This window comes from Pongo abelii, chromosome 13, assembly GCF_028885655.2.
Source record: "Pongo abelii isolate AG06213 chromosome 13, NHGRI_mPonAbe1-v2.0_pri, whole genome shotgun sequence".
NCBI lineage: Eukaryota > Metazoa > Chordata > Mammalia > Primates > Hominidae > Pongo > Pongo abelii.
This window is the reverse complement of record NC_071998.2, coordinates 18,419,137-18,563,315: the sequence shown is the minus strand read 5'-3', so window position 1 is coordinate 18,563,315 and position 144,179 is coordinate 18,419,137. Positions and strand designations below refer to the sequence as shown.

At 39.3% G+C, this 144,179-nt stretch overlaps 1 protein-coding gene, 2 long non-coding RNA genes and 2 pseudogenes across 4 annotated transcripts in view; 3 read left to right on the top strand and 2 right to left on the bottom strand.

The window, feature by feature from the left end:
• The window catches only part of LOC103891420 (uncharacterized), a 6,835-nt gene extending 5,886 nt beyond the window's left edge, over positions 1–949 (top strand). Inside the window, exon 3 of the long non-coding RNA XR_655660.4 lies at positions 610–949. This is a non-coding gene — a long non-coding RNA (uncharacterized LOC103891420). The remainder of the gene's footprint in view (positions 1–609) is intronic.
• A 6,676-nt stretch (positions 950–7,625) lies between these two features.
• LOC129047779 (uncharacterized protein FLJ76381) lies at positions 7,626–11,511 on the bottom strand. Its single transcript, XM_054519676.2, has one exon. It carries the CDS (start codon positions 9,637–9,639, stop codon positions 9,178–9,180), a length of 462 nt encoding a protein of 153 aa, XP_054375651.2. The 5' UTR covers positions 9,640–11,511; the 3' UTR covers positions 7,626–9,177.
• Positions 11,512–59,406: 47,895 nt separating this feature from the next.
• On the top strand, positions 59,407–120,203 carry LOC129047720 (uncharacterized). Of its 2 annotated transcripts, XR_010136456.1 has the most exons (4): positions 59,407–59,538; positions 71,006–71,120; positions 119,544–119,644; positions 120,033–120,203. It is a non-coding gene; the product is annotated as an uncharacterized LOC129047720 (long non-coding RNA). The 2 variants fall into 2 exon arrangements; XR_008509477.2 differs by lacking the exons at positions 119,544–119,644; positions 120,033–120,203 and adding an exon at positions 72,075–72,174.
• On the top strand, positions 79,564–81,040 carry LOC100461500 (recombining binding protein suppressor of hairless-like; annotated as a pseudogene).
• LOC100436802 (ras-related protein Rab-28-like) lies at positions 85,073–85,801 on the bottom strand (annotated as a pseudogene).
• Positions 120,204–144,179: the final 23,976 nt, after the last annotated feature.

Genomic DNA, 144,179 nt, shown 5'->3' with positions numbered 1-144,179 from the left:
ATTCTCCTGCATCAGCCTCCTGAGTAGCTGGGAATACAGGCACCTGCCACCACGCCCGGCTAATTTTTTGTATTTTTAGTAGAGACTGGGTTTCACCGTGTTAGCCAGGATGGTCTCGGTCTCCTGACCTCATGATCCGCCCGCCTTGGCCCCCCAAAGTGCTGAGATTACAGGCGTGAGCCACCGCGCCTAGCCCATTTACCCAACTTTCTTCTTCTAAAACTGTATTTCCAATTTAGTCTTTAATCTATAATTTTAAGGGATTTTTAAAAATTTGCTTCCTCTAAATAATATACTTACAGTGCTTAATTCTTTGCTTAAATAATACACTGTTTAAATATACAGTCCATCCAATTTGAACACCACTGATTGGCTCAGTAGGATGTGGAGATTAGTGTACAACTTCCCTCCCCTCCAACAGTCCCTGTCATAGCTTTCGACTTGTATCAAATATGGTTCTATGCTTATATTTTCACATTTTATGTGAATTACATCCTATTTTGTAATTATAATAAAGTCTGTGCTTTGTTCATGGGTTAATTTTGATCATGGAATCTCAAGTGAATTGACAGCATCATTATTATGTTTTCTTTTATTTTCAAACCACAGTCGCAGGTGGCGTGATTTGATTTGTGTGAAGGCAATGAAATGATACACAGATATACCGAAGCCTCCCAAAAGAATCCTGGTTCCAAGATTCAAGAAGATGGATTAATGTTTTTCCATTAATTGTTGGAATTTATGCCATTTTTTACTATGTGCCATCAATTTTAAAGCACTTTTGAAAAGAGATAACAATCTACAATAGCTGGCATTTTAAATTCATAAAAATATAGTATTTTCTTCAATTTTTATACATTTATGATGCATTATTTCTTATTTCCCAGGAATTTTACTTACCTTTGTTTTGAATGATTAAAAAGGAAACATAGCACCTTTTTTCAGCACATCATCAATATAGCCTAGTTAATATTCTTCTCTTTATGAAGTAATTGAATTGGGACAGACAGCTTGCCAGGCCTGCTGCCACTTGTCAGCATCGCATCCCTACATTCAACCACATTTGCATCTAATGACCATCTCTTTCATTAAATTTCTTTTGCACCTTTTCTTCCTGAATGAGTGCATGATAGTTAATTTTCCTGTGCACTTGGATGTCTCAAGAAGGTTTTAATTCTTTTTGTATTGCATTAATATTTAAGTTTATAATTGCAAAATGATTTATACTCAGAACATTGAAGACTCCTTTGTTTTGTAACATCCTGTCAAAATGACAAGAAGACAGATCATCCTTTAGGGAAAAATTGGTTTTGATTGGCATCAGCCTTTCCAACAGCAATGCTGGAGACAAGAATAAAATGAAGTAATATTTTTGAAGGATTAAAAGGAAACAAATTTTAATCCTTGAATTATTTGCAGCCAAAATCTTTTAAATATGAAAGCACAGAAAAAGACATTATAAAATGAGGCCTCAAAAGTTTTATTTCAAATAAACCCCTTTGAAAATGCCTAGAGGACATACTCCAGTAAGGAGAGAAATACACCGTGGTGTTAGAATTCAGGCTCAAGAATCAATGGTAGTGGTGTTTATCATACCCCAAAAAATACATGAAAACATAACATATTGAAAACAACCCCGAGTAAACTTCAGGAAGTACCCCCTTAGACAAAGTGCTGTCGTAACAGAGAAAGCAAACCAGAGGTGGCAAGAGGAGGCTAGAGTACTTATTTGGTTTGCTGAGATGATATTAATTTTGACACATGGAGGAAATTGAGACAATTAACATAAATAATGATATAACCACCATTACAATGTTAAAAATTTCCAGATTTCAAACAAATAGAAAAAGATTTGATCTATAGAGTGAGAGGTACAAATAGGAAAAAAGAAACAGTAAAGAAAGTATGAAAAATCATAAAATGAGATGACAGAAATAAGTCATAATGGAACAATAATTACATAAATCAAAGGTTAAGATGGACAGGTAAAATTTTTAAGTGTCAAAAAACACACAGTATAACCTATCGAAAATAAATTAGTGGAAAAAATGTAGCAGGAAAATATGAATAAAAAGAGCTAATTTCGATTTTTGATAAAAATTTGAATTCAAGTTGATAATATCCTAAAGAAGGAAAAGTCTGTAGGCCAATAGAAGAAATAGCAGATGCAGAGATGTGCTGACAAACATGCATGCTCATGACACTAGTCATACAAACTCAAATTCCCATTACAGTTGTATACATACATTATGGCCGACAAGAAGAAAGTTCCTTTAAGCCCACTTGGAGCATTAAGACAAATTTACCATGTGAATCCCTAAGTGAACTCTGAGTTACTTCTGAGAAGGAATGAAGAATGATATCATAAATGAATTTCATATAGCACTCAAAGCTCCCCCTCTATATGGTTCAGGATAGACTTGACTATCCATGGTTCTGGAGTGGAAGGGAGGAGAAAGGAAAGGTGCATTCAGACAAAGAAAATGTGTACAGAACACACCAGGGATATCAGAAGAGGCTGCTCATGGCAAGGCGTGGTGGCTCATACCTGTAATCCCAGCACTATGGGAGGCCGAGGTGGGTGGATCACCTGAGCTCAGGAGTTCAGGACCAGCCTGGGCAGCAAGGCGAAACCCCATCTCTACCAAAAATACAACAAAATTAGCTAGGCATAGTGGCACACGGCTGTGGTTCCAGTTACTTGGGAGGCTGAGGTGAGAGGATTGCTTAAGCCCGGGAGACAGAGGTTGCAGTGAGCCCAGATCGTGCCTCTGTACTCCAGCCTGGGCAACAAAGTGAGACCCCGTCTCAAAACAAAACAAAACAAAAAAAGAGGCTGCTCAAGACCAGACTCAGCTCCTAGACCTTGAACTCCAGTCCCACCTCACACCCTAAGGTTCCTAAAGAATCAGTAACTTAGTTCACCCTACCCCACTCCTGACTTCTGGATGTAGCACAAGTTTCTAAATTTATGCAAACAGTGAGGACTATCTATTTTTGACAAAATAAGAAGAAATGGAGTCAAGGAAACATATAAAAGATATTTTTGCCAGTTTTATTGATTAACAAAGAAAAATTGTATATAGTTAAGGTGTGCAGTGTGATATTTTGATATACATATACATTGTGAAGTGATGATTACCACAATCAAGCTAACATATTCACCACCTCACCTGGTTACCTTTTTATTTCTGTTTGTGTGGTGGAGAACACTTGAGATCTACTCTTTCAGCAAATTTCAAGTATACATTATTATTGACTTTAGTCACTATGCTGTATATTAGATCTCCAGAACTTATTCATCTTATAACTGAAAGTTTGTAACTTCTGACAAACATTTTTTCTTTTCCCCCAACTCCCAGGCCTTGGTAAGCACTATTTTACTCTGTTACCATGAGTTTGACATTTTTTAAGTATGCATATAAGTGAAATCATGCAGGATATTTTTGTGTGTGTTCCTGGCTTATTTTACTTACCATAATAAACTCCAGGTTTATCCAGCTTGTTACAAATGGCAGTATTTCCTCATTTTTAAAGGCTAAATGATATTCCATTATGTGTGTGTGTGTGTCTGTGTGTGTGTGTGTGTGTGTGTGTATAATACATTTAAAACATCCACTCATCTGTCAATGGACACAGGTAGTTTCTATATCTTGGCTGTGTACATAACACTGCAATGAACATGTAAGTATACATATCTCTTTGAGATAGTGATTTTCTTTACTTTGGATATATACCTAGATGGGGATTGCTGGATTATATAGGAGTTCCACTTTTAATTTTTTGAGGAAACTCCATACTGTTGTCTGTAATGCCTGTACCAATTTACATTCACATCAACTATCAACTAAGCACAAGTGTTTCTTTTTCTCAATATCCTCAGCAACATTTGTTACCTTTTTAGTGTTATAATAGCCATCCTAATAGATGTGAGGTGATATCTCATTGTGCATTTTCCTGATGATTAGTGATGGCAAACATCTTTTTCTTAGTATATACCTATTGTCAATCGTATGTCTTTTAGAAATGTATCTCTTCAGGTCTGATATGCTTTGGCTGTGTCCCCACCCAAATCTCATCTTGAATTGTAGCTCCCATAATTCCCACGTGTTATGGGAGGGGCCCAGTAGGAGATAGTTGAATCATGGGAGCAGTTTTCCCCATACTGTTTTTGTGGTAGTAAATAAGCCTCACAAGATCCTATTGTTTTATAAGGGATTTCCTTTTTCACTTGGCTTTAATTCTGTCTTGCCTGCTGCTGTGTAATATGTGCCTTTAGCCTCCCGCCATAAGTAAGGCCTCACCAGCCTCATGGAACTGTGAGTCCATTAAACCTCTTTTTCTTTATAAATCACACAGTCTTTGGTATGCCTTTATCTGCAGCATGCAAACAGATGAATACAGTAAATTGGTACTGGTAGAGTGGGGTGCTGCTGTAAAGTTATCCAAAAATGTGGAACCAACTTCGGAACTTGGTAGCAGGCAGAGGTTGGAACAGTTTGGAGGGCTCACAGAAAGACAGAAAAACATGAGAAAATTTGGAACTCCCTAGAGACTTGTTGAGTAGCTTTGACCAAAACACTAATAATGATATGGACAATGAAATTCAGGCTGAGGTTGTCTGAGATGGAGATGAGGAACTTGTTGGGAACTGGTACCATACTATTTTAATTACTATAGCTTTATAATTTAGTTTGGAATAAGGTAATGTGATGCTTCCACTTTTGTTTTTTCCGCTCAAAGATGTTTTGACTGTTTGGGGTCTGTTGCACACAGATTTTAGAATTGCTTTTTTCCATTTCTTTGAAAAATGCCACTGAAATTTTGATAGGGGTTGCATTATATCTGTAGATCACACTGAGTAATACAGATATGTGTCTTCTTCAAATTCTTTCATCAGTGTTTTATAGTTTTTGGTATATAGAAATTTTGCTTTCTTATTTAAATTTATTCCTAAGTTAATTTTTTGATGCTATTGTAAATGAGATTGTGTTCTTTCAGATGGACTCTCACTCTGTCACCCAGGCTGGAGTGCACTGGCGTGATCTCAGCTCACTGCAAGCTCTGCCTCCCGGGTTCACACCATTCTCCTGCCTCAGCCTCCCGAGTACAGGCGGCCGCCACCACGCCCGGCTAATTTTTTGTATTTTTAGTAGAGATGGGGTTTCACCGTGTTAGCCAGGATGGTCTCGATCTCCTAACCTCATGATCCACCTGCCTCAGCCTCCCAAACTGCTGGGATTACAGGCGTGAGCCACCGCGCCCGGCCCGAGACTGTTTTCTTAATTTCTTTCTGGGATAGTTCACTGTTAGTATATAGAAATGCAACAGGTTTTTTTTTTTTAAATGTTAATTATGTGTTCTGTAAATTTGCTGAATTTGTTTCTTAATTTTAACAGTTTTTTATTGGAGCCTTTAGAATTTTCTCTATATGAGATCATGTCATCTTCAAACAGAGACACTTTCACTTCTTTTCCAATTTGGATGCCTTTTATTTCTTTTTCTTACCTAATTGCTCTGGCTAGGACTTACAGACTTTTTCAGAAACCCCCCAAAATAATCTAGGGGAGTCCACTGTCACTAGATCTGCTTTATAAGAAACCCTAAAGGGAGTTCCTCAAACTGAAATGCAATAAGACTAATTAGTATCATGAAACTATATTTAGTTATAAAAAGTCACTGGTAAAAGTAACTATACAGTCAAATTCAAAATATTCCTAATACTGTAATGATGGAGTATAATCACTTTAACTTTTCAAAGGTTAAAAGACAAAAAATACTACAAATAAATATAATTACAAAATATACAAAGAAAGAAACTGACATCAAAAAACATAAAAAGTGGAGGCAAGTAAAGTGTAGGGTTTTTGTATATGATTGAAGTTAAGTTGTTATCAACTTAAAATAGACCATTATAACTACAATCATGCATTTCTTAATGTGGATATGTTCTGAATAATGCCTCATTATGCAATTTTGTCATGGTGTGAATATCATAGAGTATATTTACACAAAATTAGATAATACTACCTAATATGCACCCAGGCTATATGGTATAACCTATTGCTTCCAGGCTACAAATCTGTACAGCATTGTACTATACTGAATGCTCTAGGCAACTGTAATACAATCATAAGCATTTGTGTATCTAATGTATCTAAACATATGAAAGGTACAATAAAAATGTTATAACCTTATGGGACCACCATTGTATATGTGGCCCATCATTGACCAAAACATCCTTATGTGGCACATGATAGCATACAATGTTTTATGTAAGCCTCATGATAATCACAAAGACAAAACATGTAATAGATACACAAATGAGAATTTTACCACTTGTTTAAAAAATAATTAATACAAAGACACAGCAAAGAATCAAAGTATACCACTACAGAAAATAATCAAAGTAATCAAATCATGCACAGCAAGAGAGAAAATAAAAGAACAAAAAAACTACAAAATGCCTATCAATAGTTACTTTAAATATCAGTGGACCAAATTAGTGAAACAAAAGACACAGAGTGGCTGAATGGATAGTAAAACAAGAACCAAATATATGCCACCTATATAAGACTCACTTCACCTTTAGAGACACACATAGACTGAAATGGAACAAAAAAAGAGAAAGAGTGAGTAGCTATTCTTACAACAAACAAAATAGACTTTAAGTCAAAAACTGTAACAAGAGACAAAGAAAGTCATTATAGAATGATACAAGGGTCAATTCATCAAGAGGATACAACTACTGCAAATATATATTCTCCCAACATTGGAGCACCTAATTATATAAAGCAAATATTAACAAATCTGAAGAGAGAAGTAGACAACAATAATACAATAACAGTAGGGGACTTCCATATCCCACTTTCAACAATGGATTGATCATTCAGACAGATAATCAATAAGGAAACAGCTGACTTGAACTACACTATAGATCAAATGGACCAGACATACACATGACATTCCTTTCCAAAACAGCAAAATACACATTCTTCTCGAGCATATACAGTACATTCTCCAACATAGGTCATATATTAGGCCAGAAAACAAGTCTTAGCAAATTTAAGAAGACTGAAATCTTACCAAGTATTCTTTTTGACTACAGTGGCATGAAACTGAAAATTAAAAACAGGAGAAAACTTAGAAAAGTGACAAATATGTGGAAATCAACCAACACACTCCTGAATATGCAATAGATCAAAGAAAACATCAAAAAAGAAATAAAATATCTTGAGACAAACTAAAATGAAAGCACGACATACTAAAACTTATGAGATGAAGCAAAAGCCGTTCTGAGAGGGAAGTTTATACAGATAAGTGCTAAATGAAGAAAAAAGATCTCAAATAAACCTCAAAAAATAGAAAAAAAAATCAAGCCCAAAATTAGAAGGAAATAACAAAGATCATAGCAGAAATAAATGAAATAGACTAGAAAAACAATAGAAAAGATCAATGAAACAAAGAGCTGATTTTTTGAAAAGATAATAAAAATTGACCAACCTTTCACTAGGCTAAGAAAAAAGAAATCTCAAGTAAATAAAATTACAACAAAAATGGAGATATTAAAATTGGTACCATAGAAATACAAAGGATAATAATAGTCTAAACAACTATGTGTCAACAAATTGTTTAACTTAGAATAGAGAAATTTCTAGAAACATACATCCACTAAGGCTGAAACATGAAGAAATAGAAAATAAAAACAGATAAATAATGAGTAAAAATATTGAGTCAGTAGTCAAAAAGCTCCTGAAAAAGGAAAATCCAAGACCAGATAGCTTAGTGGAGAATTCTACCAAATGTTTAAAGAAGAATTAATACCATTTCTTCACAAACTCTTCCAAAAGTTGAAGAGGAGGGAACACTTCCAAACATTTTTTTATGAGGCCAGCATTACCCTGATAACAAAGACAGAAAAGGACACTACAAGAATGACAGATATTTTTAAGGTACAAATGATGTATTGTTGGAATTGAAAATACAGGATTTGTTTGTACAAAGATTTGTGTGTGGATAGGTGGATGTGTATTGGTGTGTGCATGCATACATATACAAGCTTACCTTGTTTTATTGCACTTTACTTTATTATGCTTCTCAGATATTGCAGTTTTTACAGGTTGAAGGTTTGTGGCAACCCTACATCAAGCAAGTCTACCAGTGCCACTTTTCTGATAGCATGTGCTTATTTTGTACCTCTGTGTTACATTTTTGTAATTCCTGCAATATTTCAAATGTTTTGTTATTGTTATATCTGTTATGGTGATCTGTTATCAGTGATCATTGATATTACTATTGTCATTGTTTTTGGGGCATCACAAGCCGTGCTCCAAAAGACAACGAGCTTAATTGATACATATGTGTTTTCGAATGGTTCCATCGATCTGCCCTTCCTCCATCTCCCCCTCTCCTCAGGTCTCCCTGTTTTCTGAGACACAGCAATACTGAAATAGGCCAATTAATAACTCTATAAAGGCCTCTATGTGTTCAAGTGAAAGTAAGAGTCACACAGCTCTTATTATAAATCAGAAGTGAGAAATGATTAAGCTGAGTGAAGAAGGTATGTTAAAAGCCGAGACAGGCCAAAAGGCCCAGGCTGGTCTCGAACTCCTGACCTCAAGCAATCCACCTGCCGCAGCCTCCCAGGTGGCTGAGATTAAAGGCATGAGCCACCACGTCCAGCTTCTATGCATTATTTTAAATGGAGTATTGAAGACTCTATTACTGTAGAACTATTTCTAACTTCAATTCTATCAATATTTGGGTCAGAGTTAGGCCTTAATGTTATTACACGCTGGTCTGATGCTCATGGCCAGGACATTTGGTTTTCCTGTTGGACATAAACAATCTCACAAAATAATATCAACTTCAGAAGGTTAATCTGAGACCGTGATAAGTGCAAACAAAAACAAGCGCACTTTATAATGTTGTCTAAGTGCAGATAAAAAACAAGGTCTTGATGCCACCCACAAAATACTTAATAATAATATTGCTCCTGCTTTCTGACAGCATCCAATCTAAAGTCTTCACTTTCTGAGATCCTATCCGAAATCAACCAATTAAAGCCCAAATCGTATAACAGTTTCTCTCTAACTCCTCCCACTGAGATGACCCATAGCACCCCATTCCTTGCTGCAATGTAATTATATTTAATTACAAGTGTGCTCCTGGTGGTCTTTAACTGAAGGGCACTGACTGGGTCACCGGTGAAGTTCTCCGCAGGAACTGAGTCAGACCCCATCTCAGGGCCCTGCACAAAATAGGTGCCTGCTCTAAGGCGTGGACCCTCGCGACAGCCCTGGCCCGTCTTGACGGGCGACGGTTACTGTACTTGTCCCAACCGTACAGATGAGAAAGCTGAGACTCAGGGCGAGCAACCCCGGTCCCAGCGGAGCGCCCGGCACGCGCCGACAATTCAGCACCAGCAGCGGTGGCCACCACTGTGCGCGGAGATGGCTGCGACGCGTGCGCAGGTAAAGTCCATCCGCGCCTTGCCTCCCACCGGCACCTTCCCCAGCCTCTGGTTTTTGTCGCCGCCAGCGGCTCCGACTCCATCGCGTCCTCTTCCAGTCTAGTGCTTTTTTCCAGATCTCGATCCCAAACTCCCTCCTGCCAGAATCTGGACCCGAATCCACGCATTGCCCATTTTCCTCTGCCGCTGGAGAGAATCTCTGAGGTCCCCAGGACAGCCTGCCTGCACGGAAGAGATGCCCCCTCAGTATGGCCGCCCCCGGAGAGGAGCGATTAAGTGCAGGCCTCCATGTTGCTCTTGAGCCTGAGCGGCTTCAGGGAGCCATGTTTGTTACTGGCGGGCGCCGGCCTCACTGAGCATGTGCAGCCCTGGCCGAGCGGCCTCAAAGTTCTGACATCACAGGGCGGTTCCTGAAGTGGACGTAATTGTAAGAGCTAGTTATTTTAGACAATGGCTCTGGGATCAGGGACTCTAATCTGGAAATAGGTAGTAGGAGAGGTCGGTGATGCTGTCTCTGGGTCAGAGACCTGAGCTATATGAGGTTAGAGAGGGGCACTGGGCAGGCGAGTCTCTGGGGAGTGTGGTGAGAATCCTTGTGTAAGATGCTGGGAGGAGGTGGGGTCAGGGCTGGGGTCCGTGGGTCGACGGGTTGGGGGATGGCTAGCGTCAGGGATCAGTAGTAGAGATTCTATGTGCCCTGATCGCCAGTGGAGGTTTTAAATACAGAGTATTCATGAGTTTAGCAATGTTATTCGCCTCTCATTATTTAAATAATTTAAAGTTTTCCCCAATAACTAGTGTCTTAGAAGTCATGAAAATTTCAGAAAATGACACGTCTTCTGAGTTCGTGATGGGAGTTGGGCAGCAGTCGCTTACGAGCACCTGGAGAGTCCTTGCCAGTTCTTTGGGGATGGGGAGCTCTTAAGACTGCCCTGAGACCGCCCTTTGACCTCATTGTGGTCCTTTCTAGATTAAATGCTGTTTTCCATGACTGTCTCTGTTCTTCCCATAGGCGAATGGCAGGCATCCAGATCTCCAAGAACAGAGGATTAGGAGAGACTCCACCACCTATATCCTCACAGTTAATTATCGATTTGTGTCAGTTGCCCATTTTCTCACTTCCTGTTTGTGTGTCAAGGAGTATTAATAAATCTTTGCCTATTTAAAGATATTAGCCTTTGATTTTCAAGTATTGCATATTTTGACATGTAAAAATTTGTTAGTTTTATTTTTTCAACAGATCTGACCTATAATAGTTGGGCTTGAGGAAGCTTCCTCATTCTACATGTTACTATGGATTTTCTAATATTAACACAGAGTTGTATTTTTTCCATATAACTTTCTATTGAATTTCTTTTTCCATATGATAGGTGGTGAAGGTTTAGCCCAGTAAAGCAGAGAGGTTAAGAAGTTAGAATGGGGGCTCTGGATCCAGACCTGTGTAGATCTGAGTCCTGGCTCTGGCACTTGAAAGCCGTGTGACCTTGGTTAAGATACTTAGCCCCTCTCTGCTAAATGGAGAAATAAGGGCACCTACCCCATAGGGTAGTTGTGTGATTACACAAGTTAATACACTTCAATCACTAGCAAGAAAGTGAATGTCAAGCTGTATTTGTTCAGGCAGCCATATGGTAGCCCCACCTCATTAGTAAACTGAGGTATTGAAGTATCTTCTTTTTCTTTCAGAAAATATTTGTCAAGCACCTTCTGTGTTCTAAGAACTGTTCTAGAGCTTTGCATGCTATGGAGGTCTAGAAATTCACATTATGGTGGCAGGTGACAGACAATACAAAGAGATAAAGCAATTTCATATAGTGATAAGCTAGGGAGGAGTGCTAAAAGGAGCCAAGGTGTAGTGGTGACTGGAAGGTGACCAGAGAAACCGCTGTAGGGTTTCTAAGTGATGAGATCTGTGACAAATCCCTGTGGTCAGCAGCGGGCATTGGATATGTAACTTTATTCTGTCCCATTGATCTTGTAGTCAACCCTGGTCTGTTCTGTATTGTTTTAATTACATAATCTTTGTAATAATCTTTAATACCTGGTAGAGTGCTCTGTTTACTTATTTCTGCGTAATTAACCACCCCTAAGCTTAACTTACTCATGGATCTGCAGGGTGACTGCTCTCCATGGTTCTGAGTGGTTCTGCATGGGGCCTGTCACATGTGCTACAGTCAAACATTAGCTGGGGCCACAGTCATCTGAAACTCACCTACACGGCTGACAACTGATGTTGGCTGTTGCCTGGAGAAGACATATGTGGCCTGGTGGAATAGAATGGTGACTAGATTCAAGGAAGAGCTTCCCACGAGCAAGGCTACCAAGAGACCGAAATAGAGGCTTCAGTTTCTTAAAAAAAAAAAAAAAAAAAATTGGGCCAGGAGCGATGGCTCACACATGGAATCCCAGCACTTTGGGAGGCCAAGGCAGGCAGATCACGAGGTCATGAGATCGAGACCATCCTGGCCAACATAGTGAAACCCGTCTCTAATAAAAAAAATAAAATAAAAACTTAGCTGGGCATGGTGGTGTGCGCCGGTAGTCCCAACTACTCGGGAGGCTGAGACAGGAGAATCTCTAGAACCTGGGAGGCAGAGGTTGCAGTGAGCCGAGATTGTACCACTGCACTCCAGCCTGGCCACAGGGTGAGACTCCGTCTCAAAAAAAAAAGAAAAAAATATCCAATAGTAGAATTCCCAGAATGGAATTTCTGTCATATTCTATAGATCAAGCAAGTTGCAAGGCAGCCAGATTCAAGGGGAGGGGAGCTATTCCTCACCTCTTGAGAAGCAACGTGTGTTGAGGAAGGGAAAGAATTGATGGTAGCTGTCTTTGACTTCTACCATAGAGAGCGAGGTCTCCACACTCCTTTCTCCCGTAATAATTTTCCATTTGAAAATTTTCCTTGCAATTCTCACACCTTTATTATTTCATATAAATTTTAAAATCAGTTTTCTTCTTGTCTAGATAACCATGCCATTTGGATTAAAATTGCATTACATTGCAACTTTTGAGAAATTATGGGAGAATTGGCAAGTTATAATATTGAATTTGCTCATTAAGGAACATAGTTTCTCCATTTATTTAGGTGTTATATTTTTCATAACATACATGTTGGTATTTCTACCCAGGCTTTTCTCTTTGTTTTGTCATGTAACCCATGAATGAGACTGCACAGTCTGTGTGATTGGGCAGTTGCCCGAAGTTTAAGGTGTTAACGTGCATTAATTCACTTAATCACTCCTCATTTCCTCCTTCCCTCAACCCCTGACAACCATGAATCTGCTTTCTGTCTCTAGATTTGCCTATTCTGGACATTTTATATAAATGTGGCATCCAATATCTGGTCTTTTCTGACTGGCTTCTTTCACTTAGCAGGATTCTATGGTTTATTGAGGTTCATTCCTTGTGTAGCCTGTATCAGTACTTCATTCCTGTTTATGGCTGAATAATGTTCCATTGTATGTACATATGTATGTATACCACATTTGTATATCCATTTATTTACTGGAGGATATCTGGGTTATTTACAGTATATCTCAGGAGTCCCCAAGATCATCCTCCCCCTTGATCTACTGCTGTTTGTATCTTATATGACCTGTGCAGAACTATTCATCTGGAAATTAGGTGATGGTTAACTACATATAGTTCTTCTAAAGACTCACTTTCCATTGGTATTACATCCTGAGAAGACTTTAACTCAATCTCCCAATACATTTGATCATCACTATCAGTATTATCACATGACTTAATTGCATGAGGTAATCAAATCTAACCAGCCATGCCAGTGTTACCCATATTGCATGTTGTGGTAGTAGATGCAGCCCCCCAAAATAAAAGTCAAAAGATGCTGGCACATTCCTGAGGTTCTTCTCAGCCTCTTACAATTGGTGTAGTTCATCATCACCTGGAATGACCAAAATGTCTCCCATGGAAACGCGGCTCAGCTCTGTAGGCTTCCATTTAACTTTGTCAGGTTCCGAGGCAGGGCTGGCTTGGATGGTCTTGTTTCCTCTTTGGCTATGATAAATAATGCTGCTGTGAACATTCAGGTATACGTTTTTGTGTGGTTTCATTTCTTTTAAGTATATACCTTGGAATGGAATTACTGGATCATATGATAACTCTGTTTTAACTTTCGAGAAACTACCAAAATATTTTCCAAAACAGACATAAGATTTTACATTCCCTCAGCATTGAATGAAAGTTCTCATCCAGTTTCCCATTTTTGCTGACACTTCTTATTGTCTTTTTAATTTAGTTATCTCAGTGGGGTGAAGTGGTGTATCATTGTGTTTTGATTTGCATTTCCCTAATAACGAATGTTATTGAGCACCTTCTCACATGCTTATTGGCCATTTTTCATCTTTTTGAAGAAATGTCTATTCATCTTTTGCCCATTTTTAAATTGGGTTGTGTTTTTATTGAGTTGTAAGAGTGGTTATATTGTCTGGAACGTGTTCCTTATCAGATATAGAACTTGTAAGTTTTTGTCCCATTCTGTGGTTATCCTTATTTTCTTATGTAACCTTTGTATTAGTCTGTTTTCATGCTGCTGATAAAGACATACCTGAGACTGGACAATTTACAGAAGAAGGAGGTTTATTGGACTCACAGTACCATGTGGCTGGGGAGATCACACAATCATGGCGAAAGATGAAAGGCAAGGAGGAGCAAGTCACGTCTTACATGGATGGCAGCAGGCAAAGAGAGAGTTTGTGCAGGGAAACTCTAATTTTTAAAATCATCAGATCTCGTGAGACTCATTCACTATCATGAGAACAGCACAAGAAAGACCTGCCCCCATAATTCAGTGACCTTCCACTGGGTTCCTCCCACAACACATGAGAATTCTGGGAGTTACAACTCAAGATGAGATTTGGGTGGGGACACAGCCAAACCATGTCAACTTTGAAACACAAAAGTTTTTAATGAAATCGAACTGATCTATTTTTTGTTTAGTTGCTTCAGCTTTTGGTGACTGCTGTGGTTTGAAATATGTTCCCACAAAATTCATGTTTGGAATGCTTATATTCCTGTTGGTGGGAATATAAAACTGTACATCTAGTATGGAAAACAGTATGGTGATTCCTCAAGAAATTAGAAACAGAATTACCCTATGATCCAGCATTTCCACTTCTGGGTGGAATACCAAAATAATTGAAAGCAGGGTCTCAAAGAGATATCTGTACACCCATGTTCATAGCAGCATTAGCCACAATAGCCAAAAGTGGAAATAATCTAAGCATTCATTGAGGGATGAATGGAAAAACAAAATCTGACATATACATACATACAGTGGAATATTATTCAGCTTCCAAAAGGAAGAAAATTCTGACATATGCTATAACATGGATGCACCTTGAGTACATTATGCTAGGTGAAATAAGCCAGTCACAAAAACAAATACTGCATGATTCCATTTAAATGAGAGGCCTAGAATATTCAACTTCATAGACAGAAGGTAGAATGGTGGTTGCCAGGGGCTGGGAGGAGGGGTTAGGGGTTAGGTTTTAATAAATATCATTTCAGTTTTACAAGATGAAGAGAGTTTTGCAGATGGGTTGTGGGGATACTTGTACAACATTGTCAATGTATTTAATACCACTGAATTGCACACTTAAAATGGTTAAGATGGTAAATTTTATGTGTGTTTTAACACAATAAAAACTGAAAAAAGGGATATATGTTACCCTAAATAAAAAATTCATACGCTGAACTCCGAACCCCTAGTACCTAAGAACATGACCTTATTTGGAAATGGGGTTGTTGTTAATGTAATTAGTTAAGATGAGGTCATGCTGTAATAGGGTGGGCCCCCAATCCAATATGATTTGTGTCTTTATAAAAAAGGGAAATTTGTGCACAGAGATAACACAGGGGATATGCCATATGAAGATGAAGACAGAATTCTACAAGCCCAGGAATGCCAAAGATTGCCAGCAAACCACCAGAAGCTAGGAGAGAAGTGTGGATTAGATTCTTTCTCACAGCCCTCAGAAGGAACCAGCCCTGCCAAGAACTTGATCTCAGACTTCTAGTCTCCAGAACTGTGAGACAGTGCATTTTGTTTTGTAAGTCAGCCACATGGTTTGTGGCACTTTGTTATGGCAGCCCTAGGAGTTGAAGACAATATGCAACATGGTATGTCCATTATAGGACACTGTGGGCCGTAAATGTGTTCTTTGGTCTGAAGAAATAAAACTTGGTGGTCCAAGTTGATGTCTTATCATCTGTTCCAGTTCCTTTATAGTATTTTTGGCATTTGAATCTAATGACTATGCAAAGCCCAGTCCAGAGTATGTGTCAGGACCCATTATAGCCTCCCAGGGATACTGGCTTCAGTCTGGTATAATCTACTTATTAGCTATGAGTGGTGCCTTCCCACTGGGAATCTGCCCCATAGCCACCTGCGGTTTCTGTCTTCCTGCTATCAGATAGGACAGTTCTTGTTGGCATTTGGTGCCTCTGAGGGTGGAGGACAGACGTGTTGCTGAGCAGCCCATCCCTGCATGGCTGCAGCTCCCCTGTGTCCACTCCTTTGTTAAGCCCAGGTGGCCACCTCAAGGTCACCAGGATATCCACCTACCAGATCTGATCACTGATCCTGGGAGGGGTTCTTCAGGTGGGCATTGACATGACCTACTTTAGTGTGCCCTTTAAATTCCTGCAGTGCTGTGCTCCATGTGGGCATCCTTTCACAGCCCAGTTTGCCACTGCCCCTCTGCCTGGTCACATGGCCAGGCAATTGGCCACTGCCCATGAGTCAGTAAAAGTAAAAACCAAAATGTAGAAGATCCTATCATTGTTCAATTCTTCCATCCCAGGAAGGAGTGCAATGTGCAGTCTCACTGGGCTGATTTGTTCTTGCCTTTTTCAATAAGAATTTTCCCATTACTGCTCATGGTGTGCATCCAGGCAACACTGATGCAAGGGGTGGGGTCCCAAGGCCTTGGGCAGCTCTGCCCCATGGCTCTGCAGGGTACAGCCCTAATGACTGCTTTCATGGGCTGGCATTGAGTGCCTGTGGCTTTTCCAGGCACACAGTGAAAGCTTTCAGTGGATCTACCATTCTCTGGCCTGCAGGACAGTGGCCCTCTTCTCACAGCTCCACTAGGCAGTGCCCCAGTGGGGACATTGAGTGGGGCCTCCAAACCCACATTTTGCCTCCAGACTGCTTTAGTAAAGGCTCTCCATGAGGGCTCTGACCCTACAGCAGACTTCCTCCTGGACATCCAGGCATTATCATACAACCTTTAAAATCTAGGTGGAAACTCCCAAGCCTCAACTCTTGCCTTCCTTGCACCTGCAAGCTTAAAACCACATGGAAGCCACAAAGGCTTCTTATGGCTGCACCCTCTGATGCAGTGGCCTGAGATGTATCTGGGGCCCTTTTAGCCACAGCTGGAGCTGGAGCAGCTGGGATTCAGGGTGACATGTCCCGAGGCTGTACACAACAGTGGGGTCCTGGGTCTAGGCCATGAAACCATTTTTCCCTCCTAATCTTTCAGGCCTAGGCCTGTGATGGGAAGGGCTACTGTGAAGATCTCTGAAATGCCCTGGAGGCATTTTCCACATTGTCTTGGCTAGTCACATTCTGCTCCTCTTTACTTATGCAAATTCCTGCAGCTTCCCAGAAATTTGGTTTTTCTTTTCTACCACATGGTCAGGCTGCAAATTTTCCAATCTTTTATGCTCTGCTTCCCTTTTAAATATAAGTTCCAATTTCAGACCATCTGTTTGTGAATGCATGTGAGCATATGCTGTTAGAAGCAGCCAAGTTACCTCTTGAATGCTTTGCTATTTAGAAATTTAGAAATTTCTTCTGCCAGATGCCCTAAATCATCTCAAGTTTGAAGTTCCACAGATTCCTAGAGTAGGAGCACAATCCCACCAGTCTCCTTGCTAAAACATAGCAAGAGTGACTGCAAACTCCAGTTCCCAATAAGTTCCTCACCTCCATCTGAGACCACCTCAGCCTAGATTTCACTGTCCATATCACTATATGAGCATTTCGGTCACAACCATTCAGCAAGTCTCTAGGAAGTTCCAAACTTTTCTTCCCGTCTTCTGTTTTTTTTTTGTTTTGTTTTGTTTTTGTTTTTGTTTTTGTTTTTTTTTAGATGGAGTCTCACTCTGTTATCCAGGCTGGAGTGCAGTGGCACAATCTTGGCTCACTGCAACCTCTACCTCCAGGGTTCAAATGATCCTCCTACCTCAGCTTCCTGAGTAGCTGGGATTACAGGCATGTGCCATGATGCCCGCCTAATTTTTTTTTGTATTTTTAGTAGAGACAGAGTTTCTCCATGTTGGCCTGGCTGGCTTTGAACCCCTGACCTCAAATGATCCACCTATCTCACTCTCCCAAAGTGCTGGGATTACAGGCATGAGCTACCATGCCCAGCCATCATCTTCGTGTCTTCTTATAAGCCTTCCAAACTGTTCCAACCTCTGCCTATTACCCAGTTCCAAAGCTGCTTCCACAGTTTCAGGTATCTTTGTAGCAATGCCCTACTTCTCTGGTACCAATTTTCTGTATTACTTTGTTTTCACATTGCTATAAAGAACTACTTGAGACTGGGTAATTTATAAAGAAAAAAAGGTTTAGTTGGCTCATGGTTCCACAAGCTGTACAGGAAGCATGGCTGAGGAGGCCTCAGGAAACTTACAATCATGGTGGAAGGTGAAACGGAAGGAAGCATATCTTCATATGGACAGCAGGAGCACAGGGCAAGTTACTATACAGTATTAAACAACCAGATCTCATGACAGCCCTATCACAAGAACAGCAAGGGGGATGTCCACCCCTATGATTCAATAACTTCCCACCAGGGTCCTCCTCCAACATTGGAAATTACAATTCAACATGACATTTGGCTGGGGACTCAGAGCCAAACCATATCACCAACCCTATAAAGAAACCGAGGCACTGATGTCACACTGCTGGTGGATCCGAGACTTGATCTCAGGCCAGCCTGATTCCTAAGTGGTGTTCTTACCCTATTGCCTCAGGATCAGCGAGAGCTCTATGGAGCGTGTACATTGCTAAAGAACAAGTTGAAAGAATTTTATTTCCAACAGTAGGGCTGATAAGGACCAGCTGAAAACAACTAAGGCTTCTGGAATACATATCAAGAACCTCTTAAAAATGTGTCAATGAGCTACAAAATAAGAGTTCCGAAAAGCTAAAAAAGTTTTAAAATGGAAGTGAAACCCAAAGAAGTAACTAAGGCACTGATGCCACCTTTCACCCTTAAGATTTTTGCCTGTCAAACTAAACTTTGCTGTTTTTCACAGCCTGAGTTGGAAAAGGGGCAGCAGAACAGCAGACAAAGCTGAGGGCCTGCCCAAGTGGGAGGGGCTAAGAGGAGACATCATAAAGTGAGATCCAAAAGGACAGACATAGTGTAAGGGTGAACTACGAATAAACCTGTCCGCCTCCCCCTGTATGCTGCCCTTGACCCCTGCTTCCCTAGGAACAGTGAGGAACATTGGGTATCCTGAGAGAAAACGTCTCCCCTGAGAGTTTTATGTATATATATATATATATATATATATATATATATATATATATATCCCTTTAACTGGTTTGTTCACACAACCTGAGTGGTCTAAAATGTCTCAAGCTTCAAATTTAAAGCAATATCAGCTTTTTGGTGCCTTCTAGGTGACTGACAGATGCAAAATGGATTGTCTGTGGAGGAACTCTGAGATACTTTCAAGGAATATAAGTTCACAATAAAAAATCACAAATGTAAAATCAGCAAGAGCCAGCAGAAACAATGGACAGAAGGAGCAGGCCTGCAAAAACTTAAGACAGTCAAGTTACCAAAGACAGTACAAAGTGTGTTTTATACTTAAAGAAACAAAGGAGTTGAAATAACTTGAGCATGAAAATAACCAAATAGATTGGGAAAAGTACCAAGTAGAAACGAAATGAAAAGTATCGTAATTGAAATTGAAAGTTCAATGGATTGGTTTAACTAACGGTCATCAAAAAGAGAATAATAGATGAAGAAATAAAGAAGTTTTCAGACTCGAAAAAGCTGAATGACTTTACTACCTGCAGACCTGCACTATAAGAAAAGTTAAGGGATGTCCTTCAGGCATAAGGAAAACGATACTAATGGCAGTGGTATGCCATCTGGAGCAGCCACTGTTATCACGCCAGCTGCAGTGTGGAGGCACAAGTGGTGGTGGCAGGAGTGGCTGTGGGAGCAGCAGTGGCAGTGGCAGTGGCCCCTGTGCCCTACATCCCTGAGGCAGCTGACTGCACCACCCCGACCCTTGCACAACTGGGCAGGACCCGCTGCAGGCCCGGAACCTCCGCTGCACCTTCAACCTCACTGTCTGCCACGTCTCAGGAGCCTATGAGCTGATAGCGCAGCCAGGACTCGTGGGGTGGCCCCAGGAGCATTGGGTTTGTTTGTGCAGGGTTGGCTGAGGCCACCAGCCACCTGCACCTTGCCTGCTGCCACTAAGGGGAAAATGCAGACCAGTGGTATGGCCAGGGCTGTGTCCTTTATGGAGCCAGAAAGTTGGTAGAGTGGGAGCTTCCCAGGCGCAACTGCAGCCACCCAAGCTGTGGCTGCTACCAGGGCACTCCTGTGCTCTTGGGAGCCAAGAGTAGGCAGGAGCCCCGCCCTCCCAAGTGCAGCTGCAGCCACCCAAGCTGCAGCTGTGGACCCAGGAATCTCTGTATTCTTGGGGGCCCAGGAAGGCACCCCTGTCCCTGCAGGCTAGGAAGTGCCTGCTCCCACTGTCTGTGTTCTCCTCACTGTTAGCATCTGCTCCCGTCACAGATCACAACCTGGGGCACTGTCTCTCTCTCAGCACTTTCGCATCCCAGCTGCACGTGTGCATGCTTGGGGTAGTGCTGACATGCCAGCCCCTTGGCCCCCTTTGGACTGTGGAGGCTGACAAGCATGGGAAGGAGGCTGAAGTGGGGCTGAGGACAGCCTGGCACTGGCCTGCAGGTACTCCTTGGCATGAATAACCTGGGTGCCATGAACAATGACAGGAGGCAAACAGGCTCTTGGGTGGAGGGGGGCAGGTTCCCAATGAGCCTCACCTGCAAGCTGGGGTGGGGCTGAAGCCTTGGGGGTGGGCCACCAGTCTTCAGGGAGGAGCTACCCTCTCTGCTGAGAGCTGAAGAGACAACAGGATGACCCGCCTGCAGAGAGGAGCTGCCCTCTATGCTGAGAGCTCAGTACTCAACAGGACACCCTGGCTATGGAGAGGAGCTACCCACTGTGGGTCTCCTCTGAGCTGTCTTATCTGTCAGTAAAGCTCCTCTTCATCTTGTTCACCTTCCACTTGTCTGCATATGTCATTCTTCCTGGTCGCAGGGCAAGAACTGGAGACCTACTGAATGGTGAGCTAAAATAGCTATAACACAAACAGCGCTGAAACATGCCCCTTGTTTGTCACATTGCAGGCAATGAGAAGAGAGAAGAAGAGAAGAGCTGCGGCTCTTCAGGGAGCCCAGACCTAGGAACCCCCTGAGCCAGGGCTGTGACACCCTGTTTAGGGCTCTGTGGGTTCCTGGCATCTCCAAGGTTCTGGGCACCACCACATTCCCTGGTGTCAGCCGTGGAAGCTGCTTATGGTATGCCTGGTCTAGCTGCAGCCTTGCATGGAGTTGGCACCCATGCCAGTGCCTGAAGCTGCCTGCCCATCGCCTATCCCTCCTCAGCTGGCATGCCTGGCTGTGTGCAGTGGCCGGACCCCACGCTTGCTCACACACCACTTGCTGCTCTGTGCCTGGCTCACCCTTGGCAGACATGTGATCCAGGCTCATAGTGGGAACTGAGCACAGCCTGCCAGGCTGAGTGGGTGGAACAAGACCAGCGACCCAGAGCAAAACTTGGGCAAAGGCGTCACTGGCCATAGAGGCTTTTGGCTGATGAAGTAACACCCCAAGGATCCCATAACAATAAATCTGGATCCACACAAAGAAATGATCTACACCAGAAATAGTAACATCGTGTATCTATACCAGAAATAGTAACAACATGGATATACACTTTACTATTATTTAAACTTCTCTAAAAGATAATTGTTTAGAAAATAAAGTAATATGCAGTTTATAATATATGTAAAAGTAAAATGGATGACAATAAGAGCTTAAAGACTAAAAGGGGAGAAGTTTACTATTCTCAGATTCTTAAACTGTACCTGATGTGATCTACTGCCACCTGAAGGTCGGCCGTGATCAGTTAAAGATGTACACTGTAAACCCTGAAGCCACCACTAAGGTTACAAACCAAAAGATTATAGCTATTAAACTAACAAGAGAGAACAAATGGAATCATAAAAATATACTGTGTAAATCCAAAAGGAGACAGAAAAAGACATAAAAGAGAATAAAGGACAGATGGGATGAGTAGAAAACAATAGCAAGATAAGAGACTCAACCATATTAGGAATTACATTACACTTAAATTCATTTAGAAGACAGGTTGTCAGATTGCATTTTTTTTAAAAGTTGATTGTATTTTGCTTACAAGAAATGTACTTTATCTATTTACTTATTTTTGGAGACAGAGTTTTGTTCTTGTTGCCCAGGCTGGAGTGCAATGGAGTGCAACGGCGCGATCTCACTGCAACCTCTGCCTCCCGGGTTCAAGTGATTCTCCTGCCTCAGCCTCCCAAATAGCTAGGAATACAAGCCCCCGCCACCACACCCAGCTAATTTTTGTATTTTTAGTAGAGACGGAGTTTCACCATCTTGGCCAGGCTGGTCTCAAACTCCTGAAATCAGGTGATCCACCTGCCTTGGCCTCCCAAAGTGCTGGGATTACAGGTGTGAGCCACCACACCTGGCCAAGAAATGTAGTTTAAATCTAAAGATGAAAATAGGTTAGATGTAAGAGAATGGAAAAAGATATACCATGCCAAGACTAGTCAAAAGAAAGCTGAGGTGGCTATACGAATGCCAAAATAGACTTCAGAGCAAAGACTATTACCAGGGATTAAAGAGATTATTTCTTAGGGATAATGTGGTTAGTTAATGAAGAAGACATAACAAACCTACGTGTTTTTGTACCCAATAACAAAGCTTCAAAATGTACGAAGAAAAGTAATAAAACAATAGGTAGAGATGGAGATAACCATCAGAGATTTTAATCCCACTCTCAACACTTCATAGAATAAATAGGCAGAAAATCAGCAAGAATGTATTGGACTTGAACAACACCATCAACCAACTTGACCTGATTTATATTTATAGAATACTCCACCCTATAAAAGCAAAATACACATTTTCTCAACTGTGCACGGAACATTTACGGACATAGACCACATTATAGCCCATTAAAAACTTCAATAAATTAAAAAGTATCGAACTACAAAGTATGTTCTCAGGCCACAATGGAATAAAATTAAAAACCAGTAACAGAAAGATCCTTTAAAAATCCCCAAATATTTAGAAATTAACTCACTTCTAAATAACTCATAGGTCAAAGAAGAAATCTAAAGGAATATTAGAAAGTCATTTGAAGTTATTGGAAATAGAAAAACCACATAGAATTTGTCGGTTGTCACTGAAGCAGTACCTGAAGGGAAATTTATGATATTACTATATTAGAAAAGAAGAAGGGTCTCAGATCAGCAACCTCAGTTTCTAATTTAAGAATATCACCCAGGCGCAGTGGCTCACACCTGTAATCCTAACACTTGGGGAAGGTCGAGGTGGGCAGATCACCTGAGGTTGGGAGTTTGAGACCAGCCTGCCCAACATGGTGAAACTCCGTCTCTACTAAAAATACAAAAATTAGCTGGGTATGGTGGCTGGCGCCTGTAAACCCGCTACTTGGGAGGCTGAGGCAGGAGAGTCACTTGAACCCACGAGGTGGCGGTCACAGTGAGCCGAGATTGTGCCACTGCACTCCAGCCTGGGCAACAGAGCAAGACTCTGTCTCAAAATATATATGAGGAAGAGCAAATTAAATCTAAAGTAACCAGCAGAAAAGGAATAACCAAGATCAAAATGGGAATCAATGAAATAAAAAAAGGAAAAAAATCAATGAATCCAAAAACGTGTTCTTTGGGAAAAATCAATGAAAATGACAAATCTCCAGCTGGACTGATTGGGAAAAAAGAGAAAATTATGAATATAAAAAGGGGATGACTGACATCACTAAAGATCTGGCAGATGTAGTGCTCGTCAGGATTCTCCACTGCAGTTTCTCTTTTTCCCTCTCTTCCATACTGTCCTCTTTGGAGAATAAGTCACTGTGTGCAGCCCACACGTAAGGAGTGGGGAGTTATTCTCACTCTCCTTTGGGATGGAGTATATAAACATAATTCATTTGAAATCCTGCATGGGAAATGTATCTCCTTTCCCTCATTCATTAACTTATTTAATCATTTATTTATATCAGTATACACTCAAGAATATTTATTTTATCTAAGACTGCTCTGTTTTGTTGCCCTTTACACACATGGAATCTTCCGTATTGCCACAGGTGCCATCAGATCTCCAGCCTTTGCACATGCTGTTTCCTCTCTGGGATTCCCACATGCCGGGCATTAGGTCAAGCGCCACAGGACTCCCTGAGATGGATTAGACATAGATCCCACCATGAGCACCTCACAGTCCGGCTGGGAAGATGAGACAGGGACCTAACTATCTACAGAACAGAGTCACCAGCTTATAGGTACAAAGGAAGGGCATGGACAGCAAAGGACACACCTGCCTACTGCTAGAGGTGTCGGGGCAGCTTCTGAAGCTGGTGAGTCTCATGGGGCTCAGTGCAGAGGCGTGACCACAGAAAATAGAAAGGAGGCATTCCATGCAGAAGGAAGCTAGAGTGACAGGAGCACACAGTACAGAGGTGGGGAGCATGGTAGGGGAGTGAAGACTCGGACCAGAACCCCATTGGTATATTTTGTGCTAGGTCTCCACACTCAAACATCCCGCAGCTCAGCTCCAACGACTGAAAATTCTGCTAATGAGAATTTCTCTTCTGCGAGCTTTAGGCCTTGGCTGGTTGGGCCAGTGGCTGCCTCTCATGTCCCCCACCAGTCGAAGCTCAGTTCCACGGGAAGAGCTTTGTGTTTTGCTCTAAGTAGCAAGGAATCCACTGGCGGGGAGTCCAACAGGGAGTAAGTGAAGGACTTACATTCCATGGGAGGCCTCTGGCTGTGGGCACAGAAGGGGCTCTGGGCTAAAGAAGGAAGCTGGGAGCCCCTCAAGTAGCAGAAGGACATTGGGGTCATCCCTGAGAGAGGAGACCTAGTGAGAATGAAGTGATGGCAGGGTAAGGTGGGGTGGGAAGGGGAGGGACAAGAGCAGATAGGGAGAGGAGGGAGTAATAGGGGAAGGGAGATGAAGAGAAGGGCAAGGAGGGGAGGGAGTAGATAAGGGACAAGGAAGGAGGAAGAGGGAGGAGAGGAAGACGAGGAAGGGGGAGGGTGAATATAGGGAAGGGGATGGCCCAGAGGTATTCATTTGAAAGCAGCCCCAGAAGGACTGATTGTAGCAGTGGCTGTCCAGTGAGAGAGAAAGGAAAGAATCAAGAACAAATTCTAGATTTTTGACTTGAGAAACTGGGAGAAGATGGGGACTTTTCCCATCTCAGTGCTTTTCACTGAGAGAAGAAAAGGAAGAGTCATATTTGAGTGTGAAAACAAGAGTCGATTTTGAGATCTATTAAGTTTAATATGCTTCATTAGGAAGCTCCCTCATTTCCCCCATAGCATCAACATTCTTTCTAAAACATTTGGAAAGCATTATGATTTTTATTATAGAGTCCCCCCACCCCAATGATTTTCTTTACTTTTTTCCTATTCATTGGTCATGGAAGTTGCTTCCAATTTTCAGCTATTGTGAATAATGGGCTCTTTAAAGCATAGAACAGAGCTGGTTTACAACGAACATTCTGTACACAGGTCTTTGTCAGCATCTCTGAATATTATATTCCTAAAAATTCCCAGAGGTACGATTTGTAGGTCAAAGGCTGTAAACATTTTACAGCTTCTTAATACATATTGCCAAATAATGCTGCAAAAAATGGCACCATGTGCATTTTTCAAGAGAAGCATCAAAGGATCTCACTGGTCCTCGCCACCTGGACTATTGTAATGGTCCTGAATTATTGCTAATTAGATGTGCAGAAAATACTATTTTATGTTCATACCTGGATAAAGTACCCATGAGGGTTTTGACTAATGTATAGAGGAGAAGAATCCTTTTTAAGGATTTAGATGTGATTTTTACTGAGTTGCAGATGTCTTCTTCCCCACATTACCTTGGGGGATTGAATACAGGTGTGGAGGCCACCCAGCTTGTATCTGTGTTTACTGACCTTCTCTAATTGGAAGCCTCCCCGTCTTATTCCATTATACTTTGCTACTGTTCTCCCACTTAGCTGACCTGTCACCTCTTGCCCGAGAGTCTCAGGGTTAGTAATGGATTTCATGACTGTACACTTTAGTAATGAAGAACTCCATTATCACTGCAAGGGGAGTGATCCTTCTGTGGTGTCTGAGCCAAGACAGGACAACATGGAAGCCCAGCACGTCAAGGTCCAGGAGCGTGTTCAGTGGCTAGGCCTGGGGGCAGGAGGAAGAGAAGAGACAGATGCAGGGAGAGCCCCCCCTTATCCTGCCCCCACCATGATCACTCATCCTTCTTTGTAGTTACGTCACTTCATTGTATTACCCGGAAATAACCTGTCTCCTTGGTTGATGGTCTATTCTTCGGGAGACAGCTTTAGAGGCCGGCAGACCTAAATTCTAATCCTTCTGCCTGATGTTGGGCAAGTCATTTGTGCCTTTGGAGCCTCAGTTCCTAATTCGAAGTGAATCTTACAGTGGCCATTTCCCAGCGATGCTGTGCTAGATGAACTGCCTGAGTTGGGTAGCTGGGCCAGGCTCTAGGTCACTGTGAGATGCTGCAGCTGTGGCTGTACCCTGTTAGTGCTGGGTCTGGAATCCCAGCCTCCAACACAGCTGTGATTAAAGAATGCCTGGATGGAGCAATGCGGGAGGAAGGAGAAGGATGAGAAGTTCGAGGTTAGCATCAGATGACTGGGGACTTGGCTTTCCTTTGGCTACTTCCCAGCTACTTTGGGCTCTGACACCTCTGGCCACACACACCCCCTGAGCACTCACCATCTCCCGGAACTCAGTAGCCTGATGGCCCAGGATGACTGAGTGCCGGCAGCTCTGGCAGGAACAGCTTGTGAACCGCATGGGTGGCCAGGATCTCTGCCTGATAAAGGGAATGTTCTTCCCTCAGGAAAGCGGCCCAGGTGTCCTGGAGCAAAGGACTATGATGGAATAGGTTGGTGCCTGCAGCCTAGAGCTTGGACAGTTTCGGCAGCCAAATGAACCCTGGGGTTCCCAGTATTTGGGAAGAGGTTAAGGTATGTGGAAAGAGGGCAGAAACATAAGGAACCTCCCCGTGGCGTCAGGGTCCTGCTCCACACAGACAGAATCTGAGACGCCCTCCCCGGGGCACCTGGTTCTTCTCCAGTCCGTTGTCACCTCCCAAGCGGGCCTGGGAAAAGGCAGGTCTGATGATGCGCACCCACGCGGGACCTAGTCCAGACTGGTGGAGCCCCCTCCGCCGGTACAGCTGCCGGTCCCCACCTCTGAGGCAGAACTTGAGGAAAATGGGGTCAAATGGAAGGTACTGGTATCGGGACACACGCGGGGCGGCCTCCAAACACCCTTTCAAGATGGTTCGTGTTGACCCCGATAGGTCTCGTGTTGGAGGGGCAGGCACTGGGGGTTGCTGGTGGACCCGCATGTTGCCCCACCACAGAGCGTCCAGGGCTAAGAGCGCGGCAAGAGCCTCCTCCTAGCTCGAGCTGCAGGTCCAAGCTCCCACGAACAGATGGGGAGCGAATGCTTTGCCAGCGGGCGGAACAATCCTGCTAACGCTGGGGACATCCTGGAACTCGACCCGGTGCACAGCGGCCACTTCTCTCTCTCGCGGGAGCTCCAGAGAACAAGTGCAATACGTAACATCGGCCGCCAGGTGGAGCCCGACAACCGGCGCAAACGGCTGCAGTCCATGTCGGATCGCATTTCTCAGACCTGGGTGGGTGGAGCGCGTCTGGCTCCTCTGGGAGCTCCGGGTCAGCACGACGCGTCCCCGGCAGCATAAGGGACGACTGGCTGCTGGGAAGGGTACAGACTCCCCACGTGACTCCCAGTCTGGCCCGTGGAACATGTAACCGCGAGCCTGCGGGTCGGGCGCCCTGCCAGGCCGGGCTTTCCAGAGCCGCGCAAGCGGACTTAGAAAATACCGCGCCCTCAGGTATGGGATGAAAAACTGCAACCATGAAAGCTTTGTTGAAAACACTTTCATTCTAAAATTTCTGAACAGAGAAGATCTTTAAAGCATAGAATAGAGCCCGTCACGGTTGTTCACGCCTGTAATCCTAGCGACTTGGGAGGCTGAGACGAGAGGATCCCTTGAGGCCAGTAGTTTGAGACCAGCCTGGGCAACATAAATAGACCGCTGTCTCTTAAAACAAAAATTAAAAGGCATGTATACAACAAAGACAACTCGAAAGCCATCAAGGACATGATTGATTAACTTGATAGCATAAATTTTAAAGAAAATTTATCTGTGCACATACCAGGACAAAGTCAAATGACCAACAAATGGGTGTGGGGAACATCGCTGCAAATACATGTGTGATGATAAGAATACTGATTTCACCATTACTTGTAATAACAAAAAATAAAGAAAACATAGCCATTCAGAGGAGCCAGGTTTAAAAAATTCTGGTACATCTATACAATACCGTTAATTTATGTTTTGGTTTATTTCTTCAGCATGGTAGACTTATATGTATTAAGATGGAAAGATGTCCATGATGAAATAGTAAATGAAAACAGCAAATTCATGAGAATGCAAATTAGAATCATAGTGCAATACCATGAATGCTTTAGACAAAATATTCTTCAAAAGTGAAGGAGAAATAAATACTTTTTTTTTTCTTTCTGAGATGGAGTCTCACTCTGTCACCCAGGCTGGGGTGCAGAGTGCAATGGCATGATCTTGGCTCACTGCAACCTCCGCCTCCCAGGTTCAAGTGATTCTTCTGCCTCAGCCTCCCGAGTAGCTGGAATTATAGGCACATGCCACCACGCCCAGCTAATTTTTGTATTTTTAGTAGAGGTGGGTTTTCACCATGTTGGCCAGGCTTGTCTTGAACTCCTGACCTCAAGTGATCTACCTGCCTTGGCCTCCCAAAGTGCTGGGATTACAGGTGTGAGCTACTGTGCCTGGCAGAGACTTTTGTAGAAAACAAAAATTGAGGCAATTTGTTGCTCAATGCAAGAAATGTTGGAATAAGTTAAAAGAAGTTCTTCAGAGAAAAGTAAGATATTTGGATCTACATAAAGGAAGAATATAAAAAATGAATATATGAATGTGAAGTAAAAACTTTGCATTTTCTTATTTTCAATTGATATAGCAGCTAATAAATAATTTGTTCAAAATAATGATAGCAATAGTTATTAGATGTTTGTAATTTATTGATAAGTGAAATGAATAATAGCAATGATATAAACTATAGGAGGGAAGAGTTAGAAATAGTTTGTTATTATAAAATACTTGCACTACTCATAAAGCAATATAGTATTACTTGAAAGTAGACTTGTACTAATGTTAAATGTACATTGCAAAATCTAAGGCAACCAATAGAAAGGTTTTTTAAAAGTAAAAAGAAAGGAAGAATTTACATGCTTAAATGGGAGAGAAAATGGAACCATATAAAATGCTCAATTAAAACCACAAAAGGCAGGAAAAGAGTGGAAGGCAAAAATAGGAAGAAAAAAACAGGACAACAAATAGAGAATAATAACAGACATGATAAATACCAATCTAACTGCATCTGTAATCACCTTTAATATCAATGGTCTACATACACCAATTAAAGACTGAGTTCATCTGAGTTGATCCCCCACAAAAAAGACTCAACCATACATTGTTTACAAGAAACTCACTTTAAATGCAAAGACATATAGATTTGAAGTAGGAAATGGAAAAAGATATACAAGGTTAGCAATAATTAAAATAAAGCTGAAGCAGCTACATTAGTTTTCAGACAGAGTAGACTTCGGAGAGAAAAGATAATTCTGGATGAATATAGGCACTGCTTGATAACAAAAAGTGAATTATCTGAGAAAATATAACAATTCTTAATGTGTATGCACCTAGCATGAGTGTTAAAATACGTGAGGCAAAAAACTGATAGAACTGCAAGGATAAATAAAAGAATTCACAATCATAGTTGTAAACATCAACACCCTCTATCAGAAATGGAGAGATCCAATAAATAGAAAATCAATAAAATATAGTAGAACTAAACAGCATCATCAAACAACTGGAAGTAATTCACATCTATAGCCTGCTTAGTCTAATAACAGCAGAATACATATTCTTTTCACTCCCACATGGAGCATTCACCAAGATAGGCCACATTCTGGGCCATAAAGCCCACCTTAACACATTTCAAAGTATAAAAACCATGCCATACAGGCTCTCCAAAAACACTGGAACCTATTATACAAACCAGTAATAGAATGATAGCTGGGCAGTCTCCAAATACTTGGATATTCAGAAATACACGTCTAAATAACATAAGGGTCAAAAAGAAATCTCAACAGAAATTAAAATAATTCTTTGAACTACATGAAAACAAAAATACAAGCAATGCCTCCAAGAGTTTCTCACTTCCCCTATGGGAATGTCTGTATTTCCTACAGAGATCAGTCAAAGCTGGACAGGGAGCCTCCGGGAAGGGTCTCTGACATGGCTACAGCTTTGCGTGGGGCACAGCTGCATACAGCACTCCCTAAAACGTTTCTCTTTCCCAATTAGCTAGCTGAGACATTCCCTAACTAGTCATGGAGGCCAGGGAGGGCATCCCTTCCACCTGGTGGACTGAGTGGAGATTGGTCATAGGAGGCACCCTGCAAAATTGTATCTAAACCCTCTGTGGAGGTCAGGACAAATCTGAATGGACCATGGAACTGGGGAGAGCCTGGATGGGAGCCAGGAGTCAGGAAGGCCTTGGGGGCTGCTCAGATGGGGCCAGGTATGAAAGCCTGAGAAGGGTACCTTGTTGCATAGGTCTGTTGGCCCGATGAGTCTCCAAAAAGTTTCTTAAGAGCCCTGGTTGGGGGGAGGACTGCATCTGGCTAGAAAGTGAAGGCCCCAGGGATGGTTGGTGCCCTACTTTCCACTCCAGTCCAAAGCAGTGCCTGTCATCAGAGGCACCAGAAAATATGTTCTAAGTACTTCCTGTGTGTGGGCACCAGATAAGGATGCCCAGTAAGGCCTGGGAAGGGCTTGTGAATCCAGCCACAGTTCTTCCTGGCCTTGTCTATGGCATGCAAATTCTTTGAATGTTTGCAAGTCCCTCTCTGGAGGAGCAGCAAAGGCTTGAGTGGCTGAGGAGGCCTATTCTTTTTACTTATATTATTTTATATGAAATTATTACTTATGTTATTTTTGTTATTATAAAAAGATGTAAAGTGTGACGTCAAAAACATCAAACATGGGAGAAAAGGAAGTTAGAGTGAAAAGTTTGTGTATGCAATCAAAATTAACTGTTATCAGCTTAAATTAACGTGTTATAAGTATGACATGTTTTATGTAAGCCACAGGGTAGTCACAAAGCAAAAGCCTGTAATGGATACACAAAAGATAAAAGGAAAAGAACCAAAATACGCTACTACAGAGAGCCATGAAGCCACAAAAGAGGAAAGCAAGAGAGGAAGAAGGAACCAAAGGCTCTACAAAGCAACTAGAAAACACTTTAACAATGGCAAGAGTAAGTTCATACGTGTCAATGATAACCTAGAATGTAAATGGATTAAATTCTGCAGTTAAAAGACACATAGCGGCTAAATGAGGTATTGTTTTAAAGACCCAGCTATATGCTGCCTACAAAAGACTCACCTCACCCGTAAGGACACATGAAGATATTCCATGCAAATGGAAAGCAAAAGAAAGCAGCAGTAGTTGTAGTTTTATCAGCTAAAGTAGACTTCACATTAGAAATCCTAAAAAGAGACAAAGGAGGTTATTATACAATGATAAAAGGATCAATTCAGCAAGAAGGTATAACAATTATGAGTATATATCCACCCAACACCAGAGCAAATACTAGATCTAAAGGGAGAGACAGACTGCATTTCAATAATAGGAGACTTCAACACCCTACTTTCAGCACCGAACGGATCATCCAAAGAGAAAATCAACAAAGGAACATTGGACTTAAACTACACTCTAGAGTAAATAAACCTAACTTTTACAGAACATGTCATTCAACAGCTGGAGAATGTGTGTATATTCTTCTCATGAGCACATGGAACATTCTTCAGCATAGACCATATGTCAGGCCACAAAACAAGTCTCAACACATTTTTAAAAATTAAAATCACATCAAGTATCTTTTTTGACCACAATGGAATAAAACTAGAAATCAATAACGAGGAACTTTGGAAAATGCACCAATACAACATGCTCCTGAACAACCAATGGGTAAATAACAAAATTAAAAAGAAAATTTAAGAATTTCTTAAAACAAATAAAAACAGAAACACAACATACCAAAATTTATGTTATATAGCAAAAGCAGTAGCAGTACTAACAGGGGTAGTTTATAGAAATAAATGCCTATATAAAAAGGTAGAAAGATTTCAAATAAAATGATGCACCTCATGACACTAGAAAAGCAAGAATAAATCAAACCCAAAATTATAGGAAGAAGAAATACTAAAGATTGCAACAAAAATAAATAAAATTGAGACTAAAAATATGAAAGATCAACCAAATGAAAATATTGTTTTGAAAAGGTAGACAAGATCAACAAATCTTTAGGTAGACTAATGAAAAGAAAAACTCAATGGAATAGAATCAGAGATAAAAAGGAGACATTACAACTGATAAAACAGAAATACAAAAGATCATTACAGACCATTATGAACAACTTACATCAACAAATTGAAAACTTATAAAATAGATATATTCTTGGACACATATAACCTACCAAGATTGAACCACGAAGAAACAGGAAACCTGAATAGAACAATAATGAATAATGTGATTGAAACAGTAATAAAAAGTCTAACAAAGAAAAGTCTAGGACCATATGGCTTTACAGATGAATCCTACCTAACTTTTAAAGATAAGCTAATGCCAATTATTCTCAAACTATTTTGAAAAATCAAAGGGGAGAGAATGCTTCCAAATCTTTTTTAAGGCCAGCATTACCCTGATACCAAAACCAGAGAAGGACACAACAAAAGAAAACTATAGGCCAATATTTTTAATGAGCATAAATGCAAAACTCTTTTTTAAAAAACCCTAGAAAACAAAATCCAACAGCACAGAAAAAAGATTATACACCATGATCAGGTGGTATTTTCCCCCAGGGATGCAAGGATGCTTCAACCTACAAATATCAATAAATGTGATACATCACATACATCACATCAAGAGAATAAAGAACAAAACCATGTGATTATCTCAATAGACACAGAAGTAGTGTTTGATAAAATTCAACTCCTCTTTGTGATTAAAAAAAAACCCTCTCAACAAATTAGGTATAGAAGGAACATACCTTAAAAGATTAATGTTCGTATATGATAAACCCACAGTTAACATCGTACTGAATAGGGAAAAGTTGAAAGCCTTTTCTCTAAGATAGAACAAGACAAAGATATTCACTTTCCCCTAAGATCCTTCCTCTAAGATCTAGAACAAGACAAGGATATTTACTTTCACCACTTTTATTGAAAAGTGGTCAATCACATCATTTTCTTTTATTGAAAAGTGGTGAAAGAGTCCTAGACAGAGCTATTAAAAAAGAAATAAAGGGCATTGGAAAAGGGGAAGTCAAATTGTCACTGTTTGCAAATGACATGATCTTATATTTAGGATAACCTAAAGACTTCACTAAAAAGCTGTTACAACTGGTTAACTATTTCAGCAAAGTGGCAGAATACAAAATCAACATACAAAAACCAGTAGCGTTTCTATATGCCAATAGTGAACAATCTGAAAATCAAGGAAGCAATCCCATTCACCATAGCTACAAAAATATAAAATGCCTAGGAATAAATTTAACCAAAGAGGTAAAAGATCTGTACAATAAAAACTGTAAAACACTGATAAAAGAAATTGAAGAGGACACAAAAAATAAAAAAACTCATATTCATGAATTAGAAAAATTAATATTGTTAAAATGTCCATACTACCCAATGTTAACTATAGACTCAAGACAATTCCTATCAAGTGACATTCTTCACAGATATAGAAAAAGCAAGCCTAAAATTCGTGTGAAACCACAAAAAAGCCTGAATATACAAAGCATCCCTGAACAAAAAGAACAAAGCTGGAGACATCACACTATCTGACTTCAAAATATACTACAAAGCTGCAGTGATAAAAAATAAAAAGCATGTTTATGGCATTAAAACAGACATATACACCAAAGGAACAAAATAGAGAACACAGAAACAAATCCATGTATTTATAGCCAACTGATTTTCATCAAAGGCCCTAAGAACATACACTGGGGAAAGAACAGTATCTTTAATAAATGGTGCTGGGAAAACTGAGTAACCATATGCAGAAGAGTGGAACTTGACCCTGATCTCTCACCATATACAAAAATCAACTCAAAATGGATTACAGAGTTAAATGTAAGCCTCAAAACTGTGAACCTACTAGAACAAAACTTAGGTAAAAATCCTTCAGGACATTGGTCCGAGCAAAGATTTATTGAGTAAGACCTCAAAAGCACAGGAAACCACAGCAAAAATTGACAAACGGGATTACATCGAATGAAAAAGCTTCTGCACAGGAAAGGAAAAAATCAACAACGTGAAGAGACAACCTACAGAATGGGAGAAAATATTTGCAAAGTATTCATCTGATAAGGGATTTATAATCAGAATACACCATGATGCTCAAACAACTCAATAGCAAAAAAAAAAATAATAATAATCTGATTTTGAAATGGGCAAAAGTTCTGAATAGACATATTTCTCAAAAGAAGAAAATCAAATGGCCAACACATAAATGAAAAAATGCTCAACATGATGGATGATCACAGAAATGCAAATCAAAATCACAGTGAGATATCCTTGCACCCCAGTTAAAGTGGCTATTATCAAAAAGACAGAAAATGACAAATGATAAGGAGGATGTGGAGAAAGGGAAATGCTCATACACTGCTGGTAGGAACGTAAATTCGTACAGCTACTGGAAATCTCCACACTGGAAAACAGTGTGGAGATTTGTCAATAAAACTAACCATAGAACTACCATATGATCCAGCAATCCCACTAGTTGGTATATGGCCAAAAGATAAGAACTCAGTGTATCAAAGAGATATCTGCATTCCCATGTTTATTGCAGCAGCACTATTCACAATAGCCAAAATATGTAATCAACCTAAGTATCCATCAATGAATGAATGGGTAAAGGAAATGTGGTATATATACACAATGGAATATTATTCAGCCAGAAGAAAGAATGAAATTCTATCATTTGTAGCAACATAGATGGAATTGGAGGACATTATGTTAAGTGAAATAAGCCAGGTACAGAAAGACAAATATCATGCTCTTACTCATATGTGTGGGCTAAAAAAATGGGAGGTAGTGAACAGAATGGTGTTTAGCAAAAACTGGGAAGGGCAGTGGGAGGAGGGCATGAAAAGGGGTTGGTTAATGGATATAAAAATACTGTTAGATAGATAGGAGGAGTAAGATCTAGTGTTTGGTAGCACAATAGGGCAACTATAGTTAACAGTAATTTATTTTGTATTTCACAACGTTCTCAACACAAGGAAACAATAAATGTTTGAGGTAATGAATATCCCAGTTACCCACATCTGATCATTACACACTGTATGCTTGTATCAAAATATCACAGGTACTCTATAAATATGTACAACTATTATGTTTTCATAAAAATTAAAAATAAAAGCTAAACTATTAATTGTTCTACTTTGTGGACATAAAATATCTTTCCATTTATTTGTGTGTTCTTCCATTTGCTTTCATCAGTGTTTTATAGTTTTCAGTATACAGTTCTTTCACCTCCTTGGTTAAATTTACACCTAAGTATTTTATAAGTTTTTTGTTGCTATTGTAATGGGATTGCATCCTTTTTTTTTTTTCCTCTGCCTCCCAGGTTCAAGTGATTCTCCTGCTTCAGGCTCCCGAGTAGCTGGGATTACAGGCACCTGCCATCATGCCCAGCTAATTTTTTTTGTATTTTTTAGTAGAGACAGGGTTTCACCATGTTGGTCAGGCTGGTCTCAAACTCCTGACCTCAGGTGATCTGCCCACCTCGGCCTCCCAAAGTGCTGGGATTACAGGCGTGAGCCACCACGCCCAGCCAGGATTGTATTCTTAATTTCCATTTTGGATAGCTCACTATCAGTTTACAGAAATGGTAAATCACCCTCTGTGGATAAAGCATGGGTACTCAGCAATTATGAATAAACCCTTCAGCTAATTTCTAAGTTGCTTTCATTGTTACTTTATCTGTTTGATTTCTTGACTAAAGTCTAAAATTTGATAACAGCAACTAACCTATTTTTAAGAGAAATTAAAATGGATAATATGCATGTGATATTCTGTGAAAATTGCATGACTTCTTTTAATTAATTTAAGGAAACTATAGATGTGTAGTTAGGGCTTTAAACCAAACTGGTGCAATTTATTTTCTGCTAAATTACAAAGTTATTTGATTGAATTGACAAGTAACATTGCTTTGTTTTATTTTTAATTCTTTACTGTGCAAATTCACATTTGGGGAATGTAAGATTATATAGGAAACCTTGAACCACCTTTAAATAAGTATATTTTTATTTATTAAGCCACAAACAGTTTAGTTATGTTGTTATGAGCAAATATCTTTACTATTTTTTCTCTGCAATAGGAATAGAGATTTCTTTTGCTCTTCTATCTCAACTGAAAAGGATATGTTTTCTGGATCACTGCCATTGGCTCCTTCCATAGTATTTAATAAATATATGCATTTCATAGTGTTAGGCTTGTATAAATACACTACTAACTTCTCTTCACTATAAATGAACTTGAGCAACTCTCACATCTACAATTTCTAGCACCAGGAAAGTGACATTTTCCTTTGAGATGGGGAATAGGCCTTTTGAGGACATGGTGGAGTCATATACTCCCTTTTATGACAATTATTAGCACCAGGTGAGGGCAGAGAGGAATGTAAAAAAAGTATCATTTCAAGTTAATAAGCTACAACCTGCCACCACTGATGGCATGTCCACCTACAGCTCACAAGCCAGCTCTTCATCAATAAGTGCTGCTTTGCAATGGTTTGTAATTGAATTGTATGATGTAAATGTGGAGACAGCCAATCATGATGTTATGGGATCTTTGGGGTGTCGATTTTCTTGCCCAGAAACCTCTGTGGAGAGTGGCATCTTTGCCTGAGTTCTTGTCCTGCATCCAGGAAGAATGAGGTACGCAGACAAAGGAAGGGTGAAGAAGATTAACAGGAGTTTGATTTAGTGTTAGAACAGCTCAGAGAAGACCCACAGTGGGTAGCTCCTCTCTGCAGGCAGGTCGTCTGGTGGAGTGTTCAGTTTTCAGCAGAGAGGAGGCCCTGGAGAGTGTGGCTCCTCTCCGCAGGCTGGTCATTTGGAGGTCTCTGCAGGTCTCTGAATCTCTCAGTAGAGGGCACAGTTCGTCTCTGCATCTAGTCATCCCATCGTCTCTCTGTCCTCTGCCCTCTCTGGCAGAGCCCAGGGCTTTTATGGACCTCAGAGGGGAGGAAGTACCTGCCAATTGGTCCACGAGCAGCCATTGGCGGCCCAGAGGAGGGACAGATCCCCAGTCCTGTCCACAGGATTGGCAGCCTGGCTCCCAGCCTTCAGGCCCTCCCTGACTTGAAGGTGGGGCTTTAACTGGGGACCCATCCGCTTCTGCCCAGGACTCTCCCTCCCCCTGCCATTCAAGGCCCCAGGGCTCGACCAACCCTGTTGGGAGATTAAAGCTGGTGCCAGAAGAGGAGAGAGGCCAGGCAGTGAGAGCAGACATTCCGGAGCCAGCAGGGGATGGCGGGTGCAGGCTGCCAAGATGCCAGGGTCCTGCGCCTGGGAATGTGGCCTCAGTTGCACCCGGGGAGATCCCACCCAGCCAACTCAGAAGGGGCGGGGCTTCTGCTTGTCCCGGTCTCCTGCCTGCTCCATAGAGCCAGAAGCCCAGGTCTGCAGCAGTGGGTTGGGTGGTGGCAGCTGCACCCAGGAGGGCAGATCCTGTTGGTTCCCGGCCCCCTCCAAGAGCACAGGGAAGCTTGGATCCACAGCTGCAGTTTGGGCTGGGCTACGGCCTGCTCCGTAGAGCAGGAGGCCTGGGTCTGCAGCCGCACCAGGGAACTCATACCCCAACTCAGAAGGGGTGGGGCTCCCACCAGCCTCATGGAGTATGCAGGCCCAGCCATGCCTCCCTGCTGTAGCCCGCATGATGGCAGCAGCTGCTGCCATCAATGAGAGATGAAAAAGACAAAATTTACCAGTACCAGTAATGAGAGACGTGATCTCACTACATACATTACATATATTAAAAGGCATAATAAGAGATTACAAAGCAAAGCTGTATGCCAGTATGTTTGACAGCTTAGAAGAAAAGACAAATTCCTTGAAAGATGTAAACTACTAACACTGACTCAAGAAGAAATAGATGACATGAATAGTCTATTAATTAGATTGAGTTCATAGTTAAAAACCTTCCCACAAAAAAAAATTCCAGGCCCAGATGTCTTCGCTGGAGTTTTCTAGCAAACATTTAAGGAAGAAATAACAAATAAACATAAACTCATTCAGAAAATTGAAGAGAATACTTCTGAACTCATTCTATAAGTCCAGCATTATTCTGACACCACATTCAGACAGACATTTTTTTTTCTTTTTTGAGATGGAGTCTCGCTCTGTCACCCAGGCTGGAGTGCAGTGGCGCGATCTTGGCTCACTGCAACCTCCACCTCCCGGGTTCAAGTGATTCTCCTGCCTCAGCCTCCCGAGTAGGTGGGATTACAGGTGCCCACCACCATGCCTGGCTAATTTTTTGTGTTTTTAGTAGAGACAGGGTTTCATCATGTTGGCCAGGCTGGTCTCGACCTCCTGACCTCGTGATCCGCCCACCTTGACCCCCCAAAGTGCTGGGATTATGGGCGTGAGCCACCGTGCCCAGCCTAGACAGACATTTTAAAAAAATAAAAATACAGTCCTTCATGACCACAGATGCAAAAAAATCTTAACAAAGTTTCAAAAAATTGACTTATATCAGTAATTCAAGTTTGGTTTACCATAATAAAATCAACCAAAGCAATTTGGCATAAAGACAAACATTCTGCAAAACAATTTGGCAGTGTCTTAAATGTTAAACAGATAGCTACCATATGACACAGCTATTCTTGTCTAGGTATTTACCCAAGAGAAATGAAAGGATATTTTCATATGACCATCTGTGCATAAATGGTCATAGTAGCTTATTTGTAACATGAAAACTGGACACAATTCAAATGCCCATCTTCAAATGAATGAACACACAAATTGAGCTATATTCACACAACAAGATACTACTCAGCAATAAAAAGGAATGAACTATTGATACATATCACACATTAATGAATTTCAAAATAATTCTGTTGAAAGAAAAAAGCCAGATAAAGAAAAGTAAATACTATGTGGTTCCATTTATATGACATTCTGGAAAATAGAAACTAATCATGAGAGAGATCAGATCTGTGGTTGCCAGGGATTTGAGGGAAGCAGGGAGGTTATGGGGGAGGGGTTATCAAGAGGGAGGAGAATATTTTGCCGGGGTGATGGATATATTCTTTATTTTAATTGTGATGATAGTTTCATGGTTGTATACATATGTAAAAATCTAACAAGTCCTGCACTTTAAGCATGTGTGTTCATTATGTGCCAATAAAGCCTCAATATGGCTGTTAAACAAAAATTAACTACCAAACTACTAAATATGTGTATCACTCTAGGAAATGAAAGACATCTCTTCAACTGCTTTTGTGTCTTGACTTTTTTCCCAAAGGAAGATCTATATTTTGCTTCATTTCTTTCTACTCTACATTTCTTTTTACTCTGCTTGCATTTAGTTTAAAAAAAAAAGCTCTCTGTTGGTCATTTCTAATCTGTTTTAAAGTAAATAATTGTACTGTCCAATTAGAGACTGAGATAACTCATGAATTATCACACAGGTTGTTCTCCTGTACAATATATATGATTTTGAGTACTAATATTACACAGTGAATTCAGAATTGTGTGTATGTATATACATACCATAGTCTTATAAATAACTTCAACTTGCAATAATTCTTACAGTAGCATGAGTTTGGGCCTCTTAAAAAAAGAACTAAAACCAACTCCCTGCCTGAGAATAGAAACACACACGCACACACACACACACAGACCAAATTGAATAATGAATTGTGGGCACTCATTTATGGAGTTCCTGGGAGCTATATTAGCATAAAACCCCACCTATAATTATCATTCATATCAGGACAATATTTCACAAATGTGGTCAGTATTGTCTTCTGCAACATTACACTTAGTTGGTGGAATAAGTTCTAGTGTTGTACAGCACTATAGGGTAACCACAGTAAACAACAGTGTATTGTCTTTTTCTTTCAGATAGCTGGGAGAGAGGATTTTTCATGTTACCAACACAAAGAAATGATAAAGGTTTGAGGTGATGGACATGCTAATTACCCTGATTTGATCATTATACATTGTATACATCTACTGAAATATCCCACTGTACCCCATAAATATGTACAATTATTATGTGTCAAGTAAAATAGGAATATATATAGTAAATAAATAAATGAAGTAATTTGCCATTACTTAACATTTCATTAAATGTATGTTTCCAAAATTATATTTGTTCTTGAGAACTTTTGAGTGATCACAGTTTCTGCTACTCTCCATAAGGCCTCAGTTTGACAGGGTGATGAAATCTTGAATAAAACACAAAGGAATGTGTTTGTATTTGCAGTGCTTCCCTTGCAGGTGAAATGGCCACCAGACCCAGGCTTTCTGGAATGCGTTCATTTTCTGCAGTTGAAAGGACGATCCCGAATCTGAAAAAAGAGTCACAGTGACTCCAAGAGTGGAGCCGGGGCATGCTGGACACTGCATAGCTATGGCCATGTGTGTCACCTCTGAGGGAGATGTGAGAGAAACACAGAGGGATCGCTTGTGACTGTACCTTCTCGATGTATGATGGACTGTTCTGCTCAAATAGTAAGTGTGACCAAGGAGCTGGTAAACATAGGAAACAAAGAATATTTCTTTTGACATTATAAGGAATGCGACAATTCTAGTCACTTGAAAGTGAACTGTATCTGTCGAGAATTCCTAGTTTTAATTGGGAAGAAATGTGCTTCTCTTCTTGAAAAGCCACAGGTTATTGCTTTTATATCTAATATCAGTCCTCTCTGGATTTCTCAAAAGATTTTCTGTATATCCTACCATTTTCCTTCTGTTGCTGCAGTTTGGAAGTAGTTTGTTATCAGGATTATCAAAGCATCATAGCTATTTATGACAATGACTTTAAGAAATGCAAGAATATCTGGAACACTGTAGAAAAAATATTTTAGCCTGGAAGGCAAATACTAATTTCAGGAACTATTGATCTATTACAAAACAGGACCACTCAGACATTTAGCTCTAAGACTTCTGCATATCTGTTGTTAGAGGCATATAGTGGGGGGGCATGACTCAGCTTCTGCTTAAGTACAAGGTGTTGTCTGCAGCGAAGGAAGAATTTGATTGTAGTACCAACAGAACCAGACAGAACTCTTTGAATATAATTATATATCTTGGAAACTGACTCATCAAAGCTATCAGATTACATAGCATCATTTAAGCATCATTGGGCTCTGTACTTTTCATTATCTGTACTTTTCATTATGGAGCATAATAGGCTTTATTTGGTACAGAAATTGAGTCTAAGATGGAAACAACTTGTGATTTTTGAATAAACTTTTGGGGATTAGTTACTTTGATGTTTTCAAGATAGCACCATAGTAAGTCCTCTGCCTTTCCTCTTGATTTATTTATAATTTAGAATCAGTTTATGATTTTAAAAAATGTGACAGACACAGTGGCATGCACCAGTAGTACCAGCTACATGGGAAACTGAGGCAGAAGGATCACTTGATCCCAGAAGATAGAGACCACCCTGGGCAACATAGTGAGAGCCCCATCTCAAAAAAAAAAAATCAATTCCCAATACCATTCCAGAACACTTTTAATATAACCAGATGAAATTGTGATCACTTCTTTACTGTAACGTTTAAAATGGTCCTCAGTCCATATTTGTTAAGTACAATCTTAGTGTTTCTGTGCAACCTAATATATTAGAAACAAAAATTGTATTGCATTTGAATAGGAAATAACTCTGAATTGAGGGTTATTTCTTTTAATAGTTGCAATTATATTGGTTAGTGACAATTATCTGTAATTTTCAGGCAATGTCTAGGCAAGTGCCCAAGGCACAGTAGCCTCCTCTTTGCCTCCGTGTGTGTGTGTGTGCGTGTGTGTTGAGGGTGGTAACATTTCTGGGAATTTGTCTTACATAAAATGATACCACCTTTCACAAAACGACCTAGAGGAAGTTGGAAATCCCATTATCCTGGCTTCCTGCTGAGCAATATCTGCTTCTCTTTCTGACTCAGGCTGATGCAACTGTATACTTAGCTTCACTTCTCCAGTAAATAAGGGAGAGCTTTATTATAAAAGACAACTTCTATTGATTTTCAAGGGGGTGGGTGGTTGTCAGGCTCACTCCTTTCTGTGCACTGAGGGAAAATTATTGTAAGCGATCAGTAAAACAATAGATGAGAAAAGAGGAGATAAAAATTAAATAAAATTTAAATAAAAACTAGGATCCTAAGTGGGAAAATAGCTTTAAATTAGAAATTGATACCAAAAATTAATGATATGTAATCTAAGATGAAAATATTTTGAAGACTATCAGGATATCTCCCTTAAATGTTATTTAGTTCTGAAAAATATGTATTGAAGAACTGTTATATTTTACTTTATGTCTTATATTAAATGTGCTAAAATTAAAAAGAAACAAGTAGATAAAAGTAAAGATTGTATTATTATTTTATCACCCAGGTTATTTCAAGACTGGAGACATTCTTTAAATATACCTAAATTATGATTCCTTGCACTTAAGTTTTGCTAACATAAAAAGTATGTATGATTTCGGAGATATCTGCATATTTTGGAACGAGCTCTTCAGTTGCTTGTAATTTCCAAGAAGATTACCCATTTTACCCCTTAACTAAAACCCCTGTTCCCTTACTCCCTTGTTGCTTCACTTCACGGGGATATGTCACTGACCAGAGAAATGATCCCATTGAATTTCTGAGCCACGCTGTTTTGTATGGTTAAAATAAGATGCTCAAAGTATGATTTCACAAATCACATGGTTATTGCCATGCAAGGAGAATTTGTTTTCTTAAGTTCACAATGCTCGAAAAGGAGAAGAATAATGTGAACAAATCTACAGGGAATACACTCAAAAGATGAGGCACATTAACCACAGAGGGAGTGAGTTCCAAATATTAAAGTCTAGTTCCCTGAAGTAGAAATGGAAGCAGGCCTCTGTGGAAAGGCAAATCGAATGAAAGTTTGAGGTGCACCTTTTTTTCAAGCGAATTCTCTGGAGAGATGGCGTCTGACACCATGGAGGTCCTCAAAGACACCTAGGATCCCTTGACACCAGCGGGTGGTGCCAGTGATGCAGGCGAGGCTTCAAAGCTCAACGGCTGACAGGGTGGGGCACTGTTGCTGCATGAGTTCAGTCTTCCAAGAAGTGACTGGCAGGGCAGCCCTGTCATAGAATATGCTCTCCGTTTTTGGAGAAGTGGCTGAGACTTACTGAAGTTCTCAAAGTGTTCATCGAGCTTTTATGTTTATATGTATTTTGAAATCCAGTGGTTGAGATCAGTAACTCACATATGATGGGTCTGATGAGCTCTGAGATTGCATTCTTTTTTTTTCCCCTCCGAGATGGTGTCTTGCTCTGTCACCCAGTCTGGAGTGCAGTGGCATGATCTCGGCTCACTGCAACCTCTGCCTCCTGGGTTCAAGTGATTCTGCTGCCTCAGCCTCCTGAGTAGCTGGGATTACAGGTGCATACCACCACACCCGGCTAATTTTGTATTTTCAGTAGAGACGTGGTTTACCATGTTGGCCAGGATGGTCTTGAACTGGCTGCTCTCAAACTCCTGACCTCATGATCCTCCGTCCTTGGCCACCCAAAGTGCTGGGATTACAGGCAGAAGCCACCGCACCCGGCAGACACCACATTCTTGAGGGGTGGAGGGAGTACAATCTAAGTTCTTGTTACAGCAAAACATAGCAAACTATGTAAGTCTTTGGAATAATTCCAAAACTACATAACAGACATGAGCTCCAAGCTTACTGATTTATGTGTGTGCCTTCTCTGAGGAATATCTTTTGGTTATCCTTGTGCAACATGGCAAACATTTTTCAAAGTGAATGAGAGTTAATGAGAAAATTAAATGATAAAAATATTATGGCAACGATGTGGATCATTGCAGTGTTCAAGCTACAGATAAAAAAATGACATGCCCTCCAACTTTCATTCTGTTTTATTTTTCAGTAATATTCAAAATATTTATTGCAAAAGTTAGCATTTCAATAATGAAATTAAGATGCCTATCTTTCAGTTCAAGTTTGGCAGTTTTACGTATTTGATGTGAAACTCTGATTTGAAATGTTGCTGGGGTCTTTAGTATTGCATATGAATAATAAAAATCAAATTTGCCATTTATATTGAAATAAGATATACAGTATTTTATATGGCAAATGTTTCTCTTCCTTTTAAGAGAAGAAGAGAAATAGTAAGATGGTTATTAGTCAAGTGAATCCTACTTAAAAGTAACTTTCTAATAGTTGAGAAGTCACTTATGCTATATCTACATGAGGAAGAAAGTTGAATTAAGTGTCATTCATTCAGTCCAGTGGGACATCAAACTCTCCAAACCTTTCACAGTAGGAAAACAAAGCCAGGCCTCCTTAACTATGCTACGTGGCAAGTCAAATCATGAACATAATATCTGAAAAAGCCTGAAAAACATCTCTGGCTAACTAGATCTCATTGCAGGCAGTGAGAGAGTGGTAGCAAATGTGAACGTGTCTGTGTGGGGTGGTGGCAGGGGAATTGGAATATACGAATCCAAGGAAAACTGTGACTCTTGGCAAATTACTTGTTTTGGTGCTCCTCTTCATTTTTTTTATTATGGTAGAAGACTTTGTATACAAATTTCTAACTGTACAAAAAAAATTCTTCAGTTATTGCATTTCTGCAATATATTAAAATACACGAGAAAATTACATTAAAAAGAGGCATGTTTATAGAAACAAAATGTTATTGCAATACGATATCAACTTATAATTCATAATTATATTTGTAAATAGCAAATTATAAGTAATTTATGAGAAATTAGAGCCAAAGCTTTTCATACTTAATTTAGTGTTTTTCTAAAGGAAAAACGTGGTGAAAGAATTGTAGAGAAGACACAGCTTATCATTAATCCATTTTCTTGATACTTAACACAGTATTCGTGGCGCATTGGTTCCAGGACTCCCTGGGGATACCAAAACCCATGGATGCTTGAGTTCCTTATGCAAATGATGAAGTATTTGCATGTAACCCACACATACATTCTCTCTTTAAATAATCTCTAGATTACTTATAATTCCCAATGCAATGCAAACACTATATAAATCGTTGTTTTACATACTGTTTTAAAATTTGTGTTATTCTTAATTTTTGAAGATATTTTTTCCATGATTGGATGAATCCATGGATGCAGAACCTATGGATAGGAAGGGCTGACTGTAACTGAGCTCAGAGATTCTGGAAAAGCACTTCAGTAATCAACATTCCAGGAAAGGGGACTTAAAAAGTATCCTTGACTCTACGTGAGAAGTTTTAAATACAGTCTTTTTTTCCTTTTTAGGGAGTTTGCAGGTCAGGTACATGCTAGACTGACATCAAGATTCTGATTCCTTTTACTTTGATTTAAAAAACTTAGCTGATATCAGTTTCATCATTTTAAAATGAACATGAAAGAAGAAATTGCAGAGGTAATGCAATAATTAAAATTATGACTTTCTAACATCAATGACTTTACACAAACATTTGATAATAAATGACTAGGAAAAAACGCCCAACCAATGATATACATATATATATGTATGTATAAGTAAGAAGTGAAGTCAAATATAATTACAGCATTTTGTTTGGTTTTGCTTTTGTTCTTTGCTTTGCTTTTAACAATGAGAATCTATCCAAGCTATTATTAACATTTGATTACTTAGATGCCAAGTTTTGCTTTTAGTTCATAAGGAAACATAGTCGATTTTATCGCTGGATACTACTGGTAGAAACTTTGAATTGATATTTCAGTGAAAACCAATTTTCATTGAATTGCCAAACCACAAATGCTATATATGATAGCAATTTAGAACAAGAAAAACAACCTGATTTTGATTAAAATGAGGATAAATAATGTAAAGTTACCACAAAATAAACTTTACTTAGTTACTGGCTTTTGAAGAAAATAATTTAGATATTAAATCTATAGATAGAACATTTCTCTGCCTCATGTAATATTTTATTCTTAGTTAAAAGGTTTGAAGTATAAAGTAATGCATTGTATTTCTTTGTAGATCCTCCCAGTTATAGATATCCTATGAAGCAAAGTAAATTGGGAAAGGAGATAGCAGATAGAGTGGCAGCTTATGACATTCTATAAGTTGGTTAAAAATATTTTCCTCTTAGTTTATAAATCTTGGAATTGATCTCTTAACCTTTTTGGTAGCACTAACAGGTGGTTTATTTTATGATTTTTTTCCCTTGGTTTCCCTTTGCTTCCTGTCTTTTTATCACAAAGTTACTCTTCATTTGAATGCTTCTGTTGGAACAAATTGCTAGGTTAACAGAATGCAAGGAGACAAGTCATCCTGTCAGGTACAGAGTTCAGTGCTGTCAAATTTCTAGTACTGGGGAAAATTTTAGGTAGGTGGAAAAAAAACCTTTCCTTTCATATAACAGATCAAAAGTGTCATGTCACAAGCATGAGAACCATTTGTCATGCTGAAAAAAACTTCTTTTCTTAAGTTTATGAATAATTACATCATGAGTGACAATCAAGATAAAAACTATACTTTTATCTAAGTGCACATGTAATCATGAGTAAAGTGCTTCCTGAAAGATGAGCAAGTGTATTGCTTGAAAAATAATCTTACACTTATCTGTCTCACTTAGCAATCAAGCACAATGAAATGTGTTATTTCTCTAATCATTCAGGCAAGAAAAAATGTGATCAAAGTATGTGTAAAATTCACAGCTTCTGTCTGTGTCTTCATCAGTGGTCAACCCAGAAACTTTCATTTAATGAGACAACTAAGATTAAGTTTGGAATAAAAGAACGGTATGAATTAAAATAGAATGCTATATTATTTGTCTTCTGACTTATGAACTGTATCAATTAATTTTAGAATGCTATATTATTTGTCTTCTGCCTTCATTTAATTCTTATGGGATTTGAATTTTTCATAAAAAATGGTTCTGAGCAAGTGCTGCAGTGGATACAAGATAACTGGATCCTAGCACTGGCTCTTCCATTTACAAGTTGCACCATAGACTGTGACAAGGCATCTGATATGGTTTGGCTCTTCTCTGTGTCCCCACCCAAATCTCATGTTGAATTGTAATCCCCAATGTTAGGGGAGGGAACTGGTGGGAGGTAACTGGATCCTGGGGGAAGATTTTGCCCTTGCTTTTCTTGTGATAATGAGTTCTCTCAAGATCTAGTTGTTTAAAAGTGTGTAGCACCACCCCCTTCACTCTCTCTCCTGCTGGCCAAGTGAATATGTGCTTGCTTCCTCTTCACCTTATGCCATGATTGTAAGTTTCCTGAGGCCTCCCCAGCCATGCCTCCTGCACAGCCTATGGAACTGAGAGTCAATTAAGCCTCTTTTTAAAAATAAATTGCCCAGTCTCACGTAGTTCTTTATAGCAATGAACTAATACAGAAAATTGGTAGCAGAGAAGTGGGACATTGCAATAAAGACCCTGAAAATATGGAAGTGACTTTGGAACCAGGTAACAGGCAGAGGTTGAAACAGTTTGCGGGGATCAGAAGAAGACAGGAAGATAAGGGAAAGTTTGGAACTTCCTAGAGACTTGTTTCATGGTTGTGACCAAAATGCTGATAGTGATATGGACAGTGAAGTCCAGGCTGAAGTGATCACAGATAGAGATGAGGAACTTATTGGGAACTGGAGTAAAGGTCACTCTTGCTATGCTTTAGCAAAGAGACTGATGGCATTGTGCCCCTGCTCTAGGGATCTATGGAACTTTGGACTTGAGAGAGGTGGTTTAGGGTATCTGTTGGAAAAAATTTCTAAGCAGCAAAGCATTCAAGAGGTGGTCTGGCTGCTTCTAAAAGCCTATGCTTATTTGCATAAACAAAGAAATGACCTGCAACTAGGACTTACATTTAAAAGGGAAGCAGAGCATAAAAGTTCGGAAAATTTGCAGCCTGTCCATGTGGTAGAAAAGAAAACCCATCTTCTGGGGAGTAACTCAAGAAGGCTGCAAAAATTTGCATAAGTAAAGAGGAGCCGAATGTTAATAGCCAAGACAAGAGGGAAAATGCCTCCAAGATATTTCAGAGAACTTCAAGGCAACTCCTCCCATCACAGCCTGGAGGCAAAAATGGTTTTGTAGGCCAGGCTCAGGGACCCACTGCTTTGTGCAGCCTAGGGACATGGCACCCTGCATCATGGTCACTTCAACTCCAGCCTTGGCTAAAAGAGGCCAAGATACAGCTTGTCCATTGCTTCAGAGGGTGTAAGCCCCAAGCCTTGGTGACTTCCACATTGTGTTGGGCCTGCAGGGGTGCAGAAGGCAAGAGTTGAGGTTTGGGAGCCTCTACCTAGGTTTAAGAGGATGTGTGGATGTCCAGGCAGAAGTCTGCTGCAGGGGTGGAGACCTTACGGAGATCATCTACTAGGGCAGTGCAGGGGGGAAATGTGGGGTTGGAGGCCCCACACAGAGTCCCCACTGGGGCACTGCCTAGTGAAGCTATGAGAAGAGGGCCACTGTCCTCCAGATCCCAGAATGGTAGGTCTGCTGACAGTTTGCACCATGTGCTTGGAAAAGCCACAGGCATTCAATTCCAGCCTGTGAAAGCAGCCATGGGGGCTGTATGCTGCAAAGCTACAGGAGCAGAACTTTCCAAGGCCTTGGGAGGCCACCCATTGCATTAGTGTATCCTGGATGTGAGACAAAGTCAAAGGAGATTATTTTGAAGCTTTAAAATATAATGACTCCCCTGCTGGATTTCAGACTAGCATGGGACGTGTAGCCCCTTTGTTTTGGCCAATTTCTCTCATTTGGAATGGGAACATTTACACAATGACTGTACCCTTACTGTATCTTGGAAGTACCTAATTTGTTTTTGGTTTTATAGGCTCATAGGCAGAAAGGACTTGCCTTGTTCCAGAAGACACTTTGGACTTGGACTTTTGAGTTAATACTGGAAGGAGTTAAGACTTTGGAAGACTTTTGGGAAGGCATGCTTGTGTTTTGAAATGTGAGAAGGACATGAGATTTGGCAGGGACTAGGTGTGGCATAATGTGGTTTGGCTATGTGTTGCCACCCAAATCTCACGTTGAATTGGGACCTGGTGGGAGCTGATTGAATCATGGGAGCAGACTCCCCCTTGCTGTTCTTGTGATAATGAGTGAGTTATCATGAGACCTGATGTTTTAAAAATGTGTGGCGCTTCCCCCTTCACTCTTTCTCTCCTGCTCTGCTATGGTAAGACATGCTTGCTTCCCCTTCACCTTCTACCATGATTGTAAGTTTCCTGAGGCTTCCTAGTTATGCTTCCTGTACAGCCTGTGGAACTGTGAGTCAATTAAACCTCTTTTCTTCATAAATTACCCAGTCTCACTGGGCGCAGTGGCTCATGCCTGTAATCCCAGCACTTTGGGAGGCTAAGGTGGGTGGATCATGAGGTCAAGAGATTGAGACCATCCTGGCCAACATGGTGAAAACCTGTGTCTACTAAAAATACAAAAATTAGCTGGGTGTGTTGGCATGTGCCAGCACTCCCAGCTACTCAGGCAGCTGAGGCAGGAGAATTACTTGAACCCAGAAGGCAGAGGTTGCGGTGAGCCAAGACTGTGCTACTGCTCTTCAGGCTGGCTACAGAATGAGACTCCATCTCAAAAAAAAAAAAAAAAAAAAAAATTCCCCAGTCTCAGGCAGTTCTTTATAGAAGTGTGAGAACAGACTAATAGAGCATCTATTCTTCTTTGTCTGTTTTTTCATCTGTAAAATTGAGGAGATTGGAATAAATGATCCCTCTATATCCTTTCTACTTTTGATGCTTTATGAATCCAGGTTAAAGTGTGTGGTACAATTTAAGAAGGCTCCTTTTAATATTTTTATATCCATTAAGGACTCTTAGCTCAGATCTTCCATATTGGTCAATGACTCTCTCTTTCTCTCTTCCTCCTTCTCTCTCTTTACCCTCATTCAGATCAACATATAGAACATTTCCATTACCTAGGAAGTTTCCTGTGTCCTTTCCAAAACAATCTCTTATCAACATTGATTAGTTTTGCCTCTTCCTGAACATATAAACGGAATCATACAGTATGTCATCTTGTGTCTCTCTCGTTTCCCTTAGCAAAATGTTTTGATATTCCTCCAATTTTTGGTAGATATTTTTAGTTCATTCCTTTCCATTGTTATGTACTCTTCCATTATATTAACATGGGATTTGTTTATCCATTCTTTTATTGACAAATTTTTGGGTAATTTCCAATTGTTGGCTATGAATCTCCTGTATTAGCTTTGCAGCTGTAATGAAACTTTTAGTCATTTCCCTCAAGATCACAATACGTTCTCTTAAGTTATTAGTACTTTGGCCACTTCCCAAAGAATGCAAGATCCTTACAAGTTTACTTCCATGTATTTGTGTATCTCTCACCCTTGTGCCATTGTTGTAATACACTTTTTATTGCATCTTATATTTCTACAAGATATTATTATTATTGTAGTTTTAAATAGCTTTCATTACTATTTACTCATGTTTGCCCTTTCTCTGCACTTCATTTATTCTTGCATTCCCCCCTGCTGCTTTTGTTTTCTGGTTTTTGATTGCCAATAAGAGCTACAGAAAATCATGAAATATTTCTTTTAATTGTTTCTATATTTAATGTTTAATTGTTTTTGTGCTTATTGTTAGTAACTTTTTGAAACACCTTTCATTCCTTTAAGTAGAGAGGCTCTTCAGCCAAATTTTTATTCCTTAATATTTCCTTTTTCTTCCAGACATTTTGTTGTTGATGAGAGCAGAAAATATTTCCCTTTTTGGAAAACACTATCAGGCAAAATATTTTATGGGCAAATGCCTCCATAACCTGAAACAATTGAAAGAATTCTGGCTTGAAATGATAGAAATTTGATTGGTTTCTAGATTTCTTGCTGTAGATTTTTTAAGAGAAAACATGTATTAAATCTGTTTTTAAAGTGACTAAGCAACTCTACTAAAAATTGCGATGCAAGTGAAAATTGTCCTCAGCTCCTTAGGCTACCATTTGACATTTACTTCACTACTCAGCTTCACCCAAATCATGCTTTTCCCATCCCTTTCTTGCCTGAGATGCTTAATGTTTTTTCTCTTTTTTCTGTCAAAACAAAGTATATTTGTTTTTCCATGCTAACAGTTGATAAAATATTGTCCCACTGAGGCATAAATGAGTAAGAAAATGCCAACTATTAGTTCTCCCAGTTGGTTTTATTTTTTTTCATTACATTTTAGTAGGAAAAATAGGTTTTAAGTTAAAAGAAAGGAACCCAAAGATGGAGTTTCAAGACATCCAATAGGAAAGACAGATAGAAATACATTTCTCTATATAGATATGTGTACATATGTTTATACATATAAATATAGATATAGATATGTGTGTATGTACATATTTCTGTATCAATCATGGTCCAGGTGTCATTTAAAACTATTTATGGGAGACATTACATAAAGCACATTTATTTATTAAAAAGAAGGATTTCTATAGTGGAGTATAAAGTTCTTTAAACAGTTAATAGGAAGACTAGTCAGGACAGAATTAGAAAAATGTATGTGAAACATCTCCAAGATATGAGAGAATTACATGCCAGGTGTACCATAAAACAAATTATATTAGTGTTGAATATTGCATATAAGAATATAACATAATTATGAATATAAAATATATATTATAAATAGAATGTCATTTACCAAGGTTTTCCACATTAAATAATACTGTTTTTAACCTTAAAACATACATTGTAATAAAAGTTATGATGTTCAGAATTCTAAGTATAGCATGACAAAACCCTTCTCCTGTTGTTTTCTGTAAAATATATATAAGAAACTTTTGCTGCTTTTTGATGGATAATAACACAAACACATGTACACACACACGTACACACACACACATGCATCCCCATTACCTTTCTTGGGACAGTCACCGTTAAAAATGTCTGCAGTTATGTATTTCTAAAATCAGCTCTGTGGGTAAGAAATTTAATGTAGCTGCCGATTTTGTGCGGTTCTGGGGAAATAATGGTTTAAAATCTTCTAATTTGCCTCTAATTTCACTTCTAACTCCAACCTGTGCTCCTGAAGCAAGACGTTTTTGGACCATCAGCAGGCAGATGAAGGCCTGAGAGTGGTAGGAGAGCTATTGTGGGCTTTCCTACCTCAAAGCTAGAGGAGTGCTTGGAGACCAGCAAAGGAAAAGATGGACCATTTCAAGTCTCAGAGCAAAAATACTAAGAGACAAGTTGGGATGGAAAATAAAAGTGACGTGGTAATCGATAGAGGAAATTTACACAAATCTGAAAATTCTGAAAAAGAAAAAGAAGCAGAGACAATGAATATGCATCCAAAGAGAAGAAAACTCTGAGCAAATTAAAAATGTGAGCTGCACATTCCGATTACTGGGTATATACCCAAGGGATTATAAATCATTCTACTATAAAGACACATACACATGTATGTTTATTGCAACACTATTTACAATAGCAAAGACTTGGAACCAACCCAAATGCCCATCAATGACAGACTGGATAAAGAAAATGTGGCACATATACACCATGGAATACTATGCAGTCATAAAAAAGGATGAGTTCATGTTCTTTGCAGGGACTTGGATGAAGCTGGAAGTCATCATTCTCAGCAAACTAACACAGGAACACAAAATCAAACACTGCATGTTCTCACTCCTAAGTGGGAGCTGAACAACGAGAACACATGGACACAAGGAGGGGAATATCACACACTGGGGCCTGTTACGGGGTTGGGGGGCAAGGGGAGGGGGTATTAGGGGAAATACATAATGCCTGTGGGGCTTAAAACCTAGATGATGGGGCCGGGTGCGGTGGCTCACGCCTGTAATCCCAGCACTTTGGGAGGCTGAGGCGGGCGGATCACGAGGTCAGGATATTGAGACCATCCTGGCTAACACGGTGAAACCCCATCTCTACTAAAAATACAAAAAATTAGTCGGGCGTGGTGGTGGGCACCTGTAGTCCCAGCTACTCTGGAGGCAGAGGCAGGAGAACAGCGTGAACCTGGGAGGCGGAGCTTGCAGTGAGCCAAGATCGGGCCACTGCACTCCAGCCTGGATGACAGTGCGAGACACCGTCTCAAAAAAAAAAAAAAAAAAAAAAAAAAAAAAAATCTAGATGACGGGTTGATAGGTGGAGGAAACCACCATGGAACATGTATACCTATGTAACAAACCTGCACTTTCTACACACGTATGCCAGAACTTAAAGTAAAAAAAAAAAAGGCCGGGTGCGGTGGCTCACGCCTGTAATCCCAGCACTTTCAGAGGCCGAGACGGGCAGATCACGAGGTCAGGAGATCGACACCATCCTGGCTAACACGGTGAAACCCCGTCTCTACTAAAAATACAAAAAATTAGCTGGGCCGTGGTGGCGAGTGCCTGTAGTCCCAGCTACTCCGGAGGCTGAGGCAGGAGAATGGCGTGAACCCGGGAGGTGGAGCTTGCAGTGAGCCGAGATCACACCACTGCACTCCAGCCTGGGCGACAGAGCGAGACTCCATCTCAAAAAAGATAAATAAATAAATAAAGTGAGCTGCAGTTTGAAAGGGCTCACCAATTTAGACTGATGTTATTTGTGTTGTTTGAGTTTCTTATATGTTTTGGATATTGACCCTTTATTAGCTGTATAGTTTGCAAATATTTTTTCCTGTTCTGTGGGCTGTCCCTTCACTTTAAAGGTTTGCTGTGAAGAAGCTTTTTAGTTTGATGCCATTTTACTTCTCTCTTTTTGCTTTTTGCTTCTGTTGCCTGTGCTTTTTGCTTTTTGCTTTTGTTGCCTGTGCTTTTGGGGTCATATCCAAATAATCATTGCCCCAGCCAATGTTGTGGGGATTTTTCTCTGTTTTCTTTTAGTAGTTTCACAGTTTCAGGTATTATGTTTAGATTTTTAATCCATTTGGGTTGATTTTTGTATGTGGTATAAAATATGGATCTGATTTCATTCTCCTTCATGTGGATAGCTAGTTTTCCCCACACTATTTATTGAAGATACTGTCCTTTCCCCATTGTGTGTTCTTGGCACCTTGGTCAAAAATCAATTGATCATACATGCATGGGTTGATTTCTGGGCTTTCCATCCTGTTTCACCAGTCAGTTTATTTTTATGCCAGTGCCATGCTATTTTCATTACAATAACTTTATAAGATATTTTGAAATTAGGGAGTGTAATGACACCAGTTTTTTTCCTTTTGCCCAAGATCGTTTTGACTCTTTAGGGTCTTTTGTAATTCCACACAAATTTAAGGTTATTTTTTATTTCTGCGAAAAATGACATTGGAATTTTGAGAGAGATTACATTGACACTGTAGATCATTTTGGGTAGTATGGACATTTTTGAAAGAGGGGTGTTGAGGTTCCATAATATTGTAGTATTGCCATTTATTTCTCCCTTCATGTATTTAATAATTGCTTTACATATTTAGGTGCTCTGATGTTGGGTGCATATATAATTACAATTGTTATGTCCTCTTGGTGAATTGACCCCTTTCTCATTATTTGATGACCTTCTTTATCTCTTTTTACAGTTTTTGATTTAAAGATGATTTTGATTGATATAAATATAGATACTCCTGGTCTCTGTTGGTGTCTATTTGCATTGAGTATCTTTTTCCATACCTGCAGTTTCAGCCTGTATGTGTCCTCACTAGTAGAGTGAGTCTCTTGTAGGCAGCATATTGTTCTTTAAAAAAAAAGAAATTTATTCAGCTGTCCTGAGTCTCTTGGTTGGAGAATTTAATCTGTTTACATTCAAAGTAATTATTGATAGGTAAGCACTTGCTACTGCTGTTTTGTCATTCATTTTCTGAATTTTTTGTAAGTCCCTGTTTCTTTATTTCTCTCTTGTTGTTTTCTTTTTGCTTTGTGGTTACCATGAGGCTTACATAAAATATCTGAGCTTTATAATATGCTACATTAAGCTGATAACAATTGAACTTTAATCTCATACCTTCACTCCCCCCTTTTACAATTTTGATGTAAAATTTTTTATTTGTTTTGGTAATTTGTATTCCTTAACAATTGCAGCTATGATTGCTTTTAATAGTTTTTCCTTTTAATCATCACAGTAAGGCTACAATTGCTTTACATATCACCCATACAGTGTTAGAGAATGAGTTTGATTATGTATTACTTAATACCATCGAGTTATTGAGTTTTTTACATGCATTTTTTTTTTTTATTAAGTAGAAACCTTCCATTTCAGCTTAAAGAACTGCCTTTAGCCATTCCTGTAAAGCAGGGATAATCTAATAGACTCCCTTAGGATTTGTTTGTCTGGGGAAGTTGGAATCCTCTCTTATTTCTTTTTTTATCTTTTTTTTTTTTTTTTTGAGATGGACTCTTGCTCTGTCGTCAGACTGGAGTGCAGTGGTGCGGTCTTGGCTCACTGCAACCTCTCCCTCCCAAGTTCAAGTGATTCTCCTGCCTCAGGCTCCCAAGTAGCTGGGAATACAGGTGCATGCCACCACACCCAGCTAATTTTTGTATCTTTAGTAGAGATGGGGTTTCACTGTGTTGGCCGGAATGGTCTCAATCTCCTGACCTCATGATCTACCCATCTTGGCCTCCCAAAGTGCTGGGATTACAGGCATGAGCCACCCCGCCCAGCCAATTCTCTCTTATTTTTTAAGGACAACTTTGCCAAGTAAAAAATTCCTGGTTGGCAGTTCTTTTTCTTCAGCACTTTGAATATATCACCCCAATCTCTCTTGGCCTGCAGAGTTTCTGCTAAGAAGTCAACTGAAAGTCATATTGTGGTTCCCTTGAATGTGATAGGTTTCTTATCTCTTGCTGCTTTCAGTTTTGTTTCTTTGTCTTTGATTTTTGATAAATTGATTATGTTTTATCTTGGTAAATTCCTTTTTGAGTTGAATTTGATTGGAGACTTTTGAGCTTCCTGTATTTTAGATGTTGTCATCTTCCCCCAGATTGGGGAAATGTTCAGCCATTTTCTTAAATATCCTTTTTGGGTCTTCTTCTCTATCTTCTTCGGAATCTCCGATTATGTGAATATTAGTTTGCCTGATGGTATCTCATAATTCCTGTAGGCCTTCTTTATTCTTTTTCTTTTTGCTCTTCAGACTGGATAATTTCAAGTTACCTATCTTTGAATTCAGTGACCCTTTCTTTTGCTTGATCAAGTCTGCTGTCGAAGCTTTCCATTGACATTTTCAGTTAAATTTTTGTATTCTTTATGTCTCAGATTTCTATTTGGTTTCTATTTATCATCTCTAGTTCTTTGGCAAATTCTCATTTTGTTCATGAATTGGTTTCAAACTTAATTTTATTTAATTGGAGTTCCCTGAACTTCTTTAAGGGGGTTATCCTGAACTCTTTGTCAGTCATTTTATAGATCACCTTATATTCCAGATCTATTATCAGATCTTTATTATTTTCTTTTAGTGGTGTTATATTTCCCTGACTTTTCATAATACTTCTGTCTTGCATTGATGCTTCTGTGTTTGAGGAGACGGCCACCTCTTCCAGGCTTTGACAGATCTTTACTACTTTGAAGGAAGGGATTCTAGATGCATTAGCTGGCAATGACCCTGGATGGGCAGAGCTTGGTGTCAGGTTCTCTAGTTGGGCTGTGTCACTTCCTGAGCCCTAAGGTTGAATGGTACTGCTAACTGGACCCTGCAATTCACTCTGAGCAGGCAGGATTGTAGGCTGTCTCCGCTGGTTGGATGGTATTGTTGTTTAGAATCTATAGTTGAGCAGGCCTCTGGGTTGAGCTCTATGGTCAACTAAAGACTCTGGTATTGTTGCTCAGCTACACAGGGCTGATCAGGGCTAGAAGCCATTATGCCCCACACATATGTGTGGACTTGATCTTGTCTCCTGGCCTACGGTAGGCTTAAATGAAGCTTAGTGGAGTCCCTGGTCAGCTGCTGGTGCTGGGTGGGGGCCAGATGCACCCTCTGCAGAGAAGTACTGACTTTCACTTGCCTTCTAGCCTGGGCAATGCTGTAGAAAGCACCAGGTCTATGTAGGAAAGCTGGTGAGGGATTCGAGCTGGGTACACCTGTGAGCTGTACTTCCTGTGGTACAATGCTGTTGACTAGTCTCTCTCATATGATGCCTCCGTTAGCCAGAATGCAGACTAACTACATGCTAGTCTCTGTGAGATCTACTCCCATTCTTTGTTTCTAGCTGACCCCAGGTGGTCTAGCCCCGATGGCACTCCTAATGTTTCCTGTGGTATAAGACAAGAGTGAGCCTCCTGTGAAGGGTCCTAGAATGGTGGGCAAGCTGAACGTCCACCTCCAACTTTCTTTTCCCACTGTAGAAATTGTGGGTCCAGTGAAATCCTCTGTGTGTCGTGCTGTGCCAGCTTGGTGGAGGGGTGGCATGCTCAAAATGAACTGTTCCTCTTACCCTTCAAAGCACAGCTTTTCTTCGTTCTGCAGTACAATTGGGTGTCTCAGTCTCACTCCTGAGTTCTGGGATATTCAGAAAGGTATTCTTGCCTGTGGATAGTTGCTAGTTGGATTTCCGTGTGGGGGTGTGGAGCTGGAGAAATTCTATTCTGCCACCTTGTGAAGTCATTCTCTGGAATAATTTTAGATTTACATAGAGTTGCAAAGATGGTAAAGACAGTTTCTATACACTCTTCACTTAGTTTCTTCTGATGTTAACCTCTTACATTACCATGGCACATTTATTAAAAATAAGAAATTAACATTGTACAATACTATTACCTAAACGACAGGCTATATTTAACCAGTTTTTCATTTTTGAGAGGAAGTCTCGCTCTAATGCCTAGGCTGGAGTGCAGTGGTGCGATCTTGGCTCACTGTAACCTCAACCTCCTGGTTTCAAGTGGTTTTCATTCCTCAGCCACCCAAGCAGCTGGGATTACAGGTGCCCAACACCACGTCCGGCTAATTTTTGTATTTTTGGTAGAGACGAGATTTCACCACGTTGGCCAGGCGGGTCTCAGACTCCTGACCTCAGGTGATCCACCTGCCTTGGCCTCCCAAAGTGCTGGGATTACAGGAGTGAGCCACCGTGCCCGGCCCACATTTCACCAGTTTTTGTTTTTTTTGTTGTTGTTGTTGTTTTTTAACTAATTTCTTCTCTTTGTTCCCAGGTACCATCCAGGATCTCATATTGTGTTTAGTCTTCATGTCTCCTTAGTCTACTTCAATTAGGGACAATCTCTCTGTCTTTCCTGGCTTTGACACTTTGAAGACCACTGATCAGATATTTTTTAGAATGTGCATCAAATGATTTGGGTTCATCTGATGTTTTCTCTTGATTAAAGTGGGGTTGTAAATTTTGAGGAAGAATTTCACATAGTTGAAGTGAACTTCCCATTGTGTCACGGTGGTGTGAGGTAGCCATATGACTTTTCATTGTTGATGTTAACCTTGATTACTTGGCTATGTTGGTGACTTGATGGTTTCCTCCACTACAAAATTACAGTTTTTACTTTTCCATATTCCATTTCTTAAAAGTCAGTCATTAAGACCAACCTGCAAGACTGGGCACAGTGGCTCATGTCTGTAATTCCAGGACTTTGAGAGACCAAGGTGGGCAGATTGCTTGAGCCCAGAAGTTCAAAACCAGCCTGGGCAACATGGTGAAACCCCATCTCTACAAAAGTTACAAAAATTAGCCAGGTGTGGTGGAGTGCACCTGTAGTCTCAGCAATGAGGGAGGCTGAGGTGGGAGAATCACTTGAGTCTGGGATGTTGGGGTTGCAGTGAGCTGTGATTGTGCCAATGCACTTCAGCCTGGATGACAGAGAAGACCTTATCTCAAAAACAAAAACCAAAACCACAAAAACAAGACTAACTTGCAAGCCACATGAGGGGAATTCAACTTCACCATCATTCAAAATCACCACAGTAATTAACAAATATTTAAAGAATTTTTCATTGGTTATAGAATTCTGGGTTGATAGGTTTTTAAAAATTCTTTTATGACTTCAAAAGTGTCACTTCGTTTCTTGCTTGCACGGTTTCTGATATGAAGTCAGCTCCCATTCTTAACCTTGTTTCTTGGTTGATAATGTCTTTTTTCCTCTAGCTTCTTCAAGATGTTTCTCTTTTGAGAAAAATGAGAGATTTTCAGTTTTTGTGTTGATTTCTCTTTGTCTCTGGTTTTCAGCAATTTGAACACATTCCATATCACTTTAAGAGTTCTTATCAGGCATCACTGGACACATGTGTCACAATTAACAAAGGGGAACACATTCTCCAAATGTGCTCTGTTTCCCCAGGAAGCCAGCGGGAAATACAACAAAATGCCTCTCCCTCTCCTTTAGCAAAACACGTGTCAGAGCAATGCAAGATTTGACTGGGACTGCTTTACTTCGTTAACAAGTACAGTGAGCTGTTTTTCTTTCTAGTAACAACCCAGTAATAGATATTAAATTATTTGGCGCTAAATAAATGTAATGGTAATTTTCATTTAAATGTTGCTATATGGTAGCTTAGAGCATCTTACCTGTACACAGTTCCAAACGCAGAAAACCTAAATTAAATTAACATATTAAAAATTAACATAGATGTATCATTACAGGTTCTCAAAACCATCATAAATGGCTCTATTTTACATCTCTGAGCTCTTATATGATGTTTCCTTTAACCATCTCATAAGACCTAAGACTATGGTTTGAAATATATACCTACTATAAAAAAGTAAGCCTTCCTGCTAGTGTCAATAGATAAAAACAAAACAGACAAAATGACAACCAAAAATGCCCAGAAATCCTTTTTTTTTGAGATGGAGTCTCATTCTGTCACCCAGGCTGGAGTGCAGTGGCCCGATCTCAGCTCACTGCAACCTCCGCCTCCCAGGTTCAAGCAGTTCTCCTACCTCAGCCTCCTGAGCAGCTGAAACTACAAGCGCCCACCACCATGCCTGGCTATATTTTTTTTTTGTATTTTTATAGATACAGGGTTTCACTGTGTTAGCCAGGAGGGTCTCGATCTCCTGATCTCGTGATCTGCCCGCCTCGGCCTCCCAAAGTGCTGGAAACGCTAGTTTTAAATGCATATTTGCATTCATAATAACCCGTGAATACATACATCTATTGATCTATGTATTCATGCATCTCTATATGTAAATGTCTGTCCAAAATGCCACTATACATATATTTATATATTAAACTATTCTTTTAAGCTTGGGTTACATGTGGAGGTTGGTTATACAGGTAAACTCGTGTCATAGGGGTTTGTTGTACAGATTATTTCATCACTCAGGTATTAAGCCTAGTACCCAATAGTTATATTTTGTACCCCTTTCCCTCCTCCCACCCTCCACTCTCAGGTAGGCCCCAGCGTGTGTCATTCCCCTCTATGTATCCATGTGTTTTCATCGTTTAACTCCCACTTGTAGGTGAGAAGATGCGGTATTTGGTTTTCAGTTCCTGTGTTAGTTTGCTAGGGATAATGGCCTCCAGCTTCATCATGTTCCTGAAAAGGACATGATCTCATTCTTTTTTATAGTTGCATAGTATTCTATTATTCCATGGTGTATACGTACCACAATATGTTACATTTTAGTTTCTTACAACTTACATGCAACATACAATGGCAAGATGAATCAGATCAGAAGATAAACAATTGAGTGTGAAAGACAGCAGTTTTTTTCCTGTTTTATTCTCTGCAGATGTAATTTTCAATGAGAATACATTTTATTGCATTAGTAGTGCTTTTAGAAGAGACATCAATATGATGCACAGGCTGGTCTTGAACTCCTGGTCTTAAGTGATGCTCCCTCCTAAGCTTCCCAAAGTGGTAAATTGTACTTCCTGAGGGCATAGAAAAGAGACATAGAAGCAAGTGAAATTGGTATTACCCTTTTTTCTGTTATTCTTTATTAGTAAGACAAATTAGGTTTTTCTTTCCTTAGTTTTCATGTGTCCAAGCTCCTTTCTCTTTCATTTCACATGTGCACAAATATAATAACATACACTTTTGAACATCAAAAGTTGAATGATGAAAGAGTATTCATGAGCCCAAATCAACCTGCACATGACTTTTTTTTTTTTTATTCCTCTGAGAGTTAGCCTGTGGAAAGGTGGCAGGGTTTCACTGCATTATCCCCTGCAGATGGAAAGATCAATGACAACATGTGTAACTGCTTCAGTCCTGATTTTCTACCTACACTTTCTGCTTTGGGGTTGTTTCACCTGACCAAGGCAGTTTCTGTGGCAGCAGATCCTAGCTCTCTCGACCAGGTCCACCGACAAAGCCACTTTGCTGAGTGGCCAATTTACTGATGACTATTTTGTTAAATTTGTTTCTGCTAACTATTTAAGATTGACTAATTTTCTTGTGTCATAGTCACAGCAAATGTGAAGGGATGTCTGGTCTATCTCTGACCTGGCTTTCTGCTTTGACAGATGGAAGCTAAAAGAAAAAAGGAAAAACTGATGGTGAAAAAGATAAACATATTTATATGAGTTTATTCTTGAATAAAATGATTTATTTTTAAAATATATTCTTGATATGATTTGGCTGTGTCCCCACCCAAATCTCATCTTAACGTGTAGTTCCCATAATCCCCATATGTTGTGGGAAGGACCCACTGGGAGGTAATTGAATCATGGGGGCGGTTACTTCCATGCTGCTGTTCTCATAATGGTGAGTGAGTTCTCACGAGAACTGATGGTTTTATAAGGGGCTTTTCCCCCACTTGCTCAGCACTTCTCCTTTCTGCCATCATGTGAAGAAGGACATGTTTGCTTCCCCTTCTGGCATGATTTTAAGTTTCCTGAGGCCTCCCCAGCCATGCTGAACTGTGAGTCAATTAAACCTCCCTTTTACAAATTACCCAGTCTCGGGTATGCCTTTATTAGCAGCGTGAGAATGGACTAATACAATTCTTCCGATGAATATATTCTTCTCATTGATAAATGCTTGATGTAAATGCTTAATTTTTCCTCTAGCTGCCTTCAAGATTTTTCTCATTGTCTGTGGTTTTCAGCAATTTGGATACCTTACATATCATTTTTATGAATCTTCCACAGAGATCAGTGGACATGTGGCACAAAGAACATGTGAATTAAGAATGCACTCCTGAATAACATATCTTACATATATATTATTGAGTATATTCTTAAATATAAATAATTTCTTGTGAATATATTTTGATTAATAAAAAATATTAATAAATATTAACTCATGCATATTCTTCTTATTCAAAAATATGTTCTTATAAATATATTAATTACTCCCTCTCTCTTCCCCCTAGTCTCCAAAGGTAACATCAGGGGCCAGAACAGAGACACAGAAATGTTCCTTAAAATGTCAAAATGAAATATTATCTATTAAAACAGAAGACTTAAAATAAACAAGAGAAGCTGGTCACTGGTCATCTGATGGTTGTAACCTCCAGCTCTCAGCTTTCCCAGGAAACTGGTTGGACCCTTTTCTTGTGTTCAGCTGTCAGAAGCTAAATGTTCCCTTCCTCTCTCTCTTTGCAGTCTGTTCGTGACATTTGGTATTCCTAATATGCCCACTTGGAGGAAATTGCCAGCTTAGGCCAACCAGGGTGAAATGCATGCGCTTATAAACTCATAAGCCCAATAATAATTTTCAGAAGGAGGCATTCATTCACTTTGGCTTATAAACTTGCAAATCTGTAGATTCATTAGTCTATCACTTACATGAAAAGACAAAATTTATATTTAATTGTTGAGGCTCGACTTCAAAATTTTCAAGAACAACAACATTTTTGTTGCACACCTCTCTGTCAAAAGATAAATAAGTAGTACATAATCATTATTTATTTATTAATAATATACTCTGCATGGACTTACATTTCATAGTTCATGCATTGTTTATTCATTAATATAACCTGTGTTAATATGCACCACATTACCGAGAGCCCTTGTCAACTCCTCAGAAGCAATTAACTCCCAAGGTAACTATGACAACGAATCTCTTAATGCTTAAAGTGTAACAAAAAGATTGTGTGATTTGGATGTTAATGCAAATATTTCCCATACAGACCCATACAGCCACTTTGGAAGGGAAGTGGTTTCTCACAAAACTAAGTATACTGTCACCATAAGACCCAGTAATTGTGTCTTGGCATTTAACCAAAGACATGGAAAACTGAGGTCAACACAAAAATCTGCACATTGATGTTTATAGGAGTTTTATTCATAATTGCCCAAAGGTGGAAGCAACTTCAGTAAGTGAATGGATAAACAAACTGTGGTACACTCATACAATAGAATGTTATTAAGTGATAAAAAGGTACACACTATTTAACTATGAGAAGACATGGAAAAAAAATCCTTAAATGCCCATCAGTAAGTGAAAGAAGCCGATCTGAAAAGACTACATACTGTGTAAGCCGAACTATATGACATTCTTTAAAAGGCAGAACGATGAAGACAATGAAAAGTACAGTTGTTGCCAGGGATTTGCGGGGAGAAGGAGGGATGAATAGGTGGAGCACAGGGGATTTTTAGGACAGTGAAACCATTCTGTAAAATGTCATGGTGGATATATGACATTACACATTTTCCAAACCCATAGAATGTACAACACAAACAGTGCACCTTAATGAAACTGTTAATTTTAGTTAATAATAATAATGTATCAATATTGGCTCCTTAATTGTAACAAATATACCAGACGAATGCAAGATATCTTAATAATAGGCATGATGAGCTAGGGAGGGTTTAAGGAACTCTCTGTATTGTCTGCTCAATTTTCTTGTAAATGTAAAACTGCCTCCAAAAATAATGTCTTTTTATTAAAGGAAAACATGCTGCTAACACTATATGCTTAGTGTCCTATGCATTTGAAGTCTGGGTGGTATGTCTAGCAGAAATATATTAACATGTCCCAGGCTGATGATATTGAATAAAGGATTTAGATGGCCATAAAAAATGGATTTTGTATAATGGATTTCTGAGTTGATAAGAAAGCAGTATGAGTATATCACCATAATACAAAACTTAGTGATTTGAAATAAGGCAAACATATCATCCATTTTGCCAATGTAATGATAACACACACATTGTATAAACAGATATTGGAACATCAGTTTGTCACTGGGTGTTCAGGATGTAGAATATGCATCAACTTAAATTTTCACATTTAGTAAAGCTCTAGCTTCCTCTTATGCTAGCTCCATAAATAAGACAAATTTTTTCTTTCATCCTCTCTGATGGCCAAGGCTGGCCTAAACTCTTTCCTGTTAGGAATTAGTACACATCTCCTAGCTCAGAGACACCTACACGAGTGACTCTTGGCCAGTGGAATCTGGTTCACTGTGCCCTCCAGTGCGGGGCCAGGTATTGTTCCTCTCCCTTGCTTGGCATCCCAGTCTTGTGGGCCCTCTTTCAGTTGTTCATTCACTCCCTGCTTCCTCTCTTCACAAGAACTACTGTGTTGACCTTGGTTTAGAATTCTCTACCCACCCTCCCCCCTCCACCCACCTCTTTATGCTGATCTTGTCCTTGTCCTGTCTTGCAAGGCTCAACAGTTAAATCTCAGGGCAGCCTTCCCTCACCCTTCAGTCCTGCCTCTTTACATAACCATCCTGTAGACTTCTGCTATTCTCCATCAGACTGAGAGCCTCAGTTCCCTGGTGTGATAATATGACTAAAGGCAGCCTCACCTAATTAAACAGAGAACCCCCAGAAAGTAGGGCTCACTGTCATTCGGCAGTACCTGCCCTGAGTCTGGCCCATCCTTGCTGCAGCTCAGGAGAACTCAGCAGCCCAGGACAGCACCTTCGTAGGGCTCGGCAATACAGCTGGAACTAAGAGAGGAGGGGAAAGAAAGAGGCAGAGAATAAATGAATCAACTTAGCCAGAATTTTGTAGTCAGAAGATCGACAAAGAAGCGGGTTTAATTTCACTAAACAACTTAACATAGCTCAGAGTAGAGGTTTCAAAAAGAGTTTTCAGTGAAATAATTTGTTTTACAAAATAGGGCACATTATCTCCTGTTTTGTTGTGGAAACAAAAGCCATAGAATAATTTCCCTTTTAAGCAATTCTTTGTTTCCATTGAGGGAAGCTGAACTAGGAATACACATGTTAGATCAGGAGAGATTCAGGACAGACATTAGGAAGAATTTTCTAGCTGGGGTGTTGTTAATCACTTTCCCACAGTAAAAAGCCTGCAGAGCAGCCTTTTTTTTTTTTTTTTTTTTTTTTTTTGACGAGAGTTAAGGCAATAAGACAATTAAGAGTCTAACCCAGTAACAGCTGAATTGACCAGATATCCTTCAAGACTTCTCAGAGACTTCCTCAGCACATGGACTTGAGCTCTTACATAATGTTCTCATTCACAGACTGCATTGTGCCTGCAATCTCATGTGTTATTATTATTAGCAGTAGTATTTTAGATGGAGTCTCACTCTGTCGCCAGGCTGGACTGCAGTGGCATGATCTCGGCTCATTGCAACCTCCGCCTCCTGGGTTCAAGCGATTCTCCTGCCTCAGCCTGCCAAGTAGCTGGGATTACAAGTGCTTGCCACCTCACCCAGCTAATTTTTGTGTTTTTAGTAGAGACGGGGTTTCACCACGTTGGCCAGGATGGTCTCGATCTCCTGACTTTGTGATCTGCCCATCTTGGCCTCTCAAAGTATTGGGATTACAGGCGTGAGCCACCGCGTCCGGCCCCATCTGTTATTATTCAAGGTATTTCAGTGCATCACTGCACACATGATCTTGGGTCTTGCCATTATTTTGTTATCCCTGTACTTGAAGAAGAGAGACATTCTGACTGGCATTAACTCAACATTTTGTGTGATGGACTATTACATATGGCTCAGAACGCATTTTTGTTTGCTATATAGAAATGACCTTCTCTTCTGTGTGATAAATAATACAGCTAAAAGTCTCAGAATTAATCAAACTTACCATCAATTAATTTCAAATTTTTGACTAGCTTCCTTAAGTATTTAAATTACTATGATTTGCAAAATAACCTTGAAAGTCATTCAGTCAAAATGGCTTTGAAATAAAATCATCATATGTTAAAGAAAGAAATTATATCCTACATAACGAGGACAATAGATACATTAAAATAGTCTCATCAAGTATTTGCCTTTAGTTAGTAGTTATTTCTCCAAGAAAGTATTAACTTCAATTTTGAACAAAGTTTTCTTTCTTTTTTTGGCAGTATCAGCCTTTTGCCAAGCTGAACACAAGGGGATGAAAGGAAAATCTGGGCTCGAATGTGCAATTTCATATTTTATGTTAAGGCAATTTACAACATATCATAAAGCTGCATTAATAAACAGATGTTCCACAGTCTGCAGAATATAAAATAAATGTCTTGAATAAGCTACGAAGACCAAGGCACTTTTTTGAGCAGATTTTTTTGTCTTAAAGTTTTATCTCATGCAAACACTGCATATAACAGGAACTTACATAATCAATGCTTTTAGCAACATGTCATAGTAGAACCAAGGCCCAGCTGTTAGCTGAAATCTATATAAATATATGTATGTATAATAGGAAATATAAATATTAGCAAATGCTCTTTATTGTTGATGATATCAATAATTCTTTTATGAACTCAGAAAAGTTTTTTCCCTTTATATTCAAAATGAAGTTTTCCAATTACTCTGTTTGACACAGGGTTCTCCCTGTCTGCAAATTATACCCATTACAGCTATTTCTTTTAAGTAAATATCTCCTTCAAGTCAGTCTTAGTTTCTCCAACACCTAGACAATGCCTGGCACATGTAAAGGCATTCAGCATACAAGTAAATCCATGCATAAAATGAACAAATATATTTACAAGATATTTGTAGACATGTCATAGGAATGTGGGGGCCAAGAAGAGGGATTCTAGCTTTTGGGTAGATACAATAGCAGATAATAACAATAACTTACATGGTGCCTAAAATATCAAGTTACTGTTCTAAATGTGTTAGATCTATTGGTTCATATAGTGCTTGCAAAAGCCCTTGAAGTATACTTTTATTATACTTACCATTATATAAATAGAGAAACTAAGGCAGGGAGAGGTTATGTTGTTCCAGGTTCATGTGATAATTCAATGGCAGAGCTTGATTCAAATTTCTTTCTTTTTTTTTTTTTGAGACGGAGTCCCACTCTGTCGACCAGACTGGAGTGCAGTGGCGCGATCTCGGCTCACTGCAAGCTCCGCCTCCCGGGTTCAGGCCATTCTCCCGCCTCAGCCTCCCTAGTAGCTGGGACTACAGGTGCCCACCACCGCGCCCGGCTAATTTTTTGTATTTTTAGTAGAGACGGGGTTTCACCGTGTTAGCCAGATTGGTCTCGAGCTACTGACCTCGTGATCTGCCCGCCTTGGCCTCCCAAAGTGCTGGGATTACAGGCATGAGCCACCGCGCCCAGCCTCAAATTTCATGCTTTTAACTTACATACAATTTTGCCTAGCATCCAGACATTCTTCTTGCTGAATGGAACAAGGCCCTCAAAGGGAATTTATGGAGTACTATTACACATAAATAACTCTGGATATAAGTAATTCTTCTGTGGAATGATTTCATCTTATATTCTCAGAGAATGATACATTTTATGTCAAATAAGTACAGGAGAAAGAAAATGATTTTGTAAATGTTACTAACACTATCCTAACAAATGGAAGACATATGATAAACTTTACATTCTAATTTGAAATTTATGAAAATGATACACAAAACACTGTTTTGAGTAGACTCTATCTCTTATTTTTGTGAGGACAAAATATCTAATACATTTATTTTATGAAATAAATGCTTAGGAATTATTTTATTTGTTGTTGTAAGGAATTATGCCTACTGAAATGGACAAAGCATTGTGATTAGTGTTGGGTCTTTTGGCTCAGACTAACCTAAAGGGAACAAAGAGGAACAACCAGATGGTGAAACGGAGGTTCCTCCATCCTCTGATAGCTTGACTACCATTTCATTTTGGTAAATCCTTAAATCATATACCACGATTATGACGACTTAATTTTTTTTGTAATTGATGATGGAGTTGATAAGTTCTTGTACATCCTTGCTTGTTAGATCAGGAGAGACTCAGGACAGACATCAGGAAGAATTTTCTAGCTGGGGTGTTGTTAATCACTTTCCCACAGTAAAAAAAAGCCTGCAGAGCAGCTTTTTTTTGATGAGAGTTAAGGCAATAAGACAATTAACAGTCTAACCCAGTAAGAGCTGAATTGGCCAGATATCCTTCAAGGCTTCTCAGAAGCCTCCTCAACACATGAATTTGAGCTCTTACATAATTTTCTCATTCATAGTGACTGCATTGTGCTTGCAATCTCATGTCCTATTATTTAAGGTACTTGGTGCATCACTGCATACATGACCTTAGGTCTTGCCATTATTTCGTAATCCCTGTACTGGAAGAAGAAAGACATTCTGACTGGCATTAACTCAACATTTTGTGTGATGAACTATTACATATGGCTCAGAATGCATTTTTGTCTGCTATATGGAAATGATCTGTTAATTCTATGTGATAAACAATACTGCTAAAAAATCTCAGACTTAATCAAACTTACCATCAATTAATTTCAAATGTTCACTAATTATTAGCGAGAGAGGAGTGTTGAGTTATCCAATCATAATTGTACATTTGTTGATTTCTCCTTTTAGTTCAATTAATGTTTGCCTTTTGCCAAATTTGGGTAATTTTTCCTGTTAGGTTTTCAAAATTCTTTCAGCACTGCGCTCCTTTTCCTTGTCTCCTTCTGAGACTCAGATGACATGTATGTTGGAACTTTAGTCATTGTTCCTCAAGTCTCTAAGGCTCTAATCAAGACTTTTTCATCTTTCTTTCTCTCTATTGTTCAGATTAGATAATTTCTCTTGATTTATATTTACGATTTACCTATTTAGTTTTATTGTAATAAAAAGCTTACTTAGAATTTTCTATGTCAGTTATTGTATTTTTTGGTCCTAATATGTTCATTTTGTTCCTTTTTACATCTTCTATTTATTTTCTGATACTTCTAGTTTTCCATTGGTATAAAAGTGTTTGCAGCCGGACATGGTGGCTCACGCCTGTAATCCCAGCACTTTGGGAGGCTGGGGCAGGCAGATCATGAGGTCAAGAGATCGAGACCATCTTGGCCAACATGGTGAAACCCTGTCTCTATTAAAAATACAAAAATTAGCTGGACGTGGTGGCGCATGCATGTAGTTCCAGCTACTTGGGAGGCTGAGGCAGGAGAATCGTTTGAACCCAGGAGGCTGCGGTTGCAGTGAGCCTAGATTGCGCCACTGCGCTGTAGCCTGGGCAACAGAGTGAGACTCTGTCCCAAGGGAAAAAAAAAAAGTGTTTGCGACCACTTGTTGGAACATTTTTATAAAAGCTGCTTTAAAATCCTTGTGATGTAATTCAAATTTCTGTTTCTTCTCAGTATTGGTAGCTACTTAGTACTGATTGTCTTTTCTCATGTGGGGTGCAGTTTATCTGGTTTTTTGTAATTTTGGATGGTGTCATGCACATTAAGTTTTTAGGCTCTGGGTCTTCATAAAATATTAGGCGGATTGATGCTATTTTTGTTTTAGAAGCAATTGACCTTGTTATATTCAAGCTGCAAGTTCCAATCTCTGTTTTGTGAGCTGTGGTTCCAACAATCAGTTGAGTTTTCAAAGCCTTTCCAGTTTTCTTCAGATATGTCCTGGTGGTCAGTGTGGAACTTGGATGATAATCTGCTAGCTTCGTTCTCAAAATGTTTGGTTAACTAATTAGGAGCAGATCCACACACATGCAGCTTGAGGATGTGCTCAGTTCATTAAAAACTTTATGGTGTCACTTTCTCATACTCCTTCCTCTCCACAATGTCTCCAATATTTTCTGGTTCCCTGGAGCTCCTCTTTTCTGTTTTCTGGCCAGAATGCTGGGTCTTTGATTACTGTACTCTGCTACAGTTTTTCATGGCTGCACCCATGTTTGGAGCCAGGTGACAGGTGGCAAAATGAGAAAAGACTTAAAAGAGTTTGCATCACCCTCTTGGGATCACAACTACACCAACTGGAGAGGAAGATGCCCTGGCCTCAGGGTTTTGTTTCTTCTAGGCACCACCTACTGCTGCCACCAGAGGAATTCTTGGGGGCCAGATCACAAGGGCTCAGAGAAAACAAACAACAACAAAACGGAGGGATTTCTGCATTCTCTCAGAGTAATAGGCGTCCTCTTTCCTGCCCAAACCCGTAGGGCTTATCCTTGATCTCAGCAATTGCTGAGAAACTGTTCCACCCTTTATATGGAAAACAGACTTTCTTGTTTGCCTCATCCCTACCAGTGCCTTTCTCCCTACACCTAAGGTCAATTACCAGCTGCCCTTTATCATTGAACTTAATGCTTTCTTCTCATAGTAGAATTAAGACGAAAGTAAAATATTTCTTGTACCTATATCTTTATTATATTTAGACAAGTCACAGAGTGAGAGAGTAGGGGTTTCAAGAACAATAGGAGAGAGACAGAGGAGACAGAAAGAACTGCTTGTGGAAATACAGAATATCCCACATTTTCAATGTGGAAAGTGTATGAGGGTCTGAAAGAAAATACTCAGTTTTTTTTGTCCTGTAACAGGCAGCATTGAAAAATGTGTACCAGAGTTTGGGTACATTTGAGCCAGCTCTTCAGAATCGTGGGGCAGGAAATAGAGCAAAATTATTTACACCCAATTCTAGGCAGATAAGTGTGCTTCAAGGAAAGGCAAGGGCCTGGCTAGATTCTAGATGTTTTTAAACTGGAGGCCAGGGACAGCTTTAGGGAGTCTATATACAGGCACAGATTTATTTCTTTTATATTCTTCTTGCTCTTTGAAAACGGTCTTTATGCAAATACACACTATATAACCAAAGTTTCCCTTTGTTCCAGGCAGCAGTAGGACTGACTGGAGCCATTGTACAGTGTCGGGAACACACCAGGACACTGAGAATAGCGTCATGTCATAAGAACTCAGAGCAGATGGACCCTGCTGTGATGCACAAAGGTGAGGGTGCAGCTGCTCAGGACACACTCATGCATGTTTGTGTGGACCATGGAAGACGGCAGGGGAAGAGCTGTCAGGTCGTTGGGGCAGAGGGTGCGCATGAGTACTCGCCTGTAAGTCATGTTGTAGAATCACCTCGCACAGCCACTGTATCTTCCCACCAGCATCACCAGATAACTCCTTTATCGTCACTTCAGTAATGCTTGATTTTGTCTGACTTTTTTATGTTTACCAGTTCAGATAAAGAGAATTGCACTCTCATCATTGCTATAATGTACACTTTTTTGACTACTAATGAGTCTGAGAATCTTTAGATACATTTGTTAGTCATTAATGTTTTCTCTCTCTCCTTTTTCTGTTTTTTGAGATGGAGTCTTGCTCTGTTGCCCAGGCTGGAGTGGCATGATCTCGGCTCACTGCAACCTCTGCCTCCTGGGTTCAAGTGATTCTCCTGCCTCAGCCTCCCGAGTAGCTGGGGCTACAGGTGCCCCCCACCACACCCAGCTAATTTTTGTATTTTTAGTAGAGACGGGGTTTCACCATGTTGGCCAGGCTGGTCTCAAACTCCTGACCTCGTGATCCATCTGCCTCGGCCTCCCAGAGTGCTGGGATTACAGGCGTGAGCCACGGCGCCCGGCCATGTTTTCTCTTCTTAATCTGTTTGTACTTTCGTTTACTTTTTCTTTCCTGTTTAATAAGAAGTTTTTATTTTGGATATCAATCTTTATATCTTCAATAATGTTGTAAATATCTTTTTGTTCCCACTAGCTTTTCTTACAAACTTATTCCTAGTGTCTTGTTGCACAGAAATTTTATTTTATTATGGTCAATTTTGTCAGCCTTTATCTTTATAATTTGTATGGGGTTCTTTTCTTGTTTGTTTTTGATTTGTATAAAAGTGATTTTTTACCCTAAAGTCAAAAGTTAAAATTTAATGTTTTCTTCCTATTTCAGAGGACTATGCAAGATATGATAAAGATCTATGTCACTGAATTTTTGGTTCTATATTTGTATCTCAGCTTCCTGGAAATAAAAAAGAATTCTAACATTCATACTTTCAGTATTTTATGTGAGAGGTTTTGTTGTCAAAATCAAGTCTGAGAGCAATGTTTATTGGGGCCTTTAATTGGAGTCACCAAGCGATAAAGGGGACATTGTCTTCAACAATAACCCTGTAATAAACACGTTTTGGACAATAAATATATGACAATTTCTTAAAAGCAATTTCTTGGGCAATCAAGACAATATGGCTTGAGTATGGAGTTATATGATGGTCTGGATTAATCAAGTATTAAATCTCTGGTTATTACAGAAATCAATGGAGACTATTCTTCCAAATAATCCTTAAATATTACTTATCTCAACTGAGATTTTGGTGAAAATTTAGCTTTAGAGCTTTTATTGACCTGCCAGTGACCTGAAGTTAAGATTATTCTTTTCTACTGAATGAAGACAAACCACCTTATACAAATCAACCCAGAAGGCTGTAGAGGTGATTTGTTTTCTTTATTTCTGATGACAGTTAAATACCTTGACTAAAACTCTTGGTTCCCTAAATGGCTTTTCTGCTTTTGGATGGTGGTAGCCTGGGGAATGTAAGGAAAGCAGATGTCTCCCAAAACTGAGAATAAAATACATGGTTTATTCCAATACATCCCAGGAAACCCCATTTCCAAGCTCTTTAAACTAAAACATTACCGTAAACAGGTTGGCCTAAAATTTTTCAGAGCTAGAAATTTTCAGAACAATGGCTGCCAGCTGCCGCCATGATGTTAGGGAATTCTCATTAATTCTTACATGACTGTTGTCTACATAGAGATGAAACACCTGACTAAATTGTCAGCAGCACAATTGTGTCCATACAGACAGATAGAACAAATCCAATGCTGTGAGGTAGTTTAAATGTGCACATATTAACTGATCAGAGAGCTAGAAAATGGAGGGCATTTTTAGCAGCATATGATAAATATACTTCTGACTGTTGAATATTGTTTAACTGCTTTGTTCTAGTTACTGGGGATTATATAGTAGGAAGTAATACAGACAGATATCATGTCCTGATGGGCTTTGTATTTCGGGGATGAAATGGGATTTTGTTGGCGCCAAGACCTGATTGCTTTGCCAGTTACCCTCACCCCTGGCTCACGAGGAAAGTGTATTGAGGAGATTCTCGAGGAACCACATGAGTTTTAATATCATAAGCTTCTGTCCTGAATTGAAAGGTAATTTTTTGTTGAGGAAGGCTGAGCCACACTTACCCATAATGCCTCCTTTGGCATAGGCCCTAGATAACCCAAAGTGTGTTCTCTCAAACAGACGGAGAAAATTAGAGGGTAGAAAATATCAAAAGTGTTACTGAGGATGCTGCCAGCTGAACCACCATTTATGTTTTTTATAGAACAAAACTTCAAGGGGTTTAAGTAGTCAGAGTGTGGCCAGCTTTTCCTTGGAAGTATTTATGCAAGGAAGATGTTTTACATTCTGGAAGAGTGTATGCACAGGTCACGTGATGGAGTGGTCTGGGGTAGCAGGACATGTGACAGGCCTCGAAGTTCGCCACTACAAGCATGGAGCCCATATCCACAACATCTTATAGCGCAGAATCTGGGCTGTGGGGGTGGAGTAGTTCATGCCAAAAATCACAACTTGGTTTGGAAAATGAGAGGGAAGAGAAACTTCCCTAAAGAGAATTAGAAAAAGTAAAACTCATGAGGTAAAGCTGTATAGATTTGAAATAATAAATCTTTACAATTTTTACTTCCACTGGTCGATGGCAGGGCTTCTTAATCTTAGCAGTATTAACCTTTTTAGTTAGATAATTTTTAATTCTTCTTGCAGAGGAGAAGAGAGGGTATAGGCTGTTCTGTGCACGATGGCATGTTTAGCAGCATCCATAGCCTGTACTCATTAAGTGCCAGTAGCAACCCCCAGTTTTGACAACCCAAGATGTCTCTAGACATTTTCTTCCCTGGAGGCAAAAACAGCCCTGGTTGGGAAGCACTGGTTTATGAATAGAAATAAAACTGTAGTGTTCTCCAGCCACACAAACAACAACAAAATTAAACAGCATATTTTCAATTTATTGCCTTCCTTGGCTAATACACACTTCACTACAATTAAAGCTTCCAATTAGAAATTCTTCCTGGGTTAAAAAAAAAAAAAAGCTATCAAGAGAAGCAATTCAGTAAGCTGGGTTTTAGGAATATGCTGTTAATTTTGCCTAAAATGTGCCATGCAAGGGGAGAGTTATGTAATCATTTTAAGTAAATAAGTGTTTCATTAAAAAAAATACCCTTAAAATGGTTGGATTCAAAAATACTGAAATCTCTTATCATAGAAGCATAAATCTGAATAGTTTGGTTATTTAAATATAACTTACTGTGAAATCATCAAGGAACATAGCTAATCGAACCTACCATTCTAGCCTACATCATCCTGTGCATTTCACAAAATCTTAATGAAAACTACACGAAGCTCAAAGTATAGATAAACATATCAGTGTTGACAACCGTGAAACCACACTATCCAAAGGCTACGAGCTCTGAGGAATTCCTGTTAGCGACAGCACATGTAGGATCAATGAAGGAAGAAAATGAAGGCTCCTGGGAGATAAAATTATGCCAGGACAAAGCTGAAGAAGAGCAACACCTGTTGGAAATATCCTAAGATAAATTTCGAAAGGTGCCAGGCTTGGAGGTGGGGCAGGCACCGCCGGAAGAGACACCTTCCCTTTGGGACTTTCTTTGCCTGTAACAAGAACAGCACTTGATGCCTTTAGAATAGTTCCTGGAACATCTGAATAAATATCTGTGGAATGGCTGAATCAGGGGTGGGATCTGGTGTTCAGGTGGGGGCCCCCTCAATAGTATGACCACAACGGAGGCTCCACCTGGCAGGGAGCTGCTGACTCCTGATGCTGTAGGAGCTGGTCTCTGGATTAGGAGGTCCTGTTCTACTTCCAGTTGCAAATATTACATATATTTGTGTATGTGAGTGCTTATATATATATGTATAATATATATTATATATATTACATATATAATATATATTATATATATAATATATTTTATATATATTTTTTATATATATTATATATATATATAATATATATACACACAGCCACCCAACAAGTTCCCCTTGCCCGCTGCCTAGACAGAGCTGATTTATCAAGACAGGGGAATTGCAATAGAGAAAGAGTCATTCTTGCAGAGCCAGCTGGGCGGGAGACTGGAGTTTTATTATTGCTCAAATCAGTCTCCCCGAGCGTTTAGGGATCAGAGTTTTTAAGGATAATATGGCAGGGGCTCAGGAAGCGGGGAGTGCTGATTGGTCAGGTTGGAGATGGAATCACAGGTGGATCAAAGTGAGGTTTTCTTGCTGCCTTCTGTTCCTGGGTGGGATGGCAGAACTGGCTGAACCACATTACTGGTTTGGGTGGTGTTGATGGCCGCAGCCGCCCATCTGGAGAGGCTGCTGCCAAGATGCCGGCTGCAGCAGGGGAGGCGCCGCAGAGCCGCGCGCTTTGTGGAGCCGGCGGGAGCTGAGAACAGGCAGGAAGGAGCCCTGCCCGCTTCTGAGCTGGTGGGGAAGGGGCCCTGCAGTCCCAGGCGCAACCGCAGCTGCCCAGCCATGGCTTCAGACCCGGGCATCCGTGTCCTCTCGGGCGGGGGTTGGGGGCGGTGGGGAGGGGGGGGCACGGGAAGCCTATATTAGACCAAATATCATGATATATTTTGTGTATTTATTTTTTAACTCATACCAATCCAAGCTAGATTTTCTTACTGATTTAGTTACTTTGCTTGTTTATTAATCTCATTATGTAGAATATATTTTGGAAGTTGCCTTAATAGTTTTTAGAGGAAAATAGGATAAAAATAAATAAATATGTAAAAGATGCCAGTTTTCGTTATATGTATATGTAATGGTGTAAAAAAGCACTAAATAAAATAATCAGTATAGTGGCTAGGGAAATAATTAAAGTTAGGTTTTTGGGCCGGACAAGGTGGCTGACGCCTATAATCCCAGCACTGTGAGAGGCCGAGGCTGGTGGATCACCTGAGGTCGGGAGTTCGAGATCAGCCTGGCCAACACAGTGAAACCCCGTCTCTACTAAAAATACCAAAATTAGCTGGGTGTGGTGACGGGTGCCTGTAATCTCAGCTACTCAGGAGGCTGAGGCAGGAGAATCGCTTGAACCTGGGAGGCCGAGGTTGCAGTGAGCAAGAGATGGCACCATTGCACTCCAGCCTGGGTGACAGAAAGAGACCCTGTCTCAAATAAATAAATAAATAAAATAAAGTTAGGTTTTGAAGGAATTGGGATTATAAAAATATATTTCAGAAAAGGATGCAGCAAATATCTTTTGAAAATGCAAGGGCAGAGGTATTTCTGGCAGAAGTAATGATATGAGACATTTACTACAATATCGTTTCTACTTATGCTCCTGTAGTTTACTAAAGGCAATTATTGTTTCATTGGAAATGTAATTAATGAACGTGACCCTCAGTACCATAGATTGGGAGCCACGAGGCTGGTCGTGGGCTGACTGTGGTTGGACTCACTCAGGAACTGGCTTGGCTGGTCTCTTTTAAATAACTGCTGCCAGCTACTGCCAGGAGTTGCAGGACGGGAGGTAGGGAAGCTGACTGGCCCAGCTGATCCATAAACAGCCCTTTAATAGCACTGCGGTTGCTTGTGATGCGTGCCTGGGATTCTAGGTTTGTTTTAATAGCACTGCGGTTGCTTGTGATGCCTGGGATTCGAGGTTTGTGTCTTTCTTTTGTGAGGGGTTTCTATCTCACCCTCAACTCTGTTCTTTGCATCGTTCGGGCTACACATTACGGTGTGTTCACATCTCCTGCCCTCTAGTCTGCTGAAGGTTTTTCATCCTGTTCTCAGCATGGACACGTATCTTCGCTTTTGTCCATCACATGGTCATTTCAGTAGGATGTTGGTAGAATAGGAAGATGCACATGTGTTTAACTAATCGTTTTTAATTAGAAAGCCAGAGGTTGAATTGAAAAACAACTCGTATTGAAACTGTGTTTGCAATAATTATAACTGTGAGAAAATCGTGGCAGTAGGGAAGATCTAATATAGCCAAATTCCCTTTTATATTTTACCTTCATGTTGCCTTAATTATTACTGGGCTTAGGATGGGCTAGCTTTGGGAGACATGTAGTTTACAGTTTAAATGATAATATTCCTTCTCCAAAACTCAACCACCTTTATAAAGCTAATGAGAGACCACCAGGCTAGGAGAAGAGCCTGAATTCAGCAAAGGTGTAGACATAAAAGACTGCCAGCCATTATTCCAGAGGTCACGAGATATACAACTTTTCCAATTACTCCTGCAGATAACATCACTACTGTAGAACCCAAGATTGGCCTTTTGAGATAGCCTTTCAGTTATTTTGCGTGTTTGGCACCAATTACGGCGCCTTCTGAACCCACCAACTGCTCATGTGGCCCCATGCAGAAGCAGAAGCCATTCAGCACAGAGCAGGATCTTTTCCCACGTTAAGATTGCACCCCCCAAACAATCAACAGAAAGCATCCATTGCTAGCCACCCTCATCCCTTCCCCCAAATTACCTTTGAAAGAACCCTAACCTACAAGCTTTCGATGAGTTTGATTTAATAACTCCATATTCTGTGTGGTGTGGCTGGCTTCGCATCAATTAAATTGTTCCTTTACTGCAATGCCCTGGTCTCTGTGAATTGATTTTTTTTGTGCAGCAGGCAGGAAGAACCCATCAGGAGGTTACAGTATGGTTGTTGAACTTTTCAATTTATGGAGTTTTAAAATACAGTTACCAATATGTGTCTTCATAAAATACTTTTACACTATGACACTGTACAATATTTTTATTAGATCTTATTTGTTATTTATGATTTTTCATCCTAATTTTTAAAACTATGATTTTTATTAGACCTTTATTTACAATTTTTATTATGAAAATTTTCAAACATACACGAAAGTAGAGACAAAAGTAATAAAACCCAATGTATTCCTTACACTCTACTTCAATAATTATAAATATATGGAGTAGTCTTAAAATTTCATATATATCCCTCCCACAAACACGCACTCAAGCATAATTTTGGCACAAACCCCAGACATCATATTATATCATTTTTAAATATATAGCTATGTATCTTTAAGGGAAAGGACTTTTAAAATACATAATAGTACTACCATTAACACAACTAAATAAATTAACAGTAATTCCTTAATATCATCTAATGTTTGGTGTTCAAATTTTCATGATTGTCTCACAGATCTCTTTTTCAATCAGAATCCAATCAAGTCCATGCACACTGCATTCAGTTGACAGAGGTTTTTGACAGAGCAGGAGCATCACCATCATGGACAAGTACCACCATTGTAAAGTTCCCCTTGATCAAAAACCACCTAAATCCAAAGGGCATCAGCCTAATGGCTAAGGTCAGCATGACCATAAACCACAAATGACATTTCCAACCAGAAACATTCCAACCATAGGATAAACCCCTCCCTGACCAGAGACATGCCAGCCCCCAGATAATCTCCCCTCCAGCTGGAGAGATGCCAGCCCCAAGAAAACCTCCCCTCTGACCATAGACATTCCAACCCCGCCATAAACTTCTCCCCTATACAGAAACATTCCAAGCCTGTAATAAGCTCTCTCACTAATAAATACTCTTACTCTGTAAGAGAGAGTGTTCCTGACCGAAATCGGCCAGAAGCCCCTCTCAGGTTTATTCTCCAAAATAAACCTGTCTTTGACTGTTAAGCCACTTTTCATGTTTCTTTTCTCTTTCTTTAACTTTTACAGTTTTAATCGATCACAATATCTTCTTCCCACCCGACTCCATGTATTTGCAGATAAAACTAGGTCATTTGCCTGTAGAATTTCCCACATTTTGTGTTTGGCTTAGTGCAGCCTTATGGTATAATTTAACACATATAAACTGATAGAACAAGAAGTTGATTTAAGTTCTTTTAGTTTTATATTTTTTTGGCAAGAATACTTCAAAGGTGGTGCAGTGTGCTTCCTATTGAATCATATTCAGAGGCTTGTAACATTGGATTTTCTTTCTCTTATCAGACTTCTTAATTTTAGTTGTTCCAGTACATAAAAATTAGTATGTTATCATGGTCTGTGATTACTAATCATTTAAGAGTTTGTGGGGATGTAAGTTGCTTGCTCCTGCTTTGCTGTCTGCCACGAGTAAAAGCCCCCTGAAGACTCCCCAGAAGCAGATGCTGCCATGCTTCCTGTACAGCCTGTGGAACGTCATTGAAATTATAAGACTATCATTCAAATGGAAGCATTATAGTTCTTTGGAACGATTATAGTCTCAGAACGAAGGAGAATGATACAGATACACTGGCTGAGGTGTTTTGAGGTGCATTGAAATGTTCCAAGCTGTTATTTACCTTAACATGTTCTTGAGGTACCATGGCATGGATTAAAAGGAAATTTGGTGAGCGGCCTCCACTTAAACGACTTACTAGGGAAGCTATGTGAAATTATTTAAAAGGGTAAGGAGATCAAATAGTACTTATCCTTCATGCAAAAGTTGTACAGAAGTCATATGGAAATGAAAAAAGTTCTTTTTGCCCTCCCGCTTGTGTATATCTTATGGGCAGTGGATGGAAGAAAATAAAATAACAAATGAAATGCGATGGTTGTTCTGAATAGGAGTCTCAACCATGTGCATTTATTGGGATAGGAAATAGTGACCAAGAAATGCAGCAGCTAAACTTGGAAGGAAAGAACTATTGCACAGCCAAAACATTGTGCATATCTGATTCAGACAAGCAAAAGCACTTCATGTTGTCTGTAAAGATGTTCTATGGCAACGGTGATGACATTGGTGTATTCCTCAGCAAGTCGTCCAAACCTTCCAAAAAGAAGCAGTCATTGAAAAATGCTGACTTATGCATTGCCTCAGGAACAAAGGTGGCTCTGTTTAATCGACTACGATCCCAGACAGTTAGTACCAGATACTTGCACGTAGAAAGAGGTAATTTTCATGCTAGTTCACAGCAATGGGGAGCATTTTACATTATTCTTGGGTGATGATAGATCAGAAGGAGAAGAATTCACAGTCTGAGATGGCTACATTCATTGTGGACAAACAGTCAAACTTGTTTGCTCAGTTACTGGCATGACACTCCCAAGATTGATAATTAGGAAAGTTGATAAGCAGACCACATTATTGGATGCAGATGATCCTGTGTCACAACTCCATAAATGTGCATTTTACTTTGAGGATACAGAAAGAAAGTACTTATGCCTTTCTCAAGAAAGAATAATTCAATTTCAGGCCACTCCATGCCCAAAAGAACCAAATAAAGAGATGATAAATGATGGTGCTTCCTGGGCAATCATTAGCACACATAAGGCGAAGTATACATTTTACGAGAGAATGGGTCCTGTCCTTGCCCTGGTCACGCCTACACCTGTCGTAGAGAGCCTTAAGTTGAATGGCGGTGGGGATGAAGCAATGCTTGAACCTACAGGACAGAATCACTCCAAATTTACGAGTGTGGTTTGGGGATGTAGAAGCTGAAGCTATGTACAGGTGTGGAGAGAGTATGCTCCGTGTTGTCCCAGACGTGTCTGCATTCTGAGAAGGTTAGAGATAGGTCCAGCAACCAGTCCAGGTTTCAGTAACTTTGGTCCAAAATGATGGAATCATATATTCCACCAGCCTTACCTTTACCTACCCACCAGAAGCAGGGCCGCGGCCACATTGCAGTGTAGCAGGCGCAATCCTTCAAGCCAGTTCAAGCCACGTGCCCCCTAATAAATTAAACACAAACAGCGAGGGAAGTTACACAAACGCTAGCACAAATTCAACCAGTGTCACATCATCTACACCAACAGTGGTATCCTAACTACCGTGTTTTTGCTAGGACTTAAACGGACTTGAGTGCAGCAGAAAGTTGACAAAAAAGGAGAAAAAAATGAACAGTCTTTTGTGGTTTATTGGGAACACTTTTCATACCAGGTGATACTATTCTAAAACCCCACTATCTATCTGCAAGTGCTGATTTGAAATGCAGAAGCCACAGCAAAACAAAAAAACATCAAAATGTACAAACTATTAGAAATTAATTTTTTCAGCTGTTTTGTTGGTTGGTTGGTTGGTTGGTTGGTTGGTTTTTGTTTGGTTTTGTTTAAGTGGGCAAGAAGTAAATAATGTGGCTGGAATACAAGTTGAACAAACTAGAAGACATAAATCTAACGTAGTTTTTATGGACCAAGGAACTTGTATATTGTATAAGCTTTAGTAAAAGGTACATTTTCACATACTCACCATACCCTTTTTTATATCATGGTATTATAGTACATCTTGTTACCAAAGAGGTTGTTCTCTTCCCCACTCACCTTTGAGCTTTTGCTTTAAAATACATTCAGGTTCCAAGCCTGGCCATGCTCGTTTAATCTAATTATCATGTTCTTCCAAGTTTTTTTTTGGTCTGAGGCTAGAGCTTTTTTTTTTTCCAGCTGAAGTCTTACGACTTTTCGTGAGTCAAAATTGTTTGGATTTCAGCAAGTCAAATCTTGTGAAGGCCTACATTTTTTTTTAAGATTATGTGAAGTCTGTGCAAAAGCTTTAAAAAGCTGCCTCTGCCTTGCCTGCAATACATGCAATGTATGTTAACTTAGTCTCTCTTCTCAGACACTGTTGGTAGTTATTTCTGCATTTTCCTTTTTTTTAAAAAAAAGTATTTATAGCGGTTATCCAAGAGGTTCGAACATTCACATGCAATTTGGTGTGGCCGTTTAGCCATGAACGAGTTAATGGTGCAGAACGTGTTGATATTTGAAGTGTTCTCTCCCCTTTTCCCATAACATAAATACATTATGTGTGTTCCAGGATTTGTTCAGGTTTTTCCCCTCTCCTGATCTTGTACATAACTTGTATTACATATAAGTTAAACATTTAATTTTGAACTTGGAATGTTCCCAGTGATTTCATTCAGCAGAGTATTTTCTGCCTTGTTGGCAAGTGACAAAAAATATCGTGAGAAGCATCTGCTACCAGTTGGGAGATGGTGCTCTTATGGTAGCATGAGGAAGATCTCAGCAAAATCATGTTTTATTAACTTTACTTTTTGGGGGTGTTGGAGGGGGTAGCCTAGGCCAGAACATCATTGTAATCTTAAAACATAAGATGCTTTTATTAGCTGGAAGACAGTACTTTAGAAACAGACAGTTGTAAGATTATAAAATGCAAATGTAACTTGTGTTTTTATTTTTCTTTTCTCTGCCTTTTTTGTTTGTTTTCTCTTCTCCAATACTGAGCATCTCCACAAATTTCTCCTAACTCAGAAAATGTTTCTTTTCCTTTCAGTTGAGATTTGGTTGCATTCAGGTTTGTATGTTGGCCTTGCATGCGAAACTCGCCAGTTGTACCTTGCTTTCATTCCTGAACTTTGGTTATGCTTTTGTTTGGATTCTTCGAAATTGCAGCAGACTCTTTGGGCTACACTTAGTACAGGAACCACATGCATAATATTACATGGCACAGTCTAGTAATACAATCATCCTTCTTAGAGTAAAAACTACCTCTTGATTGTGGTAAGCTTTTACTGTCCCATAAAACAGGAGCCACAGTACCTTATGAATGCAAAACTGTGACTTCCTACAGTGTTTCCATACAGAACATTGTCTTTCTGGTTTCCTGGGCTGTTTTGAAAAAGTTTTCATTAATAGACTTTTCAGAAATTATTATTAGTAGCATTTTTTTCCAGCTTTGCTGTTTTCATCACTCCCTCTTTGCTCAGACTCCAGCATTCAGTATCGTATTGGTCCAGATGTAGGTTTATATGCTCATTTTTAGCTTATTTCTTGTACCTTGCAGCACACTGTATGCATTCAGCCCTTAAGGGGTTTATTTTACAAACTGTGTGCCTGTAAGGTGTATTAGCAATAAGATAGAAAATTGAGCAAGTTTATGCCATAATTTTGTAGAAAAAAAGAATCTGCTCAATTCGATATTTCATCTATGAAAAACTTGCAATACGAGCAGTTTCAAGGAATAAGAAGAGAAAAAAAAGAGTTTATAGGTCGGCCAGGTCTGGTGGCTCACGCCTGTAATCCCAGCACTTCGGGAGGCCGAGGCCAGCGGATCACTTGAGGTCAGTTCGAGACCAGCCTGGCTGACATGGTGAAACCCCTGTCTCTACTAAAAACAAAAACAAAAACAAAAATTAGCCAGGTGTGGTGGTGTGTGCCTGTAGTCCTAGCTACTCGAGAGCCTGAGGCATGAGAATTGCTTGAACCTGGGAGGTGGAGGTTGCAGTAAGCCGAGCTTGTGCCACTGCACTCCAGCCTGGGTGACAGAGTGACACTCGGTCTCAAAAAAAAGAAAAAAAAAATTTATGGGTCATTTGTGGTTTATTTATTTCTGCAAAATGTCCATTCCCATCTTTAGCCCACTTTTAATTGGGTGATTTTTTTTTAGTAAGAAAAACTTTATATATTAAACATTGATTTTTAAATGATTTACTATATCCAATCAACAGCTTTCTTTAAGAACTCTCTAATGCAAAATAGAAGAGTGGTAGAACTTGAGTACAAAAAGGAAAAAATTCTAATTAAATGTATCTTTGATTAACAGAAAAATAATTTAAGCTACAATAATGTTGTTATTTCAGAATACCCCAGTTACAAAGTAACAGTAAGAAGATGGTGATCTACAAAACTTTACTTGTGACATAATTCTAGTGTAGTTTATTTAAGAAATAGAAAAGAAAATGATTGGATTACAAATAAGATTAATATAATGATACATCAGTATTATGAGTATCTTTCTTACATAAATAATATTTTCTGAAGACATGGATAGTAAAAAAGGTAGCACAATGAAATTATACAGGGACAACTTATTAAAATAAATAAGCATGCTCAGTTCATTGTAAGGAAGTAAAATTTGTTTTCTGAAAACAAATGGAAAGAAATAATAACCATGTTAGCCCAGAGAAAGGAATACACTTGAATTATAGATGAAAAAGGGCATATAGATGAAAAATAGGTCAAGATAAGGGAAAAGCAGCAGAAACATCAGTTCTCAGGCAGTGTGCCTGAGATTATTACAGTGTGCCCAATTAGTTTATGTCACTTTTAAAAAGTCATTTAAATAAATATTTTGTGGAAGAAAAAATATCTGAACATCAGGTATGGTCTGATCCATAATGATCCAACAATCTGTCATAACTCATTCTAGGAGTATTCTTACACAGTTTGCAAGAGAAATCACATGTGGAGCTATAGGGGAACATTTATCAAAATTCATAAAGCCATTTAACCTGAGTGTTACATAGTACATAGTGACCATCATACAATAGTAAAAATACAATATCTGATACTATTTTTACAAGCTACGGTGTAAACAATTTAGGCTCTTTTTAAAAAAATAAAAGAAATTTGATTACAACTTTATTTCAAGCATTTTCAGTTAGATACAGGTTTATATATTTTCACTCAAAATAGCAAAAGACCTTCTGTAGGTAAAATATATTATGTGTTTAAATGCTTGCATTCTGAAGTATGACTTGCCATGTATGAGTTCAGTTAGGACAATGAAGCTGCTGTAGCAAAATCCTGGCTGATGATGAAGACTCGGAAACTTTTCATCTTTCATGCAGCCATTCAATATTTTGTGTATTTACATGAAGGAGAAAAGAGGGGAGGATACAAAGAGAGCCAGTATTCTATTTGGATGAAGCAGCCTAATTCCAGAGAATGAGCTTTCCATTTTGAACTCAAAGACTGTGGTCCCCAAATTGAATTCTTACCAGTCCTAGGAGCTGCCTTTGCCTGTGAGGCAACACTTGATGATGAAGTGAGCTAAAGGAAAGTGTTAACTGAACTACAGAGATGGTTGCCTGTAAAACAAGTTTCCAAACACGCTCAGGCCCACACAGAGGTGGGGTGCAGCCAGAACCATCAATTAAAAAAAAACTGCTCTCACAGATGCAGACATAGAGCTTGCAGGAAGAGTAACAGTTCTGGGGGCCTGGTTGTAGTTTCCAATATCTGCCTTCCCCACCCTCTGCGACTCTTCTATTTTTCTGCTTTGTTTAATTTGATTCCAAGGATTTCATTAGCAACTTTCTGAAAATACAGGAAGACACAGTCTCCTGTCTTGGCTGAGATAAAGTGGCTACTAAAACCATTTTCCTGGCAAAACCACAAGTGTTTTTCAGGTTTTACTGTTTCCATGTGCACCAAATCAATTTTATTGCACACCAAGGCAACCAGTAGAAAGCTTCTGACTCTTCGCTCCCTTTCTTCAGTACAATGTACCGATCTTTTAAATTCTCCAAGCTTTGCTAATTTGTAACAAGAGGATTCTCTGTGGTCCATAGATAAATGCACCCACCTTCTTGCCGCCTATTGTATGCACCCCCTACATCCCATACTTGAAGAGTAACATTGAAGTTTCCTGGCAATGTTATCCTGCTCAAAAATATGTATATATATTCACCACTATAGTTTAGTTTTATTGGTTCCCAAAAGTTTCTTGAGCAAAACTCATAGGTCTTCCAGGAGGTGCTGCTTCAAACATGACTAATTTCAGTTGCCATTCTTGATTTCTTTCTTGGGGTCTGATGGAATTCAATGTGGTGCTCAGGCTAGCTCCCCAGGCAGAGGGAGAAGGAAAGGAGAGCGCCTCCATAGTCGGGGAGAGAAGGAAGGGAGCAGGACCCTGCCCTGGGATCTGGGTGCCCTGGAGATATCAGGGGAAACTAGTTGATGACACTTTTGTTAAATGAACCAGTACTTTCACATGCTTTTAAGTAAAAATGAAATTTAACTGGAAGGACCCAAATCAAACATGGTATCTCTTGAGTTATCTCTCACTATGGATGACAAAGGCTGTGGTCAAAGTTGATTTCATTCAATTAACTTGATGGACATTAAACAAACTGTATAAGCCCAGAAAATGAGGGTTCTGGGAGATCTGTTATTACAGAAATGCAGAGGTGTCCTAACTCATGTCATGTGAAGATTGCCATGATGCAGATAAGGACATGACTACGAATGTGCAGGCTATGGTTTGCCCTGACCTGGGTCCATGACCATGCCTTGAGGATGGAAGAAACACCAGAGCGCCCTCAGATAAGATGGCTGGAGGGCATGACAAAAACCATGAAGGTAGGACCAGACTGTGCAGGCAAGATGAATGCTGGCATCTGGCTGAATAGAGAAATTCGAACAAACAAAATCCTTTTTCTGCAAGCTCTTCACATAATTCTACTCCACCTGGAGCTTCATGACTGAAATGAGTGGTTATCTATATTCAGGTCTAGTCAGACGTGCTGATTAATTATAGTTGAACAGCATACATATATCATGCTTTCTTACATATTTAATCTATCCCATGTATACATAAGATTTTGAAGGATAAATTATTTATTAGCATTAAAGTGTAAAATTTGCTTGATAACTATAAAATGTCTTAAATACACTAGTATGAATGTTGAAATTATGCCAAATGACCAATGTGAAGGGTAGTGTTACTACGATGGGTATGTCCTGCCACTGCGTCCTTTAGGAGATTTCTTTTTTTTTTTTTTTTATTATTATACTTTAAGTTTTAGGGTACATGTGCACAATGTGCAGGTTAGTTACATATGTATACATGTGCCATGCTGGTGTGCTGCACCCATTAACTCGTCATTTAGCATTAGGTATGTCTCCCAATGCTATCCCTCCCCCCTCCCCCCACCCCACAACAGTCCCCAGAGTGTGATGTTCCCCTTCCTGTGTCCATGTGTTCTCATTGTTCAATTCCCACCTATGAGTGAGAACATGCGGTGTTTGGTTTTTTGTCCTTGCGACAGTCTACTGAGAATGATGATTTCCAATTTCATCCATGTCCCTACAAAGGACATGAACTCATCATTTTTTATGGCTGCATAGTATTCCATGGTGTATATGTGCCACATTTTCTTAATCTAGTCTATCATTGTTGGACATTTGGGTTGGTTCCAAGTCTTTGCTATTGTGAATAATGCCCCAATAAACATATGTGTGCATGTGTCTCGATAGCAGCATGATTTATAGTCCTTTGGGTATATACCCAGTAATGGGATGGCTGGGTCAAATGGCATTTCTAGTTCTAGATCCCTGAGGAATCGCCACACTGACTTCCACAATGGTTGAACTAGTTTACAGTCCCACCAACAGTGTAAAAGTGTTCCTATTTCTCCACATCCTCTCCAGCACTTGTTGTTTCCTGACTTTTTAATGATTGCCATGCTAACTGGTGTGAGATAGTATCTCATTGTGGTTTTGATTTGCATTTCTCTGATGGCCAGTGATGGTGAGCATTTTTTCATGTGTTTTTTGGCTACATAAATGTCTTCTTTTGAGAAGTGTCTGTTCATGTCCTTTGCCCACTTTTTGATGGGGTTGTTTGTTTTTTTCTTGTAAATTTGTTTGAGTTCATTGTAGATTCTGGATATTAGCCCTTTGTCAGATGAGTAGGTTGCGAAAATTTTCTCTCATTTTGTAGGTTGCCTGTTCACTCTGATGGTAGTTTCTTTTGCTGTGCAGAAGCTCTTTAGTTTAATTAGATCCCATTTGTCAATTTTGGCTTTTGTTGCCATTGCTTTTGGTGTTTTAGACATGAAATCCTTGCCCATGCCTATGTCCTGAATGGTATTGCCTAGGTTTTCTTCTAGGGTTTTTATGGTTTTGGGTCTAACGTTTAAGTCTTTAATCCATCTTGAATTAATTTTTGTATAAGGTGTAAGGAAGGGATCCAGTTTCAGCTTTCTACATATGGCTAGCCAGTTTTCCCAGCACCATTTATTAAATAGGGAATCCTTTCCCCATTGCTTGTTTTTCTCAGGTTTGTCAAAGATCAGATAGTTGCAGATATGTGGCGTTATTTCTGAGGGCTCTATTCTGTTCCATTGATCTATATCTCTGTTTTGGTACCAGTACCATGCTGTTTTGGTTACTGTAGCCTTTAGGAGATTTCTATAGCATCACGATGAAGTCCATCTGTGTGTGAGAGAGAGGCTTGCACTCGCCTTCCTTACCAGCAATGGAAAAGTGCTCAGGGGACCCAGCTTGGCCTGAGTACAAAAACAAACCTAAGAAGCTTCAAAGTCAGCTCTCCTGTAGTATGTGCTCACATCCCTGAAAGAAAAACAAGAAAATCCCAAACTCCAGATTTTCTAATATAAGCTCTAGTGAAATACTTACCTTTCTTGAGTCAAAGCAGAAGCAACTGCTAACTAGAAATGTCAGCCTGCTGCCTCAGAGAATTTCTATGGCTGTTCTGGGGTGAAGAGGGTGGAGTCTTTGGCTTTCTTACCACAGGTGATCAGGTAAGAAGGAAACACAGCATCCTCTATGAAGAAATGCTGTCCGAGGTGATACCTGGAATCCAAAGCTTTTCTAAAGGAGACCTGGGAGAGGACTCCACACCCATCAACCAATACCAGCCCAGCCCAAAGGGTGCAAATTTGCTTCTTTCTGACACCCAGTGGAGAAACAATCACCAGCTCTTTTCCAGTGAGTCCAGCACTGTCTGCAATTGGATTTGCTTTAGTTGCAAGGATTGTAAGCTAGTTGATGTGTGTGTATGTGTGTGTGTGTGTGTGTGTGTGTGTGTGTGTAGGTGAAGCTTGAGGCACCTGGTGTTAGTTTTTCTATCCAGTTGTATTAAAATTGGCATGAAATTTCTTATCTAGAATTTCAGGCCTCCAGCTGTGAGCCTTATTCAGCTATCATTGATTTCATCACCAAAAAAGATAAAACCGGGAAATGGAATGTGTGTGAGAGAGTCCAAATGATTGTTTCTTTTATCCTTAACTAACTCCCTTTCCTCAGCCCCTCTCCTGCACCTACTGGTTTTCTGAGGTTTATTCCCGCAGTCTTTAGTAAACTAATTTTAAATGTGCGAATGGGCTGACCAGGTTAGAGACTCCCAGGGAAGAACTATGCTATGTATCCCACTAATAAGTTCTCCTTATGGAGCTAAAGTCTTTCACTGGAGCTGTTTCCAGTATAACTTGATGTAGCATGTGGGATAGTCTCTTCGTGGAGCACCACTGCTATCCCAGCTGGCCGATACCTGTTTCTTCTAAGAGGAAAATCAGGTAAGTTATCCTAAAGCGCCTTTGGGAAATCGTGCCGTTCAGAGAGCTGCGTTGTGCTCATGCATCTGGAAGGTCTTGCTGTCCATGCACTGACTTCTAACTCCATGTCCTCCGTTCCTGGGTGTTTGCCCGCAGGGTGGCATGATGGCTCACTGAAAACTGAAGATGACATGGAAGATGAAAAGGGAGAGGAGAAAGTCCTGCCCAGTAACGATAGGAAGATGAGCACAATGCGGTGACCTCACAGGTCTCCATGCCTCAGCTCAGCTCTGATGAAGAGGCTCATGTCATACAGTCTCTTCAGATGATCACAGAGAAAAAAGGTGGTGACAGAGAGGCAGATGTTTTACTGTTTCCACTTCTGGAACTTGTTGCAGGGTATGAAGAGGGTCAGCACCAGAAAAGATATAGAATATCATGTCTGCAGTGATGCAGACATTCACCACCAGGCAGCACTGACCAACTTATGGCAATAAGTCCCGCAGACCAGAATTACACCCATCAAATGCCTCACTCAACATATGTCAGCCCAGAAGACTCTTGCAGTGGTGAACCAGTCTCTTTATCCACCAAGCCTGACCCAGCAGGCAGGAGAGGCCCAGTACCAAGATGATCATCCATAATAACCTGCACACTGCATCGATGACGGAGGCCAGCCCTAACAGCCCATGGCCCTCAGGAGGGAGAGGCAGTAAAGGGCTCCTTCTCTCTTTGTCCTGATGAATGGGCATTGCACCAGAAAGATGAACATTAGGAGCAGATTATCAGAGCCTCAGTCCAGCCACCATCTCCTCTATGATGACCCAGATGGGCAAACCTTCTGAAGGCAAAGGTCCAACCAACATCCTGGGTGGCTGGCGTTTTCTGAATTTCTATAGCTCATCACAAAGTGCAGCAGGAATGGGAGTATTTGGTGCACTTTGATTTTGCGGTTGCCTCTGATGGCCAAGAGACTTAGGGCCAAAGATTTCTCCTGACCCAAGGTCCAGGTCATATTTCTGCAGCACAGCTGTGACCCTCATCCCAACTACAGCTGCTAGCACAATCTCCAGTACTATTTGCAAATGATTATACTAACATCAGGTTATAAAACCTTGTTGTTTTTAATTTGAGTTATATCTTTAAAATACAAAATGTCTTGTTTTTTATGTTTCTGTTCATGTGGTACATTTTCCAGGATAAGATGCGCTGTGCTGTAATGGCAAATAAACCCTCCGAGTCTCAGTGGCTGGCCTCCTCAAAGTTTATTTCTTGCTCACAGGGTCTGCCGTGAGACCAGAGACTCTCCAGAGCAACTCCTCTTCCACCCCTGCCCAGGAAATAGAACATGTGCATAACTGAGAGACAAATCGTGTAGAAAAACAAGGTGATTTTCCTAGAGAAGGACTGAAGTGCTTTGCTAGTATTAGTCACTATGATAAAAAGTAGAGAAGAACTCTTCTGTTTCTTTAATCATCTAAGAGACAGAGCATTCACTTGGAGTGAAATATTTAAACTATTTCTTCATCTCTTGAATTAAAAGACCTTAATAACATGAATTCAGAACTGGAATATAAATAATAAACCCAGCAGAGTTTGGCACCACAATTTTTATTTCCTCTTGAAATACCAAGGCTATTTTCTCATGTAAATTATATACATATCTATATACATATTTTCAAGGACTGAAATTAATTTTAACATCCTTAAAACATCAAATAGTATCATATTTCCTGTAAAATGGCTGGTTACCTCAAAGGCAGCATTTTAACATCCTTAGCTGCTTTAAAAGATTATCAGCAGTCTATAGTAAATATTACATGAGACATTTAAAGAATGGTGCTTGATTTCATCATTTAAAAATCTTAGTCAAGAAGAGGCAAGAACAATTTCTTAGAATCAAAGCTCCTTCATTGGGAAATCATTCATCTTGAAAAAAGCAGAAATATTTTAGCTAATAAAAAACATTTTATTACTAAATTAGCATTGCAGAAGTTGTAAAAATCTCATTTTGCTTTAATTTGTTAAAGTCAAAGCCTTATATGCACCTTTGATTTTTATAAAATTTTAACAATTTGAAAATAAAATATTAAGCATTAAAAGTAAATAGGAAAAATTAAAAATAAAATGAAAGCCAATGAAATGGAACACAGACCAATAATAAAATCTGTGCTGCCAAAAGCTGATGCTTTGAAAAGATTATTAAAAACTGCAAAACACCTAGCAAAAGGAAAACATCACCAATATCAAGAATATAAAATGGGACATTATTATAGACCCTAGAGATACTACAAGGATTATAATAATATATATGCTGAACAACTTTATGGCAAGAAATTTGACAATTTAAATGAAAAGCATGCATTTCAATTTTTTATGGTATAGTTACTTGCAACTCTGGAGAGCCCACATAATTCATATAGTAGCCATCTTCTAGCTTTGTGGGTTCTCTGTAAAAAAGAAACTGGAGGAGTCACAGTAAACGAACGACATATACTTTCCACCCTTACATGAGTAGAGAATAATCTGCTAGGGCAAATGGGCCGGGGGTCGTGGCTCACACCTGTATTCCCAGCACTTTGGGAGGCCGAGGCGGGTGGATCACCTGAGGTCAGGAGTTCGAGACCAGCCTGTTCAATATGGTGAACCCCCGTCTCTACGAAAAATACAAAAATTAGCCAGGCGTGGTGGCAGGCACCTGTAATCCCAGCTACTCAGGAGGCTGAGGCAGGAGAATTGCTTGAACCCAGGAGGCAGAAGTTGCAGTGAGCCGAGATGGAGCCATTGCACTCCAGCCTGGAAAACAAGAGGGAAACTCTGTTCAAAAGAAAGAAAAAAAGAAAAGAAAAGAAAAAAGAAAACAAAAAGAATCTCCAAATGCTCAAATAAACTCTATAAAATTTAAATGTGTTTTAATTTTTCTCTTACTGTTAGGAAATTGATATTTTAAGAGAAAACAACTAGTCAGTGATTGTTTCTAGGAGAACTCCATTTTGTGGAAGCTCCTCTGAGACTTACATAAACTTTAGGGGAGCTTATGAGACTTACATAAACTACAGGACTTACATAAACTACAAGTTTATGAGACTTACATAAACTACAGGAGCTTTAGGGGAGCTCCTGGGAGAGCCTGAGCTTCTCCTGATTCAGGTCCCCTTTGTGTGTTCACTAAGAGTCTTCTCTTTGCCGAGTTTTATAACAAGGTTGTTGAAAATGGAAGAGTATTTTCAGCCATGAGCTTACTTTGCAACATTCAGCTTTCTTTAGAGTTTCAGGAAGTTCGTAATTGTCTTATAATGAACAAGAACTTTCCTATAAGAAGAACTACAAAGCATGCCATTCAGAAAATAGGTAATAGACATTAATCCCAGGAATACTAAATATTTTAGGAAGTCTCTAGGTTCAGAAAAACCCAGGAGCCCTGTGGACTGAATGCCAACCTCCCCTCCGTCCCCCCTGCCCCTCCGACCCCCAACCCCCAACCCCTCTCACCTCCGCAGTGAGCTCCCTGCTTTCAGGCTCAACTCCTAAAGTCCTCTTTCCTTGCTGGATGAGTCTCCCATGAAGCCCTTTCCATCTCTCCACTGCTCAGAGCTCTCCAGAACTCACACTGTGAGATCTCCAGAACTCACATTGTGATTTAAATCCAGGATTTAAATCAAATATCTTTACTTACTAGTCAAAGCCCCACATGCTTGCCCTGAAATCCCTCTAGTTATTTAGTGTTAGAAACTCACCACTAGGACCATTATTTTGCTGTTAGATCTATTTTTGGGGGAAATGCCTAATGTCAGGATATTTTTTTTTTGAGACAGAGTCTTGCTCAGTCACCAGGCTGGAGTACAGTGACGTGATCTCGGCTTACTGCAACCTTCACCTCCCGGGTTCAACTGATTCTCCTGCCTCAGCCTCCCGAGTAGCTAGGACTACAGGCACGTGCCACTATGCCCAGCTAATTATTGTATTTTTAGTAGAGACAGGGTTTCACCATGTTGGCCAGGATGGTTTCGATCTCTTGACCTCGTGATCTGCCCGCTTCAGCCTCCCAAAGTGCTGGGATTATAGGCGTGAGCCACTGTGCCAGGCCAATGTCAGGATTTTTTGGCTTATCTTTACTGACCTGGTCTAATCCCCACAGATGAATATTTATTGATTTATTTATTTCTCTTTTTGGAGGAAGGAAGCCCTGTTGTCAGCATCCTAAAAGCTGGAAATGAGAAAAGCTGGGAATCTCAATTTTCAGTGTGTGCTTTGTTTTCAATATTGTACCCTTTCCTCAATTGGTCTCAGTGGTCTCCAGTCCAGAGACTCTCTGTTTTATCCTCTACGGAAAATGAACATTTTGTCCTTTATCCAGAAATGGACATCTGGGGCCGTGTTCAACCACTCCTAAAACACTAAAACAGACATTCAATAAATCCTCCTGTTTCCAGCCCCCCTTAATCCTCCAAGTTACATAACTGCAGATTGTAGCGCTCACATAGGAAACCCTGTGAGCAGCCTCCTTTGAAGCTGGTAATCCCTCCAGCCTTATTCCCCCACACTCTCAAGGGTATTGTAACTAAGGACCTCAGTTTTAAAAATATACTTTAGTCATCCACTCTCTTTATCTTCCTTCCTGCCCTTCTCACACCTTGATTAAAACCATTTTTTCCTTCCACCCATCCATGTCTCTTGACTCTGGCTTTTAGGTGGCAAGCTGCTGGACTTAGGACCAGATACAGTATCACATGTCATGAGCCTTTGGGGAGCTCTTCAGTTTACAACTTGGTGGCTCAAAGATTTCCTTTCTACTGCTTTAGACAGCTTTTTGGGGGGATGTGTTTTCCAAAATCAGCTGCTCTTTCCGTATAGAATCATACATTGAGATTACATCAGTGGCTGTGATGTCTAATGTAACAGAACATTCGATTCTCTTTGTCTATATGGTTTATAGAAAAACATCTCTTCTCATTGATATGTTTCTTTCCCCTTCCATCTCTGTTACTGTACTAACCATTACCAGATCTTTAACAATAAATTTAGGATTTTAAAATATATTCATGGCAGGAATTACTGTCTGCCTCTAGAGGTAACATTTGAGTGAACTGTCTTATTGTCATTGGCAACTTCCTTCAGATCATGCCACTGCATCACAGACTGGTCGACAAGAGTAAGACTGTCTCAAGAAAGAAATAAAAAAGATTAAAAAAAAAAAAAAAGAAACCTTTCTAAGGTAATAATTGGAGACACTGGCAAAGACATGTGACAGTGTTTTCACTTTCTTTTTTTACAATGTCAAAGTATAGAAATACCTAAATATTGAACTATGGAGAGATGATTGAATTGTACAATATTCCTATGTATGGCTGATTGATTCAGTTAGAACTTTACTCACATATTGAACTTCAAAATTTTCACTCCCCCGACCAGTGCTTTTTAGCCTTCTATTTTACTTTGCTTCTTAACACTCATCTCTGTCTAATATACTATATTTTTCTTGTTTATGGTCTGCCTTTCCCAGAATAGAATCTTCATGAAGGCAGAGATTTTTGTTTATATTTCGTTCATTCATCTAGCTCCAGTAATTAGAAAACTATAATGCACATGGTAACAACTCTCTAACTATATGTTGAATGAGTCATCAATGCTTTTTTCTTAACTTAAGGACATGGGAAAATGTCCATAAAGTATACAATAAAGTATGCAGACTCAGAACATAAAAAATACACACACACTCTCACACACATACACACACGACAAAATCTTGACTTCAGGGTGTTCTGCTGAACTTCAGTTGTTCTTGACTTCCACATGTGGAGGTGGAGCATCTTTGTTAAATTTATAAGTAATGTGATTTTCTTTGTTTATGAAATGCCAGGTTATATGTTTCCTTTGTCCAGTTTTGTATTCGTTTCTCTTCTGATTTGTATAAATTCTTCATATTCCATAAACACTACTCTTTTGTCATAGGTGTTGCAAATCATCTTCTTTCCACTAATGGCTTCTATTCCCTTTTTATAAAGTCTTTTGATAAACTAAAATTTTAATATTATTGTCGTAAAATGAACAAATGTTTTACTTCAGTTTACTGTTTTGTGTTTTGGGTATGAAATCCTTGTCCACTGGAAGGCATAAACTATTTCTTCATATTTTCTGAATTTTAAAGTTTTTTATTTTTTACTTTAACTCATTAGAACTTACATTTGTTTTTTTGTGTCAAGTGACAGGCAGGGGTCCAATTTTACATTTTTTCTCATCTGTAACTAATGTCCCAGTACTATTAATATTTAGAGTTGCCCATTCTTTCCCAATGGACCTGAAGCAGAAGATCTCATGCACTGGGTTCCCTTATAATTTGGCTATTTCTACATTTTGAGCTGTTTGTCTTTCTTATACAACTCTGTAGTCATGTAAGGAGTCTCCCTTCTGATGGAGTTACCTACCCCACTGATTTTTTTTTTTAGACTTTCTCTTTACTAATAAATATATTTACAAATACAAATCACCTTCTAAAGAATGCTTTAGTTGCACCCTCAAGCTTTGATATGTAGTGTTTTTATTGCCTTTCTGTTCTAAACATAACTTTATTTTCTTATTTCAAATGTATTTTTAAATTTCACAAAGTATAGTGTATTGTGATCTTCTGGTTAACAAAATCTGTGTTGTCAAATTGTGGTCTAAGAATATGATCATATTAATTATTATTATTATTTTTTTTTTTTGAGACGGAGTCTCACTCTATTGCCAGGCTGGAGTGCAATGGCGCCATCTCAGCTCACTGCAACCTCTGCCTCCTGGATTCAAGCAATTCTCCTGCCTCAGCCTCCCGAGTAGCTGGGATTTCAGGCACGTGTCACCACACCCAGCTAATTTTTGTATTTTTAGTAGAGGCAGGGTTTCACCGTGTTGGCCAGGATGGTCTCGATTTCCTGACCTCGTGATCTGACCACCTAGGCCTCCCAAAGTTCTGGGATTACAGGGGTGAGCCACTGCACCTGGCCCGATGATTATTATTTATTGATACTTGCTGTGGCCTAGTACACAGCAATTTTTATAAGTGTTTCATATCAACTTGAAAGGAAAGTATATTTTGTCATTTTTGAGTATTAGGGTCTGTTAATACCCTTTTTATAAAATTTTCATAAATAGTGTTTTCAAATATCCTTATTTTGAGATTTTGTTTTTGGTTTATTGCTCAACCAGTATCTGAGGGAAGTTTTATTTAATTGTGGCAAAATACAACATAAAATTACAATTTTAACCATTTTTAAATACAATTCAGTAGTGTTAAGCGTATTCGCCTTCAGAACACAGTCTCCACAACTTTTTCATCTTGTGAAACAGAAACTTTACATCCATTAAATAACTTGTCCCCTCCCCACAGTGAGAGAGGTATTTTAAACTGTCTGTCTGGAATATCTGTTCACTTATCATGATTTTGTCAACTTTTACATCATATGTATTGAGGCTTTTTATATGCATAAAGGTGAATTTTATTATTACTTCTTACTTTATAATAATGTATTATTTTAAGCATTTTAAGTACTTACAAAGCTGATTATGTATATTTAGTCTCTAAATACCTGCAAGGAATAAGTATAGTGCTTTATTTCTAAGGAGAAATTTCTGTTTTCACCTAGAGAATAGCAAAGTTCCCTATCCTTTCTCTCTTTAAAAAAATCAGTCTACTGTTTGAATGTGCCCTATTTTCTATGTGCTGGCTGAGTGCAGGCATCTCTATTCCCATTCATTATATCACAAAAGTCAAAGGCTTTATCTCTGATATCTGCAATGCTATCAACACCCCAAACTCTAAATACAGAGAATGGAAAGGAGAATTATTATGTATTATCTAGTGTCTCTAGGTGTTTTTAATTACAAAAGTTAGGTGTTGTTTTTAAGTTATCTTAGCCAGCCACCTTGATGAATTGGGAAGTCTCCATGACATAATATTAATCTGAAAAAATATAGTTTGTAGGTAGCATTTACTCAGTGATTCCAGAAATATATACTGTGAGCCCACCATGCACATGCTTATGGAAGTCCATAAATCATTCTGTCCACTTGAAGAATCATGGTTCATACATTTGGGAAGAGGGCCATATTTCTAAAGCAGGTTACCACAACCCGCAGGCAGGACGCAGAAACTCTGAACCTCTGAACTGAGCAGAAAATAAGTGTTTCCAGGGAGGGAGGAATAAGAAAGGCTAACATGTATGTAACATGTGTCCCATGTTCACTTTGGGGTGGAGACATAGCATTTAAATGTATTTCAGTTAGGCCTTGTACATCAAAAGGTGAAGTGGAGGATACGAAGGCGCTTAGTACACAGCCTTTGTAGACCGGCCAGAGCCATGCTGTGCTGGGTGGTCTCTTATTGGGAAGGAATGCTGGTCAGTTTCTGTGTTAAAGCTGCAAGAGAGAGGAGAAGTGTCAGGCAGTTGGTTGAAATCACTGGGCAAGACTTTTGAAAGGGCTGCTTTCTGCCTTCACCCTTAGGGAAGAAAGCCTTATGGTGGTTAGCCATTCTCTAGAGAAACCTTAAAAACCTCTGGTCCCTTTGACCAAGAGGAAGTCTGTTCAGTCAAGTGGGGAGCTTAGGATTCTCTTTATTTCTCAATATATAAGTCCTGCACTCATGGCCTAGCATGATCTAGCAAGGATTGAGTGTGATTCCACTAATGACAATTTATTTAGTCCTAAGTCCATGTATATGGACATGTAAATATATGGAAGACTGCTCAGCAAAATATTGGTTCTGTATATCTTTGATATCTTGGTGGTAGTTTCTTGGTGGTAGGTAGTTCTTCTTCATGTCTTTCCAAATTATTTTTATTTTGGGGGTTGTATATAAAGAGAATATTATAAGCAAACCAAAAAATGCAAATAGTATATATATAAAATGAAAAATAATTCAAAATGTTTAATTGCTCATGATGTCATAAAATGATAGACCTTCTCAGCAAGTGCATATATTTCCTTAACATGAAGTTGTTAACATATGGTCAGCATTTTCATTTCAACTTAATGTAGTTTATAGTTCTCACAATCTAAATTGACATTTACTTTAAAATATAGAAAAAGACTTCTCAGATGACAATGGTAAGGTTAATTATACATAATGGTCTCATTCTTTTTTTTCTGTGAACCAATATGTGAAATCAACGACTATCTTCTCTATGAAAGTTTTAGGCGGCTTAGACGACGTTCATGCTTTATTAGAGTCTCATCTCGAATGGGCAAGAGCCTGCATTGCTTAGGTTAGTACTGGACGTGGTGAAGTGATCCATGCCACATAGATGCATAAATCATTGTGAACAGCTGGGCAGTTTCAGGAGGCCAATTAATCAAGTGGAAACCAGGTGTAGAGGCCAATGAAAAGCTTCCCCTTTGCCCTCTGAAGGTTTGCTGAAAAATCAACTCAAAAAAGGTAAATTAACAGGAGAAATGGCATGCAAATTTATTAGTGTGCACAAAGAGAATCACAGAGTGATTGTCAATACCTTAGTGGGGTTCAGAAGCCTGTATACCATGTTGCGGAAGGGGAATCTCAGAGAAAACCTGGCTGTTTATTTCACCTTTATAGATTTTCTCCACAGACGCAAATCTAGTCCACGAAAGTCGGCTTTTCTGCTCTATTCCTGTCTGCTGGCCCTCTGAATAGCCACCTCAAGACACATCAAAGAACTATAGGGGTGAAATATTTTTGGTTTCCTTTAGCAAAGGTAAGGTTTGTATACCTTTACTCCTTTTGTATATCAGGCACCCAGCCACTCGCTATTGCTCACCTGCACCCCATCCTCATTCCAGAGGGTTATTTCCTGCTTGTATATGTTTCCTTGAACTGCCATAACGATGTACCGTAGACTAGGTGGCCTAAACCACAGAAATTTATTTTCTCACAGTTCAGCAGGCTGGGAAGTCCAAAGTTATGTTGTTTTGGCCAATTGGTTTCTGGTTTCTGGTGAGGGATCTTTTCCTGGCTTGTAGCTGGTCACCTTCTAGCTGTGTTCTCACATGGCCTTGTTTAACTGTGTGTATAAGGAGAGAGAAAGAGAGAGAGGGAGAGAGAACGTCAACCATCTGACCCCTACTTTGAGCCTCATACTTTGCATGTGACTCCCAAATCCATATGCACATTAATAAATGTGTATGCCTTTTAAAAAATCTACCTATAATCAGTTTGTTTTATAGGCTTCATAAAAAGCCACCAATCCTGTCAGATTAGGGGCCCAACCTAATCTGATGGGGTGTAACTTTAATTACCTAATGTCACTTTAATTACTTCCAAATGTAGTCTAAATGAATTCAGTTCATAGCAATCAGTCCCTAGCTTGGCTTAACCTGGTCCGCAGTCACAGGTGAAGCTGAGCTGTGGACTGAATTGCAGCCCGTCCGAATTCACATGTTAAATCCCTAACCTACAATTTGACTGTATCTCCAAATGTAGCCAAATTGGAGGTTAGGGATTTAACATATGAATTGGGACGGACTGCAATTCAGTCCATAGCTCGGCTTCACCTGTGACTCCAGGCCCGCTCTCACCCAGGTAAACAGATAGATTTCTCTGTAATTCAGTAGGATAAAACACCTTCTCCAATAAAGTCTTAACCACAGCTTTGGGGAAGGGCTTATCTTTCCAAGTTCGTTCTGCCATGAATATCTTCCCTCAGCTCTAGATTAACTTACAGAGTTCACTTATATCCTATAATCTTTTATCATGGTATAATTCTTTATATTAAATTTCTGTTGAAATCACTCTATGGTTTTTATCTCCTGATTTGACCTACACTGCTACAAGAACAGACAAGCTGAGAAGCATGAGCTTGAAATATAACTGCCCCTGGTGTTAATCATTACATTTTTGTGGAATATATCTGTTATAGGACTAGGTATTCACTTTAATTATACTTGTACTTTAGTTTTATTTAATTATACTTGTATTATGATTCTGCCATGTAAAATGTATGCCTGTGAAGAAAATCAAAATATTTCACCCCCAAATATCCTTCTTTGACATCTTTTGAGATGGCTGTTCAGAAGGCCTGCAAATAGAAGTAGCCCTGAAAAGCTGTCTTTCCTCAGAAGGGAGGTTTGCATCCGTAGAGAATCTGCCTTGATACAGCCAGGTTTCTCTGGGGCCCTTCCTCATCTGAGTCTAGTCTGACACCTTTAAACTTCTCAAATAAACATTTATCATCTATTTGCTGTGATGGCTGCTACCTGTGAGGTTTCAGCTACATAACAAGACCAGCTTTGCTGCCAGGCCTCCTCTTCTCTCCCTCCCATAACGTGTCCCACCACCATAACTTGATTCACCACCATAACCTGGTTTTGGCCATGCTCTGAGCTGCAGTTCTTTCTGTAGCCTCAAGATGGCATAAAAACTTCAACCATCTGACCCTCGCTTTGAGTTTATTAATACTTTGTATGTGATACGCAAGCCCACATGCATGTTAATAAATTTGTATGCCTTTTCTTCCGTTAATCTGCCTATTATCAGTTTGTTTTATAGGCTTACATTATCAAAACTTCAGGGGGAAAATGTAAACTTCCCTGCAATGCCAGTGCAGCACAAAGCTTAGAGCATATGGTAACCCTGAGAGGAGGGCCGCTGCATCAGGGGAACCTCAAAAGGCAACTCTGGAAGGTAGGGACAAGCAGGCAGAGGGAATCAGGGTGGCAGTGTGGGCGAGAGACCTGGACCACATAGCGTCTCTCTCAAGAGGGCTGCATGAAGGTGGTCACTAGGACAGGCTAGGACTGAGGAGTGGTGTATTTTGAACATGTCACTGGGGCAGAACGACACCAGATGTTCTCATACCCACACTGTTGGCCCACCATGCAGCAGCTGGAAAGAGCAGAACAGCCCTTCCTCCTGCTTACTGGTATCCTTACTGGAAAGCAGAAATGCTTAAAGATGCCTGTCCGTTAATACAGAACATGTATTGAAGACTGCATTTGGAGATCAGAGGCAATAAATTGAACACTACCATGATTCTCTTAGTCACTTTTTACATAATAGATTCTAATAATTTAAGACTTTTTCTGTATGTGATTTATTGTAGCCCATGTGTTACAAAGGATCTGAGAATTAGACACTTTAATTGTAATATATTACTAACTTTAATATGGAATGTTGTTGCCCCATTTACGGGAGTGAAATATGCTTAAAGAAACATTACGATGTGTCTAAAGTAACTTCTTAAACTTGCAAAAATCAGAGTGGATATGCCACATAATTGCACTCTAGTGTGAAAATTCAGAGATACAAGAGCAGGTCAGACACCACCTGGGAAAAGCTTTCACCTATCCTTTTATGATCAGAAATTATTTTGCAAATTTTGCATTTCTACAAAATTATCTTAGGTTATTATCTAAATTCACCATTTAAGATTCACCATTAAAAAAAAATTTCTGGGCCGGGCGCAATGGCTCACAGCTGTAATCCCAGCACTTTGGGAGGCTGAGACGGGCAGATCACGAGGTCAAGAGATCGAGACCATCCTGGCTAACACGGTGAAACCCCGTCTCTACTAAAAATACAGAAAAATTTAGCCGGGCGTGGTGGTGGGCTCCTGTAGTCCCAGCTACATGGGAGGCTGAGGCAGGAGAATGGCGTGAACCTGGGAGGCGGAGCTTGCAGTGAGCCCAGATGGCGCCACTGCACTCCAGCCTAGGTGACAGAGCGAGACTCCGTCTTAAAATATAATATAATATAATATAATATAATATAAAAATTAAAACTTCTGATACCTGATAAGAACAATGTCATATGAAGGAATTTCAAAATTGTGAATTCTTTTGTCTCTACCTTCTAAGGGAGGAGGGTGTACTATTTGTTCTTTAAATTCTTACGGTATTTCCACATTAGAGTCCCCAAATACAAGAGCTCTAATGAGAAAGTGACTGCCCAGAAATTTGGGCAGACATTTAATCCTTATGCCTTCATTTCTTTCATTGCTTAATAAACTCTAATGGATAATAGTGAACACATTTCTATATAGTTTCCGATCAACTGATTTTGTGAAAATTTAGTCAAGGAATCAAGAGAAAGTACATTTCAACAGACATTTCATCAAAAACAAAATTTAAAATGGCAACCTGTGTGAAACACTTTGGCAGAATAATAATAATAAATAATTTGGATACAAGCTGAATACATGAATTATTTTACTGGGGTAGATGATATGGGCATTGCATGCTTATTACGTTTTTGGTTTGTATTGCCCTACATGTTCTTTAATGTCCTAGTGTTTTGGCAAAGACAGGCATAAAATGAGCACTAATATTTTAGTTTCTGTTTTCTTCTTTTTTTTTTGAGACGGAGTTTCGTTGTCTCGCCCAGGCTGGAGTGCAGTGGCGCGATCTCGGCTCACTGCAAGCTCCGCCTTCCGGGTTCACGCCATTCTCCTGCCTCAGCCTCCCGAGTAGCTGGGACTACAGGCGCCCGCCCCCACGCCCGGCTAATTTTTTGTATTTTTAGTAGGGACAGGGTTTCACTGTGTTAGCCAGGATGGTCTCGATCTCCTGACCTCGTGATCTGCCCGCCTCAGCCTCCCAAAGTGCTGGGATTACAGGCGTGAGCCACCGCGCCCGGCCTAGTTTCTGTTTTCTTAAGGAAATAGACCAGTCCTTTGCAAACACATGTTTTATTTCCTAGTAAACTCATCTATTGCTACAACTGTGCAATTTAAGGGACAAATCCTTCTTCCTTAATCTCCGTTGATGGCAATTCCATCTGGTGCCCAAGCTAATGACTTTGGGATCACCACTCTTCTTCTCTCACACTCTACATCCAGTCTGGAAAGAAATCTTATTGGTTCTATCACACTTACAAAACCTATCAAAAACCCTACCACTGATTAAGAACTCCATCGTCACCACCCTGATCAAAGCCATATTTTTCTCTTTCCTGGACCAATTTAACGGCCTCCGGAGGAGGACTGGCCCCTAGATGGCCTCAGCGGACCCAGCTTTCTTCTCCCCTTCCCCATTTCCCGGCTTGCAGTTTTAGAGTAACTGTAGAATGTGCTAAGAATACAGTATCTTGATATATAGAGGAACTTTCCAGAAAAGCCTGGGCTTTGTCCTCATTCCTTGTAGAACGGGGTGTCCTATAATGCTTTTGCTCAGTGACCCACCCACGGGATGCCCTGGAGCTAAAACCCAGAGCGGTGTGCTTTCAGAGTCCTTCAGCCGTAGTGCAAAGTGGAGCATGTGCAGATGAGTATATGTTCTCTTTATACCAGAACTAAGTATGTTTTTATTCAGTGAAAGTCACTGTCCCTAATCTATACAATACTCAAAGTTTTTAAAAAATACTCTATGTTAAAAACTGTGAGCATTGAAAGCTGACTTATCTATTCAGAGATCATATATAGTAAAGGGTATTACAGTACAAAATACCAAGAAACCAGATCAGCTGATGAAAATTACTGATTTTGAACGTCTTTTTTATTCATTATATGACATCCTGATAAGTTTTCCTGAGGAATTAAATGCTTCTGGGATCTTAAAGTACATTTTCTACAAACAAGTCGTAGTGTTTTCTTAAAATGAGTTATCAATTAAAGCAAGAATGGGGAGTAGATGGCATTGGTAGACACAATCAACTAAAACATTGTTTTTATTTTCACTCCAGAGTACGGTGAGCTTATATTCACAATTAGTAAAAGGAAGCAGAGTTGATTTTCTACAACTTCTTCTGTTTCTTCTCTCAAAACCTTCAGAGAGAGGAAAAGGCAAAGGAATGCAGTATTCTCACATTTAAGTCAACATTACAAATGCAATTAAAGGGAATATAATATTGCTAAATAAGACCTCATCATGATGTGGATTCTATGACAGTTTATTTTGACTCCTTTAACTGAGCATTGTGTGAGTTTCTTTAGTTTATTTGTTAGCCACTCGGTTACGAAGATCGGGATGTTTTTAGCTTTTTAGACACAATATTTGTCGAAGCTCTTCTTCTCATACTATACTTTTCTGAAATGAATATGAAAGTATTGAGATGTCTTATCGACTTTCCATAAAATTCTCATTTACTTGAGCCTATGTAAACACCTGACTAAACACACGGCTATTCACTGTCAGGACTTGCTCCTCAGCATCTGCCATGGAAAAGATTCGATTGCACACATACGAACCCAATGCCAGCACCCCAAGTGACAGGGCAATAGAAATGGGAGGGGAATGATCAAGTCAATGAGTGATGCACTCCATTAATCTTAATGTTAGGACATTAGTATTGCTTGGCAACTGCCTAAAATCAACAATAAGCGATCAACCAATTTGTTGCCTAAAAGTTATTGATTTAACCATCAATAACTTTAACAGCATAACAATAACAATAACTTTAATTTTACTAACTTTAAATAACTAAAGTTATTTAACAATAACAATAACAGCATATATGTACATCAGTTATGCATTTAAAAGATGGACATTTTTTGTGTACATCTGAATGGAGAATATTAGATAATGTAGAAAGACATGAGACAAAGTTAATAATACAACCCCTTAGAGCTTTAATAAATGAGCTCTCTCAGTCAAGCCACAGTAACGACCTTTTCTCTGTGATATGAACCAAGACTCTGCAGGTGTATAGAGGAGATAAACTGCAATTATAAAGTACAATTAACAGGTAGTAGCAGTCTCATTTATTATACACACCTACGCATGTTTCCAAGCCAGATGATCACTAAGTATTCACAGCAAGTAATCACCCACTGGACAAAACAGCATTACTTCACCTTCTGAAAAAGTAGTTTCTACTACTTTGAAAAGCTTGTTGGTGACAAGACGAAAACTGAAATAGGTTACAATTCTAATACACACACAGTACAGGTAACACAAACAGTCTTTCATTATTTAACATTCTTAAGCATCACCCAAAATGCCAAAAAGAAATACGGTAAGTTTCAAGGTTTTGCATAAAGTACTATACTGAGCTTTTAAAGTGAAGGGCTTAGTCACCCAAATACCGTCTTAGGCCCTATAGTATCTCTCCTGAGTTCCCAGTATATAATTTATTATACCAAACAGATCATTCTCCAGAGTTCTTTTGATATTTCTAGATCTCTCTCAACTTATAACCTAATCAGCTCCCTCAATCCCACATAGGCCTCAAGCTAATCTCAATCACTCTTCTTCCATTCATTTTTCATTCACTTATTTACAAATATGTATTTTGCATGAATTGTCTGCCAGCACTGTTTTAGGGGCTGAAAGAATATGATAGTACCTAAGAAAGGCCCTCGTTCTTATATCTCTTTAAAGGAAGATAAAAACTTTTAACAAGGTAAATATTTAAAAATACTTTAAAGGAGACCGGGCGTGGTGACTCATGCCTGTAATCCTAACACTTTGGGAGGCAGAAGCGGGTGGATTGCTTGAGGTCAGGAGTTTGAGACCAGCCTGGGCAAAATGGTGAAACTCTGTCTCGACTAGAAATACCCGCCCCTAAAAAAATTAGCCGGGTGTGGTGGCACAAGCCTGTAATCCCAGCTACTTGGGAGGCTGAGGCAGGAGACTCACTTGAACCTGGGAGGCAGAGGTTGCAGTGAGTGGAGATCATGCCACTGCACTCTAGCCTAGGTGACAGAGCGAGACTCCATCTCAAAAACAAAAAACAAAGAAACTTTAAAAGACACAAAATGCTATAATAGCAGAGAGTGATAATTGCTACAAAGAAAATAAAATATGATTATGGAAAACAAATAAACTGGTTAATCTGACTCCTGTCTGTGTCCACTGCTACCATTTTGGAGTGAGCTCTTGTTAGGTCGCCACTGACCCAGGCTCCAGTGATACCCTAATTGATTTCCTTCTGTTAATGACCTTCATTGTTTTTTCTGCAGTGCAGTCAGTCTGTCAGGATGGGTTCTCTAGAAGCAGAGCCTGCAATAGCAATTATTGAGCAACTTTTCTTGAGAGAATAACCTTATGAGAGGGAAATAGTAAGTAGGGTGCGACAAGGGTGAGATCTACCTAAGCCAGGATGATCTCAACACAAGACTGGCTCAGCCTGACACCCAGAGTTTTGGAGCATGGATTGCATTACGGAGTTGGCCTGACACTGAGGCTAGAGGAATAGCCCTTTATACCATGTGTCAGTCAGTCACTGGCTACAGGTTGTCCAGGTGAGGCAGCTCCCTTCAGTCTGGAGAAGTGCTCAGGAGAGAACAGGGCACTTGTGAGCCCTTAGCTACCAACATTAATAGTATGGGGGGGATGCAATGCAGAGGCCTAGTAAAGTGGGACTGAATGGAGCAGCACCCTTTAATTTAAAAGAAGAGGAAAATGGATATTGATTAGAAACACAGCAGCATCTGCCACAGTTAGAAAAAGCATGACTATGTGGTGTTTCTGTAAGAACATGAGAGAATGTCAGTGAAGCACATCATAACAGTGATTGGAGCATGAGTTCTCAGTCAATGGCAGTTATTTTGATTGTGACAGAGGTTGAGATGTTTATAACTTCAATAGCTGGCACTAGAATTCCTATTACAGAAGAATTCCTAATGTTGAAGTACTAGCTTGATGAGCTACTTGGGATAAAATTGAAACTTCAAAGTTATGCCCACTGGCAAGAGTTAAAGCAGCAAAGGGGCACCAAAACTATCTTGTGTGAGAAAAGGAGACCAATTTAGTTTTTGCTCCTGAGAAGAGAAAAGACAGAAGAGAAGGGAGGGGAAGGTGGGAGATGCGGGAAGGAGAGCCAGGGTCATAATAGAAATGCTCAGAGGGAATTAGCTGACCAAGCAGTGAGGAATTAACTTTTAAAGAATATAAGGCTTGGCCCGGGTGCGGTGGCTCACGACTGTAATCCCAGGACTTTGGGAGGCCGAGGCGGGTGGATCACCTGAGGTTGGGAGTTCGAGACCAGCCTGACCAACATGGAGAAACCCGTCTCTACTAAAAATACAAAATTAGCCGGGCATGGTGGCACATGCCTGTAATCCCAGCTACACGGGAGGCTGAGGCAGGAGAATAGCTTGAACTGAGGAGGCGGAGGTTGCAGTGAGCCAAGATCATGCCATTGCACTCCAGCCTGGGCAACAAGAGCGAAGATCCATCTCAAAAAAAAAAAAAGAATGTAAGGCTTATGTTTACAGTAATTTTTATTTCACCTCAATATCTTCTGTAAGGTAATTGAAAATAAACTAATGTGTTATATGTATCCACATATATGTATATGTGGATTTTTTTGTGAAAGTTGAGGGAGGAAATAATTCTTATAAATTTATGAGTTAGGATGTTTGAATCACAGAGAAAGAATAATCTATGAAGTGAAGAAGTCAGAATTCTCAGCCAGAGGTGACTGTAGTGCCTGGAATGTCCTGAGAAACAGAACCAATAGGAGAGACACAGGGAGAGAGAGAAAGAGAAAGACTTACTATAAGGAATTAGCTTATGTAATTCTGGAGGCCGAGAAGTAAAGTTCTGCAGTTGGCAAGCTGGAGACCCAGGAGAGCCAATGGGATAGTCCCAGTCTGAGTCTGAAGGCCTGAGAACCAGGAGAGTCAATGGTGTAAGTGCCAGTCTGAAAACCGGCAGGCTCAAAATCTAAGAAGCACCAATGTTTGAGTTTAGTCTGAAGACAAGAAAAAACTCATGACCCAGCTCAAACAGCCAGGCAGGAGTTTTCTCTTACTTACTGGAAGGTCAGAGTAATTTTTATCCTATTCAGGGCTTCAACTGATTGAGTGAGGGCTACTCTTGTTAGAGAGAGAAGCCTGCTTTGCTCAGTCTACTGATTCAAATGTTAATTTCATCCAGAAGCACCCATCACAGACATAGCTGGGATAATGTTTCATTAAATATCTGGGCACCCCATGACATAGTCAAATTTCCACAAGAAATTATTCATCACAAGCCCACCCCTTGTCAACTTGGCATCCATACACATCTCGTTAAACTATACTTAATCTCCAAATAAAGAAAATAGCAAGGTCATGCTTCTGTCTAATATATAATGATCCCATGTACAACTGAAGACACACCTACCCCTTCCCCAGAAAAGGAGGCATAATCCTTGAATGATGTTTATTTTTCTCCTTGATATCCTGTAACTTAAATGTTATAATATAAAATCAACAACACTTAAATGCAATGATATAGTCAATACATCCTACATTAAATTATAAGGGAATAAGATAGCAGAAAAACAATAATATTTGCTTAATGCACCCACACACATTTGTATGTATTCATAACAAAAAAGGGGGAAATGCTGATAACAATTTCAATCTTGATTTCTGCAACTGGTCATGTGGTCATAGCTGGTATTTATAGCTACCTTCTTTCACTAACCACCTCACTTCTTTCACTAAGCACCTCAGCTGGTCGTGATTATTTACTTGTTGGGATGACCCAAGGCTTCATTCCTGAAGGGTCTGGGCCATTAGTTGTCCTGCCTGGATTAGGTGGCTGTCATTTTCCATTGAGCATAATTACAGTATATGATAATCCCAAGGACACCCTAAGGATATATATATTGCAGACACGCCCTTCCTTATCTCCATTTGGCAAGTTCCCCTTGCCAGTTAAGATCAATAACCAGAAGTAGCCCAGTAACTCTCTTCCTTGCCTGTTGATTTAGACATGAGGAATCCAAAGCCACTGGGTAACAGTTTTAATTTCCAGTTCTATAAAGGCACTGCTGTGTCTCTTGGTGGAAGCAATCCTTCATTTGAAACAGACTTCTAGGCCAGCAGATCATAAAGTTGTAGGATCAAGAGGCAAACATTTTGCTAGTAGGTCACTAGGAATAACAGTGAGTGAGACCACTTCCACTTTCTTCCCTTGATTCCTGGACCTGTGAATTCTGCCTTTTGGAGAAACAGCATCATATTTTGGATGCTGATTTAAAGCATACAGACTCCTGAGGAATCTTTCCCCAGCTCAGTACTGCCACCTGGCTGACACTGTAACTAAGTCTGCAAAAGGCCATTCCACCATTCTACCAAACCAGCTGCTTCAGGATGGTAGGAAACATAGTAAAGTCGGTGAATTCCATGAACATGGACCCATTGCTGCACTTCTTTTGCTGTTAACTGAATTCCCTGATCAGAAGCACTGCTGTATGGAAAACAATGACTGTGGTTAAAGTATTCTGTAAGTCCATGGATGGTAGCTTGGGTAGAAACATTGCATGTAGGGAAGGCAATTCTATATCCAGAGTGTCTATTCTAGTAAGAATAAAACACTGCCCTTTCTATGATGAAAGTGGTCCAATGTAATCAATCTGTCACCAGGTACCTGGCTTATTTCACCAGGTGCATATCAAGGATTCAGAGTTGGTCTGTGTTGCAGGCATACTGGACCCCAGGTGCATATCAAGGATTCAGAGTTGGTCTGTGTTGCAGGCATACTGGACCCCAGTGCATATCAAGGATTCAGAGTTGGTCTGTGTTGCAGGCATACTGGACCCCAGGTGCATATCAAGGATTCAGAGTTGGTCTGTGTTGCAGGCATACTGGCCCCTCGCAGTGGCCATGGCCAGGTTGGCCTTGGTGAGTGGGAGTCCATGTAGGCTAAGTCTCCATCCCTGCCGCTATGGATACTTTGTTCCTAAGTCTACTGGGAGATGATAGAAGTGGCTGGTGAAAGAGGCTGATAGGTATCCACAGAATGGGTCATCCTTCTGATAAGAAGATTTTTAAAATTCTTCTCTGCTAAGTCCATCCTTTGGTGAGCATCCACATGGGACACAAATATCACCATGGTTTTCTCGCTCATTCAGAGAGGTCCATCCACACATCCCTCTTTCCCAGGTTTCCTTGTCACCAGTCTTCTAATTATGTTTACACATTATGCCATTTGTTCTTTCCAAGCAAAGTGAACAACCTGGTGCACTATTTGAAGTTGAGTCCACTGGGACAACTTCTCTTCACCACTGTCCAGGGATGTCCCAGAGAGGGGCTACAGTGCTGCAGCTATCCACTTTCAGATGGTTCCTGAATATTATGCAAAACCCTCTGTAATCCAGGCCCAAGTCTTCTCTTATTTAGTCAACTGATAATGGGAGCTCCCCATGGGACCATAGGTGCAGGCTGGGAGAAAAAAGGCAGTGTAGCAGATGTGGGGACCATGGGCTTTAGGGTCGCTTTTTCATGTAACTTACTTGTGCCTCAGAGCCTGCTCAGACCTAATCATGTGTATACCACTTCCATTAAATGCTGGAGTGCTCCTCTGCACGCCTAGCTTCATAGCTTGGTGAATCAGATAACACCCAGCTCATCACATGCAGCTCAGATCACGTGGTAACTTGGTGGCCCATGGTTACGAGTTCTGTATCTACTAAGGTCTAGTAGCAGGCCAAGAGTTGTTTCTCAAAAGGAGAGGAGTTATTCGCAGAAGATGGCAGGACTTTGCTCCAATATTCTAAGGCCCTGTGCTGTTACTCACTTATAGGGCTTGTCAAAGTCTCCAAACAGCATCCTATCTGCCACTGGCACTTCAAGCACCATTGGATCTGCTAGATCATACGGCCCAAGCAGCAGAGAAGCTTGCACAGCAGCCTGGACTGCTACAGAGCCTTCTCTTATTCTGGGTCCCACTCAAAAGTAGCAGTTTTCTAGGTCACTCAGTAGATGGGTCAGAGTAACACATGCAAATGAGGAATATGATGCCTCCAAAATCCAAAGAGATCCACAGGGTGTTGAGTCTCTTTTTTGGTTGTAGGAGAGACCAGAAGCAACATCACCTTAAAAGGAATATCTTGATATGCCCAACATCACTGGACCCCTCGATATTTTACTGAGGTAGAAGGCCCCAGAATTTTAGTTGGATTTATTTACCGCTCTCTGACATGTATGTCTTACCAGTAAGGCTAGAATACTTGTTACTTCTTGTTCACTAAGTCCAATTATCATAATGCCATCAGTGTAATGGACCAGTAATATCTTGTAGAAGTAAAAAGTAATCAAGATCCCTGCCAACTAAATTTTAACCTCGGCCTAGAAAGTTGACATATCTGTGAGGCAGGATAGCGAAGATGGATTTCTGGCCTTGTCTGCTGAAAGAAAATTGCTTGTAATGAGACTTATGAACAGATACAGAGGGAAAAAAGCATTTGTCATGTCAATGGCTGCATATCAGAGGATGTGTTAATTTGTTCAATGAAACCACATCTGATACAGCAGCTGCAATTGGAGTTACTATCTAGTTAAGCTTACTGTAATCTGTCATTCTCCAAAATTCATTTGTTTTCTGCACAGTTCAAATAGGTGAATTGAATGGGGGATGTGGTGGGAATCACCACCCTTGCATATTTCAAATCCTTAATGGTAGCATTAATGTTTGCAACCTCTCCAGGAATGCAGTACTAACTTTGGTTTACTACTTTCCAAGGCAGAGACAGTTCTAGTGGCTTCCATTTAGCCTATCTCACCATAATAACTCTTGTCCCTTACACAAGTTAGGGAACCAATGTGGGGTTCTTCCAGCCTCTGAGTATATCTATTCTAATCATGCATTCTAGAACCAAGAAATAACCACAGGATGGATTTCGGGACTCACTGGGACCACTGTGAGACAGACATGGGCTAAAACTCCCTGAATCACCTGATCTCCATTAAAAGTCCTTACTTTGACTGGTGACCCACAGAGAGGGTTTAGGTCTCCTGGAATTAGTATCAGTTCAGGGCCAGTGTCCAGTAGTTTCTAATAGGTCTGAATATTTCCTTTTCCCCATTGCATAGTTACCCTGCTAAATGGTACCTTACTTTTGGGGAAGTTGTGAGAAAGTTTAACAGCGTAATTTTTTTTTTGCAGTGTATAGTGCTCCTTCCTCAAGAGTACTTGGCCTCCCCTCCAGGGGATTCTGGGGCTATAAACTGGCTCTAATCTGGGAATTGATTGAGGAGTTGTGACTCTGGTCTAGGTTAAACTTATATTCACTTGACCTAGGAATTCTCTGCTTACCCAATGATACAGTTTGGATATATATCCCCAGTCAAATCTCAGGTTGAACTGTAATCCCCAGTATTGGGGGTGGGGCCTGGCGGAAGATGACTGGATCATGGGGGTGGAGTTCTCACGAATGGTTTGGCACCATTCCCTTGGTGCTGTTCTCATGATAGTGGGTGCCTTCTCATGAGATCTGGCTGTTTAAAAGTGTGGCACCTAACTCTCTCTCTTTGCTCCTGCTTTCACCATGTGACATGGAAGCTCCTGCTTTGCCTTCCGCCATGATCCTGAGGCCTCCCCAGAAGCAAATGTCAGTGCTAATGCTTCCTGTAGAACCATGAGCTAATTAAACTTCTTTCCTTATAAGTTACCCGGTCTCAACTATTTCTTTATAGCAATGCAAGAACAGCCTTATGTATACAGAGAAAGTAAGAATTTAATAGTCTTTCAGAGTATTTCACCTCTAGGAACATCATGCTCAACTAACCAACACCATAAATCTGCACGAGTGAGATGATTCTGATTGCTGCCTTGAGTCTGCCTCCCTTACAGGATCCACACCCACTCTTACTTTGGCACTACCCCTTGGCTCCTGCCATCCTGGGATCCAATTACTCCCATTGTCTAGATTTCCCAAACAGTGACTGCATTCTCCACTGTAAGGTCTGGCAATCACAAAGCTCTTCAGAGATGCTGAGGCTCTCCTTACAAATTGATTTCTCACAATAGCAGTGAAAAGAAGTACATCCTCTGTTCTCTCCCAGTGAGGGTGGTTAGATCTGAAATGGCAAATCTATTATAACATTCCAATCTCCCTAAGTCTTTGAATCCTTTCCTCTACAGATGGTCCCCTTTAAGATGGTTCCTGTTGCAATGGTGTGAAAGTGATGCACATTTAGTAGAAACCACACTTTGAATTTTGAATCTTGATCTTTTCCCTGGCTAGATCTGCTGTATGACACTCTGTTGCAATGCTGGGCAGCTGCAGTGAGTCACAGATCCCAGCCACCCACACCATCACAAGGGTAAATGACCAATACTCAGCTGTGTACTGTGAGTGTGCTGTGTTGCCAGTGGTTTTTATTTTTTATACTTTTAATTTTTTAATTTTTTCTTATTTTTCATAAGTTATTGGGGGTAGAGGTGGTATTTGGTTACATGAGTAAGTTCCTTAGTGGTGATTTGTGAGATGGTGCACGCATCACCCAAGCAGTATACACTGCACCATATTTGTAGTCTTTCATCCCTTGCCCCACTCCCACTTTTCCCCCCAAGTCCCCAAAGCCCATTGTATCATTTTGCATTCTCGAGCTTCATCAGAAGAGAAAGAAACCAATGACCCTGTCACTATAACCTCTCAATCAGCCAGCAATTAATTTTAGTTCAATGTTTCAAACATTCTTCAGGCTCTGTGCACTTTCAGCTGTGTACATTAATGGTTAGTACCCATACAAGTATTCTGTTTTTCACTTTCAGTATGGTATTCAATAAATTAGGTCAGCTATTCATTACTTTATTATAAAATAGGCTTTGTGTCAGGTGATTTTGCTCAACTATAGAATAAAGTAAGTGTTCTGAGCATGTTTAAAGTAGGATAGGCTAAGCTATGATGTTTGGTAGGTTAAGTGTATTAAATGCAGTTTGACTTGCAATATTTTCAAGTTATGATAGCTTTATTGGGATGTAACCTTATAGTGAGTAGAGGAGTATCTATACATTGAACCAAGGCAGGTCTGGCGTTTCTAACTTACTCACTGTAGGCCACCTTTTGGTCTAGGCTTTAGTCAACCAAAGAAAGTGTTAGAGCCCTTTCTGACTTCTAAGATGCACATTAAATGTATAATCTATGCTTAGTAAACACATATTAATAATTTCAGCCTGAGAGAAGTTGGTGTTCCTCCACCGATATCTCACACACTTAATATCCATTCTCACATGTTTCTTAGGTTTCTGTCTGTATAATTTTAAAAACTCAAATAATTATTGTAGAGTGTAGCACACCTCCTCATGGGCCACACTTTATACCTCACCTTTAGGGGCCCGCTGAGATGAGTCTAGTTCTAGATCTAGAAGCAAAGAAAGATGGTAGGCGTGGTTCCTGAGAATATTCAGCATTTTCTTGATGGCAGCTTCCTCGGGGGAGGCCACTAGAATTTCATCAGTCACTAAGAGGTTACTCTCTTCAAATGGGGGTAGAGAGGCGGCTCCCCCTGGGGCTGGGGAGACATCTTCCAGCAGAAAAGAACTTAGTGGTTCAGTGTTTCCAGCTTCATCCAGGTCTTCCCTCACATCACATCCCCACTCTAATATTCAGATTCCATTCCTTCCCAGTCAATGCCCTCACTTTCCCCGTAAATACTCTACAAGGCTGGGAGTTCAAACTTACATTGTAATTCAGCCAGTCACAGGATGAGTTTCTGGGCTTCATTTTCAGCAGTCTTAGACCTGAAATTACAGGAGATAAATGTCTCATTCAGGGCACACATAGAAGCTTTCAGATCATTTAGGTAGCATTTGAGCTGGGAATTTTAATCGTTACGCTCATCTTTCTCTTTCTATACTTTGTCCAGCACCATTAGGAACAATCAGTCCTAAACTGTTATATTCAATAGCTTGTCAGAAATGTTTGAAAGTACCATATACACAGTCATCCATATCCATGCTTTTTATAAGTAGTTAATTAGGACTATCCAAGGGTGATATTTTACATATTTCTATTGCCAAATCATGCCAGGTACTGTGAGTGCTTTCTTTACCACTGGAAACAGAACCACTAGCATCTTTAATTCTAATTAGATTAGAGAGCCAATTCTGGAAACTTCAGAACAAATTCAGGAAATTTATTCTTAAAATTTTGTTTCTATAGAACCACTGTTAGTACTAAATCATGCTAATCTCAGTACTAATCTGTATTAGTCACGTACCTTCCAAAAGAAAAAAGCCCAGAACCAACTAGATGCTTAGATGGATATGTAGACACATAGGTACATTTATTGTAAGAAATTGGTTTATGTGATTACAGAGACTGAGGAGTCCAAAATTTGCAGTTGGCAAGCTAGAGACCCAGGGAAGTTGGTAATGTAGGTCCAGCCCAAATCCAAATGCCTGAGTACCAGGAGAGCTGATGGTGTAAGTTCCAGTCCCAGTCTGAGTCCAAAGGCAGAAGGACACTGATATCCTGTTCAAAGACTATCATAGAGAAACAATTATTTATTACTCAAACTTTCATTCCATTCAGGCCTTCAAGGGACGATATGAGGTCCACCTACAATGCAGAGAGCAATCTGCTTTACTCAGTCGTACCTGGAAGGCTTCAAGACTTCCGAGGAGGGTGTTAAACTTCCTTCAGACATGGAATTAAATTTTGATTCAATTTTATCCAACTGTCTTGGGAAAAGGGGAATGCTTCACCTAATGGATGGTTTAAATTATTTTGTTGTAATCATTATAAAAATGTGTACATCTGTGGACAAAAAGAAACAATGAATGAACCAAATACATATTTGGAAATTCACAAAAATGTAGCTTTGTATAGACGTAATCTGATAAGCTTGGAAATTTTTAAAAAATGCTTTTCGAATAAGCTCAGTATTTACAATAGTCTTGTTTCTTTTACTTATCAAAGGCTCTGCCATCTGAAAATATTCAAACCATGAGTTTCATGGGCCCTGCCTGTGAGAAAATGTGCATTTTCCACATAAAATCCATTTCCTTGTCAGATAATTAACAACTCACCCTGTTTAAACATACTCTGTATTTAAAGCTAGAAGATTTATCACACAGCAAGTTCAATCTCAGGAATTCCATATAAGTCCATAAGCACATGTGTCTAAAAACTGTTGAGTAAGTAAATTCAGTGATGAAAACTGTAATTTATATCAAGGATGAGAAATACTCTCTTTGTAGGTCTATTGTCAATGACTAATATATGAAGAATTAATGCAGTTGATCATCTAAATAATGCTATGCATGTCTGTTTCCATTGGCCTCTGGACAAGAACATGTGTCAGTAAAAAAAAGAGTTTTGAAATAAATCTCAGATATTATGATTAATTGTTTCATTTTCTCTAATAAAATGTAAACATTTATTCATTCTTGGAAAATAATTTTGAATAGAGGTATATTCAGGTATATGTGTTATATTCCTTTATTGTTAACTTTATAGGCGTTAGATTCATTAATTAAATATAATGTGGCTTTGGTGGAATGAAAGAACACTAGCCTGAAGCTGAACTGGTCACTTTTCAGTTTTGTCGTTGGTGGGTGTGGACAGACATGATGTAATTCTTTGGAGAATTGAGACAACTTGGGAGATTTACAGGGCACATGTGATTGTATTTCCATTAGTGAAATTGTCACACATTAAAGACACAGTAGGCATACTAGAGCTAAAATGTATTCAAAGGACCTTTGTCAAATAAATGTCAGTTGTGGAAATAAATGTTAAGTTGGAATATATGAAAGATAAATGGAAAATAAATGGAGACCATTCATTCATGGACAGGTAGAGAAACATTCAGTGAAAGCTAAAAAGATTGAAATAGGGTCGGCTGGGTGCGGTGGCTCACGCCTGTAATCCCAGCACTTTGGGAGGCCGAGGTGGGTGGATCACGAGGTCAGGAGATTCAGACCATCCTGACTAACATGGTGAAACCCCGTCTCTACTAACAATACAAAAAAAAAAAAAAAAATTAGCCGGGCGTGGTGGTGGGCGTCTGTAGTCCCAGCTACTCGGGAGGCTGAGGCAGAAGAATGGCGTGAACCCAGGAGGCGGAGCTTGCAGTGAGCCAAGATCGCACCACTGCACTCCAGCCTGGGTGACTGAGCAAGACTCCGACCGTCTCAAAAAAAAAAAAAGTTTGAAATAGAGTCATGAAAGGCGATTTATTTGTTTTCAGATAAGTGACATTTAGATAACAACTTGAAACATTGATAGGAAAGTTCCAGTAGGATGGGAATGATTGAAAGAACAAGACAGTGGGGAAATAATTGACAGGAGATGCCAGGAGGTGGACGGAGAGCACAAGTAGACAGATTTTACTTTCCCGGAGGGATTCCTCAACTGGATTGGAAGGGAAGGCAACAAAAAGTGACTGGGACATAGCGTGATTTTAAAGGCAGAATACATCAAAGTCTGGGGGTAGTTGATGCAGAAGACTTTGAACAAATGTGAGTATGTCTTTACGGAATGTTCCCATCCTGCACCAATATAAGTGTGCTGCTAAACCAGAGAGAGCTCTCTGGAAGGGACTTCCTTGCTAGTGTTACAGGAAAGGGGGTCCCTATACAGACCCCAAGAGAGGGTTCTTGGATCTCGTGAAAGAAAGAATTCAGTGCCAGTCCACGGTGCAAAGCAAAAGCAAATTTATTGGGAAAGTAAAGTGGTGAAAGAACAGCTACTCCATAGACAGAGCTGGGAGTTCCCAAAAGGAAGAAGAGGAATGAGTCCACCCTAGGTACAAAGCTTGTTTATATATAGGATAAATAAAGATCATGGGAAGATGTGCCATGCTACAAGGGTTTGTGATAAAGGATTAATTTTCTTATGTTTTGCAAGGATCGATATTATTATCTTTAAAGCAAAATTAGGAATGCTTCTGTTCTCAAGATACCAGGATATCAGGACAATCCCAAGTCTGGGCCTGTTTAGTAAACATTATCAATCTGTTCCCTTAGCAGTAAACATCTAGAGGCTAGGAATGCCTAACTTTCTGGGAATGCAGCCCAGCAAGTCCCAGCCTTATTTTCTTAGCCTTCACTCAAGATGGAGTCATTCTGGCTGGAAAGCCTTTGACACTAGGAAAAGCACAAATTTTATAAGTGGAACAATTTGGAAACAAGTGTCAGGTAGTCTTTCTTTAGACACAACACGACTTTGACATAACAATTGCAAATAATGCTTTGCAACCACATCAATAGTGGTATCTTGAGGGGAACTACAGAATTTGAAAATAAATGTACTCTTTACCTAATTACTAATTTGTTTTTCATTTATTCTTATGTCTTACAAATATGATTATATTTGTTTAGGAATAAAAATTTGTTTTTTAAGGAATTCATCTATTTTTGTTGTAGTTCCCATTGGAAAACACATTTTTTTGTTGTTAGAATAGTATAATCCCGATAAGTGACCTGTATTCATGAAGGCTAAGAATAGAAACAAGTAATGGTAGCTCAGAGGCTCAGGTTGGAACATAATGGCTCTGCCTCCTGAGAAGAGGGAAGGTCTAATATTACATTAGACCACATGTGGCATCTTTATATTTGCTAAGGGATAGTTAGTACTTGCATTTCTCAAAACAGTCTTACATTATCACTATCTGCACTCAACTAGTTCAAAATTCAAGCTTAGTGGATTTTTTTCCACTGTAGTCATGCTAATGTAAATAGCACATTTGCAGTGAAAGTATTCCAGTTTTATTCTTAAGATGTTTTAGGGCAGTGCTTCTCAAATTTTAATGTGCAAGATCCTTACCATCATGTTAAATGCAGATTCCAAGTCAATGTAGGTGTAAGTAGGGAAGTCTGCATTTCAAACAAGCTCCCGAGTGAGGTTGGTGCCTTGCATGGTAAAGTCGTCATTTGCAGTTAGATACCCGCTTACCAACAGAAAGTGACCAGTTAAGAAGGAACACATGCTCACCAAATGTTTATCTCAATAAATTTATTTACACAGACTTATTAAAATCAACTTAACATACGATACACATGACACATATAACATCCCTGTCTTTAGAAAAATAAATTGATTGTTTTTTTGTCTGCCATATATGCCAAATAAATGGAAAACTGAAGATAATTTTTTTGGTTAAAATTTGGTCTTAGCATTAAAATTAGTTTGAAGGGTATTTTTCTGAGAAATGAATCTCTCTTTCTCCATATATATTAAAACATATATATAATATTTAACATTTAACTTTAATTTGAAGTAACATTTGCAAGAACCATGCTGTAAGGTAGTTTCCAGGGACCAAATTGTTAAAATAGATGTTTGTAATCAATACTTAACTGATGTGAACATTTTGTATTATGACATTAAAGAGGGAATTCTTATTTGAACTCTGCATTAGCTGAAAGTTCAGTGCATTCTGCAGCTTTCACATGAATTTCTTCCACTACATTAGGTTCTAGATTTTAATATTTGTAGAGTCGGCTGCATGCAGTAGGGAAAATGCCTTTTGCTCTTAGAAGTCATGAGAACTAAGGAGTCACAAGGCGATTTAGTGCATTTAAACCAGATTTCATCCTGTGAAATCCAAGAGCAGATTTTTTTTTTTTTTTTTTTTTTTTTTTTTTTTAGCCAAAATTAGTTACTTTAAGAAATAAAGAATAGAAATTCCTTTAACAAAGAAAATTCTGTCTGGTAATCTAGTTGACATAAAGATAATAAGATATTGAGTTTTTTAATGATTTCTTTGAGTCTAGGATGTGCCCAAGGAAACCTGTCCCTTGGCGGGAAAATAGTAAACATTTTCTTGAAACTATTGACTCACGCAACAACTTGGATAAATCTCAATGGCGTTATGGTGAGTGAACAAAGTCATTCAAAAAGTTCATACTGTATTGATTCCATTATATGACATTCTCAAAAGATAAAACTATAGGGATAGAAAAGAGATCTGTGATTGCCAGTGCTTGGTGGCATAAGGGAGGCTTTGATAAAGAGGCAGCATGTGGGAATTTTTTTAGGGTGATAGAAATGTATCTTATTGTGACGATAGTTGTATATATGTCTTAGAATTTATAGAAATGTGCACCAGAAAAAGGTCAATTTTACTGTATGATAATTATAAAAACAAAAGAAAATAGAAAAAAGTGTGAGACAAAAAATATTAATTTACCTCGGAAACTAAATGAGCTTTTCCCATTGTATTGAGCTGAGGATTTATGAAAATTGCTTTCTTCCATATGCAGCCAGGCATGAAGCTGACTTCTGCCTCCATTCTCTGGAAGAATACATCGGGGAAATGGTGGTAATAGAAGATTCGACTCTGTTTCCTGGATTTAGATGCCGTTACTGCAAGAGCACAGAGGGCTTCATGTAGTTGCAGACAGAAATTATAATGGAAATATTACTTAACAATGTATCACTTTATATTTCTTCTTTCTTTTTCTTTTTTTTTTCTTTTTTTGAAATGGAGTCTCACTCTGTCGCCGAAGCTGGGGTGCAGTAGCACAGTCGAGGCTCACTGCAACTTCTGCCTCCTGGTTCAAGCGATTCTCCTGCCTCAGCCTCCTGAGTAGCTGGGATTACAGGCACGCGTCACCACGCCCGGATAATTTTTGTATTTTTAGTAGAGACGGAGCTTCACCATGTTGGTCAGGATGGTCTCAAACTCCTGACCTCATGATTGGCCCACTTCAGCCTCCCAAAATGCTGGCATTACAGGCGTGAGCCACCGCGCTCGGCTGCTTTATATTTCTTTGAATATAATATCCCAAGTAAGAATATGGGATTGTGGACTGGGTGTAGTGGCTCACTCCTGTAATCTCAGCTACTTGGGAGGCTGAGGCAGGAGAATCGCTTGAACCTGGGAGATGGAGGTTGCTGTGAGCCAAGATAGCGCCACTGCACTCCTCCAGCCTGGGCCACAAAGTGAGACTCGGTCTCAAAACAAAACAAAACAAAACAGAATTTGAGATTGTGTTTAAATATAGGAAGTACATTTGATAATCAACTGCATGGCAGTCAAATCTTAAATTCTAAAACCACTACATCTCTGAGTCAAAAAGTTGTATTTGTGGTGGTATTCTAAAAGAAAAATTCTCACCAACAACACCTCAGGGCATTGTAAAAAGTGTTGCTGATTCTTTTCATTAGGGTGGTAATTGCTAATTAAAGCCTAATGTATAGTGGGCTATAAGGGCTTTTTTCCCTCCATGTTGGAAAAAAACACTGTGTAAGGACAAAGCTGGTGTATATTAAATTAGCCCTGATGCAGATTGGCTTTCCATATTCCGTATAAGGAATCTGAGGTTTATTTTTTATTTTATTTTATTTTTTTCTGAGATGGAGTCTCCCTCTGTCGCCCAGGCTGGAGTGCAGCGGCGCGATCTCTGCTCACCGCAAGCTCCGCCTCCCGGGTTCACGCCATTCTCCTGCCTCAGCCTCCCAAGTATCTGGGACTACAGGCGCCCACCGCCAAACCCGGCTAATTTTTTTTTTTTGTATTTTTAGTAGAGACAGGGTTTCACCGTGTTAGCCGGGATGGTCTCGATCTCCTGAGCTCGTGATCTGCCCGCCTCGGCCTCCCAAAGTGCTGGGATTACAAGCTTGAGCCACCGCGCCCGGCCAGGAATCTGAGGTTTAGAGCGTTGAAGGAATTTGCCCAAAGTCCAGGCACTGGTCAAGAGAAGCTATGCTGAGAACCCAGTCTCATAGCTCCAAGCGTGTCTTGACAGTCAGGTACTCCCTGCTCTCTGCTAAAGGAAGTGAGTAGTTACCATCATTTAGTCATCCACTCATTCAACTAGTATATATCGAATAGATATATACTATCTATACTATATATACTATCTATACTATATACTATCTATACTATATATACTATCTATACTATATATACTATATATACTAGGTGACAGGTGCTGCTCCTGGCAGAAGGAGCTGTTCTATTAATAGATGCTGGGGTTGTTTCTCTCATTAGAAATATATCAAACCCTGTACAAAAACAAATGTCTTCCTTTGAGTTTCCTTTGCACTTCCAGAGTTTAGCTAAAAATGCCGATCAAGTGAAAGCAGTTTTCTGCTCGGAATCTGCAAATAAACGTGGATCCTGAGAATTATTATTTTGGAAATTAAATCTTCCCTTCAATTATGTATAAATAACTTGAAATTACTAGAAATTAAAATCAAAGAAAATCTGGAATTACTGAAAATTTTATTTGGAGTTTATTAAAGAATGAAATTATACACACACAAATACGCATATACACGTATACTAATAAATACTAATTCTTTATATCATGCCAACAAAAAGTAATTCTATTGTTTCTGTTCCTACTACACCTCGCTTTACTATTTAATTTTATGTTAAATTTTGATTATTCACATTTAAACACAATGAGAATGCTTTTTGGTCATTGAAAGAACATGATAGTATCATAAATAAATATTGTAAAATATTAAATATTACTACTAATAAAGAAACTAAATAATTAAAATACTAGTAAATATGGTCTCAATCGTTAAATGTAATGATAATTTTATTTTGATCCTTAGCCCAGACTGATCTTTTCATACAACGTCGTTAGAAGGCACTTTGATTTATATTATTGTTTCAGCACCATGCTGGTAGTACCTCCTAGGAAATAAGCAACTTCCCACATCAGAACGGGCAATGGGAACAACCAGAAACCACATGGAGATCTGGCACGGGGGCCAACGAGGGCAGAACGGGAGTCAGCGTTGCGCTCGTGGCTCTCCGAGAGGGTCTTGGTGGTGGAGCACTCTGAGCAAATGGGAGAGTTAGCCATGAGGCCTGGTACACCAGCATTCCCTCCACCTTTCCTATATGCCAGGGGATTTATGAAAGTTGTTTTTTTTAATAGGAACAAATAGACTATTTATATCCGCAACTATCACCTTTTTTTTTTTTTAGACAGAATCTCAAAGTTTTCAGAAAATATGTGAGGATTTATTGCATTCCAGGTAAAAGCAGCTGCCCATTATATGAAATCTTTTTGTTTTTTTTTTTGAGACAGAGTCTCACTCTGTTGCCCAGGTTGGAGTGCAGTGGTGCGATCTCGGCTCACTGCAACCTCCACCTCCTGGGTTCAAGCGATCTCCTGCCTCAGCCTCCTGAGTAGCTGGGATTACAGGAGTGCACCACCACGCCCAGCTAATTTTTTTGTATTTTTAGTAGAGATGGGGTTTCTCCATGTTGGTCAGGCTGGTCTTGAACTCCAGACCTCAAATGATCCACCCACCTCGGCCTCCTGAAGTGCTGGGGTTACAGGCGTGAGCCACCATGCCTGGCGCAACAATCACCTTTGACACTTCATATTATAGCAGAGAATATCTTTCCTCTTGATTGTTCAAGAGAAAATATATAAATGTATACATTCATTTCTATACAATTATGAGCTAAACAATACTGAATATATCTTACTATATTTAAATAAAATTTAACTAACAATTTTATTTCATCATTTCTAATAAATAGAATGAGTTAAATAGATACTATGAGTAGAATTTGTTGTATGGATAAATGGAAGTAAGCATGGATATGTTTGTATCCATGCTGTATTCATGCTGACTGAATTTTATCCAATTTTTAAATAAACATAAAGTTATAAATTAAAATTAACCAGCCATACCAACCCATTTGAATCCATAGTTTCCTACAAGGGAATGAAAGGAAAAGTAATAGCGAGCCTCCAAATGTTTCAGTCACAAAGTGTAGAGCACCCACAAATCATCTCATCTCTCTGTGGGGGCACTGTGGGGCACCCCGGCTTCACTAGTGGTGCTTCTCTGAGCTCATGTCTGCACCCTTTCTGCTGGAAGCCTGAACAATGATGCAGAGATACTGTTTTCTTTGTTATAGAAAACAGCAGAAGGTATGTGCTCACGAGAGCAATATTAGGTCCTCATCAGCTGTGGCTTGCTGTCTCCAGCACATCAATGAATGGAGAAAATGAGATTTAAACAAAGGTCAGTGTCTCCATTCTCTAACATTTTACTCAAAATATTGGTTAGGTTAGACTCCACACCCAGCAAAACCCAAAAGACTTTCCGTCTCATGGATGCTCTACATTCTTTCAATACAGAAACTGTACCACAAAGCCTACAATATACACTTGTTTTAGTAAAATAATTGGTCCAGTTAGTAAAAAATGAGTTGAATTAGTGTTCTCCCTCTCACAGATTATAACTTTTTTCAAATACAGAGATGTTTACAGAATTTATCTGAGGTGCTTTCTGTGTATCTCTGAAAACACCTTCGTAATAGTAGGCGCACCCTGGCTGGTGGTTCTCAGCCCTGGCTGCTCACTGGCATCACCAGGAGAGCTCTGGACATACTGAGGCCTGAGCCCTTCCCCCAGACACTAATTTAATGGGACTGTGGTGGGGCCTGGGCATGGATGTTTTTAGAAGCATCTGCTGATAGATAAGCAATAAATACAAGTTTATTAACTACACATGGTGATTTGATTTCCTTGGATTCTTCCCTGATTTTCTGATCCATTGGCCCGTATATGAACAGACTAACTTCTCGTGTGTGAAAAGACTGACAGGATATTAACCTGGCTAAGTGTCTTTGAAAATATAAATGGAGGGACCATGCCTGAAAAGAGTTATGGAAAAAAAAACAGAAAATATGCACCTGAGAGGGGCGCAAAGGAAGCAGGCAAATGTGGGGTCTTGGAGAAGTCACTCCTGATCTTGAGTTTCTATGAGTACACATTAAAGGAAGTCATTGCAGTTTTCTATGTACTGTGCATTTGGATATTTTCATAATCTGAAACAATAATTGGCAGGTTTGGGAAGGGGAACAGATAATGTGTTCTAACGTAGCATCTTTACTTTCTCTGTTATTAGAAACATTTTAAAAATCTATCTTTGTTTGGCTTGGCATGGTGGCTCACAGCTGTAATCCAGCACTTTGGGAGGCTGAGACGGGCGGATCGCTTGAGGTTGGGAGTTTGAGACCAGCCTAGCCAATATAGTGAAACCCTGTCTCTAGTAAAAGTACAAAAAAAATTAGCCGGGCTTGGTGGTGCATGCTTGTAGTCCCAGCTACTCGGGACGCTGAGGCAGGAGAATCGCTTGAACCCAGGAGGCAGAAGTTGCCATGAGCCAAGATCGTGCCACTGCACTCCAGCCTAAGAGATAGAGTGAGACCCCCATATAAAAAGAAAAAAATTCTCTTTATTTTGAGTTTGTCAAATGTATTACCGCTTTGATTATTATTAGTGAAATTTGATGAGTTATATCAAATGATCAGTGATAGGAGATAGTATCTACAAGATTTAATGATTAACTGTAGGGAAAGAGAGGAGAAAGGAATAGATTTCTAAGTCAAATTCCATTGATAATGATGAGAGTCGTAGGGGGAGGAGTCAATGTGTAGGAGAAAAAACATTTGGTTTAGGACATGCTGAATGTGAGGAGCCTGTGATAAAGGATAGGATAATATGAAAAGCTTCCAAAAGGAGTACACCAGATTATGAGATCTATCTTTTTCCCAAACTAATAAAGGGAAAAAATATCAACTCCATTGTTAATTCTCCATTGATCCTGATGAAACGTCAGTACTGCTGATGAGATGTAAAAATAAAAAGCAGCAAGACTAAAGTTCTCCAAGATTCCTCTAGGATATGTTTGCTGTCTGCTTTTGGATTTAGTGTTATTTTATCTACGTTATTCAAGATGCTTTCTATTTGGAACCCCAAGACAAATGGTTTAATGGGCTTGCTCTATCTATTTCCACAGAACAACCACCCAAAATTTAGTGGCTTAAAAAATGACAGCATTTATTTTGTTCATGAATATGCAATAACTCCGCATGGTTTGGGGATGGCTCAAAGACCAGGGGCGAGGATCATCTGCAGGCTTATCCACTCACACATCTAGTGGTTGATACTAGCTGTTGGATTTCCACATGGCTCTTCAGCTTCCTCTCAGCATAGTAGATGGATCCAATGGTGAGTGTACCAGGAGAGCAGAAGGGAGCCAGGCATAGGTGTCTGGCCTTTCCTAACTGAGCTGAGGAAGTCAGATGGTGTCATTTCTACCATATTATAGTCATTAGAAGTGAGCCAGTAAATCTGGCCCATATTCAAAGAGAGGGAAATTAGACTCTATTTTTAAATAAGTGTCAAAGAATTTAAGAGCATATTTTCAAACTGCCAGAGGGATCTCAGAAAGCTCTGCCACCTACAACCAACTATTTCTTTGCATTTTAATAGAATTTTTAAGAGAAATCATAGCTGAAGCTGAGGTTATATTTTGGAGTCATCACAGTGAAAGAAATAAAGTACATGCAATTTGATATTTCAGAGCATTTTTTTCCCTTTGTCCAAGACATTTTAAATTTGAAATATGGTTTTGGCAGTTTCGTAAGAGATATTATGTAAATTGAAAGGAGAAGATGAGTTTTGGGGTCAATCTTAAAAATTCATTTTGGAGAAGCACAGCATTTGCACAGCATCCCTCTGATTTGATGCTATTTGTATAAAAGAGCTGTGCTTTCCCAGGAGTGGAAACTACATTATTGGAAAAATATAGGCACTTTAGGGTAAATGATAGCACAAAGATAGTAAATGCCTTTTCATTTGAAATAACCTTTGTGGAAATGCTATTATTCTCAATATATTGTAAAAGAGATGAATCAGAACAGTGTTAGAAACTATTTAATGGATCATCTATCTGTGACATATTATAAAGCTAAATGTTGAATTGGCACTTGGCTAAAGGAGGCCTCATGGCCAGAAAGGGTTCAGCTTTGGAATCCACAACTCTGGTTTTGAATCTTGGTTTGACTTTTCTTTGCTGAGAGATCTTGAAGTTTTGTTATGAGGATTAGAGCACAATTCCTGGTATCTGCTCCCTGGCTGACACTCAGAAACTGAGATTTGTCATTAAGATTGTGATGGTGAGATGATGATGAGAAATTGTTTGACTATCTCAGGAATAGTAGAAGTTATTAAAATATTGAATTGTACCCATGAGACTATGTGGCCAGGCAAGAAGAATGAGATAGGCCCTTTCTTCAAAGTATATGATTTTTTTATTATTGAAGAAATTATTCATAAACACTTGAAAACAAAGCACATTCAAAGTTTTAAACTGTACCTAAAAGATAGTGCCATAGGATATGTGAGATTTTGCTAAAAATTTTGACCTTAAAATGGGAAACTCATGAAATATGAATTATTTTAAGGGTCTAATTTATTGCATTTTTTGATTCATATGAATTTCCCTTGACAATGTTAATTCAGTTATCACAGCAAATGAAAAAGTAAGCTTTGTAAATTAAAATACAGAAATATTTACATATTGTGGCTTGTCTCTGGAACTTTTATAATGGGATATTATATTTTAACATAATGTTGACATAAAATATTGTAACCAAGATATCAGCAATATAATTACAAGTTGTTCTTTCAAAACACAGGGTCATAAGTCACAGGTACCTAATTTCAAAATACTTGGCATAATTTACTATTTTTAAGTCTATAATCTCTTTAAGGTGAATTGTTCTAATGCATAATTAATGCACCAGTGCCATGACTAACTTTTAAGAATGCTGCATTTTCCACACCAGTTTATTGATAACCTAAAATATTGCAGTCATTCTTTTAAAAAGTTGTTAAAGATGTCTGTGTAAAATATAATGGCAAATGCTGGCTATTTTATGAATGTGAATTACAATAGTAAATAGTAAAACTGAAAATATTTTCCAAGAATAAATGTGCTTCATGTGGGTTTGATCAGCACATCTGATTGAAGATTTGAGGTGAGATACATTGTCCCCATTAAGTTTAAGGGTTTCAGCGGAAAATCAGCTGATCTACTCTTTGAAACACAGAGCATTTGTGAAAATGCCAAATGCATCTCTATTAGAATCTCATCCATGAGCAAATGAGTAATGTAAGTCAGATACAACGGTTAATTCTGTGGTTTGCCAAATCTGTACACTTTCCTGTTACTTTGAAGATTGTAAAATAATGATGCAGCGTTCACCCTAATGATCAATTGTTTTCCTTACTAAAATGTAAGCATTTAAAAGATCTGCCTAATTTTTTCTAAGTGTATGTTAGGCAGATCTATACTTCCAACTCCTAAAGCATTCTTCTAAAGCAGTTTATTAGAGCACACACTAATGGCTTATCAATTAAGAAAACATGATCAGTATTGAGTACTTGCTCTGCTCCAGGGTGCTGGTGCTAGGTTCACGTGCATCAGGCAGACACAGTCATTGTCCTCATGAAGCTTACAGGGGGGCAGACTGATTGAACTGACACCTCTGATTCGCTTTTAAGCCTGTAAGCAGCTGCTCTGTAAAGCAAGTGTTTCAAACACAACCACCTTCAGAGATGAGGTGATTCTGCTGAGTGGGTGAAGCAGGCCAGGCATGAGGCCGCAAGCAGTGGTTTAGACCAGTTCATTGGAGAATCCCTGCCTTATTAAAAGTATTTCCTTCCAAAAATGTGAAAGGAAGACTCGTCCTTTTCCCCAAGTCATTTAGAAAGCTTGCTTTGTCACCTCTGCTTCTAAGGAGTCCTGGTTGGTCTCCAAAAGGAAGCTTTCTCTAAAGAACAGTGCAGTACAAAGTAAGACGGGACAAGACTCAGGGGGCCCACTCCTGAGCTGTTCAGCCACTTGCCCACCTCAGGTAAACACTGAGCCCAGTGGTCTTTCAGTCATTCCAGGTCTGATGTTCTACAGTTTTGTCAGGTTATCTGGGAGAAATTTTGATGCTGAAGAGTCCCAAAAGTAGGAGAAGCATTTCAAACTGAGGCCTAAGATGTTTTCAAGTTGTAGCAGAGTTGCCTTGAAGAAGGTAACTCGGGCTTTGCCCTTTGCCCTTTGCCCTCACCTGCAGCCAGCACATCCATACCTCACCTCTAATACAGCAACCCCTGTTTGACATGTTGTATATACTAAGCTTTTACTTAAGATGTCATTTAATGAAAAAGAATTTTGCTGCTTAAAAAGCAGTGGAGAATAATAGCTAGCCTCTTGAATACGCAGTCCTGTAAGATTTGAGCACATGATTTTTAGAAAAAGAATAGAAAATAAGAGAAAATTATAACCTCACTTTACCTGTCGGGATATTGACATCACTGTCAGATTTCACAAAGCCACATGTGCATCTGGTGAAATCCCAGATCCACCCTTTCTAACTGTATGCTCTTAGGTAGCCAATTCATCTTTCTAGGACTCAGTTTTCCATTCATTAAATGGGAAACTTAACACATAGGGCTTTTGAGAGGGTTACATGAGTCAATACAAGCAGAGAACTTAGTACTTCCCCTGTCACGTAGTAAGTACTCCTTGTTATCCTTAGATTTTGTGGTACTTTGGAGGAGAATGGCACTCGGATCTCTGTTGGTATAATTTTTACCAAAGTAAAATCTGGTTGAAATAGCATTCAGATTTAGGTTTAAGGAGAGGATATTTCTTAGAAAGGAAGGCTAAGCTTAATGGGGGAGAAGAGTTATCAGTGAGGCCTTGGGGCAGGGGACTGACTCCACTGGGCATTACTTGTGTAAAAGGGATAAAATGTAGAGATAGTTTTTTTTTCTGGTATATTGTTTTATTCCATTAAAGTCAGTGTTCTACTTTTATTTTGTAAAATCATATTTCTGAGTCCTGAACAAAAGACTTTCAAGATAGATTTTACTGACAGAGAAATGGAGTGCCACATTCCATAGCTTTGCATATAGAGGTTCACATGCAAAGCTCTTTGCATCTCAAGGGCTAAAACAGGCTGACTTACAGCAAGTAGCTTTCCTGTAAACTGTAAAGTAGAAGAGAACAGAGACAGCTATGAAGGTTGGAAAAATGCCTCCTGCAGAAGAAGAGCAGACATAGGGGAGCATAAATAGTATACCCTGCCTGGACCCTGAGAAGGATCCAGACTCACATGCTGCATATTGAGATAGACATGGCTGTGGATGCTCATTACTTGGGATTCTCAGTGATGCCTTAATCCACAATTTCCTATTAATAAAAAAGTCTTTAAAATATGTGCATCTAGGAATCAAAGTGTCATTCAATGACTTATTGGTCCTCAAATGACAGCTTGGGGTTATACCTTATTTTCTATATCGTGGAGTAACTCCTACATTATATTCATTCCAGGAGAATTAACTATGTCAATTCTTATGTTCATCTCTTCCTTAGGTGATTATTCATTAGGGAAAAAGCTTTTGCTTGTGTATTAACTTGTCTCCTTCTTACTCTTCTGATTATTATTTTGTAATCAAAACAGGATTTTAAAATTCATACACACTAAAATATTCTAGACCTTTAGCACTGGTTTCTAATATTTTGGGAGGAGAAGCTTCATTTTTTCTTGAAAATGAAGGTGTAAAGATACTAAATTCCTTGAGTGGAACATCTGGGCTTCATAGAAACTTTGGAGCTATGTGATAGTTAGAGAGAATGTAGACGGGGTTCCTCATTGTATAGATAATGAAACTGAGGACCAGAGAGGCTGAGTGACTTGTAGAAGGTCCCCCAGTGAGTAGCAGATCCTGGATGCATGCAGCATTGCTAACTCTGAGAGCTAAGTCCTCAGCATGCCCCCACCTTCACTACCCCACACAATTCAGGGGAAGGGGCGCATCTCTAGAATGTGGCTAGAAAATACACTAGGGAAAACTTTAGATCCACTGGCAGAGTCCAGTGCTCCTCTTGGAGAAAGTGACCAGAAAGAATAAGGCACAATCAGCTGTTGAAGAAAAGCTGATTTCTCAGCCAGATCATATACATTAGCATCCATGTTAGTTACCTTTGCTGAATAATTCTCTCCTCAACTCAGCTCTCTGAAGAAACCTCCAGGAATTAGCAGGGGTTTGAGTAGAGATGGCATATGTTTGGGCCCTGATGAAAATGATAAAACTGTGGCCTGGTTGCAGCTTGTGTGCTGAAGGAAGAGCATGATGCAGTTCATTGGTATGAAAAATTAATGCAACTAAAACCTAAACATTAAAACTTGGCCTTTATTACCAAAGTGAAAGTGCTTCTAATTGAGACTCCCTGGGTTTCAATTGTTCTTCAGGAAAATTAGATGTTGTCAAAGTAGAATGTTAATGTCTGTTCACAGTCTGGAGTTTTTGGAATAACTTCCTTCACAGCGTGTGTGTTTTAAACATAAAAAGGGCTTTTTGGTTTGTATATAGTTAGTGGGATTACGACTGCCTCACTAGATGCTTACAACAAATATTTAAGAAATCCATAAGGTCTACTATTTATAACAGAATAAACATTTAAATTTAAGATATTTTGACCATTTTGGTAAAACATTTAAAAAATAAACTATCATGAACTGACAAAACCAACATCATTTAAAAAAACTCAACATGGGGAAAACTTTATGAGACTTATACCATAGACCAAATTTGTAACTTTAGCCTTGATACATTACTGCTTGTAAATAGAAATGTTCTTACTACAAAGTGATGTGCTCAGATACACCCAAAATTTATTAAAGGCAAGTCAACAACCAAATTCTGTGGTAGAAGGTTTTTCATACATTATTTTACATAACCTTTGAGGAATTCCAATTTTATATTCCCATTTTCAGAAGAGTTGGTTAGTTACTGAATTCAGCAAATGAGTGTGAGCAGGGGCCTGGAGTACTTAAAAAGAATAAACAAAATGCCTTTAAATCAGAAACACAAAATTGCTAGTAATTTCAGTTAATTGCACTTTACTCCATGTAGCTACAATTGTAGATATCTAGAAAAAATATCTATGCTAAAAGCCTGCCATCTGGAAAAGTCAAAAGAATGATGAGCTGGTATTAAATCTCAGTAGCCCTGGCCTATGGAGTATCTCTGCCATGTAAGAGCAGACCTTGGTATGAGACTGACTCTGGGCTTTACATATGAATTTGGAATTGCCAATATCTCTACTTGAACTATGTGAGACAATAAAAGTGCTCCCTTATACACTTTAGATAATGGGCCCTTTGGGAGATCTGATGTTCATTCTGCCTTTCCCAGAAAAATACAACTATAATAAAATGTTGTAATTGGTTTCAGTTTATTTATTGCTGATCTTTTATTTTTGTTTTAATTTAACATGGCAATCCACTTTCTATAGTCAAAAGTGCAATTTAAAGAACTCTAACAACTCACAATCTAGAAGAATGTCTTTGGAAATTTTAGGATTCAAATCTAAAACAAATCTTGAGATTTCTTTTTCCTACATTGTACTGATGTTACAAGTGCCTTATGTAATACCCAGGTCTTCCCCATGGAGATTTCTCAGTGAAAGAGCCACATCACATGTTCACAAGAGCATCAAGAATAAGAAGGCCAGGTACCTAGGAAGAAAGATTGGCCAGCATTCTCTCTCCCCCATCAAATATAAATGGATTTAGCACAGGGATTTGGTTTAATTCATTACTGCCAGCACCTAGAACAATGCTTGAAATTTTTAATATGACAATGCACAATTCAAGAGGAAATAATAACATTGTATTAGTCTGTTCTCACACTGCTATAAAGACATGCCTAAGACTTGGTAATATATGAAGAAAAGAGGTTTCATTGACTCACAGTTCCACAGGCTGTACAGGAGGCATTGCTGGGGAGGCCTCAGGAAACTTACAATCATGGCAAAATGCAAAGGGGAAACAGGCACATCTTCACATGACTGGTAGGAAAGAGAGAGCAGGGAGGTGCTATATACTTTTACAACCATCAGGTCTCTTGAGAACTCACTATAATGAGAATAGCAATAGCAAGAGGGAAGTCTGCTCCCATGATTCAATCACCTCCTCCAACATTGTGGATTGCGATTCGATATGAGACTTGGGTAGAGACACAGAGCCAAACCATATCAAACATTAGTATATGAAAGTAGTTATTATGATAAAACATATTTTAACCAACATACAATTAGTTATACGATTTTTATAATGTTTTCAGTGTTAAAATTTTTGAAAAAACTGCAGAAAAACAAGTGGAAGTGAACAAAATTACATTGACAGTAGTAAGTTGTAATATTTAATTCTTTGAATGTTTCAGTGGGAGCTAGAAATAGGTTTGATATACTTTTTAGTTCAGTTGGAATACTCCACTTCTCCACTTTGCCTAATATATGCTGCAGCAATAAATTAATTTTCCTTCTGAGATTTCTAGTAATTTGGGGAGTGCTTATTTGCAAAGAATTGAAAAAAAAAGTGACACAAATTGATATATCACGCAAACTATGTGGTTTTGTATTTTCAACTAATTGCTGAAGAGCACTTAATACACAAAAAATATCAGATTCCTCAAAGAAGAGATATTTAAGGCAAGCAAAGAAATTTATAGGTCAGTTTCCTTCAAATAATTTTATTTCTTACTCTTAAAAAACTTTTGTTTCAGATTCAGGGGCTACATGTGCAGGTTTGTTACATGGGTGTTTTGCATGGTGCTAAGGTTTGGGCTTCTATTGATTCCCTTACCCAATACTAAACATAGTACCCAATTGGTAGTATTCAAACTCTGCTGCCTTTTCTCCCACCCTATTTTTGGAGTCCCCGGTGTCTACTGTTCCTATCTTTATTTTCCAGTGTTTAGCTCCCACTTATAAGTGAGAATATGCAGCGTTTGTTTTTCTGTTTCTGCCTTAATTTGCTTAGGATAGTGGTCTCCAGCTGCATTCATGTTGCTGCAAAGGACATGATTTTGTTCTTTTTATGGCTGTGCAGTATTCCACGGTATATATGTACCACATTTTCTTTATCCAGTCCATTGTTGATGGGCACCTAGGTTGATTCTATGTCTTTGCCATTGTGAATAGTATTTTGATAAGCATATGAGTGCAGGTGTCTTTTTGGAAGAATAATTTATTTTTCTTTGGGTAGCTACCTAGTAATGGGATTGCTAGGTCAAATAGTAGTTTTATTTTTAGTTCTCTGAGAAATCTTCAAACTGCTTTCCACAGGAGCTGAATTAATTTACATTCTCTCCAACAGTTTATAAGTTTTCCCTTTCTCTACAACCATGCCAACATCTGTTGTTTTTTGACTTTTTAATAATAGCCATTCTGACTCGTGTGAGATAATATCTTATTGCATCTTTTTGATGATTAATGATGTTGAGCATTTTTTTCATATGCTTCTTGGCTACTTGTATGTCTTCTTTTGAGAAATGTCTGTTCCTTTTGCCCACTTTTTAATGAGGTTATTTGGGTTTTCTGTTGATTTGTTTAAGTTCTTTATAAATTCTGGATATTTGTTTTTTGTTGGGTACATAGTTTACAAATATCAAATATTTTCAATCTAGAAACTTGGATCTTTGATTTTTGCGATGATAAATTGAGGCATATTGCAAGAAAAACATTTGAATCAGAATATTTACCAACATTATCATAATAGTGAATTATATTTTTACTTGTCCCTACATTTTGGTAATAACAATTAAATTTTGCTAAATAATAATTAAGTGCTGGTCCAAGATGGTGGACTGATTATTCTTACAGGGGGCCAATTTCAATGACAATAAATGAGAAAATGATGTGAATCAGTAACAATACTAATTTAAGCTAATTTCTATAGTGTACATGTTCTTTGAAGAAACAAGTATCTATCACTGTAAGAATAAGACATTTGGAAAATTTCTTATATATATGAGTTATATACATATATATGTATGTATATAAACCATAACGTTTCTATGGTATATGATGTGAGCTATTTTCAAATATGTGAGTTCCAACTTCCCTCTGTTAAGGAACATTTAACTTTGAGTGATTCATGTGACTTCTGAGACCAACTGTCCCCAGCCTCTGAGATTCAGATAAAAACAAGTATCCTTAGCTCTAGATTAATCAAATGGCACTGAGCATCTATGGTGATGAAGGATATATTTTTGGTAGTCATTTTACCAAAGATGGTGCTGTGAAAACCATCAAAATATAACTCATGGCCTTAACCATCTATCTGAGAAGACAAGACTAATACGCCTGAAACACAAGAAACAAATGCAAGAGAATATAAATATACTTGTCATTGAATTTTGTAATACAGCCTACAAATGTTATACAGGTTCATCTAAATGAGGAAGTCAATGATGCATAGTATAATAAAGATATGCTTCCTAGAATACATTGTGTAGATGGATTTGAATAGGCAGATGGATAAAGATGAACATTTAAGACATGAGCAAATGCCTACACACCTGAAAAAATGTGGCAAGTCTGTATAGGAGAGAAGAACATATCTGAGGGCTTGAACTATGGTGTGATAAGGAGCTCATTTGAATAATCTGGTGGAATCAGATGGGCTATGGAAGCCTGATGGAGTAACACAAGCAGATAATCAACAAAGATACTTATCAGCTCTAAGAAGGAATAGAAAAAAATTTCAGAATATAAACAATGGAACATGTCTCAAGGAAATAATTTTTAAATGTATAAAATTTAACCTAAATATAATTCTATAATGTAAACAGAAAAAAATAATGCACTGGAAACTATTTTCATCAAATATGAACATTATAAATTACTACCATGGGTTACTCAATGTACTTTAAATTTTAGACATTTTAAAATGATTCAATTTTTAAATTTGTCTTTAAATTTATATATAATATATTTGAGATATTAAAAAACCAAACTGTTTTTCTTAGTCTCACACACTCACCACTCAATACATTACTTCACCTCTGGTCACCAAAATATGTATGGATTTTTCCCTGTATACGAAGTAATTCTCCAGCAGACACCACCAGGGTGGCCTATTATTGAATTCAATTCTGACACTATCTACTTGGATATAGGGTCAGATCCCACACAGTAAGAGCACAGTCTCACAAGACTTCCCTTCACTTCAGATGCCAATTGCAGGTCCCAGGATGTGACCTGTACTTCTGGCCAACTGGCTATAAATTGGAGGTTCCCATTACCCCCTGTTTAGGTTCAATTAATTTGCTAGAGTGGCTCATAGAACTCAGGGAAACACATTATTTACATTTACTCATTTATTACAAAGGTTATTACTAAGGAAACTAATGAACAGTTAGGTGGAGAAGCTGCATAGGGCAAGCTTGTCCAACCTGCCTTATTTTGTTGAGGTTGTTGTTGTTGTTGCTGTTCTGTTTTGTTTTGCTTTAGACTTTTAGCAACCTGAAGCCATGGTTTTTAGTTTCTGTCTATAGTGATAAGCAGAAAAGAGGAAGGAGGAAGGGGCTTTACTGGCCCAACTGGGAACAGAAACTAAGTATCCATGACTGTATTCCCTCCCTTGGGCATCACTGAAGGCATGAGGGAAGGGGTAGGGAGCTTCTGTGCCCTCTCTGGTGTGCCACCCTCAGGTACCTCCATGTGTTCAGCAATTCAGAAATTCTCCAAACTGATTTTGGGGTTGTATGAAAGCTTCATTATGTGGAAATGATTGATTACATCATTGGCCATTGGTAATCAACTAAATTTTCAGCCCCTTTCCTCTTCCTGGGGAATAAGGGGTTGGGGCTAAAAGTTCATATCCTCTAATTACATGGTTGGTTTTCATGGCAATCAGCTCCTATTCTAAGGCTATCCAGGAGCCTACCAAGAGTCACCTCATTAGAGCAAGAGATGCTCCTATAATCCAGGATATTCCAGGGATTTAGGAGCTCTGTATCAGATACTCCTATCACTCAGGAAATTAAAAAGTTCTTCGGAGCTCTGTGTCAAGAACCAGGGTCAAAGACCAAATATAAGAACAAAAGATACTCCTAGCATCCCTATCTGCAAGGGATTTAGAAGCTCTGTCTCAGGAATCAGGGACAGAGACCAAATACATAATTTTTATTATATCACAATATCACATGGCATAATTCACTTTTATATTTTGTGTATAGTTCAATAAGTTTTACCAAATGCATGAAGTAATGTAGCCACCACTACAATCAGTAACATGGAATAGTCTCATCACCACAAAACAACTCTCCCTGGAATCCCCTTTGTAAGCACTCTCTACTGATATGTAACCTCTAGAAACCACTGATCTGTTTTCTGCTCCTATAATCTGGTGTACTTCAGAGTCTCAGAAAAATGTGATAATAGGAAATGAATGACAAAAAGCTATAAAACCGACAGAAAACAAATAGCAGAATGCCAATAGTAAGTTCTTCCCTTTAAATGTAAATAGATTAAACTCTGCAGCCAAAAGATATAGATTGGCAGAATGGATTTTTTTTTAAAAAAATCCACACAGGATCCAACTCTATTCTGTCTATAATAAACTCACTTTAGCCCTAAGTACAAGCACAGGTTGATAGTGGAAATATGGCAAAATATATTCTATGCAAATAGTAATAAAAAGAAAGAAGGGTGCCTATACTATCAGTCAAAATAGACTTTAAGTGAAAAACTCTTATAAGAGACAAGGAAGGGCATTATATAATGATAAAAGAATCAGTTCACCAAGAAGACATAACAATTTTAAACATATATGGACCAAACATCAGAGCTTCAAAATATACGAAATATTTTCCTAAATCAAAGTCATGGGTATTTTCTCCTAGATTATCTTGTAAAGTTTTATAATTTTACATTTATGTCTATAATCCATTTTTAATTGTTTATAAAGAGGGAGTTATAAGTAGAGGTTTACTTTTCACATAAGATGCCAAATTATTCCAGCACCATTTATTAAAAAGAAAATTCTATCTTTTCTTTGATCTTTATCAAAGATCAATTGACCATATATGTGGGCATCAATTTATGGATTCTCTATTCTGTTCCATTGACCTGCATGACTATCTTGATTACTGTAACTTAAGTCTTAACATCAGATAGTCTGATTCCTCTAACTTTGTCATTTTCAAAATTATTTTACAATTTTTGCCCCTTTACCACGCCCTATGCAATTTAAGAATCAGTTTGTGCTTTTTCAGGATAAGAAAATTGCCTTTATTTGTACTTTGCTGAGAGTTTTCATGATATGTGGATATTCAATTTTGTCAAATATTTTTATGTAACTAGTTATGTGACTGTTAGATTTTATCAAAGCATTGTAAGAAAATTGCTATGAGTAATGCAGAGGATTAGCTCTTCTTGTTATTCCCAGATCAGCCCTATATTTTGACTGGCATTTTTCATTTTGCTAATATGTATCTAGAGGATTGTATATTCTTCCCTATTTATTTAAGCAATTATTTACATACATTTAAAATTAAAAATAATTTAATACTTTGGGATATAATTCAATACTACTTTGTTTATTTTATTGCACAAATTGTTCTAGTTTGGGCCACTGGGAGTTCTTTCAGTTGGCTCCTGTATTCCTTTGATATACCCCCATCATTGAGGGTTTTTTAAATGTGGTTTATTATTAATGAAATTAAAATGATCTATTCATAGCACCTGAGATTATTTCAGATATCATATTGTGCAAGCATTAAGATAGTATTAAGAATTAGACTGGTAAATGAAAATCATAGAATCAGAGTACTTACTCAATGTCAAATTTTGCTAATAATTTCAATGACACAAGTAGTTATATGACACAAGTGAAGCAGAAAGTGTTCTGGGACCCCAGTGTGACTTACTGGGTCCTTTCTTCTCACATTAGATGTGTTCTGGTACAGATCTTGCACAGAAGAAGCCACTTAGGTCATGAATTACTCAGTTACATAGTTTATGTGACATTTTCCTTGGAGCCATCCCCTGTAAAGCTAAAGATTCCAGGTCTATTTACCACAGGTGATTCTAGATAGGCAGCTACATTTTACTATATGTATTTCATAGTTCTCTCTTGCTAGCCCAGATCACATACTTTGTTTGCCAGGAGAGCTGCCATTATAATGTTTACAAGGCAATTAGACAAGATAATATGCTTTCTTTCTTCCTTTAATGCATCACCCAAACTCTGCAATGAGAGAGAAGGGCATGCAGGTCTACTTCATAAGTCCTTTCTTTCTAGATATTCTGGTACAGTATTTTAATGTATTTTATGATACAGATACTCTAGCATTTAATATATTTTAATGTATCATGTTTAACATAAGCTTGATAAAGAATCATCACTTCAAATACTTTGGATAATAATTGTACACAGTGCAAATTCATGGAGAAAATAATCAGAACCATTAATGCTGATAATTTTGGGGCATTTAAACCTTTTTCAGGTCAATGGATAATAGATTTATTAGCTCTTGCAGAGTGCAAGCATATTACAGATTTATAGTATAAGTGGTTAAAAACATTTTTATTTCACTGAAAATTCACGTAAAGCAAAGCCTTTGCAAAACTGTAACCTTTATGCTTTTAATAAAACAGTATTTCTGTTGTACATGGTAATGATTTCGTTCTGGAACACTATGTATAAGCAGGTTTTGAATTGAAGGCAGTGGAGCAAGTCTGTCAAAAATCAATTCAGTTGATTTCCATTTATGTGGATGCGTTGAGTTTTACAGTGGTTGAAGCTCTCTTTAAATTATTTGGATTCAGAATGCAGGCCAGTGGTCCACATCCATATTCTACACCATTTCTCCAAAACTTGGTAAAGAAAAATGCTTTAGAAACTTTCCTGAACAAATAATATAAAGATCATACCAACTATATGTTAACCAATTAGTTATGAAATCTAAAATCATTAGAGTTACATTTCAAAAGTGAAGTTACTAAAAAGGTGAAATTCAAATCTAATAGAAATAGGGTAAAATGCAGAACATTTATTAAACATAAAGGAGGGCCTATCTGTGTTAGCAATTAAGGGCTGTAGCAATTTCTGATATCAGATTCCAAATTTGAAGAGAGCCAGACACTTCATACACAGGTTTATTTTGCCCTAATATTTTGTCTTATTGAGAATTGTGGTAAAGAGAGAAGACCTGAGTTTCACTCTTATAATGGTTTGAGACATGAGGAAGTCACTGAACATTTCTGGACCTAACTCACTTGCATGATTTCAACTATCACATATACTTGGATGCTTGAATTACAAACCTATGTAGACTAGACTTTCCTGCTAAGCTGAAAAGCTGTATATGAACATTTCTTTCATGTTAGCTCCAGTTGACTGTTTCTCAGGTACTTTCAATTTCACATGTCCCAAATTTTTCTGATCTTCCTCTGGCCTCTGAATGCCCTTTCTCTGTGAGCAGCATCATCACACACCTTGTCACACAATCTCAAAAATGGAAGGACACCTTCCAAATAGCCTCTTCTCACCACCCTTATCCTATTCCACACCCTGTTTCAAACACTGTGAAGGTTTTTGGGGTAGCCGCTCAAAGGACCTACCACAATTAGCTTCTGAAAAGAACAAAAAAATTACTAGCTCCAGCTGGTTGACTATCACAATTGAGATCATGCTTTATTCTGCCTCTGATGTAAGATTTTCATTGCTCAAGGCAGTCAATAAATTTTGATTCTTAAAGACACACTCTGATAATTTTCTGTGAAGTAGGAAACTCACTCAAGAAGACCAGCCTTTGAGTGGTATCACAGTCTAGACTTTAAATTATAAGGTGGAAATGGGCTATAGTTGGAATAGATTCTTAGCTCTGTGGATTCTATTTCTATCACAGCTCTCCTATCCACCTCCCTCTCCATTGCCCATGAAACAGCCTAAATCCAAGCTTTTAACACTTTTTATTTGAATTATTATGGAAATAATTAACTGTCTTTACTGCCTCCAGACATACTTCCCTCTAGCTTCCTCCTTCATATTGATGTGCAATGATATAAACTCCAAATCTGATCCAAATCTGCTGAAAAGCCTTTAATAAATGACTTCCTACATTTTTCAGGAAAAAGTTTAAGTTTTGTGGATCATCACATACCACATTGTTTGAATGAATATAGAGTAAAATAAAAAGTAGTAGAAATACAATTTGACCCAGCCATCCCATTACTGGGTATATACTCAAAGGATTATAAATCATGCTGCTATCAAGACACATGCACACGTATGTTTATTGCAGCACTATTCACAACAGCAAAGACTTGGAACCAACCCAATGTCCAACAATGATAGACTGGATTAAAAAAATGTGGCACATATACACCATGGAATACTATGCAGCCATAAAAAATGATGAGTTCATGTCCTTTGTAGGGACATGGATGAAGCTGGAAACCATTGTTCTCAGCAAACTGTCACAAGGACGAAAAACCAAACACCGCATGTTCTCACTCATAGGTGGGAATTGAACAATGAGAACACATGGACACATGAAGGGGAACATCACACACCAGGGACTGTTGTGGGGTGAGGAGACGGGGGAGGGATAGCATTAGGAGATATACCTAATGCTAAATGATGAGTTAATGGGTACAGCACACCAACATGGCACATGTATACATAAGTAACAAACCTGCATGTTGTGCACATGTACCCTAAAACTTAAAGTATAATAATAATAAAAGAAAAAAAAGTAGTTGAATGAATATAGAGTAAACAAAAATGGGTGGGCCTCATGCTTCTATAAAATACAAGGTTTTATTAGGTAAATTAAAAGTTTCTTAAGCTTCCAACATTTTCTTATTCCACAGGAAGCTGTAAAATTTTCTGCACTGGATCCACACTTTGTCTTTATAGTCTCCTCTCAGCACACCATTTCCCAATATTTGGTAACGCACAGGTTAACATAGAAAATAAATGAGTCAGGGTGGCTGGCAAGGTGGCCAAATAGGAACAGCTCTGGTCTGCAGCTCCCAGTGAGATCAACACAGAAGGCAGAAGGTGAGTGATTTCTGCATTTCCAGCTGAGGTACCTGGCTCATCTCATTGGGACTGGTTAGACGGTGGGTTCAGCCCAAGGAAGGTGAGCTGAAGCACCTTCCTTCACTCACTGAAGGTGAGTGAGGTGGGGCATCACCTCACTCACGAAGTGCAAGTGGTTGGGGACTCCCTCCCCTAGCCAAGGGAAGCCGTGAGGGACTGTGACATGAGGAATGGTGCATTACAGCCCACGTACTATGCTTTTCCCATGGTCTTCACAACCTGCAGACCAGGAGATTCTCTCGGGTGCCTACACCACCAGGGCCCTGGGTTTCAAGCAAAAAACTGGGTGGCCATTTGAATAGACACCGAGCTAGCTGCAGGAGTTTTTTCATACCCCATTGGTGCCTGGGAATGCCAGCAAAACAGAACCATTCACTCCCCTGGAAAGGGGGCTGAAACCAGGGAGCCAAGTATTCTAGCTCAGGGTATCCCACCCCCACAGAGCCCAGCAAGCTAAGATCCACTGGCTTGAAATTTTCACTGCCAGCACAGCAGTCTGAAGTTGATCTGGGATGCTCGAGCTTGGTGGGAGGAAGGCTACTCAAGCCATCACTGAGGCTTGAGTAGGCAGTTTTCCCCTCATAGTGTAAACAAAGCTGCCAGGAAGTTTGAACTGGGTAGAGCCCACCACAGCTCAGCAAAGCCACTGTAGCCAGACTGCCTCTCTAGATTCCTCTTCTCTGGGCAGGGCATCTCTGAAAGAAAGGCAGCAGCCCCAGTCAGGGGCTTATAGATAAAACTCCCATCTCCCTGGGACAGAGGACCTGGGGGAAGGGGCAGCTGCGGGCACAGCTTCAGCAGACTTAAACATTCCTATCTGCCAGCTCTGAAGAGAGCAATGGATCTCCCAGCACAGCGCTCAAGCTCTGCTAAGGGACACACTGCCTCCTCAAGTGAGTCCCTGACCCCTGCACGTCCTGACTGGGAGACACTTCCCAGCAGGAGTCGACAGACACCTCACACAGGAGAGCTCTGGCTGGCTCCTCTTCAAGGAGAACTACAAACCACTACTCTAGGAAATAAGAGAAGACACAAACAAATGGAAAAACATTCCATGCTCATGGATAGGAAGAATCAATATTGTGAAAATGGCCATACGACCCAAAGTAATTTATAGATTCAGTGCTATCCCCATCAAGCTACCATTGATTTTCTTCACAGAATTAGAAAAAAACTACTTGAAATTTAATATGGAACCAAAAAAACAGCCAGCATAGCCAAGACAATCTTAAGCAAAAAGATCAAAGCTGGAGGCATCATGCTACCTGACTTCAAACTATACTACAAGGCTACAGTAACCAAAACAGCATGGTAATGGCACCAAAACAGATATATAGACCAATGGAACAGAATGGAGGCCTCAGAAATAATGCCACACATCTACAACAATCTGATCTTTGACAAACCTGACAAAAACAAGCAATGGGGAAAGGATTTCCTATTTAATAAATGCTGTTGGGAAAACTGGCTAGCCATATGCAGAAAACTGAAACTGGACCCCTTCCTTACAGCTTACACAAAAGTTAACTCAAGATCGACTAAAGACTTAAATGTGAGACCTAAAACCATAAAACCCCTAGAAGAAATCCTAGGCAATACCATTCAGGACATAGGCATGGGCAAAGACTTCATGACTAAAACACCAAAAGCAATGGCAACAAAAGCCAAAATTGACAAATGGGATCTAATTAAACTAAAGAGCTTCTGCACAGAAAAAGAAACTATCATCAGAGTGAACAGGCAACTTACAGAATGGGAGAAAATTTTTGCAATCTATCCATCTGACAAAGGGCTAATATCCAGTATCTACAAGGAAATTAAACAAATTTACTAGAAAACAACAACCCCATCAAAAAGTGGGCAAAGGATATAAACAGACACTTCTCAAAAGAAGACATGTATGTGACCAAAAAACATATGAAAAAAAAACTCATCATCACTAGTCATTAGAGAAATGTGAATCAAAACCACAATGAGATACCATCTCACGCATTAGAAAGGCGATCATTAAAAAGTCAGGAAACAACAGATGATGGAGAGGATGTGGAGAAATAGGAATGCTTTTACACTGTTGGTGGGAGTATAAATTAGTTCAATCATTGTGGAAAACAGTGTGGCAATTCCTCAAGGATCTTGAACCAGAAATACCATTTGACCCAGCAATCCCATTACTGGGTATATACTCAAAGGATTATAAATCATCCTACTATAAAGACACATGCACATGTATATTTATTGCAGCACTATTCACAATAGCAAAGACTTGGAACCAACCCAAATGCCCATCAATGATAGACTGGATGAAGAAAATGTGGCACATATACACCATGGAATACTATGCAGCCATAAAGAAGAATGAATTCATGTCCTTTACAGGGACATAGATGAAGCTGGAAATTATCATTCTCCGCAAACTAACACAGGAACAGAAAACCAAACACTGCATGCTCTCACTCATAAGTGGGAGTTGAACAATGAGAACACATGGACACAGGGAGGGGAATATCACACAATGGGGCCTGTCAGGGGGTAGGAGGCTAGGGGAGGGATAGCATTCGGAGAAATACCTAATGTAGATGATGGCTTGATGGGTGCAGCAAACCACCATGGCACATGTATGCCTATGTAACAAACCTGCACGTTCTGTACATGTATCCTAGAACTTGAAGTATAA

What these genes read in the sequence shown, in the direction of transcription:
- LOC129047779 (XM_054519676.2), bottom strand. Translation starts at nt 9,639, where the DNA reads ATGCGTGGATTCGGGTCCAGATTCTGGCAGGAGGGAGTTTGGGATCGA.